Here is a 138,415-nt window from a genome sequence, read left to right on the forward strand (position 1 = left end):
GGGTAGCTTGGTGAGGAGCCAAAAATCAGCCCGTCAGCTGTGGACCTGCCCCAGGTGGCCTAGCCACAGCTGGGGAAAGCACAGTGATGGCTAATTTATACAATTGCCCCGCAGCACGCACATCACGGAAAATAACTCACCAGATAGGTTCTCATATGGCTGACAAAACTGCAGAAGAGACAAGGTAACACTTTAGGAGCTGCCTATAAATTAGGTAAAAATAATTAATAATACATATAATATAATGTATTAATGGCATTTCTATGACATGATATGGATAATATACATTAATATATAAATACCTTACGAATAATTCAGTGTGTTTCCATTTCATCAACAGTCACTGGCCAATGTATTTACTTTATGGTAAGGATTATACATTTCATTATAAATGGCTTGCTGGGCATGTCAGCAACTTTTACATCTCCATTCACTTTATTATTAATGGTTTCCTGAACAGTAACGGCATAATAATGCACACAATGCAGCATGAATATTTGATGTGGCATCTATAGTCTCCCATTTATCATTTATAACAGGCTACAAAAACATTATAAAACATTTATTACAAATTTATAGATCACTTTATACTAAAACAAAGTTGTGTTATAAATACATTATTAATCCTTTATGCCATTTATAGGAATCCCTTGTAATAAGGCCTTAGCATATGTTGCTGCACGACCGTAACAATAACAGAACAGTGTGGCAAGTAGGAAATATGGCACAAAGAGCTTGCTCTCAAGTACTGGCTGTATTCTGTGAAGGAACGGATAAACATCTGCACTCAGAATTAATCAGATTACCAAGGGATCAATCAAAAGAAACGCTGGATTCACTCAAACTTGTTCTGTGTGTGCGTGTCCCCAGTTCAAAAAAGATGCCTGCTTTCTTGCAATTCGGAAATATCCATCATAGCAGCGCTGGAACCCTGAAAACTGAGCTGTCCTGGTTTGTTTCCAGGCCACCTTTTCACGAGATTGAGGAAACTTGCAGAATTTATGAAAAGCAAACTGGCTAACGATGGGCAGATGGGCAGTCCTTCCCTCCTCTGCCATCAGGTCACCCAGGGAAGGGGCCTTGTGAGAAATAAAAAGGATGTAACGGGCTTCAGAAACGCATTTGTGGGGTTTCTTTTCTTAAGTCCCAAAGACTGTTTTGTTTAGCAGTGTGTCCCCCTGCCGTGCTTGCAATCTAAATAGTGTAGCACTGGGAAATGAGGAGACAAAAATGATGTTTGAAAATGGAGTTGTTGCCAATCGGTAGTGGAAAGCTAGCGAGCCTCGCTTTGACACAGCTGTAGTTGCCCCTTTCAGATTTAATGGCCCAGATGGGGCACAGCACAGGGAATGATATTTAGTTTTTTAAAAATATATTTGTTTAACATGACAATCTGTCTTCTAACAAACCCAGCTTAATGAGTCGGTGTGGTTAGTCCGTTCTCATTACCTTGCACTTCGGGAAGGGGCAGCTGGGGCTGGGCAGCAGGGGACACAGAGCCACGGAGCAGAAAGCCAGGCTGGACTATGAGAGCAGCTGCTGCTTTCTGTATATCACAGATCGCTACATTTCACCTCGTTCCTCCCCGCACTGAGCCCGGTCAGCTGTGTTTGACCGAGGCAATCCTATCAGAAAGGCATCCAGGCTTGCAGACACCAGAAGAAGAATCTGTTAGTCGTTGGCTCCAAGCTGTGCATCCCAAGAGAGGGTAAGGTTGGAGACACAGCCATTGGTATACCATTAGAAACAGGTCCACATTATATGCTAAGGTGATTAAAATGACATTGCTGAACAAGTTAGCTAATGCAGTAACAGTATTACTACTGGCCCAATAATGGCTTTTCAAAATACAGACATCAGCGACTTGTGCAGCGTTCTTAGTTGGTGATTAAAGAGAGCTCTGCAGGAGTTTACAGCCATGATGAGTCTTTAATACACCAACAGGTAAGCTAACAAGCACTAGAGAGAGGAACTGGGGAGGAAAAGAGCAGAGCTGTCTGTGCAGCTGCTTACCCATTACCAACAACTGCTGTTCTCACAGGACGTTCCTCATGGGATAAAGCTTACAAACCCTCGCTCTGGATTGTGTTTTTCCCTTTTACATCTTTTCCTTGGAGGAGCTTTATATGTCTTTATTCCCATTTTGTGCTGTTTGCCCTCCTGCCTCCCGCGGCGTGTTCAGAAGCTTGTTGGAGAACAGTAGGCCACAGACCTGGAGTGATTTATTCTTCTGCACTTAGACGCTTCCCCTTTTCTTCCTTCCCAGTCCTTTTCAGTTCTCTTCGTAGACAGCGGACTGTAATGGGGAAATGCCGAGTGCTTTCTGATGGTTGCTATGACTAGCGGGGACCATTCTCTGCCATCACCTCTTAAATTTATCCTGGTTCTCATATGCAGTATTCCTGGGTTTTACCATTAGTAGAGAAAAACTTAAATATATGTCTAGGACTACCCTAAGGCCCAAAGAAAAACAAGCCAACGTCTGTTATTTTGAAGACCTGAGGAAGAGGGAAAGGGTTGATTCCTCATATCAGCCAGCGTGGGGCCTCACGAAGCTGAGAATCAACTAGCGTTTTTTTTCATAAGAGTGCGCAACAATGTAGACTGGAAAATCACATCTTTTAACTATTGTGGGAAATCAGTAGATCAAATCGAGCTACTTCATAATTTTGCTGCAGGCTGTATGCAGGGCTGTTCACTCCCAACAATAGGAAGTGTGTGTTGTAGCCAAGAGCTCTCATATATTCCCCTGCCAATGGCTTGTATTAAATTGAGGGATTCAAAACAAGAAGGAGAAAGTACGCGTCTCATCAGTAACATGCCTCATCAGCTCTCTCTTCCCAGAAGGCAGCCAGGCTGACTCCACCGAGACAGCAAGGCCCAAGCCAGAGAATAGAATGCCCCAACTATTTCACAGCTACTCACACAGAAATGCTTCTGCGTGATGCCCGCCTCTCCTTGGAGTCTGGCTAGTTTGACCTGTAAAGCAGCAGAAAAAAAGTTATTACAAAATTCAAGCCTGAACACGAATTTCCACTGAAAGAAGATGAAAGCAAAATGTGAAGTTACAGAGAGAGGCACTTCGGTAAATCTCTCCACAACACGTGCCTCCGAGAAGCTCATAAATGGTAAATCCGTTACCCTAAAACCTCAAAGGACCCAGAACAGTGAGCATCGGGGTAAAGTGTGACCTGTCACCCAGGTATAACAGAATGTGTGACTGGAAAAAAAAGTCTCTGTCCCCTGTTGCCCCGCGGGCAAGGTGGCCTGTTGGTTCTCCTGTCCCCAAAACAGAGAGGTGGGGGATCAATGTCAGGAAGTCATTTCCAAGCAGCAAGGACGGGAGACAGCTCACGTGCTGCAGCCTACGCACCAGGTGAGAAGGAAAAACGAAGAGGCCACGAACGGCTGCTTGGTGGGGCACCAGAGAACCTCAGGGAGCTCAAAGTAGCACGCTGAGGGAAACGGGGATGGTGCTTGTCAGAAGGTGACCTCCCCTCCTCTTCCAAGAAAACTGATACGGACCAGCGGTGATCTCTGGTCTTTGCACAGCCCTGGCAAAATGCAGCTCTCCAAGAGCCACAAACTTCACTGCTGTTATCGGAAAGAGAAAGTGAAAGGTGTGTTTAGCTGATCAAAACCTCTACTGGATCATGAGATTGGGTGAGGCGACCCATATCTATCACGGCATCGCCATGGGAGCAGGACCCGCCCCGGAGCAGGAGCTGGCTGGGCTGCTTTGAAATGCTCTCTTATCAGCGGGGCACAATTTAAAGCCTGGAAACACAATAACATTTGTTAGTGATTAACATTGTTAGCGCTCTTAGCAAAGAAGCCCATTTCCTCTTCCAAGCTTCTTGGGGACACAAATAAATGAAGTCTCCTTTCCGTGGTGGCGTGGCTAAACGAGGCTTTATTCTCCTTACACTGGAAGGCAAGGCTGTTTTTTTTGGCATTCCCTTAGAGCTGAACTCTGAAGTCCATCTGGTTCCTTACCAGGAAGAGAGGCCAGCTCTTACCTCGGGTTACTAACAAGATAAGTGAAGATAAAATCCTTGAAATAAAATAACTTTAAAGGCCAGGACTTTCCCCTTTCCCTCTGAATTGATGTAAAAACCACCAACTCGATTCCACCCAGACCAAAGCTATAGCCCCACGTATTGTATCTGGGGGAGTGCAGGTGACACAAAGCCTGACATGCTGCAGGAAGCCCCTGATAATGCAGGATTCAAGCTCTCACCAGTCCTGGTCTAGCACCGTGACCACCACATAGCCCCTCAAAGCCCTCGGCACCTGCATGTCCCCACGTTGCTGCCTGTGGTGGGTGCAGAACAGGGGACAGCCTGGGGTGGTGGCACTACAAGCCCCCCAAGAAGACTCCCACAGTAGATGTGGCTGAAGATGTCCTGCTCCCCCTGCACCGAGTGCCATTGGGGGTCTGGCTCCAAAGACATTGGGAGGCAAAAAACGTCTCCCAGTAAACCCCGGAGAGCAAAACCATAAGCATCACTTTAGATTTTAAATCTCATTATTGGTTTAAAAAGAAAAAGAGAGGTAATTTTATTACTTTTATGGTATGTTTTCCATTATTTGCATAATTGTTTAATGCTAATAAGACAATTAGCAATTCTTACAGCTTAATAATTACCCAGCAATGACTGGCCTATTGTAGCTTAATGAATTTTTTAATTGTTGCTGGGGGTCTTGACGTTCTTTCGCCCAATATCTTCTTCAGTTAGAGATGCTGTTCACGCAGACAGGGCAAGGCCAAAGGCAAGACAACACCAGCTACACAGGGCAGGCAGATTATTATTATTAAGATCTCTTGAATTTAAAAGGGAGAGAAAATGCAAGCTCTATTTTCTGCTGCTTGAGGGCCAAATTATCTAAATACAGGGAGAGGCGATGCAGAGGTTTAAAAATCAGCCCACCTTAGGCACATGCTACCTCTATAGAAGCCAGGCTAAGTAGCTGGTGTGGGGCTGGCTTCGACATACCCAAAGCTAACAAAAGTCTTAACATTTTTAGCTTTTAGTGAATAACTCCCTGACTTAAGCGTGAATCATACTGTCCTGAACTGTGGTATGGCCAGAGGGAAGTTAATTGAGGTCAGGCAGGGCCAGAATTGTATTTGTCACTGACCGAGGTCACAGATGGAATTGGCTGAAGAGGATGGCAGGGCCCTGGGGAGCAGTCTCTGCGTAGACTCCACGGCCCCCAATTTACACATACACGGTAAGTAATGGAGATGGAGCTCTCCTCTCCCTTTTTTGCGTGGTGCTTCTCGCATGGTGCTGCCTGCGGAGCGAGGCTTTTCTTTCTCTTTCCTTCCTCATTTCTACTAGCAAAACGTCGGTGCCTCTACCCACGAAAACCAGTTCGTTAGCAGTTACCTGGAGAGCCCCAACCTCGCGCTGCCTTTCTGCTGCCGAGAGCAGCTTGGGCAGATTTGCCTCTGAGGTCAGTGCTGGGCCTCTTCCAGCTCCCCAATGTCACGCACGGCCCGCAGGCAGCTGCCACTGAGTCAGGAGCAGGCAGGCACCTCCTCCCTTGGTCATGCCCTGCTCACAGCCATGCCAGCACCACTGCCCCTGCCCTGGGGCACTGGCACGCACCAGTGCTGCCGCCACGGCAGTCTCCGTCCAGCTCAGCTGCTGAGAAAGTCCTGACGGCCACCGAGTGCCCCGATGGCTGGGAGCTTGGAGCTGGCCACTCTCACTTCTGCAAGCATAGCACGTGCTGTGCAGCATGGCGTGCGTGTGGTGAGGCCTCACCTTGAGCGAGCGCGTGGACTGGAGATGAGAGGCACCACCTCCCTCCCTCCCCTTCCCAGAGATGGCTCTACCCCACACCTCCTGCTGTATTTGCAGCGGCATGTGCTGTCTGAGCAGAAAACAGAGAGCTGGAAGGGCACTGCGATTCCCACGTCCCTTCCCCATCCTGGAGGGGCCCTGCAGCTGCTCAGCTCCTCCTGGAATCCCTTTGCTCCTCAGCCCTCTTCCACCTCTGAGCCTGCTGCAGCCGCAGGATGCACAACAACGCTGCAGCCAGTGTCCCCTTCCCCTCCTGCCTCCTCTAGAGCTGGACGGGATTCCCGGGCTGGCCTAGGAGACTGAAAGCATTGAGCACGTTCCCCAGCCCGTTAGACACCGGCTCTGGCAGCCCACAACTCTCCTAGGAAGCTCTGCCAGTGGCAGGGGACCATCCAAGCAGCGATTCTGCACCACTTTGGAGGGAAGCCTCTGGCACACGCACAGACACTCACGGGGCCCCCACGGGCTCAGCCAGGAACAACCCTGCAAGCCTCCTCCCCGCTCCTCCTCTGAGCGAGTCAGCAGCTCTCCTCCAAGACAGAGGACGTGGCCCCGGCCCCCAGGAGGAGCCCAGCAGCCCTGTGAAGGATAACGCTGTCAGCTCAGCGGGGATGGGAGGAGAGAAGGTGCTCAGCCAGGCGGAGATGAAAGTTACAGCATGCTGATTAAAAGGCGGGCGAGTGTCAGGGCATCAGTAATGTCGTCGCTAACCGTTTCCGAGCTGTCACAGCTGCCTCTGCAGACAGGAGGGATGGGCTCCCGTGGCACTCCTGCCCCGAGCTGTCTCTGCACATCCAGACACCCCTCGGCAGCCCTCTTCTCAGCCATGATCTGGTTTCAGTGGTGTGCTCCAAGCCAGGGCAGCGCGCTCAGCTCCACTGCATTCAAGCGGAGGATGGTAGCATGACAAATACATAGGGGAAACCTTCTATTTAGCAGGAAACAGAGAAAAAATAGATAATTCTCATATTTAGAGATCTATGGAAATGCCCTGCTAATGAACAACTTCCACCCACTCCGTAGCCTCGAATGAGTTTCCCGTCTCCCAAAAGACGGTTTCTGTTGATGACAGAGATGCTGTTTCCACCTTCTCCAACCCACCTCTTTTCCCCCTGCTCTGCAAAGCCCAGCCATGCTGCAGTGAGGGGTGGTTAAATAGTTCTGCCACCACACGAGCAGCCCCTGCTCCCCCAAACCAGGCTTCCTGGAGCTGGTCTGCTCGGACAAGATCAGCCAGATATCACAGAATTTCCCATTTACCCATAAATTACCATTCCCCTTTACCCATAAATGTTTCTTGTTGCAGCCCTGGAGTGGGATTTTGGAAAGCCCTGTCCCCTGTCCACAGGGAGGCTTTTCACCAAAGAACCACTACGTTGTTTGACTCTGTCTTTGCTGTGATAACAACAATCTTTGGACATTTTCCTTTTTCCTCGGTTCAAAGTCCTGTGAAAAGCCCTTTCCCAGCCAATCCCACGTTTCCAGTGGCTCTGGGCCCAGAGCAGCACTGAGAGAAACACCTACCTGCTCTGACAAACTGAGCAGTGTTTTAATGATGTCTGATAAGGGACTAAGACAAGAGGAGTCAGTAATCTCACCGGGAACCCTTTAGACAGGCGTTAATCCTGCTGTCACTGAGCCCCTCAGGAAAACCATTTCACTGACTTGATCTTCTTCAGCTGTTCCTCCACATAATTTATATCTAGCTAATTGCCACAGTAGTGGCTTCGGATGTGAAGCAGATGCTGCTGAGAAAAAAAGCATGTTGCGTCCTTAAGCAATAGCTCTAATCTCTTTAGTTAGAGGCAAGGCAAGGCTACTTGCAGTTGTTGGGAGGTTATCTCCCCCTTTTCTTCTCCAGCTCCGTGAAGCCAGCTACAGTCATTCATATTTTGACACATCAGCCAAAGTGTTCATTTGTAGCATTTCTTGTTTCTAAGAACAGACAATATTTCTCCAGCTGGCCTTCCATGAGCTCACAACTGTCCCTGCCACCAGTAAGGAGACTTATTTACAACTGTCCATAAAATTCCTCCAGGATCTTTATCTTTAGGGTATTAGAAAGATTCTCTACTAGCAAGGGGAGTGTGAGACAAAGAGAAACAAATGATGTGAAAACAAAACTGTGAGTAGAATAAGACTGTAGAATGAGCATCTACAGCAGTAATTTCTCTGGAGCAGAGGGAGGGAAGACACCTCCTCTTCTGTCCTCATATGACAGCTGACAGGCAAACCATCACACCTCCCAGCAGATAAGGGCCAGAAAAAGCAGGGTCTAGGAGAAGAATCACAGGAGAAACGGGCAGATACCAAAGAGGAAATCCAGCTACTCACTCAAAGACCCCACTGTGACAAGGGCCAGCTGCTGGGCTGTTTGCAGATGTAGCAAGAAGCCTGATGTGTTTTTAAAGAAAAGATTTCTAAGAAACCTCTTAAAAGTTTTCTAGTCAGGAGTTGGTGCTACCAAGACCCTGTCACCAAATTCACGTCCTGTATGCCACTGACCTTTCTGAAGCTCCTCCCGCATAAAGGCCAAAATGGCTCTGCACACATCTGGCCACAGACAGGTCATCCACAGGAGCTTTGTTTAGAATAACAAGAGGATGAAGAACAGGGAGAGAGGGATGTCAAGCTACACTCAAGGCAGCGTGGAGCAGAGAAAGGCACGGTGGAAACAAAGATAATTTTAATTGGAAAAAAAAAATACCTACTCTCCCCCCAAAACACAAAATGGTCTCTTCCCCTGCACGTGTCCACATTTCCTCCAACACAGACTTCAAGTGCAAGGGCCAATGCTCCCTTCTGCTCTCCCAAGCAGCTCTGCCCTCTTAGAGAAAAAAATAAAAGGAGTGACAGCCACTGCTCTAAGACCCCGTGACAGGACTGGTCCCTGTTTGGCACAATATTCAGGAGATTTTTCTCCCACAGTAATGGCATCTCAGCCAGACAGTTCTGTCCTTGCCCGTTCTGATCTTCGGTCAGCACGCCCTCCTCTTCCAGCAGAGTCTGGCCTGCTACATCATCTGTGATCCTCCAGCACGTGGGATGAAATAAAGTGCCTTCTTACAGGGCCTCAATGCAGCTGATGAGTCCAGTTAAATTAATTCCTCTGGAAGCAGAGCTCCCAGAACCACGTGTTCATATCGTTGCCTCCATGTGCAGAACCTTCAAGGCCTCTGAAATTTGAGAGCTGGTGTCGATCTGGCCGTACATCCCCACCAGGAAAGCCCTGTGCAGTAACACTGCAGCGTGCTCTGTGAAAGGGAGAGACACCATGAGGACTGAGAGCTCCAACATACGGAAAGAGCAATCCAGCAGTGAACACCTGGATGAACGTTTGTAGCTGTGCAAGAAGTTCTCTCCTTCTGTAAGAACGGGGCATAATCCACCACCATCTAGCAGCCCTGTGGATAAGTGATTAGGTGAGGGATCACAACTCAGAGAGGAAAATCCCAAGGGAACAAATCGTCTTCAAGGAAGCCTTCCTTGTCTCTTTGGCAAATCTCTGTGATGCTCAGACCAAAGCTATTACTGATATAGAGCACCCGCACGTTTGATGGACTGGTCTAAGCAATGCTGACTCCTAGCAGCTTCCCAGAGAGGCTGCTTTCAGAACAGGAGCTCAGCCTTGACCCCTGCAAGGCCACTACGCAAATACCAGAGAGGGCAGATGCCAACATACCTTGGCAAAGGAGGGTATACTCAGGCAGGTTCCTCAACGCTGTCTGCACCACCTCAAAGTCTCGGCTGCCAAGGCAGTACATGAAGGTAGGAAGGAAGTCTGCAGCAATGCTGGGAATAAAACACCACAACGTCAGCACAGTCCAGATCGCCATCAACAGGCACGGAGCGGGCAGCCAGTGCCCATCAGTGACTCAGGGTAGCCAAGTCCCCGCGGTCCTCACCTGGGGTTGTTCTGAATGGAGCGCAAAGCTAGGCTGAAGGCCAGATTTCGGCAGGACTCCTCCGATGAGCTCATCAGCTTCTGTAGGTTTGTCTGAGAGCAGATGCACAAGTAAGGATTACAAAGCCATCCAGGGATCAAAACTGTGCAGACTTGTGTTACTGCCCCTTCAGCATCCACCCAACCCTACGCACATCCAGCAGGCACTAGCTGAGACAGGAAATCCCTCTGTGTAATAGGGATCATCTTGTTTTGAATGCTTTAGAACACCCTCCTGTAAACTTATGGCACATGGGACAGCTGAAATTTACCTATATTTCAGTATTTGTTTTTTTTTTTTTTTGAACAGAGCTGTTCTGCTCTCTTCTTGCCCCATTACTGGGAAGGGGACAGAAGATTACTTCTTCCTCTGATATACAGAAAAGCTAAAGTGGATGATGATGGACCCAGCATGCAACAGAGAGAAGACAGTAGGGAGGTAAATGTTGTCTGCTGTCAGAAAGCCCAGCTGAAGTTGCAGCATTTTCGGAGAAATGTAACAACCTCCCAAAAAGCAGAGAAAGGACAGCACTTAGGCTGGCCATGCAACACAGACCGTGGTGAAAAGAATCTTCTATTTCTAGTGGCAGTTTGTGACACCATACTCACAGAAAAAAAGGAGAGAATTTCTGGCCTCCGCCTGGACATCTCATCAATGTCTGTCAGCACCTCCAAGATGTCTGGTGAAAGACACAGATTGAGAGGGGTGACTGAAATTTACTGATCCAGCAAAAGAGCTATAAACCCACGTCTCCAATCAGTCAATTTTTACTACCTGCACACACAGCTAGAGTAATAAAGGCAGCTCTTCAAAAAGGATGAGAACAACCTGCCCAAGGTGGGGCCACCAAGCACTGTCATGGCATGGGCAGGGGAAGGAGTGGTGTGGGGTGTGACGTTTCAATTCCAGAGCACCTTCTTCTGTAACTGAAAGGTCTTTACAGAAAGCCTCTTTCAAGAACAGTGCCCAGACAGGATTTCTTCCCCCTGTTTCTAGGAAAACTGTCACCCCAATACCACAACTTAAGTCTGATATGAACACCGGACACCTGTGATTTCAGAAGACCTTTGGAGATGAAGCGTGTTGTTCCCACATGCCAGGTTAACATGATTTTCTTTCACGAAGGTCATTTGAGAAGTTTGTTAGAAATCCCATTTCTAATCAGTTTGGTATTTTTATGGCATAAAAAAATGGTGCTCCTAACAGCACTCCAGAGCTGGGTCACCATCCGTGCTGGCTGAACACGAACCGTAGCGTGTCCTGAATTACTCATATCACCTCCCAGAGTAAGATCCCTGAAAAGCTCCAAAGCAGAGGCAGTCGCAGTACTGCCACGCTAAGTGACAACAGCATCATGGGAAGCCTCTGTCACAGAATCCCAGAAGGTTATGGACAAGTCCATCCAAAACAAAACCCCAGCTTAACTGCTGGAGACTTCCAAACAAGACAAACTGGAAACTGGCCTGCAGCTGTCATTTAAGTAACAGGGCTGGCAGCTGTCTGCACGTGCCTTACGTTCTTGTGCAGCTCTGCAGGTCCTCACTTACCCTCAACTGTTTGGCCTCGAGACAGCCTCTTCATATACGGGGCCATTTCAGTCGGTGTGAGAGGAGTGAAGAGAGACACGTTGACAAGGGGGAGAGAGCCAGCTGCTGCTTCCTCTGGGGCAGAGAGAGAACAGTCACTTCTACGTAGTTTTAACAGGGAGACAGGTCCAGTGTTCCCTACCAGCCATCAGCTGATCAGCAATACCTTAATAGATTTCCTGTCTCTCGGCCTCTAGCCCCACTGCACCTTCTGGTACCCCTCTGCTGATGCAAAGAAAGCAAACCTTCCTGACCTGTCTTAATACTGGATAGTTCTCCCATGCAAGTTGTAAAGAGAAGAGTGGAGAAGTCAAGGTAACTTTAGGGTCTCCTGACAGGCTGACCCTGACGTGAGGCTGAGGAAGGTAAAATCCACAGGGAAGAAACTCACTCTAAGAGCTATTCCACACCAGCAGCAATACCAGTGATGGGGAAAACAATCTATCACCCGTCCCAGATACTGGCTTCAAACCGTTGAGTATACAAGTGCTATTCTCCATTCTAAATACCTTTTCACTGGAAGTAAGGACTCGATGAATCCCTGTGGGTCCCTTCCAATTTGGAATATTCTATGATTTTTATGAAAAGCATCTGCACTTCAAAACGTACTGCATTTTCACTAGCTGGAATAGCTTTCCAACACTCAGACTCACCATCCTTCTCTTCTTCAGAGCCCCTGTCCAAGATACCGCACCTACTAGGTAGACTCAGCCCAGCCAGGAGGGACTTCAACATTGCGAGGTCACTGTTGTCTGATGACAGGTCACTAGAGGAACAGGTGGCATGTTTAACTTTAAATAACAATAAGGGTGTGAAGACAACTAACAGCACACATATGTACACTGAAATAGGATAGAAACAAATTTCTTAGAAGCAGGAACAAGATTTCTCCTTTCAGCATAATAAATTCAAACTCATTTGTACCTACATCTGCAGGTGGGATCCTGCACCCACTGCTCAGGGTATAGACCCTCCTACTGGCTCTCTGGAAGTGACTGCAGGGCACCGCAGCGCCTTCCAGGGTCATTAAGGCATTATGTGAGTTGGAATTGTCACCTGACTTCCTTGGGCTTAGCTTTCACCTATAAAAAGGGAGACTGCTCATCTTAACAGACATTTAAGTGACCTGAGGATGAAAAAGTGCCACATTAACAGCTATTGTTACATCCTCTTGCTGTCTCCTGTCCAATTATCTCATGGCAGCCTGCCTGACCAAGCCCTCCACTGGGCTAACCGGAGTAAGGAAGCTTACTGGAGTGGATCGGAGTGCTTCTGCAAGAAGGAAACCGCTGCTTGAGCATTGCATGTGATGTACTTCTGGATAAACTGGACAAACTTGCTGATGAAAGCAGCCAGGTGCCGTGAGGATTTCCTGTAGTTCTGAGAAAGGGCAGGGAAGATGAGAGTTAACAACAAAACAGCAGTGATGCGCTGCCCCATGCTGCACCTCTGGGCTCCGAGGATTAGATTCCCGATCTCAGGCCTCCCCTTTAAGCTCCCCCCAGTACTTGATACACATTTTAGCTCTAAATCATGCAAAGGCTCTCCCTCTAGCGGCTGGCAGCCCACACACGGATGCAGAGCGGGGACTTTTCCTACCAACAGCAGCCGGATAAAGGACAGCAGACAGTCCCATAGTGCCGCCTGGTGCTCGTTCTGGAAGACCTGTGGCTGAAGCAGCTCCAGGATCCCCAGGATGTGGATGAAGAAGGTCAAGTGGTTCTGTTGCCTGAACTCCTGGAAATTGAGGTGAACACGGCCATGCAGCAGAGCTGCAATCATTGGCAAGTGCCTGAAACACCAAACAGAACAACACTCAGCTCTAGCCTCTTCCTAGATACAGTTACAGGTTGTTACACCTCAGTTCTTGTTAGCATCCCTCATCCTCTCCCAGAGTTCCGGGTTTAATCCCTGTATCCATGGAATCAGCAAGCACCATTTCCCATTTTTGCTGCTCTTAACTTTCACACATGAATGCAGATTCTGTCACAACCATCACGATTACTCCAAACTCGCTCCCCTTCTAGGGCAACGGTGGACGCTTTTCAGTGAACCCAGCCACACAGAGGGTGAAAGGGGAGAGTGGTACCTAAGAAGTAGGATAGGATGAGCCACAGCTAGCTTCCTGCAGGCCATGTTGGCATCCCACACGCGGCTTTCAGACGACTTGGAGTCACTGGTGTCTGCAAGGAGGTTAATGAATCTGTGAACCAGGGCATCAAGCTAGAAAGAAAAGTAGTGAGTGAACAGTTAAGTTGAAAGCAAAAGCAAGCCCCTGGCTCTTCAGCAGTGTTTCCCAAATACATTCCAACTACAGATGAGGTTAACAGAAATTATTTTCAGCTAGAACCTGTGAGCAGATGCAGCGTTCCAGCTGGCACAGGATCTGAAGTCCACAGTCCCTACAGACATCAAAGCAGGATCAGACGCCTGCACACTTGTGCTTTACAGAAGCCTTTGGCACACAAAAATTTATATAAGCAGAGCTTCACATATTTTATAGTCAGACATTGCAAAATAAACTACACCTCAACTCCCTGCTCCTGAGAGTGCGGGCAGGGAAGGGGCAACTGAAGAGCAAGGTAAAGAAACCAAAATGACCAAGCCAGCATTTGACAGTCCTCTCCTTTTAGTCCGGGCATCACAGTAGCATTCAATCTGGGTGCACAACTGGAGAGGGGCTTTCCTGTGTCTCTAAATTTACCTTGCAAGTGCTGCTGTCTCTGGCTCCTTCACTGCTCAGAAGCACCTCAGGCATAGACACAAGTTGCTCAGGTAGTTGCAGGTACATCTGAAGCAGAAGGTCCTGGCAGCATTTTCCCACAGAGCTAAAGAAAAAATGGGAAATGTCACTCTCTGGTTACTCCTTTAGTTCAACCAAAAAACATCCCAGACCTATCAGATTCAGAACAACTTTCTTGCATTTGGCAAAAAGCTCGTGTAAGAGTGCAGCCACCACTAATCTGAATCAGCGTTTTTTTCAGTCTGAATCAGTGTTTTTTCAGTCTGTGCTTCTTTTAACTACTTTCAAATCATGCACAGTCCAACAGTCCACAGGGATCCACACACAATCTACACGGATCTACACCACTATGGTACTTCCAATGCTGGAAAAAAAAAGTTATATCAAGCATTTTATCCTGTATTCCTGAAAGCAAAAGTGCCCTGCAATTTCATTTAAGGTCACCTTCCTGGTTCCAGTAGCACTTAAAATGGCATCTTATTTCCCCCAAATCTCTGGGAGAATATTGTGTGTAAGCAGTTGTCATATGGGCTGTGGAACACTATTATTAACGAAGATATACTGGCAAGTTCCCTCATTACCTGGCTGCCTGTGCCCAAATAACTACAATTAGAGTAGACAGTGCTCTCCATTTGCAACCCCACCTGCTTCCCCACTGCTGGATGCAGCTGGTCAAATACTCTGTTACTTTTTTGATGCTCTCAAGGTCCCCATGAGAACAGCTGAGCAACAGAGGCAGTCGAGACTGGATGAGTGTGCAGGAGGCCTCTTCTGTGTTCTGGTATCTGGTTTCTGCTTCAGCCAGGATCAACTCCACCATGCTGATCAACTCTGATGCCTTTAGGTGGAGCACAAATTCCTCACGGCGCTTCTGTAATGCAAGACAACATTCACAATGAATCCCTAGGTCCTTAGTCCCTTCTAGTTATGCCTTCCCCGCATAGAAAGGAGCATCTCTTATGAGCAGACTTAGGAACAGCCCTGTATCCAAAGTCTGAAAGCACGTATCCCAACCCCCCAAAGAAACCTCTTTAACCCTCTACTATTTCTGAACTCATTTACTTCCAACCCAGCGTGCATGATGGGACAGAAGCCATAACTGAATCATCAAACCAAAAAAAATTCCTCTGTGGAAAAGAGATGCAGTCCCCTACTCTCGGTGCGGTGGGAATTATCCCACACCGTGTTTTAGCTTGCTCACAGCTGTAGCCTTGTGACTAGATCTTTAATGGATATTCTGGCAACTCTGCAGAAGCTGCAGAGGAGATGTCAAGCGGGCAAACTTATGTGTGTTCATATGAGCTTTTTGGACCCCAAATTGCCACTGCAATATTTAGCAGAGCAGAGCAGCTCAGCAACCAGCTGAGGTACAGGCAGCAAACTTGGCATGCTGCACCCCTATCACTTCAGCCACCTCTCGGCCATGGAAAGCCAGGCAATGTGAAAACATCACCTCTCACCCCCCTCTGGAGAGGAATCTTGGAAGAACTGAGCCACTACCTGAGGAGTTCTTTGGTCCCTTCCCTGCCAGATCCGAGGGATATGAATACAGGCCCACAAGAAATCCAAGGATGCAGTTGGGTCAAACCTGCCAGAAGACAAAAGAAGACAGATTTGCCATTAGAGTCAAAGCAGCCCTCAGGCAGCACACAAACACATGGTATCGTCTCTAAACATCACAAATACTGTGAAGAAAAACATCTGCAAATGTAAAAATAGGATCCATTAAGTCCCAAGAAGGGGTTTGGTTCTGTTCCCAGATTGTGACTAAATATTTCTTGAAGTAAGCACAGCACAGGGTATGCAGCTGAACTAATGGCATTCACTAAGAGTACGGTGGCTACAGAATCTTGGACCACAAAGCCAGAAGTCTGTCATAAACGTAAACAACTGGTACAAGCAGACCGGTGACCATACTGCCCCAGAGTCCAGAACATCCTACCTGTTATCCTGGATTGCAGAAATTACTGAAATTGTTAGTGAGCAGGAAATCAGTAATAAAATAGTGACAAACAAATACTGCCAGCTTTAGACACACTGCTAGTTAAATCATGGCCTGACTTGCTACCAGTGTTAATGTTTCCTGGTCTGTAAGTTCAACAAATTTAAACATGGTACTACACAACTGCTGTAGAGCTTCATTGTTTGAGAGCAACATACAGGAGCTGAGAGCTGGGGCTGCTCCAGAGATCAGAACTGGGGGCCTGATGCCAGGAAGGGGGATAAAGAAAGACTGGTAACAGAGTTTAGTACAAGCAAAAGATCCAGCAGAGCCTGCCCAGGTACAGAGACTCCCATCAGTTCGCTATCCAAGCCATCTTTCAAACCCCATGTTCATAAAGATTATCAACAAGGGCAATGCTAGATAGATTACCCAGCGATTAGCACTTCCTGTTCAAAACACAGCCAAATCTTTATGTGCTCCTTCCATCAAACAGCAGGTAATATTTATATCAAGGTACACAAATCAGCATGACTGAAATCAGCATCCCTCTCACAAAGCCTTTTTTTGGCTAGGTGACATCTCTTGGCAGACGCACCGTGGAACGCAGCAGCTCTTGCTCTCAGCTTCTGTTTGCTCTCTCAGACATAACGTTTTAAGTTGGGCGATTTGCTTGGCCCGAAAAACAACTCACCTCTGCTCCCGGTTTCTGCACAGCAGAAGTCTGATGCACTGGTGCAGAGTGGTCCAGCTGGACTGGTGAGTGAGGAGAGCCAGGAGATATGGACGGAAGGAGGGCACCTGGGACCCTGCCTGAAAGTACAAAACGAGGAAGATTTGTATAAAGAGATCATTACTGTGAGGTGGATGTAGGAGATACCTTGTATTTTACAGAAGGATGACAATACAAGCAAGCAGATAGCAGAGAAGACAACAGATGGATTTAGGATATGAACTGCAGTACTGTCTAAAAGACCATCGCAGAATCCATGAAATTCAGTTTTAGTCTTAGCTTTGGCATAGCACTTCTGGACAGGCTATTTGTCTGCCCGCAAAAATACCAACGAAAACACAGCTGGTTGATCTATTATGGGACTACGTTGTGTCTGTAAAGCTCTGAAGTCCTGAAGAAATATAAAGATCAGATGAAACATGCCTTGATCTGATGTACCAGAATCCCCCTCTTAGTAAGCGTGTATGGCTTTGGAACTGACATAGCAATGTGGAAAACCACAGAATTCTCCCTTGCCCTGTCTCCAGGTGCAGGTCAACACCCCAGAAACGCGGTTTCAGCACAGCAGTCCCTCTGCCCAACAACTCTTACTTTGTTCCAGGAGAACAGTAGCTTCTGCTGGAGATCCGGGCAGCTGCTTATCACCTCTGGGTCCAACATCTCCAGCCAGTCATTGAGAAGGCCAGAGGAGGGCCCCAGCCAAGCGGCTTCAGTGCTGAGGAGAAAAAGCCAGTATCAGTGGTGATGCCATGAAACCAGGCCTATCGGTGACTTCCCAACATTGCCTGGGCTCACCTGCAACTGTCCAGCTCCTTTTTCACTGGTGTCTCTTCTTTGTCCTGGAGCAACAAGGAGCTCACCACAGCAATTGGTTTCATGGCAGGAAATCTGGCAGTGGTCTCAACAGTAGCTGAGAAGAGGACCGTCAGGAGCTCCTCCAAGTATGGAGAGTGAGTTTCAATCAGACCTTGAAGGGCTAGCAGAGGCAGAAACGTGTCAGTAAGTACAAGATGTGGTGAAAGCTATGGAACATCATAAGGGTATCACAAAGGCAATGAGTCCCGAATTTCCCAGAGCATGGCTCAGTAAGGAGGACAGAAGTATCTTGGACAGTAGGCTTCTATTTCTCATAGGGTTACTGGAAACCAGCAGTTTGCTGAAAGACTTAATCCCAGACACAGGTCGCAGTTTATAAACCCACATACCAGTGCAGGGGAAGGAGGTAATACAAGACAGGACCAAGTTCAGACCAGTTTGCATTTTCTGATCCAGGAAGAAGGCAGCTTCCCACTGCCTACACACGAAGCGCTCCCTTGAAGGGCTGGAAGTCCAGCCTGCTGCAGCTGTGGGGAAGTAGAGAGGACAGACACACCTTTGCTGATGAGCTCCGGCTCCACGTTACACTTCTCTCCTGATTTCAGTGTTGCAATGATGGCACGTACTGTGGAGCTGATCAAGTCAGGGTCGCGACGGAAAGTCAGAGCTTCTGTGAGGTGCAAGAAGCCACCTCGAACTGCAAAGAAATTACAGCATTGGCATCACAGGGACAAAGCCACATCAGGCTTCTCTTCTAGAGATGCACCAGGTGGTTGCAGAGCACAACTAATCAAACACACACACCTACTATGCTCTACTATCATTTCACTCCTAGTGTAGCTCTGGACAGCTCTTCTGCATGTTACAGGGACACATGGCTTAAGAGAATACTCTATAACCACAAAGCCATTTCCATGCATAAGCTCTTGGTCTCCTCTCTACAGATGGCAGATGACAGTAACTCTACAAGTCATGATGTGACCTTGTTTCACGAGCATTCTTGTGTGCTTATCTTCCAGGACAACAGCAACCACAGAATTCCTGGCCTGAGCAATTGGAATTTCTCCCTGAGATCCACTCTGCTTGGTGAGATGCTAGTAGGTGTCTACTCCAAACCCCTGAAGCCATATTACTTGTTTGCATCCTCATGGAGTTTTATAGCACAGTACAAAACTGATTTTTCCCTCTCTTCACTGCTCAGCATACCTCTATAAAAAGCAGCCCACCCGACTTTCTGCTCTGGGTGCAGTTTCATTTCTTTCCCTTTCTTGTCCCACTTGGTCCACTCTGAATCCCACAATCTACCCAATGCCAGTACCGTCACTGATCCTGTGCCTTGAGGAGTACTGCACAGCAAAGGCCTTCAGCTGAGCACGGAGAGGACCATCTTCCACTGCGGGGTTCTCCAACCACTGCAGCATCTGCATGAGGACTTTGAAGAAGAGTGAGGAGAAGGCAGTGTCTTGGGGCATGCAGCGCTGGGAAGAGCAGCAAAAGAGACCTGCTTATACACACTTCAAGCATACAGCAAAGATAGCAGGACAGTGGCATGTACTGCCAAGAATACATAGAGCACACCTCCTCTGTTGAACCATAGCTCACAACAGCCTCTAATGTACAAAGCAGAAAACTCTGTCGCAGCCAGAATACCTCTCCAAGCATAACTAAGGGTAACTTTGTGCCTTCCTTCATCATGATGAAAAGAATGAGATATTTCATGTGATAGCTCCGAAGCTCTCTAAGGAATTACAGACTTCTACTCTCAAATTGTCTCCAAATGCCTTGGCTTGCAAGACATGTCCATGCTGCAAAACAGCACAAATCAGAGCTTCCAAAACCAGAGACCCACAGCTGCCAACCCACAGTGCCACGGAGTTACCAGATCAGTTAATGTACACCTAACCCTGCACATAAGCTCTCAGCACTGCTAGACTAACGAGGCCAGCCTGTATCCATGTGTCCATGAGACAGCTTGAGTCCCTCTACACCATGCTCCCCAGGCTGTATGTCCGGCACTACACGGGTACAGGGTCTGTGCACAGCAGAGTGGATGCACTGCAGATTTTCCTTTCCTCCTCACCCCTCTTTGTTCAATGATACAAAGATTCTCGTCCTGTGCTGCTCACCTGATACTGGTACAGCTGGCGCATCAGCGGGCAGGAGATGAAGTGGTTACGATGCATCGCCATCACCAGCGCTCCGCTGTGCGGTGAGTTTATCAGCGCAGCTACTGCCTGGAGAAGTCGCGCGGTGATCCCGGTCACTTGTGTGTTCCCCTGGCGGATACGAGCCAGTTCCTGCCCCAGGGCCTGCTGCAACGCCAGGGCAAGCGGGCGCAGGTTTGAGTTCTGCCACCGTGGGTCTGGATTTAGTGGGAAAAGCTGGAAGGATACAGAGAAGAGCGCATTTATGAGAAAACAAATGAAAGGACTTGCTATACCATAAACATCCCTGAGGCAGAGGATTGATTTACCTTGTACAATCATACTGACTGTGGACTAACTAGAACCTTCAAAGAGCTTCTTCAATTTTTTAGTGCCTGGTACAGGAAAAGGCACAGCATCTATGCAACGCCAATATAACTGTCAACACTAACACTGCGGGGGGATCACCACACTGCCCAAACACAAGCAACCAACTTGGCCAATTAGCTCCCCGTAGGTTTGTCCTGAAATCAACAGAGAGAGTGAGGCTCTGCTAGCAGACATGCCAGGGTACAAAAGCTGTTTACATATAGCTTTGCTGCCAAGGCCCTGTGAGCATTTCACAAATCCTCCATGCACTGCAGAGAAAAAAGGCACTATACACAGAACAAACAATGTGCAGAGATGGCAACAAGCTAGTAAGCACTGACAGCATTAGGCATGATCAAAAGCCACATCATGTTCAAATTACAAGAAAAAAAATCCATCCAGTATCAACTCCACCAGGCTGTAATGGTGCAGCCTTATTTTATGCAGGGTTTTCTTACTTGCTGCCTGCAAACGCTGAAGGAGGAACAGGGCAAAAAGATGCAAGTATAAGGGATATGGTTTGTGCAAAGGTGCCACAGGGAAGCAGCTGAGGGACAATCAGCTTGAGGTTACACCAGTACCTGCAGAAAGATGCCTGCTAGGTCATCTTCTGGGCCCAGAACCCGAACCTGGCTTAAAGTTCGGATCCGACTCTGGCCTTGATTGTTCTCAGGGCTAGATTTTGACCTCGCAGTCTCAGCACTGTCTGTAATAACAATAAAAGAAAAGAAAGAAAAATGCTGTTATGCTGCCTAACATCTGGAACCCTAGCACTGGATCACCTTCAGCTTTACTGTCTCTACTGAGGAATTCAGTAGCTTTCTTTCAAGGCCAAGCAAGACCTTCTTTTCTGTAACTGCTCAGAACAAATCATTATAGTAAACTCCAAGAATACCGGAATTTCTCCCCTTAACAGGAGTGAAAAACTCTAGGAAGGACTAGTGTGTAGTTGTAGTTTGCTAATGCATTTCATCACAGCCACTTCTGAAACAGTTTTTCCTGGTCCAAACATCTTTCCTCTGCAACCACTGAGAGCAAGAAGACTGACATTCAGAAGTTTAGGCTATGCTGGGCAGTACCTCGGCGGGCTGGTAAGGAGGCTGTGAGCAGGGAGTGGAAAGTCTGGCCTCCTGTCGCTCCTCTTTCATGCTGAACCTCCACCAGGTGAGCCATGTAGTCTGAAAAAGGACAAAATACAAACGTGTTGTCTCACCCTCTTTAGTAAAGCAGTACAGAATTGGTTGCTGTTGGTGTAGCTACCAGACGAAGAGATTTTGCTGTTACTATGAACGTTGTAAACATGTCGCAAGTCAGCCCTATTTCTTTTACAAGTTAGCCTCCAGATTATCTCTCTACTCTTTATAATCCCATCCAGAAAAATCCTTCTCTACTTCAAGAAATACGGCCAAGAGCCATCTAGACAAGCACCAGGGAGAAACAACAGGCTGCAAAAGCAGAGTTTGCAGAACTAGTTTGGATTTTTTCAAGGAAGTCACAGGATGTGACTGTAAGAAAAATTAAAATGAGTAATCCCATATGGAGCTCTTACTCTTGTCCATGATGTTCTGCTCCAATGTCTGTGGGTCATGAGATACCGCCTGATCCAGGTACTGCAGAAGTTTGCTCATGCTGGAAACTGGGATTCCGAAGGACTGAACGAAGAGAAGTAGCTGCTGCGGCTCCAGGTCCTGCAGAGCTGAAATGCACAAACACCAAAGTCCTCAGACCTCCAAATTGCTTATACAGGGTCATCTTTATTACCTGGTATTTGTACTTTTGGCTGGACCAAGTGGCACATTAATGACAGGGACGCAGAGAGCCTAAAGCCAGAAGTCTGACAGCTGCCTACTATGTTTTCACTGCTCTGCAAATCATTACCTTCTTATTGCATCTTTCAGTTAATTCACTCACTGACTAATTTGATCTTCCATTTAATTTGATCAAAACCTCAGGAACCCAATCATCCATATTAAAAAATAACTTCCACCCTATCTGTTAATGGCTCCAGGCAGGAATTATTGAATAATTCAATCACTGGCTATAGAGAGCTGTCATTTAATTAGTAAGAAAGGGACAAAGCTCTGAACACCAAGAAGACAGACAGCACTGACAAGCTGTGCAAGGATACAAGTAACTACAGATATAGCTCACAGCCTTCAGCCGCTGCTCTCCACATGGCAAGCATGCTACGTCCTGTGGAAGCAGTGCTTTGTCTTTGACTGTGTAGCTTAATTCAATCTGAACTGTTGTAACAGAGATGGCATCCAATTCACAGTCCTTTATTTCCTTTAAATACACAGAAAGCACAGTAGTCATACAGACTCTCCCATGCTTTAAAAGTAAGAGACACTGCTTATAAAAGCCACCGAGATTCAGCACTTGGATCAGAGTGGGAGGACCTGCCTTCAACACTGCAGTAAGGAGCTCTGTTACAGGCACGAACCTCCTCCTTCAGCCTCAGCTTTCACCAAGTTCTGCTCTTAACGCAGTGGGGATTAACCTGAGGGGCGTGGTAGTTCAGCAAGGTTGTAGTCATTCTCAAACCCATGGTACATGGGCTACAAATCATGGCTGAGGATGGAATAAACATCAGGACAACCCCTAACAGAACCAGAACCAACTCATATTCTGTGTATCTGTTTGACAGCCCTAAAGGACACAGCGAAGAATCTATTGCACGCTCAGGTTGCAACTGTCACAAAATCCAGAGACAATGCCTTTTAAATCCCAGCTCTCTGTTCAGCTGCAGGATCTGCAGTGGCTGATGGCCATGCCAAAGGCATCCAAGTTGGGCACACAGAGGGCTTGAGCAGGGAAGACTCTCCCTTTCCTACGGGAGGGTCTGAAAGGCCAAACATCCCACAGGCTCACCTGCATCCACAAGACGTGGGACCTCGGAGCGGATCATGCGCAGCTTTAGCCAGTCAGGAAGCAGCAAAGCCTCCTCTGAGGTGTCAACCAGAAAAGCAGTAGGAAGAGGCTTTTTCTCCGGGAACCATATATCCAATAACGTGTAAAAATCACCATCCCCTGTTTAAGGGCAGACACAAAAATCTCTTATGTTCAGAAGCACTTAAAACATTCTACGCTTCTCTGTACAAGTCAATGCACCAGAATACCTTCTTGCTCAAAGGCTAGAAACAACTTGGGAATGAATACTACCAAATGGAAACATGATCTATATATCTGAGTGCCCAGTTCTCACCCTACAACAACCCTCTGCATCCTTCTTGTTCGGCAGGGAGGGACACACCATCATTTTAATATTTCCTGCTGTCTGCGCAAGGCAGCAAATAAGCCTGCAAATGCTTCACTCCGTGTAGCACTATTCTGACATTCCTACTGCTACAAGCAAACGTTGCGAAGGAGAAGCCTGTGAGCAGAAGAATTAACACCAGCCTAATTTGTTATACAGACAGAGGAAAGGCTCTCTGTCCAGTCCACAACCCCTTGAACACATCTGAGCATACTTCACTCACCTTGAGGTGGCCCTAGTGTCAGGAGAATAACCATGGCATGAACCACGAGGATGTGCATAGTGGCTGTTTCACCACTAGTCCAACGAAGGAACACCTGATCCTGGGACTCCGACTGGAAAAAAAAAAAGCAGAAGAAAACCACATGAACAATGGTGGGGAAAGAACAGAAAGTGAGATCTGTGAGAAGCAGGTGAAAGGACAACACGAGAATGGACAGGTTTGGTTTGGTCAGACTTTGACCTAGCCCCAGCACCTCCAACAGTGGAAAAAGAAGATACAAAAGGAAAAGGAAATGCTTTCTATGTGTACACACACACTTGGCTCTGACACTATGCCAACTCCCAATTATTTTCAGATCAGGGATCCTTGAACTAGACATGGTTTCTACATACTCAGTAACCCACAATGGGCATCTCTTGTATTAAACTCATCCTTCCTTCTTCTACCCGCTTAAGAAAGGCAGAGAGGCACTCACCCAGCTGTACACCTCCTCGCCTTCCTTACTCTGGCGCATGCGTTTGATGTAGCGAGAGAAGATGGAGAGGAGAGCTACAAGCACCGCATCCGACTCAGCGCAGTATGAGAGCTTGGAGAAGAGGTGAGACATGATGGTAGAGCGCTCCACTATGAGCCGGGCCACATCCTGCAAAGGAAAAATTTCCATGTGAGCTTTACTAAGCAACATACACGGGTCCTCCTGCCTTATTCCGCCACATCTTCCGCATCCTCAGCCCAGTTAACACTGGAGATCAACATGTAAGAGTCAAGAGCGAAACTGTCAAATCGGGAAGAACTCAAGTGCTTTGCATGCATCTTGTGATACCTCACAGCGTCCCCAGTTGTAGTACAGCTGCATTCTGATGCATCCCGTTGCAAAGGGAACATTTGCCAGTATTTATGAAGTAAAAAGAGGCATTCCTCTGAAGAAACAGTATTATTTAGCAATCTCCACACACTTAAACAGATCTATGCAGACAGAAAGAACCTGTGAGCCTCTAGATCCATACAACTGAATCTCAAAGACTGTTACAAAGGATGTTGGTCAGTGAACTTAAAAGCAATGAAAAGAGCACCCAAGAGTGAGAACGATGAATAATCATCGCATATGAGCCAAACATCCAAAATCACCAAAGCCTTAAAAAAAAGAATCAGAAATCCAGTTTTGGTTACAGAAGAATGCATATCCCACCACTAAGGTTCCTGGCCTCCCACCCTCACCCGATGTACGTGACTGCAGGTTTAGCACCTGCTTACTTGAGAAACACTACCAGATGGTGGCATTGCCTTCAAACCACTACGCAGTCCTGCATTCCCCATGCCATCTGAGATGGGCTGCTGGACTGGAATTTGTTACTGATTTTCTGTTTGAATGATATGAAACCAAAGACACAGGTTGCCTTCCAACACATACCCAGAAACACGACCACGCAGTTATCAAATTCACATGCTCCTAAAAACCTCATCCTGCTGGTACAGCAAGTCACATGCCTACCACTGCCATGGGCAAGGAGTTCAACATGTCAGGTATCCCTCCTAACCTCTCTGCCCCTGCACCCCGCCTTCTCACCAGAGCAAGGTCGTTGTGCTGTCCCTGCTCCTCCACTGGGGCGTGCTGGGAGAGGTACACCAGGTAAGCACTGATGGTCTGCGGATCTGTCTCCATGTGGATGGCCTAGAAGGACAATTCCGTTCATTAGGGATCAAGAGGTAATGAAAGCAAGCACCAGCAAAACATTCGTCTGTATGCACATAAACATGTCGATACCACCGCCACATGCAGTTTGCTCAGATTTGTTTTAGCACGAATAAAACAAAGAATAATTTGCCCCACAGCTGGCTACTTATCCCTTACAGCAAAGGCCTACCTGTTGCAAGGCAAGAGCTGTTGTTGCTCTAACACTATCAAACAGTGGCAGCCTCGGGAGGTCTCTCAGCAGCCACTGATACCCCTGCAGCAGTTCAGAATCCCCAGAGTCTTCTTCCATGGGGTGATCTTTCTCCTCTCCATCACGCAGTCCCCCTTCTGACAGCACCAAGGACAGGCCCTGCAGAAATCAAAGCCCATGCATATGAAGCCACAGTTGGACCACTCGTTTCATACTAGTGAATAGAACAGCATCAAGCTTCAAGTGTCACGGAGTGATGCAAATGCAGCGCACACAGCCCACAACAGGTCTCACAACATATAACTTGTTTGCTTGACAGCTACTGTGCTTAAAAGTTTCAGTCCTCTGTAAGCACAATCTTTTGAACTCTGCAATTCTGCCTGCCTTGACTATGCTCTAGAGCTCCAGGCATTTACTGATTTACATTCCCCACTGGCCACAGCTGCTGCCAATTACTCCTCATACTACATGATGTGCTGAGTCTACACCTGAACTTCACAGGAAACATAGCAGAATCCAGATCTATCTTAAGAAAAGTACTACTTGGCTGTTGAACAGAGAAGGCTTCTGAGCAGCAGGAAGCAGAAGTGCATTTGATGGGCCTTGGAGACTGAGATGAGTTACTAGAGAAAATTGACATGAAAATTTCACTGCACAGCAGTCACAAGAATATAGGAATCTGCCCTTAGCTTCTGATAAACCCTAGTCAAGATATTTATTTTACTCACCTTCATGGCCAGGACCCGTGAGGCCACCTGGGAGGAACTCAGGCGTCGTAGGAAATAGTCAAGCACCTCACAGGTTGTCTGTTCATCTGCTTTGGGACCCAACAGCAAGTCTTGCAACCGTCCAAGCAACTGCCTTTGTTTCTGTTGTCTCTGTGGAACAAGAAGTTGGCCTTTCCAGTGAAACCAAATCCAGGATGCACAGAAATTAGGTAACAGAACTGATCTCCAAGAGACCGCTGACCTGGCGTTTCTTGGCACGCTGCTCTTTACTCTCACCCTCCTCCTCTTCTTCACCTGAGGTTGACTCATCAGCAGCATCATGAAGCAGGAATTCACAAAGGCACTGCACGGGCAGGACGTCCAAGGAGCCCTCACTGGACTGAACCAGATCTGCCAGCCACGGCATTGACTGTGACGAGGCCTAAGAAACAGAAGAATGACAATGCAGTATCAGCAGAACACAGACGCAGCACACTGATCATTTAACCCTTGACCAGTAAACCACCTTTCCCTGTCTCACTCAGCTCCCTTCTGTCCCTCGCTCTGCTCAAGTTTTAGAGATGAGGGATCAGATCCTAACTTAGCCAACCCATCAGGAGAGCCCACCTGTCTTTGAATGATGTTGAGAAGAAAGTCAGGATGACGGCTGCGACAAAGGAGGTGGCCCAAGCGAAGTGACTGGTTCAGGCTTTTCACCTGCTCCAGAACATGCGGCGGAGGTCTGCGTGGGGGCCCCCTGTCAACAAGAAGTGAAACTTCTTGTGAAACAAGAAGTTATTCACAGACAAGGCACACTTTCACTCTGGTATTGATGAGGACTAATCAGGTCAGCAGTGTGTGACAGCCACGTGCAGGTTACAACAGAAGGACAAGGACTAAATGCAACACATATCCCACATGCAACCAACTTTTGGGGCTCTTCTTGCCCACACTAACCACCCTATCAGCAGTAGAATTTCTTGACTAGCATTAACTGGGTTCTCCTGAGAGCACCAGACTGCAGAAGGCTACTTACTGAGGATCCAGACTTGTCAGCTGGGATAGCAAGAGGCTGCTACTCTCTGTAATAGTTTGTTTTGTGGACGCAGCAGCCAGATGACCCTCAAATGCAAGAATCTCCTGTTTTTCTCTCTGGGAGATTTGAAGCTCGCGGTTAATCATCTCTGTGCGCGTCTCCTCATCCGTCAAGGTACATTGAGGATAGGAATAATTGCTGAGAAAACAAGTCCAAAACAGTTATCTTGTCCTATTCAGAATTTATGAAAGTCATAATGCCTCTATGGCCTCATTTCCATTAGGGAACACAGAAAATGCAAGGCAGCTTCCCAACAGAGCCAGGAAGACTGAGACCTTCTCAGTAAATCTCATAACAATCATGCTCTGAGTTTTATTCCCATGTTAATAATATTTCTGTTGGGGGAAGGATTCTTTCCCACTCAAACCATAGTGTTGCTGCCAGCCTGCTTATTTTACATGTCCCACTAGAAAGGAAGGAGCCAACTGGCACAAACCTCATTCAGAAATATACGCTCGGTGCCCTTATTTGATTTATGGGGGGATTTAGACAATACTAACTTGGTCATGACCATTTCCATGAGCATCTTTAGAGAGGGGTACTCCTCCCACGCAGCCAGACCTGCAGCACAGAAGAGAAGGGTAGTAAGGAATACTGGAAACAAGTCAGGGTGTTATTGAGATCCTATCGCAATCCACGACAGGAAGACACACACTCAGTTTGGAACATCTTGCCACACTCAGGGCATGGAAAATGTAATCCCAGCCACATGCTGGTCCAAACCACCCCACTGTGCATTTTTGCACACACAAGGAATATGCATTACAGCACAGTGAGCTAACAGCAGTTATCTTGCCATCCCAGCATATGACTTCAACACAGGCAACTACACTTCAGCCAGCACCTTCGCCAATTTTTGCAGCAGAACCAGAATCCTGAGAAACGTCCACACTCACCGATGTTCTCAGGATTGAACGCAGCCACTACAAGCAGGAGAGGCCAGGCTTTCCAGTACAGGGTAGAAATAGCTAGATTTGGAGGCTGGTACCTGCAAGAGACATCAACAGATACACGTGGTTGGATTTGGTTACTGGAGGGCATCCCAAGCCGCCTCTTCTTAATCATGCACTGAATCAGCCACACCAGCTCAGTGGTTTTCAGGAAGGAAAAAAAGAAAAAGTCTCTCACGGGTGGGACAACAGAGTTCAGTTGAAAATTTCTAAAGCAGAAAGGTCAGAGTTCTTGCAGAGGAAATTCCATTCCATGACTCAGAACTTTCTTGCCCTGGAGAAATTTCCACCAGAACATGACTTTGAAAAGGTTTCCTGGTGATTTTGTTATTAAAAATTCTAATGGGAAAAAGCATCCTGAAGTCTGTGAGCTAGTGCTGTTAGTCACAAGGTGAAAGTGAGTTAGGTCACAACAAGGTGAAAGTGAGCTACGTCACACAACGATTATCTACTTGACAAGCCTTACCCTGGGGGCAGCTGGATATTCTCTGGATGGTGATAAGTGCACAAATTTAAGACAGCATCGATCAGCTGGATTCTCTCTACCCTCAGGACTTCAACATCTGGAAGAGGAGAATAGACTAAACAAGTTATTGACTGGCCCACCTGGCAGAAAGTCCTTCAAGAAAAGTAACACTAACAGAAATTCAACTTGAAGCGACTATGCTGTTGTGGTCTTGCTCTCACGATATTCCAGAATTAGAAACAACAACAACAAACCACCACTACACAACTCTTAAAAAGCAGCAATATTAAAAAAAAAAAAGACTCAATATCCTTATGACTCGTGTTTTCAGCTGAAATTTGATTTAAATTCTTCATAAGGACATTTTTTTTTCCCCCACAATGAATCCAACCTGCTATCCACATCTTTTTCAAAACTCAAGTGCATTCCGTCAGGTAAGCAGTGAGTCTGCTCAGAACTTCTGGGGCTCAGAAGATAAAAATCCATTTCAACTTTGTTGCAAGTTTTCTAACTCACTGTATCTTAACTCGGAGTCTGCAAAGGCTCTCTGGAACAGGGTAGGAGCTGTCTCAGCCCTGGGTGGCGACAAGTGGACACACTGGAGTTACCATTGGAGCTTTATGCAGTCTTACCATCGGCTTGCACAGCTGCAGCCCGCTTCACCAAGTGGTCAGCAAGCTCCATGGCATCCGCAGGGCCAAGAGGGAGGTCCCGTGACAAACCGATCACGAGGATCCGCATCAGCGTGTCTTCAAGGATGGGCACCTCAGAGCAGAGGCGAAGGAAGAAGCTGCATGAGAAAACAGACATCAATCATGCTTCCCTTGACAGCAGCATGAACACTGCCGAAACCCTCCACAGACCCTACAGCTCATCTGAGCAGAAAATAACCCACAGCTTAGTTTACAAACTTTTCCCTGGTCTGCAGCTCCGAGTGCAGCTGCTGGAAACAAATTGTTTGCATTGCTTTGTACCTCTGCACTTCAGCCTGCTTGAGTCAGAGTTCCCTAGCGTTACAGCAGTACAAACCATACAGCGCAGGCCTGCCCTTCTTGCAGTTACAGCATTAAAATATAGAGCAGCTTGCCACACGGAATGAGAATCAAGAATAGGAACTGAGAGAGACTGAAAGAACATTCACCAATTTTAAGGCACTGTAGCAGAGGATGAAAAAATCAGGCACAGTTCCAAGCTTTTCCAACAAAGAGCTACATAAAGAGCACCAGAAAACACTAATTCCTTTGCCTCCAGCTACAGCTCTGGTCCATGTTCCCAGCCATGGGTGGAGCACGCACTCACTTGCGGTCACTCTCGGGGGGCCAGTTGTCCCATTTGTAGTACGTCTCTGGCTGTTCTGTGAAGAGCACCTTGTGGAGGCTGTCAAGATGAAGAGAACAGTAAACATTACCTGTGTAAAGCTCAGGAACACATTCAGCAGTCCACTCTGCCCAAACTCCTAACGCTACCCATTCTACACATGCAAGAGCCTCCTTAGATAAACTAACCTAATAAAACTGACAGTGCTACTCATAGCCAAGAGGACTATGTGGTACAGACATTGGACTTTTATACTTTCCAGTGAACACACCTCATATGCTGTTAGTTCTGGCTTGACCTGCCTCAGTAATGCCTGAACCACACCCTAAGATACAACCTCATCTCCAGAGGCAGTCAGAGAAGACAATATTATCTATGGGGCCCTCAACTATACAGCCTGAAAAAGGATGTCAGGCAGGACAACAAGGAGTCCACAGGAATCATTCCTGACCAGGTAACTGGAAACTCCCTATTGAGCCAAAAGGGTGAACCCAAATAATACAAATCAGAAGTTTTCCATTATCGTGTATTTCCAGTGAGAGGATGCATTTGCAGGCATTCTTGAGGGGGAGACAGTCCCAACCTGAACCCTTCTAAAACATTATTTCTGCTCCCTGTCTGTTAAGGGGAAGAGAGATCTAACCAAACCCTGGCACATGCATGGGTCTTCCTAACGTGTTGTAAACCATTGGAAAACAGACTGGATAAATCAGCAGATGCCCAAGCATCTTACCAGTGCACGTAGTCCTTCGGAGCCAGCTTGCTGATAGACGGAACGACCGTATGAAGCCACCAGACAGCATCGCGCTGGATAGCGGCGATTTGGTTCTGGAAAGAGCGCAGAACTTCCAGGTCTGAAAGACAGTCAGGTTACAAACCACTCACATATCAGAGCCTCATACAGACCAAAGCAGGAGAAAGCAGTCATTTCAAGACCAGACGGTAACCAGGACTCTGAGCATAAAGAGTCAGTAAACTGGGGAGAGAAATCTGACAGCCTTTAGCAAGCCAGCACTGACAGAACATGCAGATGTGTCAGAGTGAAGCACAACAAAACGCTGAGATGTAGCACAAATGAATTAGGGTTGTGAGAAGACATCTGGGCAGTCACTTCAATGCCCCCCAAAGCTCTGCCCTCTCAGCAATAAGTCCTTCGTAATCCTTACAGCTGCTCCTTCAAACATGACCCCATCTTGAGTCCCCTCTCCCCAGTCTCTCATCCATGTTTTCCACAGATAAAAAAAGTGCCTGTATCCTCACCCAGCCACACAGATGCCACATCTCCCAACTCTGTTAGAATCAGGATAATAGCAAGCGACCCCATACCTTTACTTCAAATGGAGACTTACAGCCCCCTTTCTAATCCTAGCTGCAATGTTCCCCCAGTTCCAACACTGCCAGAAGATATTTAACAAGCTATCCATCTTCAAGTGGAATCTAGGCTGTCTGCTTACTTTTTTTCTCTCCTTTGTCCCAGGCAATTCCAGCCTCCTTCACCTGGGCTGTGATACCAAGCATCATGGAGACAGCTAGCAGATCAGTTATGTGGATGACAAACCGCTCCTAAAAAACAGGAGTGAGTCAAATCAAAGCTTCCTTCTGGAAAAGTGTTTTGTCATCAAAACGGGATGTAGAAGAGCTGCTGTGAATTGTAAGACACAAATACCGAGTTACTCAGATAACAAGAGGTGTGGGGAGGGATAAGATCTGCCAGAAAAAGAGATATAGAAGAGTCTGGTACACCACTGGTACCATCCAGCAGGCACATGGGTCAAACAAAGTGGTACCTTGAATTCCATTTCTGCGTACTGGGCCTCCTTTCGTTCCTGCATAAGGCCCAGGCAGAAGGCCTGGAAGTTGATTTCATGTTTTGTCTGTTTAATGATCTCTCGCAGCAGTGCCCGTGAAGCCCGCAGGTAATCATCCTTAGTAGTCAACAGGTCCTGGAACACCATTGCTAGGTACTGAGACCATACAGAAAAAGAAAGCTTTCAGTGCATTGTAAAATATCTGCGACCACAGAATGAAACGACACACGGAAACAATGCTGGTAATATGCTCGTCCTTCAGACCCCAGGGAGCTATAACACGTTTCTCATGAAGTTTTGTTACCACAGGGCTGGTCACACTGAATGTGGGAGTTAGAAAATGCCCGTCACGTTTATTCCTAACAAGTGCAACAATGTAATTCCAAACCAGTATGATGCAGATCCCACAGTTGTCTGAGGGAAGATTTTGTTTGAGCCTCGGTTCAGCTAAAGCTCTCAAGCAGGGGTCTGGCCCCACCAGCAGTCACACCAGACACTACACCTACCTTTGGAGCTTGCTCTGAGCTGTGCTGAAGAACAGTGTACAGGATCTGCATGTTGTTGGGATTTCTTGCATTTGAAAGCTCATTGAAAATCACAAACTTAATTGTCGTGCCCAGGTTATCCCTGTGTGCATTCAGCAGCTCTCTGCAAGGGAAGACCAGAGGTATCAGAGCCAAGATTTCATTTCAGCTAGGTCCATTGTTCTGATTTTTCTCTAAAGTATTTAACACAAAAAGTGAAGATGGTGGGGCAGCACCTACATTCAGCAATGCCAAAGGATTACTGAAAGACTTCCAGACCAATGAAATTCATTTGAACGTGACACAGAACACCCCACAGCCACACCTGGTATTTAAAAACACTTCTTAGAGACAGGACCCCGAGTACATCTTCCAGAGTGCTCTCTTCCCATGACAGACCCAGTCGCTCACTCACCTGACACACAGCATGTAGTGGTTCAGAAGGACTTTTGGCTTAAGACGAATTTTGATCAGGTTAGAGATCACTTCCATGTCCTCTGAGCTGTGGGTGTTGCAGTTCATGCAGACTGACATCAGCAAGTCCTGAGCTGGCTTGGTCAGCTGCAGAGGAAGAACAGAACTACTGCAGCCACCTGCCATCACAGACCAGAGATGGAACTGGACCTCCAGACCAGGCCCAGAAAAGGCACGGTTCATTCTCTATCCTTACCTTGGGATTCTGCAACCACATCTCCAGCCGCTGCACAGCCATCTGTCGCACCTCTTTGTAGCCACAGGTTGCTGTCAGCAGACGGAGGAGGTTCCTGGAGACGTTATCCATGGGCTGGCGCCGGTTGAGCTGGTCCCGGAGCATGTCCAGGACGTACTCCTCCACACTCTCTGCAAGGTCATCGTACCTGGGCCACACAAACTGCATTTTATTCACTTCTGCACAAACTAGCCGGGTCATGCTGTGTCCAGAGATCAGCCTTCTTTCTTGTTTGTGACAAAGGTTACAAAAAAAACCCCAAATAATCGCTCTCTATTCATTTCTCCTGATGTTCAACATTCTCTAGCAGGTCCCACAGGACAGCTATTGCAAAGCTATTGCTGCAGCACTGCGAGGGGGGTGAGCACAGACAGACCTGCCATATGCCTACACCAGGAGAAGAACGCACTTTACCTGGGCATGAGCTGGCCCTCCTGCTCCGGGCTCATTTTCTCCTCTGCAATCAGCAGCTCGCTCTGACTGTCTTCCTCCTCCGTCATGGAAGGGTGAGGGCTACTCCCTACAAGAGACCAGCGTGCTTTGTGAGACAACTTCTCTTTCCAGAGATCAATCACTCACACCCTTACACATTCAGCTTCTTTCAAGGACCCACATCAGCAACACTGAAGGAGGCCACAACTGGTCACCTTCTCACATCAAAACGCACTCAGGCACTTTATTCAAGTCTTTTTAACTGCTTGCCCTCAAACATCTACTAGAAATGAAGTGACACTAAAGAAGGGAAAAGCAATGCTGGAAACTCAAAGCCTAGTCTCCAAGACTTGGCTCCTGTTTCCTAAACACATTCTTACCGGCACTAAGATCCCCACTGCTACGGCCAACTTCTCCATGCAAGAGCATGCTCTTAGGAGGCATCTTGGTGTTAAAAGCTGTCTGGATGTTATCCACAAAGGTCTTGCAGTGAGGGCTGTCCACCCAGATGCGCTCCCCAAGGGAGTCCTCAATGTAAACCTAAAGGAAAAAAAAGCCACAGAGAACACAAACCGTGCTCAAGCTTTTCTGTACTAGTTTATCGCAGGAATATTTGAGTTTCCCAAGTTATCATTTATTTTCAACATGCAGCTGTGAAGTAGGAAACTACCATAACCATGCATAGATGAAAAAACTATCACCAGATGACTGCAGGCAAGTCACATGAGAGCAGAGCAACAAACCACCGCATCCTGAGCTCTACGGGCACTATCCCTTTCCGTCAGGGAATCCAATTAAGCTCTAACAAAGATCTAACCGTAACTCCTACCTCCAAGATATAGAATCTTGCCTTTCAAAAACCTTTATCCTTGCAGATAAACTAGAGAGCACAAAGTCTCTGAGACACTTATGTTATCAAACGCCATCAACAGCATCCCAGAAGAGAGCAGAGAAAGGCAAACAAGACCACAGCACTTCAACAGCCTGTGGAGGTTTTCCTTGGTAAAAACAAGGACTGGGTTTTTCTTCCCTTGTCCATACAGCATCAGCCCAGTCCCCATTTACTGCTTCCTCCATGCTGAGGGATAGATCATGGGACACCCCCTTACTGTGCAGCGATAATAAATCCTCTTGCCCCCAACACAAGCCACTTCCCAACCCTGGCTGGTTTTACCCATGCGCCCACCACTGCCTCAGCCCTGCAGGAGCACCCTGGGTTCAACAACCTTGACGAAGATCTCTGGCCAGTTCTCGTCCTCTTCGTAAGCTGCCATGAGAAGGTTGCAGGCCAGGACAGACACAAGGCTATTCCCTTTGGCTTTGAAATTGATGGAGGCATCTCTTCGGAGCAGGCTGCACAGTGCCTGGAAGATTATTAAAAAAAAAAACAATAAAATTAAGCCATCTACCAAGAAAGAAATACAAATCTCAGTAATTCCCACAGAGCTGTGGTATTTACAAATACATGCTGATTATGTTCTGGCTGGAGGGCAGCTGCAACTATGCTCACAACTGGCAGGAATTTCAGAAACGTACTTCAGAAACACACAGAAAGGTTCCTCAGAGAGCCCAGGAGTCCCCACACGGCACAGCCCTCACCTCAATAACCCCTTCGGTGGCGAAGATGTTCGGTTTGATTTTTGCCAGGTACATGAGGCTGAGGTACAGCGTGGTGTCGGGCTTGGCTCTGTTCATTTTCAGCTGCTTCACCGCTCCGCACAGCACCCCCTCGATGCGGTCATCGTTACCTTCTGCCTCTGCTGCCTCGATTTCCTCCAGCAGCACTGTGGGGCCAACTGCAGCAACCAACACAGGCGTGAGTTTGTTACCACTGGGCAAAATATCCTGCCCCAGGATGCCGCCAGCACCAGCCACGTAGAAAGCAAAGAATGGATCTGCTTACCTTGGTCCCCTGCAATGGCTTTTTCCCTATCCACACCCTATTAAAAATCCCTTTTTGCGCCTGACAACACCCCCTTGATTACTTTTCGGTTGGTCCATGCTAAAATGCTCCTCTGCAAACATATCTAACGCCAGACAACAGGATGACACTTCAAGAAACAACCAGTGGGATCCACAGTCTGCAGGAGACAGATGTGAGTAAAACACCACAACGCGGCCAATGATTTTCTCAGCGAGTTTTCCACGTAGTGCCATCAAACAGGGTGAGCACAACCCCACTTAGCGAGGGAGGAAGAGGAGACAAAACCATGACATTCGCCACACAACCGGAGGAGGAAACCCTCGAGGACAGTGCACGAACGGCACTGCGGGGGCTTGCAGAAAGGCTGTCGGGCAGCCGGGCTTACAGCCCTGCCCCGACCGCCGCGGGAGGGGAACGCGGGCCTTACCTTCGATGGGGATGACGGAGGGCTCCTTGATGGAGGGCGAGATGGCCCGCTTCTCCGCCACCGCCGCCTCCGCCAGGCGGCCCAGGGCGCTGAGGGGCGGCGTGGAGGCGAGCTTGGGGCGCTTGGCCAGCCCGCCCAGCCCGGGGGGCCCCGCCAGCGCCGCGGCCGCGTCCCGCTTGCGCTCGGAGGGCAGCCCGGCGGGGGCCGGCTTCAGCAGCGAGCCGGCGGCCTTGCCCTCGCCGCCCTGCCCCTTGGAGCCCAGCGCGATGAAGTCCCCGGGCGGCGGGTGCGCTGCAACGGGAGGCACGGCCGTCAGGTGAGGGCAGCGCCCGCAGCACCGCCGCAACGCCCCCCCCCCCCCCCCACCTCCCCACCGCCGCCATCCCGCGGCCCCCAGCGCTCACCGGAGGGCTTGGGCACGGCCCCCGGCCGCCGCACGGCCGCCGCCTTCGGCCGGTTCATGGCGCCGCCGCCGCCGCCTCCCCCTCAGCACGGCCGCCGCTGCCCGACGCGGCCCCCGGGAGGAAGCGGGGGGAGCGCGGCGGAACCAGCGAGAGGGGGCGGCGCCTCCCGAGGGCACAGCGCCACACAGCGCCCCCTGGCGGCGGGAGGGTGCGGGGAGGGGGGGTGCGGGGGGACACGGGGGGGGTTCGGGGGGCAGGAGAGGGGTGTTGGGGGTGGGGTGGAATGGGGGTGCTTGGGGGGATAGGGGGATGAGGGGCTGGGATTGGGGGGCGGGAAGGGGGCGTTATGGGGGCGTCATGGGGGGACATCATGGGGGGACTTTATGGGGGGTGTTACGGGGGGACATCATGGGGAGACATGGGGGGACATTATGGGGGGACGCTGTGGGGGGTGTTATGGGGGGACATCATGGGGGGACATCATGAGGAGCGTTATGGGGGGCATTACGGGGACATCATGGGGACATCATGAGGGACATCATGGGGGGACATTATGGGGGAACATCATGGGGGGACATTATGGGGGGACATTATATGGCGGCATCATGGGGGCACACCATGGTGGGACGTTATTAGTGCTGGCAGCAGGGTCAGGGTGGCTGAGCTCTGTCCATGGTCACCCCACACACACCCCCTGGCCCCACATCACAGCCCCACACCGATCTTTCCTCACTCCTTTATTGCAGACGGGGCCGCCAGCACCCAGCCCTCGCCCCACGCCGACATCATGGCGTGGGGGCACCCGACAGCCATCCCCCCCCATGTCCCCATCCCAGTGCCCCCCATCCCCATCTGCGGCAGCAGGTGACAGTCCCCAGCGCCTCCACACGGCGACATCCACATCCCATCCCGGCCTTGGGACCACGGCCATGGACGGGTGGTCTCGGCGGGGTGGGGGCAGCCCCGGCCCCCCGTCACAGCCACTGCAGGGAGAAGGCCTGGTCCAGCCCCAGGCCCAGCCCGCTCACGGTGAGGACCTGCGGGACAAGAGGGAACGTCCTGGGATGGCAGCGGGCAGAGATCCTTCCCTCACCGCCCCAAAAGCCCTCCCTGAGCAGCACCCTCAGCCCCCTTCCAGGGCTGGGGACCCCCCCTCCTGGATGGGGCACCCCAAACGGGGCCACACCTGGTTGTCCAGGTAGGAGAAGGGCTTCTCCTGGCCGTTCAGGAGGACCTTGTGGGGAGGCTCCCGCACCCCGTAGATGCTCAGGGTGCCGATGGTGGCGGAGGCGGCCTCGGTGCTGGTGTGGAGGACGCTGGAGGTGAGGACGTTCTGTGGGAGGGGACAATGTGAGCACGAGGTGGCCAAGGCTCCCCCCATGCCCCCTCCCCACCATGTCCCACCTCCGTGGCGTTGAACACCAGGTAGGAGTAGCTGCCCCGCTCGAAGGTGTCCAGGCTCTCGCCGTCATCCCAGAAGAGGTCCCCCCAGGCGGTGGCACCCGGGGACAGGGCCACGATGAGGCGCAGGGGGTTCCCTCGGCTGGCCTCGCTGGTGGGCCCGGGTTTCTGGGGTTCAAACACATGTGAACTGTAGGGTTGGGACAGCCCAGAACAGGGCGGGGAGGGCTGCGACCTGCACGGGGGACCAGGACTTGAGGCACTGGGGGGCACACGCCGTGCAGCAGGTGTCTCCCCGGGGACAGTCCCCGGCCCAGGGAGGCGGCGGGTGGGAGCTCACCTGGGTGGGCAGGATGGAGCCCTCGCGGAGATGCAGGTTGAGGTGCTCCAGGGGGGCCGGCAGCTTCAGCATCTCCCCGCTGCTGTTCACAGAGGAGCCCTGGGCAGGTGGTGAAAGCCGAGTGGGGTCAGAGATACCATGGGGGGCTCAGGAAAAGGGCCAGGAAGCAGCCACTTTGATGCCAAGCCCCATGGCCAGCACCGACACCGCAGTGCTCTAACCCTTCTGCAGCCCCCCGGAGCCTCCCCTGCTGAGCGGGGACCACCCAAAACCCGATCGAGCACCGTGGCGGCACTCCTCACCGTGTAGAAGTCGTACCACACGCCTCGGGGGAAATAGCCCGTCACCGAGTCCACCCCGGGCTCCAGCACCGGCGTCACCAGCAGGCTGCGGCCCCACAGGAACTGCCTGTCCAGCCCGTACGTGGCCGTGTCCCGGGGAAACCTGCGGTGGGACGGAGACAACGCGCGCATCGGCTGCTATCCGCCATCCAGGTGAATCCAGCATCTCACCAGCTCCGTCGGGGATGCTCTTACTCAAAGAACAAGGGCCGGGCGACGGTTTCCCCGTGCAGGTGGGCACGGTGGAAAAGCGTGTAGAGGAAGGGCAGGAGGGAGTAGCGGGTCAGCAGCACATCCTTCATAGCTGTCCTTGCCGCGGGGCTGAACGCCGTCGGGTCCTGGGCCTGGGGGAGATGTGGGGAGTCAACGACTGCCCCAGCCCCAGCCCTGCCAGGCATCCCCCTGCATCCCCCATCCCGTACTCCACATCCCAAATCCCGCATCCCGCCCGTGACCTTCTCATTCTGGGAGTTGTGGTTGCGGGAGAAGGGGTAGAAGGCCCCGAGCTGCATCCAGCGGGTGCACAGCTCCTCCGAGGTGCTGCCGGAGAAGCCGCAGATGTCGGCCCCCACCAGCGGGATCCCGAAGAGGCTGAAGCTCAGCATCCCTGCGGACACGTGGGCAAGGATGCTCAGCAACATGCAGGGAGTTTTGGGGTCTCTGCCACCTCCCAGATGCAGGATGGGGTGGTGCTGGGGGTCTGCATGTGCTGTGGGGAAGGACAGGGCTGTAAGTCGGTGCTACCCACCGGGGATGGAGTAATACATGTCCTTCCACTGGCTGCGGTTGTCACCCAGCCAGTGCCCCGAGTACCGGCCCTGGCTGGGGAAGGTGGAGCGGGAGATGACGAAGGGGCGCTTCCCCCGGATCTGGATCAAGGCACTGGAAGGCAATGTGGAAACCCAGGGCAGCAGGTGAGAGCAGCCCCCTTAACCCTCAGAGGTCGAGGGACAGCTCTGGGGGTACAAGCAGCATGGTCCCCCTCTCCCTGGGCTCAACACCAGGACCAGCCTCACCCACCCAGCCCTCCCCGCAGCCACGCACACTCCCCTGCCCTGCTGGGTTACTCCTGAGCCCGAGGCTGTGAGGAGCCAGAGCATCTCCTTTTGGGCCAGGCACTCAAACCCCAGTCCTTTTCCTACACCGTGCCAGCCCCGAGCAGCAGGATTTCACCCCGTCCCGTCCCCAGGGTGCTCGGGTACCTCGCCGTCGCTTCGGCCTCCATCAGCCCGTAGAGGTTGTGCAGGTTGTAGTGCACCGAGGCGCTCTGCTTCGCCGAGGCGCACACCGTCTTGGCAGACAGGGAATCGCCCAGCACGGCTGCCGGGAGGGACAGTCACTGTTGGCACGTGGCGGGGGGCGTGGGGACACGCAGCCCCCCATGCTGAACGAAGTGCCCTGCTGCTGGTGCAAAATGAGCGCCGAAAGCTCCCATGGCCAGTCCCATCCCCGGTACGGCCACAAGCATGCAGTGCTCGGGTACCAGCACACGAAAGCAGGGATGGACACGTTCGGGGGTTGAAACGGAGATGTGATGTCTCTTAAAAATGGTTTTCACTCGGTTTTCAGCAGCTTGAGAGCACGCAGTACCTACCAGCACAGCCTGCATTTCAGCGCCCTCCTTACCCGGCGTGTACGGGGGGCTGTCGAGCTCTCCCGGCGGGCAGCCCTCCTCAGACCCATCCATGAAGTTGGACGGCTCGTTCATGTCCTAAGCGAAGAAAATCACGGAGCAGTTTGCAGGGGGAGTTTTTAGGGATCAGCAGCACCCAGCACTGACACCCAGGGGGTCGGGGCTCCCTCCCACACCAGAAGCACTGGCGGCAGCACTGAGCCCCTTTGCCCAGCGCGTACAAGGGTAGGCACGGCTGTGGGGCAGGCGTCCTCCCAGCACCCAGTGCTTGCAAAACACAATAAAGCCGCAAAACCTTTAAAAGACGGACAGACAAAGCTCCAGGACCGGGCACCATCCAACAGGGAGCCACCCGGGGCGAGGGGGCACTTACGATCCAGACGCCATCAAAGGGCACGTGGGCATGGAAGCGCTGCAGGTTCTCCAGCCACCACCGGCGCGTGTCCCCGTTGGAGAAGTCGGCGAAGGCCGTGTAGCCGGGCCAGACCTGCGGCGAAGGCGCAGAGCAGAGGGTTCAGCACGGGGGGAACACTGCGGGGAAGTGGTGCCAGGGGGCTGTGAGCACGCTGAAGGAGCAGGGACAATAAAAACAATGATAAAATCCAAGCTGAGTGCTTTGAGCACTGGATGCTGTGTGTGCAGCATCCCCCCTGGGCACCTCGGGGTGCTGGGACCCCCCCGTGGCTGGGCGAGGGATGGCTGCTGGAGCCCAGCATCTGCGGGCTGGGCTCGCTCTGCCTCCTCTTGCATGAGCCCTCGCACCAGCCAGCGGTGGGGAGGATCTGTGATTTCCCTGTGCTTTGCCTCACTCCAGGGATTACAGCGTGAACAGCTGGGCCATTTTTCCCCCTGTTTTTAGACTTCTAAAAGTTACAGGTGGTGAGGAAGGGCCAGGAGGAGCGAGTGGCTGGGAAGGAGGGGATAAACCGGGAAGGAACCGCTGCGGGTCCAGAGCAGATCTGGAGGCACAACCTTGCCTCACCCCAAAAACAGGAAGGGAGAGAAATCAGATGACCGGCCTCAGGCAGAACCACCGACTCCGTTGCACTCATATGACTTCCCCGGGTGCCTCTGCCAGGGCAGGAGCTGGCTCCGGAGGTTGGTGGAGATGCCACGAGGTGAAACGCAGAGAGCTGGGAGGGCTGAGAGCAGAGCCAGGCTCTGGCCATCAGCCACCTGGCTTTTCCTGCAGCAGGAGGGAAGAAATCCTGGCCCTGCTCCTGCAAACCCCCCGGGGCTGGGATTTGCCCCGGTTCCTTACCTGCCCGATCAGCGGCTGCCCTTGGGTGGTGTTTATGAACAAACCCCGTCTCAAACCTTCATCGAAAGGCCAGTAGGAGCCCCGCGGGCTGGTGCTGCTGATGCCGGGGTCCTGGGGATGCAGCAGAGGGTTAGTGTGTTTCCCAGCATAGCACGGCCCCTTCCCCCTGCGATGCCAGCGTGATTCAGAGGAGAAGACAACCAAGACAGGGTCAGCCGGAGCCCACACACGGTGGCTGTTTTGTCCAAGAGGAACAGAAACTTGCTTCAACACTTCCAGGCATGTTTTCTAACAAGTCACTTCTGCAAGTCCCAAGGACCCGTTACAGGGTTTTGGGGAGTTGGGGGATAAATATAAGTAATCATGTGCTTATGCAAGAAACTTCAGGTCACGGCAAGGCTGCAAAAAGGACTTCAACCAGCCGGGGGAACCCAACCTTCCCCTCCCAGGGACAGTTTCCAGCCGAGGACCTCCAGAACCCACATCTCGTGTCCTGGCCGCGGGATGAGGGGACATCACAGCTGGGTCACGAGAGCCCAGCAGCACCAGAAGGGAAGCGGGGCTTCCCACATCAGGCAGCCACCAGCTGAGCAGCCTGACCCCAGCTCTGGTCACTGGTCCCTTTGCCCGCGGGGGACAAGGACCCCAGCACCCCGCAGCAGGCAGGAGCACAGCGTGACAACCTGGCCCATGTCTCAGCAGTCCCTGCCCTTACAGGGGATTTCCAATGGCAGTTTGCAGACACTGGTAAAAATCCCCAGCCCCGGCGCTGGCTAGCACCCTGCAGAGACCACCCGGGGCCACCAACTGTCCCTGTGTCCCTGCCCTGCAGCCTGGCCACAAGCCCACGAGCGAGACAAGCCGAGTACCAAGATCATAACGTAGTGCTGCCCGTGCTTGTGGAGATCCTCCACCAGCGAGGGGAGGGAGGCGAATTTCTGGGGATCGAAGGTGAAGTCCCGGTACCCATCCATGTAATCGATGTCGTTCCACTGCGCGTCCTGCGGGGAAACGGCTCAGAAGCACGCGGCAGCCCCCGGCCCCCATCCCTCCTCCCTCCGCGGGGCTGGGGGGTACCTGTGGGATCTGGAAGTTCCTCATGGCCCTCACGGTCTGCCAGGTCTCGTTGCTGGAGCCATAGCCCCAGCGGCAGAGGTGGAAGCCGAGCGCCCAGAGGGGCGGCATGGCCGGGAAACCTGCAGGAGGAGACGTGGCGCATCCGAAAGCAACGGCAGCATCGCAGAGGGATGGGGAGGAAGGGGAGAGGGGGAACAGAGGTGGCCACTTGGTGTCCTGGGGGCTGGGGATGGGCTGGGGTGATGGTGGGGAAGCAGGGGTGATGTAGGGATGGGGACGAGTGGGAGACCACGTCGCAGTGCGGACACTCACCTATCACCTCCTGGTACTGCTGGATGACCGTGTTGGGGTCAGGCCCCAGGAAGATGTAAAAATCCAGCACCCCCCCGATGGTCCTCCAGGTCAGGGCCGGAGCGGGCTGCAGGGCCACCTCTGTGCAGAGTGGGGACAAAACCACAGCAGGACGTGGGGAGCAGCCCCGGGACCCCAATCCCCACCGCAGGGCGAGGCAGCGCTGCTGCGACACTCAGCCTCTGGCAGAGGAGAGGAGAAATCCCTGCCTTGCCCTGATCGAACACTGAGCGGGTGTCAGGAGGCTTAAACCATCACGGACTGGGGACGTCACTGGTTTATACTGGGAGGAAGCTCTCTTTTCAAAACGTGCTCTGTAAGCTGAAGCAGCTCCATGCTGCTCCCCCAGCTCCCACCTAAAGAGTGAGCGCACGCATCCCTCGCATCCTCCCCCAAACCTCCTCGTAGGCGAATAATGAATCGAGAGCTACTCGTACGGGCGAGCACACAAGACCTAGGGCTTTTCACAGGGCTGAGCCCTCCAACCTCAGCCGCAGCATTTCCCTGTGCTCACTCTGGGAGGGAGCATCGCTGCAACGAAGCGCAGCTGGAGCCCTGGTGCGAGCAGCGCCGTCCCAGCTGGCTGCTGGAGGGGACGGGTGGCCACTGGTGCCAGCCCCGGCACGGCAGGACCCCCGGGGAGTTACCAGCAGGAGGATGCCGCAGGGCACAGCTGGCACGGCGGGCACAGCTGGGGACAGCGCGGGCAGCAGGCGGCATCCCCGTCCATGCCGGGGTCAGCCCCGCTGCCGGCCTCGGGGCGAGGCTGTTTCGGGCAGACGAGGAACAGGCACAGAGCTGCACGCAAGGGACTTGCTTTTCTGACGGCAATTCAGCAGCTGGGCGTGTGGTTAAACTGCTCGGCAGTTGCTAAAGAGCCTCGCTTTAGCCAGGAAACAGATGGCTAAGCTCAATAACGGAGCCAGCAAACCACATCTTGTCCCTTTTATGGCTTCCTCCTGCCCCGAGTTCCTGAAGCTGCCCCGGGCACCTACCCATGGCGTTGCTGTTGAGGAGGAAAACCCCGTGAGCATCACCGCCCTCCTCCAGCAGCAGGTAGAAGGGGTGAGCGCCGTACAGGTTGAACGACTCCTGCAAGCAGAGGTTGCCCGGTGAGCAGGGGAGCCCGGAGCCGCGACACACGGGCTAACCAACGTCCCCAAGCCACTTCTGCTGCCCGGTGCCAGCCACCACCAGCCTGGCATCTGCCACCCCACGGACGAGGACAGTTTTGGAGCTGGCAGCCACAGGAGAGCGCTCGGGGCCATCGGCACGTGCGTGCTTTGCAATCGCACCGAAATCCTCCCCGGCATCTCCCCGTGACCACTCCCTGTCCCCGCCGGCTCCAAGGCTCCCACCAGCAGCCCCCTGCCCCGGGGGTACCGTGGGGGAGACGTCGCGGGCCCAGAGGGTGAGGGTGCTCCAGTCCAGGCTGTGCAGCAGGGTGCTGCGGTGCTCCCCCAGCCCGTACAGGAACCTGGAGGGCAGCGCCGTGGAGATCTGCAGGAACTGGTCAGCGAAGATCAAGGGGGCCACAGTGGTGTTGAGCCTGCCGGGGTGACACAGAGGGGACATTAATCCTCTTACCCACCAGGGACGCTCCCTTCCCTCTAGAAGCATCCCTGGGGAACCGAAGTGGCGTGCCCCATCCTACATCCACGCCCCAAATGTCTTTGGCAGGTGGCAAACTGGGGTGTGGGTGAAGGCGAGGCACAGCCTGCCCCCCCTCTGCCCCCCAGCACGGCACAGCCGTTCATTTGACACCAGCAGCTTCCACCGAGGCTATTATTAACCATCGAGGCAATGCGGCTGGGGGGTTCTCCGCCTGCTGCCTCTGATAAGCGGCTCCCAAGGAAAGGACAGACCACAGGGCCTGGCGGACGGGAGCGAGGAGGAAAGGACACGGTCCCCAGGGGCTGCTGGAGCTCACCAATGGGGCTCAGCGTGGGCAAAGCCACGGAGGGGACTGGAGCAGCACGGCAAAGCCACCAGCGGTCCTTTTCCCCTAAATCCCTGAGCCCAGAGCTTGCTGGGGGTTCCCACAGCTTGGCCAACTCTCTACAGACACCCAAAACCAAGGCCAAGCAGGCAAAGCTGCAGCCCTTTGGTGGCCCTTTCCCCGAGCCACCAAGTTCCTTACTAGTGGTGCTTCGAGGACCCACGTCCCATGGCTGTGCCTTACTAGAGACAGGATTTTGGGCTTCTGCATCGCCCTGGTGAGGATTTGGGGCACCGTGCAGCTTTGGGGAGAGGTGCTGATGCCACCCAGCCCTGCGTGGCCACGTTTCCATCCCAAGTGGCCAGGCTGTGTCCCCATGTGAGCACCACTGTCCGTGGCACGGCTGGAGGCGATGAGTAACCACCAGCTGGAGATGCCACGACACGTTTTTCCCTAAGGAAAACCCCCAGGGGGGCAGGCAGGAGCCCGCTGGGAGAGAGCAGGGCTTTCCTCGTGCCCAGCGTGCAGGAGGTGGCTCTTACAGCACCGTCCCCGTGTCTCGGCGCCGCAGCAGCAGCCCAAAGGGGTCCTTGGAGAAGTCCAGGCTGTAGATGGGGTTTTCTGCTCTCTTCTCTGCCCGGGGAACGTCCAGAGGAACCTCGTAGCGAGGGTTGGCTGCATCGGTTATCTGCGGGGGGGAGAGAAGATGCTCTGAAGACCAGCTTAGCAAGAGGACAAAGGGGTGGAGATGCTCTCTGAGGCCACGCATGGCCATGCCAGGAGCAAAGCAGCTGCTGGTCCCACTCTGAGCAGGGGGTGGCCACCTGCAGACATGGCACAGAGGGTGCAAGGGGACAGCAGCGTGGTCACAGGCCCTGGCAGGGAACCAGAGCCACGCTCACCTTGACGTGCAGCCGCGTGTCTGTCTCCAACTCCACATCCAGGCGCAGCACCTCGATGTCCCGGGGGTAATAAGCCTTCTCCCTGCGCACCAGCAGCCCCACCATGCCCAGCGCCGTCTGGTTGAGGCTCTGCAGCGCGTAGCTGGGGAAGTTGGGGGGGTAGAAGCACCAGGGCACCCCCCTCTCGCCCCCCGCTGCCGGGGGGGTCTCGACGAAGCAGCACCCCCGGCCCTCGCAGAGCTCCTGGGTCACCACCACGCGCCGCTCCGGGTAGCAGTCGAAGCGGTGGCTCTCGGGGACCTGGTGGCACTGGGAGGGCGGCGCGGGGCCGTGCCAACCCCCGGACACTTGTCGCAGCACCCAGACGGTGACGGTGCTCAGCAGCACGGCGGTCAGCAGCAGCCCGCTGCCCACCCACCACGGGGCCAGCCTGCTGTGGCCGGTGGGTGTCGGGGCGTCCACATCCTCCTCCTCCTCCTCCTCATCCTCCTCCTGGCTCACCACCAGCCGCGGCACTGCTGTCCTCAGCTTCTGGTACAACTTCATCGTCCTGGGGCTGCAGGGGAGAAGGACGGGGGCACGGGTGAAGGAACCAGCCAGGGGAAGCTCGCCAGGATGGGGTCTCTGCGCCCGATGCCCCCATTTCAGGCAGAGCATCCTGCAGCGGCTTAAATGGGCACTGCAAACTCACAGCACCAAGAACGGCTTTGCCCGGAGCTGCCCATGCCAGGCTGGTTCTGGCCCCACCAGAGCACAAGGAGACCCTGCCACAAGGCTCCCCTGGAGACCAAGCCCCACCAGACCGAACCCCACCTTGGCTGGTGTCACAGCATCCCCTCAAGGAGTTTTACCCAGGCCTGAATTTACGGGCTGCAGCGTTTCCAGAAGCTGCAAGCAAAACCAAGCCCCCTTCACCCATCGGAGCAGAGCCGTGGTGCTGGGGGCAGTAAGGTGCAGAGCATCCTCTGCTCCGAGCCTCCTCTGTCCTGAGCCTCCTCTGCTCCAAGCATCCTCTCCTCTGAGCATCCCCTGCTCACGCCCAAAGCCCTGAGTCAGACGTTTTAGCCTGGGGAGGGCTGGACAAGGGCTGGCAGGGAATATGCTGTCAATCTTTGCCTCCCACTGATAAAAAATGATTTCACAAACCTCTCAGGCAAGCATTTTCCAGCCTGGAAGCGAAGGAGAAACCCACCCCCCCCGCATGCTGCCTGAAGGGAGCAGTCCCAGCCCTATAAATACGGACACAACTTTTTTTTTCCCCCTCCGCTTTCTGCCAAAGCGCTGGGACCCCCCTCACCTCCACCATGCAATCTCAAAAGCTCAGCAGAAGGGATTTCGCTGGCAAGCAGCTCTCGTTCCCCATTAACCCTGCCCTGTCTCCAACACCAAAATAACTCAACCTGCCGGGCCCTGGCTGCGAGCCCCGCAGCGGCAGCGCCCACCCCGCAGCGCCCCAGACTCGCGCGACGGGCGCTTTGTCCCCACCCCGGGGGCGACAGCGGGGCCAGGACCCTGCGATCACCCTCACGCCCCACATGCACCCCCAGGCCCCCCAGCACGCCACCGGCCCCCGCACCGCCCTCGCGCCAGGCCACCCGCAATGCCACCGTGCGGCGGTGGCGTTTTGGGGACGAGGGGGGGACACGGCCGGCCCTGCCAAAAGGCATGGAGGGTGGGGGGCCCCCAGCCCTGCCCGGGGAGGCAGCGCTCCGGCCGTGCCAGGAGCTTACGTACACGTGTCTCCTCTTGACATTGGGGCTGCGTGCGGGCAGGGCGGGCGGGCAGGGCTCCCAGCGCTGCGGTTCTGCCCGCTGCGCCGTAAAGCCCCGACAAGGCGCCCGGCGCCTACCGCTCACCTCTAGTAGCAGCGCCAGCACGCGCCTCGCGGCTGCCTCCTCGGCTGCTTTGTGCTCTTTTTATACATATTTATGTCCACACACCCGCACCCGACGCTGTTCTGAAGCCCCGTGGTGGAGGATATGGGAGACGAGCAGTTCTATCGGTGTCCCTGTATGGCCGTGGGGTCTCCAGACCCAGCACACGCCTCCAACCCCCCCCCGCCTCAACCTCAGGGTTTAGCCAAAGCGGAGGGTGGAAGGGACGCCTGCGCTGACTCTTGCATCGGGGAATCTCGGTGCCTGAGCTGTTCTGAGCACACGGCGGGTGGGTTAGACCCACGGCTCCCCACAACCCCAAAGCAAGCCCTGCTTTCTGCCCTGGATTTCACCAAATTTCTGCCCGTTCTCCCACACTCATCTGGCTGCCGAGCACGTGGAGGTGCACGCTCCTGCCCAGGACTCCCCGCTCTCAGGGGACTGGGGAGCTGCTCGCTGTTTACTGCCGAAGGCCACCGCGGTCTAAAGGTCAGCAGCGAAGGCCGACAGACCTTTGGAGCAGAGCTGCTTTCTCCAGGGAACGAAAACCAAAAGGAGGAGCGGGCGCGGGCAGGCCAGTTGCCCCAGAAGCAGAACCTCGAGCAATCCCCCGTGGCGTAGGGGGCCGGCAAACCCCGTCCTGGCCAAGGGAGGGGGAACAACCCCGGTCTGCTGGGAGGCGTCCCTGCCACGGCAGCGGGGTTGGGACTGGGTGGGCTTTGAGGTTCCGTCCTACCCAACCCATCCTGTGATCCCGTGACGCGCTCGAGCGAGGATGTTTGGGGCTGGGAGCACAAAGCGCCCCGTGACGGCACTGGCTTTGCAATGAACTTGTGACAGCCTCGCACAAGAAAAATAAAAAGGGAGGTCAGGTTCGATGGAGGCCGCGGTTTTGGTCAGCCACCTGCCTTGATTCATCCCCTGGGCATTTGCACCTCCCCTGGATGCCACCGAAGGACGAGGCGTTGCTTGTGCCACCGGGATGATGCCGTGGCAGCAAGCTGGACTCACAAAAAGTGTGGGTTTGGTGCAGCTGAGGCCTGGCAACACCCTGCTGGCCTCCGGGGCAGCGAGTTGCGACAGCGGGGACCATCTCGGTGCCCCATGGAGGATGGGAGGCCCTGCCAGGAGGTGCCCAGCCGGGCACCAAAATAGCCTCTAATCATCCTCGCCAGCCTCATGACTCCCAGCACGCGTCCCGGGGGCTCAGCAAAGCAGCACCGTGACCGCCCTGTGACCGGGCCCACGCGCTGCAAACCCCACGGCCTTCACCGCGCCGTGCCCCTCCACGGGGTGGGAGCCTCCGGGGGGGGGAACCTCCACCGGGGGGGGGGGGGCTTCACGAGGGGGGTGGGAAGCTCCACTGGATGGGGGAACTTCCATGGGGGGGGGGGGGGGGGGAGTTCTATGGGGGGAGACCTCCACTGGGGGAGACCTCCACAGGGGAGGAGCCTCCACTTGGGGGGAGACCTCTGCTTGGGGGGGAGAACCTCCACTGGGGGAAGTTTCTACCTGGGGGGAGACCTCCACTTGGGGGGAGAACCTCCACCGGGGGAGACCTCCACAGGGGAGGAGCCTCCACTTGGGGGGAGACCTCTGCTTGGGGGGGAGAACCTCCACTGGGGGAAGTTTCTACCTGGGGGGAGACCTCCACTTGGGGGGAGAACCTCCACCGGGGGAGACCTCCACAGGGGAGGAGCCTCCACTTGGGGGGCAGCCTCCACAAGGGGGGAGAGGCCTCCACTTGGGGGGAGAACCTCCACTGGAGAGGAGCCTCCACTTGGGGGGAGACCTCTGCTGGGGGGGGGAGCCTCCATTTGAGGAGAGCCTCCACTTGGGGTTAGACCTCCACTTGGAGGGGAGCCTCCACCGGGGAGGAGAACCTCCACTGTGGGGAGCCTCCACTGGGGGGGGGGAGACCTCCACCGGGGAGACCCTCCACGGGGGCAGAGACCCCCACTTGGAGGCAGCCTCCACCGGCGGGGACACCTCCACTGGGGGAGGAAATTCCACCGGGGGCCGGCCTCCCCCGAGTCCAGCCTCCCCCGGGGCGCGGCGCGCCGTGACCCCGCCCCCTCGCCGTGACCCCGCCCCCTCCCCGTGACCCCGCCCCTCCCCGTAGCCCCGCCCCCTCCCCGTAGCCCCGCCCCCTCCGCCCTCCCCCCTCCCGCCGCCCTTCGCCATGAATGAACCCGCGTGGGCGTGGCCGGCGGGGCGCTGACGTCACGGGGCGGGCGGTGATTGACGCGCGGCGGTGACGCGGCCGGGCCGGAAGCGGCGGCGCCTTCTGATTGGTCCGGGCGGGGCGCGGCGGGGCGCGGGGCGGGGGGGGGGGGGGGGAGGGGGCGGCCCCGCGCTTGTTGTTGTCCGCGGGACTGGCTCGGAGCGAGCCCCAGCAGCGCCCCCGCCGCCGCCCCCCCCCCCCCCGCTCCGGCCGCCCCGGGAGCGCGCGCGCGCTCCCGCCGGCACTGCAGGTGAGCACCCGCGGCGGGCACGGCGGGGTCGGCACCGGGCCGGGGGGGGGGGGGTTATAAGGGCGGGGGGACGCCGCTAGGGGGGGTTACGGGGGGGTTACGGGGTGTGTGTGTGGGGGTCGGACCGGCCCGGTTCGGCTCGGCTCGGCGCTGCCCCCCGGTGCCCGTAGCGCGGTGTCCGGGTGGGGTCGCGCCCGCCGCGGCGGCTGGGCTCGAAGTGCTGAGTCACCACCGCGCCGGGCACGTGGGGCCGCCGCCCCGCGCCCAGCAGGGCCGGCAGCACGTGGAGGGGGGGCGCCGGGGGGGGCTCCGGCAACCGGGGGGGAACGGGGCGGGGGGGGGGGGCTCCGGGAAGCTGGGGGGTGCCGCGACCCCGCCGCCGTTCGCGGCTGCCGCCGTTCCCACCCGCCCCGCCCAGCCCCGCCGCCCCCCCCCCCCTTTCTTACCCCCCCCCCCCATTTTTTTTGGACCCCCCCCCCCGGGCCGGTTCCGCTGCGTGGCCCGATGGAAAAGTTGCCTGAAGTTGTGGGGGGGGCACGGTGATGCGCGGCTCCACTTTGGGGTTTTCAGCACCCCCCCGTCATGTCCAGGTCTATCCTGTGGCCCCCCCCCGGGGCAGCCGGTGCCTGGATTTTTAACGGTGTTTAAAATACACCCTATTAAAGCTGGTGCGGTGCTGGGGGTCCAAAGCCAGGAGGCTTTGTGGGGCCGGGGATTTTCCTATCGGTGGGGTCGGGGGGGGCTCCGAGTGCCCCACGCGTGGCTCCTTAACAGGTGGGCGCAGCTGTGGGCAGGGGCTGCCGGGACCCCCCGGCTGCGGGCACGGCCGCCACGTGGGCGCGGGTCGGTGGGGAGTTTTGGTGCTGGTATTTTGGGGTTTGCTCCGAAACGGGGGTGGGGAAAGCCCGTCCGTGGCGGTGGCGGGGACGGGGAAGAAAAGTGGCGTGAGACGGAGAAACGGCCGGGAGGGGAACTGAGACCTCTGGACTCGCCAAGTGCCCGACGAGGGCCTCCTTCCTCCTCCTCCTGCTGCTGTTGCTGCTGCTCCTGGCGGGGCTGCTCGCCTCCCTCGTGGGCTGTTTCACCGGCCGTGCCGAAAGCAGGCCACGAGGTCTGAAATTAGGAACGAGCCCCCGTTGGGCAGCGCGCCGCCGTGGGAAGCGGCGAGGCCTCCATTTTCGCTTTCACCTGCCTGCCCCCGGCGTCGGGGGGGCTGCGAAGAGGAGGTGAGCCCGGAGGCGTCAGGACAGGAGCCGAGAGCCGTCGGGATGGCTGCGGGACGGGAGCCATGCGTGCCATCGCTGCCTTCCAAGCCCTGGCCGTCGAGACGCTTGACCCTGCGCCCCAGCCCGGTGCTGCCGTGCTTTAGCGGCGAGTTAATTTACCTTGGGCTTTGCTCGCTGCTGCGAGTGCTGCGTGCTCGGCGCCTCTTGCCCTCTCCTTCCGTGTACACACTGGCGCAGAGCAGCCTTCCCCGCGCAGTCACTTCCGAGGCGTGATGGATGCCGCCGCTGTCCAATGGCGCCGCGCAGGGCCGGGCGGCAGGAGAGTTAACTCTGCTGGTACCTGACGGAGGTGCTGGACGCCGTTAATTAATCGTAATTAATGCTGGCCGTGAGGTTGGGGCGTGGCGGCTGTCCTTAGCAGGACACGCTGCCGGCCTCTTGGCTCACCAGGGCTCTGTGCCGGAGCCGCGGTGCGTCGCGTGTCCCTGGCTATATTAGGGCACGCTCGTGCCCTGCTTCAGAAGTGTTCCTAAACCAGCCAGCGGTTTGCTGCCTTTTATTTTGCGCTTTCCCCTCGAGGACAGCGTGCTTTGTCACGTTTCACCTCGTTCCTGCGCCCACCTGGGCAATCTGGGGATGTATGGGCGCGACGCGCTCCCGATTCCATCAGCCTCGAGCGGTGACTGACGGCCGGAGCGCGCTGCGGGGCCGGGCGCTGAAAACCTCGAGCTGGGGAGCCAGGAGAGGACAGCTGGGAGTGTTGGCCCCGCGGCACTTGGGGTTTGTGGGATAAGCTCGCTCGCTGACGGTTTCTGTAAACATCCAGCTGTGAAACACTTGAGCAGCGCTAGCACTTTCAATTATCAGGAAGTTTCAGGCTCAGCACCCTGTTGAGATGAGCAGGCAGTTTCCACTTCTGTCTGAGCTATTGTTTCAGGCTATCTTCAAACTCGGGCAGAGCCTTCCAAGCATGAAGCAAGCGCAAAGCCATGCGGCGCCGCGACCATAAACACAAGGACCGGGGGGAAGAGAGGCAGCACTGCGAAGCTCCGGGGTGGGGGGACGAATCCCGTAGCAAATCCCCTCGCTTTGCATGGCAGCAGGACCCCAAATAGCCACGCCACTGCGTTGCTGTGTCACAGCCGGTGAAGATGTCCAAACTGACGTCTGGCCACGTGCGTGGGATCTGATCAGATCCTGTGTGAGTGAGCCGAGCCGTTTGCTGCTCGGTGCCTCGGCTCCTCTGCGTGGGAGAGGGGTGTCTTTGGGCTCACGATGCTGGGACGTGGTTCGGGTGCAGCTCTGTCACCATCTTTGTGAGCGCACGGTGGGAGGAGCGCCCTGCGCTGTGGCTTGTGAGGACCGGCAGTGTCTGCTGCGTACCTGTCCCCTTCGGCCACCTCGTGTCCCCCGAGGTCCTGGGTTCCAGCGGTGACAGCCGTACCCTCCTGGTACCCTCCTGGTACCCTCGTGGTGCTCCGCTCCCTCACCACAGGCTCTCTGCAGCATCCGACGAGGTTGTTTACCAACGCAGCGCAGCCTGTCTGATCTCTGTCCAGGCTTCCCCAGAGAGCGCCCCAGAGAGCCGTGTCCTGGCAGCTCTCGCGTTTGCTCCAAAGGTTCCCGAATCTCCCCTTTGCTGCTGGATGCTGGTTCCGATCCATAAGGGAAATGGAAAGCTGGCCAGCTGGGCGAGGGCTGCGCGGAGAACAGTAAACAGTGACTCACCCCTCCTGGTGTCTTCTCCCTGCTCGTGTCAAATATATTGCCTCGCTTGCGCTCCCGGATTCACGCCGGCAGCCCGGCCCTCCCCTCTCCTGTTCCGAATGAATGACAGCCATCAGTCTGCCTCGCGGGCTGCGTGAAGGTTGTCAGAGCAGGGGAAGGGCTTTCTGAAATGACAGGCAAGGGATGGTGCTCGGCGTGCCGTGCTGCAGCCCGTCAGAGACCCGTGGCGGGGGCGCGGAGATGAAGATCGAAGCATCTGTGGTTCCCTTCGCCTGTTGGATCCGGCGGTGTCCTTGGGAAGCGCGTCCCTCTGGCTAGCCTCCTGAAGCTGGGAGTGATTTGGGGATAAACGGGGGAGATTTGGGTAACTTGCTACAGCAGATGCCCGGGAATTAAATCCCTGAGTTTGGGAATGAGCAGAGAATTCCCCTCGGTGCTCAACTGAGGCTCGCCGGCGGAGATCCCCGCCGCTGCTTGAACGTTTCGCCGTTTTTCTGCCCTCTGGAAGTCGGTGCTGGCCTGGCTGGAGGTGAGGGTCGCGTGTTTTCAGTTTGCTGTACTTGTGTGAGGATGGAAGCTGAGCACCAGCGGGGCTGTCTGCCAGGCGCTCGTGTTCTGGCCGGGGCTGTCTTTCGGCGCAGAAAGAGTTTGAAAACTCGAGTTCATCCGCAGTTGTCGGGTGTCGGCGGAGCCTTTGTAGTAAATCCTTAACGCGGAACGCGCTCTGAAAGCCCCGTAGCGTGGAAAGTCTGAAATCGCGTTCTGGCGTCTCTTCTTTCTCTTAATTACCAACCTCTCGTGGAAGGCTCTGCCTTGCCTCGGCACGGCCGGGCTGTCTCCGACACCCAGAGCCGGGGGTCACCGGGAGCTCCAGGCTGCGACCCTCAGCCTCGAGGTGCCAGGGGTGGGTTTTGGGGAAGGTTTTGGGGAGGGCGCTGCCAGCGGCACAGGAGCCCTCTGTGAGGGGGAGAGAGGGCGTTGGCGAGGCTGCCGGTGGGTAACTTCATTGCGGAATTACCAGGGCTTTTTGTGCAACACCCAGTCAAAACACTCGCTTTAGATACGAGCGTGGAGCCGAGCTGTAAAAGCCTTTGCCCGTACGGCTGCTGTCTTACTACTCGCTGTTTTATTTATGTAGCGTCCTAAGTGTGTCACGCTGCTTACAGAATAAAGATGTAATGCGCTCCTCGTTCCAAAAAGCCGAGCTCCTAATTTTAGACGTGATGCAGCAAATGCAATTAAGGAAAGAAGGGCAGCAGCAGGGTGCAGACTGGAAGGGCTGGAGTAATCAAATCGCGGGTGGGGTCCCCGCAGACCCCAGAGCAGTGCGTTTGGGGGATGCCATGGGTTCGGCATGTTTGCGGGACGATTTACTATTCCGTCCTGGGGTTTTTGCCTCTCACTTTGGGAATGCCCTGTCACTGGGAGCCGAGTAACCCAAAGTGGTGCCGAGGGGCAGGATTTGGCCGGTGGGGGGTCTGTGGTTCAGGTGACGTGCCCGTGCCACTGGTGGGGATCGCAAGTGGTGCTGTGTGGGCATCGAGAGCGTGGGCGGGGTGATGGGGAGCTCGTGTGCTCCTCCTGGAGCTCTTTGGGCACGTCCCCATCCTTGTCCCCATCCCGTGTGCCACCAGCGGCCGCGACATGGCCCAGCCACGTAACAGGACTGACCGCAGCCCGACCAGAGCACTTGGGTGTGCGGCGCGGCCGGAGGAAGGCGTGGGGTCGGGAGATGCTGCACAGGGTGACAGGTGACCAGGGGGGGCCGTCACCACGCCGAGCCGCCTCGCACCCGTGCGCTGACCCCCGCCGGAGGCGATCTCAACCCTCGCCGCATGTTTTCCGCGCTCTTTTACGTTTCTTTCCGTCCCCGCGCGGCCAAGTGGCCTGTTCAGTTTTTCCATCGGCTGGCGCAGAAGGCGCTTTGAAGACACGTTGGGTGAGGATCAAAAGGCTTTTTGTGCAACCGGTGGGTGTCACCGCCCTGCCGTGTCGCGTTCCCCCCCCCCCACCTCCTTCTCGCCTTTCCTTTTCCGGCCGCCCCGCGCCGTGCGTTGCGTTGCGTAGCGTTGGGTGCCGCCAACGGGGCCGGCATCGCGCCCCTTTCCTTGTAGGGCTGGGGGGGGGGTGGCGAGGGAAGAAGAAGGGGGGGGGGATGCCGAGGGGAGGAAGAGTTCCTGATGCTGTGGGAATGCGAGCTCTCCAAGTCTGTAAACAGCTGGTGACTCACTGCATAGCTATGGCACCAACTGCCTGCGCGGCCGCGGCTCCCCGCGTGCGCAGGGAGGGGGCTGCCGGCCGCTTCCTTTACGCACTGGCAGCGCTCCGCTCCCCCCAGCTCGCCGGGACCGTTGGGCCGAGGCGAGGAGCTTTTCCTTCCTCCTTCGTGCTAGCGCGCGCGCCTCCGGCCTGGAGGTAGGGGTGGGCGGCCGAGGGGAAGCGATGAGGAGGAGGAGGAGGAGGACGGCGAAGGCAAGAGCCGGCCCTCGCGCCCAACGCAGCTCGGGGAAGTTGGCTTGGGGGGGGGAACCCCGGGCTCGTGGCGAGTAAGGGGCAGCGGGAGCCATGCCCGGGGTGGGGTGGGTGCTGGAGGAGAGCAGGGCAGGGCTGCGGGATGCTCTGGCAGAAGCAGCACCAGTTGCTCGGAGCGGTCCATTCATCACCCAGCGTCTCGGCCTCGTCCCTCCTCCGGCGGGCGTGCGGAGCCGCGCTGCCTCGGGCTGGAAAATAGAGGAGGCGCCTGAACGCGCACCCTGATGTCTGGGATAGTATCTCGGCGCTTACGGGAGTATTATTATTATTATTATTATTATTTATTTTTTTTCAACCCTCCACCCCCAGCTCTTCGTCTCGCTTTGTACGTCAGCCGTGTGACAGTGAGGTGTCTCGCCTGACAAAGCGCAGGTGACAGCAGCACGGGCAGCACCCACGCGGCTCCCTCGTGTCCCCGCAGCCCACCTTTGCACCCCCGGGTCCCTCCACCCGCTGTTTGCAGATATGAATGAGTTTGTTTACTCGCCGACGACCTCGTGATGTCTTTGCACAGACATGACCTGAAGTCGTTATCGCTTTTGGGCTTCTCGGTTTCCATGGCGACTGTCTCGGGGTTGGCTACTTTCCCAAGGTCACCATGGCAACTATCGGAAGGGAATCATGCTTGGGATGCTTCGGCTGGATTTTTCATGAATGATTAGGATGTGTGACACGACGCAGACGTGGAAACAGGGAGGGTTTGGGCTGGGCCGGGTCCGGGGAGTTGGGGGGGGGCGGGAGGAGAAGGGGAGCGGGGCTGCCGCCAGACGGGCGCGGTGCCGCCGGCTGCGCAGCCCCTCGGAGCCGGGTGGCGTGGCGGGGGGGACCGGCGCGCCGCGGGAGCCCTCCCCGCCGGGGGAGCGACAGGCGGAGGCTGTGATGGTGGCACGGCTGCGCTCGCCTCGCCAAGGGTAAGGTCCCCGCGGCTGCTGCCGAAACCCGAGGTTTCGGGTGGCTCGTCGCCGAAAGGCTGGGGGGGGGGTGTATTTAAGCCCCCCCGGGGAGGTGGGAGCGAAGGGTGCCGCCGGGGGACCTGCCAGCGCCTCGCCAGACATCGCCGGGGGGTCAGCGCGCGGCGGCGAGCATCGTCAGGTCTCGGTGTGCTGGGAGAGGCAAAGTCCTGCCTTGCTTTGTCATTACTGGGGGGGGGGGGGGGGGGGGGCTTTTGTTCCTGGCGTTTGGGTTTTTCAGTAGCGTCGCCTTTGGGTGGGGACGGCGCTGGAAGCAGGTGACGAACCAGGCAGCCTATTTCTGGGCTGCTGATTCAATGTCAAGCCGTGTTAATAATCGTCAAAAGGAGGGTGAAGGGGGTTGTTGTCTTGTGGCTTTGCAGAGCCTTTTATGAGCGGAGGTGACTCTCCGGCCGGTCCCTAAGGGGGTGTCCGGAGCATTTGGGTTGCCTCTGGAGGGAGATGAGCAGGGGAAGGGGCCCGGGTGGCCGTGCTTGGTGATCCCCCAGCAAAGAGGTGGCAGTGCATGGCCGCTCGCATCGCATCGCTGTTGTTTACAGGCGGGTGGGTGTCCTTCCCTCGCTCCCTGCCTCGTCACGGTTTGCTTAAAAGCAAAAGATGAGGTCTTCAGCATCAGGAAGCAATGAGCTTGTCCATACAAATGTCTCTTCCTCACGTCTGTACAGGGCAGGTGGATTTCTGAACCCTTCCCAGGGTTTTAAGCGATGGTGCGGTATTTTTCAGGGGTGGCTTGGACTGGGGTTTCGGGCCGTGTATTGGGTGTCTTTTCCCTTAACCTGCCTTCATGTCTGAGATTGGCGTAACCTGAAAACCTTGTTTTGTGTTTTGTTTTTTTTCCAGTTGCAATTTCTGAGCAGTTTTGTCCAGAAGACTGTGCTCAGGTTATGACGACTAATCCCAAACCGAACAAGGCGTTAAAGGTAGGGGAGGCCGAGCGGGTGCCGCTGGGTGGCAGGGGAGGCCGTGGCAGAGCCGTGCTCCGTGCTGCACCCATCGCACGTGGCTCATCTTTTCTTCTGAGAGACTCTTACAAATGGGTGCTGATATAATTTCCCATTATCTATGGGAAAGATCTCCAAGAGAGATAGGGTAGAAGAATGCTAGTTGTATCTAGAAATATGGCTGAAGTCTCTGGGGTTGCGGGCTCGAGCATCCCAGTTGCCATCCAGGAGACCTTGGGGTAGGGCAGGTGCTGGCAGCACCCTGACAGCAGCGCTCCCAGGCCTGGCAATGCAGTACTTCTGCTCTCAGGGGTGAGGTGCAGTGGGGAAAGGCAGCTTCCACCTGTTCTCGTGCAGATCCACAAGGCAGTAAATGCCTCGGGTATACCTGCTGCGCGGTGGACCAGGCGTGCGTGGTTCATGCTCTGGTGCAGCTTTTCTGGTGTCCTGGCTCTTTGTTCCAGGTGTCTGTAGCGTCAGAAGAGCCAGAAGAATGATGTCTTGGAGGTTCTGGGCGTAGTTGTGGCAGCAGACCTGCTCGAGAGAGAGGCACACGCCCTCGGTGTCTCTCTGGTGCAGGAAAACCCGATCAGGCCGTGCTCCTTGAAGCCACGCAGGGCTGGTTTTGGTCAGTGCTCCGACGAGCAGCCTTTGATGAAAAGCCACAGCGTGCCAAATTAAACCCTGTGCACAAGTGGCTGTTCTGCTCAGAGCCTGCCGCACGGGTGTCCCAGCGTGATGTGGTGGAGGGTGTCATCGTCAGGGCTCGGCCTGGCCGAGGACAAATTCAGTCTCCTTTTATTTCCTTGAGCTCCCCGCGGTGCCTCGGGGCGTGCTGCTGGCAGGGGGCAGCCCCTCCGCCGCCCGCGGGGCCGCTGCTACCCCTGTGCTGTTGGTGTTTGCAGGTAAAGGAGGAGTCGGGAGAGAATGCCCCCGTGCTGAGCGACGATGAGCTCGTGTCAATGTCCGTACGGGAGCTGAACCAGCACCTGAGGGGTCTCACCAAGGAGGAGGTCATCCGGCTGAAGCAGCGGAGGCGCACGCTGAAGAACCGGGGCTACGCTGCCAGCTGCCGCATCAAGCGCGTGACTCAGAAAGAGGAGCTCGAGAGGCAGCGGGTTGAGTTGCAGCAAGAGGTGGAGAAGCTGGCCAGAGAAAACAGCAGCATGAAGCTCGAGCTGGACGCCTTGCGCTCCAAGTACGAAGCACTCCAGACCTTTGCTCGTACTGTGGCGCGAGGGCCTATTACCCCGGCCAAAGTTGCCACCACCAGTGTCATCACCATTGTGAAATCCGCCGAAATCTCATCCAGTTCTGTGCCGTTCTCAGCAGCGTCCTAGTGCCCTCGGGGGGGGGAACTAGCAGCCTTGCGGAGGGAGGGGAGAAGGCTCTTATGCATTGTTCCGGAGTCCTTGGTCACGTCAAGAATTGGCATCTTAACGATTCTCTTCCAAAAGCGTAAAAAAAAAAAAAGAAGAAAAGGAAAACAAAACAAAACAACAAACAAACCCCAAACCTATAAAGGGAACTTAACTGGCTGCTTCTCTCTGGACTCGGTGGCTCCACCAACCCCTCGTGTCCAGGACTGAGCTCTGTATGCAGTACAAGTTGCTTCCTCCTTCCCCCTGCCTCCCCCGGCCCCCTCCCCGCCGTGGGCAGCTTTCCAGCTGGGAGAAGATACCCGAGGAGCCTCCGGAGTCTTCGTGAACGATGCTCAAGAGCCAGGAAACAGATGGACCGTAGAAATCGTCACGTGAGATGAATGTATGGAAAAGAGTTTCCTTTAGTGGCATCCTGCTCCCTGTCAGAAGGGTCTCCCCTACCCTCCCCTCTTCCATCTGCTGTCGCGAGGGCAGGGAAATAGGCATTTCGGTTTGGGCTTCATCCTGCCAAGAGTGGATGGGAGTGGGAGGATGATGGAGACTAATGCTTGGGTGTGACCTCACACATTAGGAACAACCTTTTGTTTTCAATCCATGCTGTTAAAATATGGAAAAATATATATTTTACATATTTTAATACGCCCCACTACCTGTGTGGCCTATAAAAAATATTACATTGCAGCCTCCTTTATTCCAAGCCCAAGTTTCCTAATAGCTCCTTCCCTAAGGTGTGCCTGTGAATTGGGTATATTTATGCAGTGTATTTCTTCCAAATGATCCGCGGTTTTGAAATAGCGGCTTTTTTTTCGTTTTATTTTCATGGATTCCCCGAAGCTTAGGGGAAGGAGGCACAGTAAATGCTGTGAAGAGCTGTGTGATGGGGAGGAGAGGGGGAGACGAGGAGGAACGATGCTGGAAGTATTACCAGGTGGAGGCTGCGAGACGGCGGGGCGGTTCTGCTGGGCTCAGCGCTCTGAGAAGGGGTTTGCGTGGAGTATTTGGGACGTTTTTAAAGCACTGAAGTGTAACCAGAGGGACACGGGCAGAAGGAGAGACGTTAGAGCCTCCTCTTTGGTGGAAGTGGTGGGTAGGCAGCGATGGTCCCAGCTGCAGAGCTGGGCTCTTTGATGGCCATAGGAGGGCTGTGGGGAGGTCAGACGGGAGCCGTGCGAGGCTTTTCCTCTCTGTCTCGTGTCAGTCAGGATCCAAAGAGTACAGCCGACAACCCTCAGTGTTCAGACAACCTGTGTGAATGTGACCCTGAAACTTGACGCTTCCTCTCGGGAATCTGTGAATTGCCCCGGGAGACGCACGGAGGGCAGGACGAAGATGGTCGCGCGTAGGGGAAGGAAGAGTTGGGACCGAGAAGTCGTGCGTGTGGCTCTGAGCAGTGGTTGGGGAGAGGGATTTCTGGCTCGGCAGTGGGCAGGAAGCCGAGAGGAGGGATTCTGCTGTCGCGCAGCAGCGCCGAAAGGACGAGTGTTTCCAGGTCACTGTAAAAAAATAGCTATGTTGGTGTTTGTGCGTTTCGTTGTCTTTTTTATTTTCTTTTTGAAGTAGGAAAGAAAAGGGACTGTGAGTTTGGCAGGGCAGAGACTTGTGGAACGGACGATGCCTGTTGTCACGCAGGTGAGAAGTGAGGTTTCTGAAGGTGAAGCTGAGGGGAAGAGCTATGGGGATTTGGGCTCCGGAGTAGAAGCCAGAGATCACGGAGAGTTGACCGGTGTTTTGGACTGAAGGAGAAGTGCTGGAGTGCCATGTAAAGGGGGCAGGAGGCTGGCATCCGCCATCCAGTACGACTTGTTGTTCGGGGCTCTGTCTTGTCTTGAATGGCAGTAAGTTTGCAGAGTTTCAGCCCTCTTTGTCTTTGGAAGAAGTCATTAGCTTGCTTTTCCTTTTTTATTTTTTCACCTTGTCATTGGAGTCTCTGCATTTCCCAAGGGGGCCCTCTGTGAAATAGGTTAATGAAAAGAGAAGCCTCAGCCTCGGTTCTCGTTCAGTCCTCAACACCTACCTTCGTGACCTTACTGAGCCAGGAAGGGTGCGAGCGAAATGCTTCCTGCAGGCTTGTCGCCCCCGCCGGATCCGCGTGTCACGGAGGGGAGCAGGGAGTTTCCTACAAGTGGCTTTCCAACCCGTGGAGTTTGGATGACACTTGGCGTTACCTCATTTCTCCTCCACTCCCTCCCTATCTCCTAACAGGCAGATCGATGTCCTGTGTATCAGTACCAGTTATTGACTCCCACAGCAGAAGCTGAGGAAGAGAAAGATGTTACTGTCATTTCCTGGTCCTCTCATGTTCTCCAGCTCGCAAACGTTGGAAACTTTCCCAGACCTTTACAGGTGCCTCCGAAAACAGGCAAAATGGAGACTCCTGGCACTGTTGGGGCTTTAAATGAAAACTTTAACGAAAAAGGCCAGTTGACTTGAAAATGCCCAAATGCTTCCAGTCTTTAAAACAGCTCCAGAGCTCCATAACATTCCTGGCTAGATAGGAACACCCTCTGGCTGCCCTTGACCCCCTGTCGGTGAAAGCAGACCAGTCGCACGGAGGGGGACGGAGGTTGAACTTTGTTCCTTGGGGAGGGTCTTCTTGCTGTTGGAATGAGTTGAGAAACATATCTTTTATGTGGCACTTCCCTTGCGGCCAAGTATTTCTTTTTTCCAGTTCTTGGAAGGGTGCCAAAGGCTTGTCCAAGCGATTGCTAGTTTAGTGCTGGTAGGCACTTAAATCTCTGGTCACTCGATAAAGAACAAGAGGCCTGGGTGTTGTTAAAGCTGTTGATACCATAGCCATGGTAGGTAATCCATATTGGATATCCATAAGGACCACGTGGAAATATTTAAAGAGAGAGAAATATATATATAAATATATAATTATATACATTTTATCGTACAGATTTTTCGTAAAAAAAAAAATAATTTTTTTTCCAAGTTTGATACTGTAAATCTTTATTAAAAGAAATTGCCAGTCCAGGGCTCCCTGGGTGGTGACCTGGAGGGGAATGAAATGTCCTGGCTAAACTTCCACAGGGGGATCAGAATTGCAAGGTAACGTGGAGGGAGGAATGACCCGAAAGCTGTTGACCACGTTGGAGACCCAGCTCCTCCACCCTCCGTCCCGGAGGGCCCTCCAGCTTGGGGTTGTCACATTGCATTCCTCTGGGGTTTGGTTTGTTTCTGTTTGATTTTTTTTCTTTTTTTTTTTTTTTCCTCTCCGTCCTGCACTTGCAAGCCTGACACCCAGGGCAAGCGTGGCGCGGGGAGCTGGCTGCCGCTGCAGAGTCCCCAGGGCGCTCCCCCGCCGCAGTACCTCTCGCTCATCTCTCGCTGCAGTAGTTGGGGTGCCGGGGCTCCCTTCTCTGCCCCTCTTCGCTTGCCAAGGAGCGGTGGGCTCTGAGTTTGAGTGCTGGGAGTGCTCTCCCGGGCCTGGCCTTCCTTGCCCCTCCGCAACGTGGGCACAGCGGGATGCTGGAACGGCCTGCAGCATCCACACAGGTACCGGGAGGGAGTCCCTGGTCTCATAGGCACCTTTGCTGGTCTCTCCATTGGCAGTGGGGAAATCTTTTCCCTCCAGGGCACCTCCAGACCCTCGAAGCAAGTCAGCATCTCAGCTCTTGCCCACCCCTACCGCCTGCAGGAGCCCTGGGTGCCACCACAGCTGTGGGGAGGGACAGGTGCTGGTGGGTGAGGGCGCGATGCCATGGACGCGTGGCACGGTCGGGCTTCTACACAGCTCAGACCCCGGGGAGGAGGAGAAGGTGGCATTTTGGTTCTTCTTTTTTTTTTTTTTTTTCTCTCTCGAATCATTTAAACTTCATTGTCATGATTGTTTTTATTTAAAAAAAAAGAAAAAAAGAAAACAAAGAAAAACAAAACGAAAACGAAAAACTTTTGTAACGTGGATTTGTTTTCCTTCGTCTGTATTTCAGTCTGCTGGGGTGTTTCTGTAGATGGTGGATACTTGCTTTCATTTTTTTAATGATAGAAGTCTTCTGTTTTAAGTTGTTTTTTATCACCAGCTCATTCTATCCTCTGTGGTTACTCAGTAATTTCATTTCAATATTTATTTTTGTGCTGCTTTTTTATTATAAAATAAATTATTGATATACCAAGCAATGTGGATTCCTGTTTGTAAGGCGAGTAGCCCTGTGTATGTGTCCATTACTTTCTCTTGACAGCCACAACGTAATTTATTGCTGTAAATTTAGCTGCAGTGACTGGTTTTTTTGTACCTTTCCAATAAAGCATTTTCTGGTTTCAGACTTGCCCTGGTGTATGGTCAGCGTTTTGGAGCTTGCATTGATTTTCAGGGACGTGTTTCCCTCGGCTGTCGCCCGAGCAGCGTGCAGCTGGATGCAGTGCTGCGGGTGAGCTCTGTATTTTCGGGAGGAAGCCTCTTGTGAGTGTCAGAGCCAGTCGGGTACGTGTGGAGCCGCCAGCTCGCCCAGGTCCCAGCCACGACGTGTGAGACGTGGTTCCTGTCCGTGAGCATCGGGGGCGTTTTGTGGTGGTGGCTTCGCAGAGCATTTGGGGACTGGCGGCCTGCTCACGGTGCTGGGGGCACGCTGCGGGGCTTGGCGGGGAGAGCTCGGAAGGTGAGACAGGTCCTGGGGTGGGGAGAGCTGCTCCCCGCCCTCTGGGGTTGTGAAAGAGCCCTGCGGTGCTTCCTATGCAACTGCTTGTGGAGAAACAGCTTTAACCCCTTAAATCAATACTTTGTTTTTCCCTGTGTGTTCCTCTGGGATTTAAAGCAGTGAGTGGTGCCTCTGACAGAGAGCTCCTGGGAGCCACGTTAGCTTTGGTCCCCTGCTACAAGTCCCAGTTTTTAGGGATGGCTGAAGGGGGGAAACATGGGGTCTGTGCTGGGCCAAGGCAGCGTGTTGGAGGCGGGTGGGTGCCTCGGCCAAGGACAGAGCGAGCGGTAGGGTTATTTGTTGGCAAACAGCAGCAGGACTGAGGAGGCTGTGCATGCCAGCAGCTAAGGGACAGCCATCAGGTGCCAGAGGTGGGCCAGGCTCGGCCGAGCAGGGACATGGGGGAGGCCTGGGGGTGGTTGTGGTCACTGGTGAGCGGTTGGAGGAGGCCTCCATCGTCTGCTTCAGCTCCTGTCGGCAGGGAAGGCAGTGGGGAGCTGGGGGTGGCAGTGAGGAAGGTGGGACGTTGTGTCTGTCAGGGATGGAGGATCAGGAGCTGAGGTGGAAGAGGGTGTCGGGACTCAGCCAGGTGGAAGTTCAGGGGTGAAAGGAGACCCGGCCCTCACCGTGCTTAGGGCAGGAGGAAGGCAGGCCTAGGGCCGGGGGAAGTCTCGGTACGTGGGGCTGGCACCGCATGCGTCCCGCTGGCAGGTCTTGTGACCTGCTGCCTGCGGAGGTCTGGGGCCTCGCTGGTGGGTGCCACCGCCCCAAAAAAGAAATGCTTCTGCCTTGCAGTGCACGGTCTGAGGGCAGCATGGTCAGCCCCTGCTCTTGTGGGTGCTGAGGGCAGGATGGGCCCCGAGAGGACCGGGTACCCCAGCCCAGCCGTGTCCGTGGAAAACAGCCGTGCTGACCACCAGAGCCTGCTGCTGGCAGGGCCCAGCTTTGCCTCCAGCTTTCTCCACGCTCCTGTTGTAGAGGAAGAGGAGGCATCCTGCCAGAGGAGCACAGCAGCATGGCTGCTAGACGACTCACGCCACCTAAGGCGCCTTGGGTATTTCGGCTCTATGCGGATGCATTTCGTCATTGCAGGGGTTTGAGGGCAGGGGCAGAGCCCAGGGGGAGCCGTGAGCCTCTCTCCCCTCTCGGAGAGGCTCTGGAGGAGCAGGAGGCCGAGCCTGCTGGAGGAAGCCGCGTTGCCTGCTGCTGCACAGCATGGCCACCAGCTGGGGTCCAGCCCAGCACGGCTCCTTCGGGTTGGCATCGCGCTGCTGACTCGGATGAGTCACAGCTGGTTTTTTATTATTTTTTTTTTCTCTCCGTGTTTTGCTTGCAAGAAAGACCTGTTTTACATATAATACAGTAATCAGGGCTTGACATAAATAGGCAATTGTTACCGTCTGCAGTGGGAATTGCACCTGCTGGCAAAAGCAATGAATGCAGCCCATTACGTGCTGGAGTCGATCATTTGTGCAATGAAGTACAACTACGCTCCTCGCTGTGTTCTTGTGCGAGTCTGTATCTCAGCGGCTGCGAGCCCGCTGGCAGATGCCCCACCGTCACCTCTGCAGTCTGTCCTCGCCCCGGGAGGTGAAGCAGCCTCTGTTCCTGCAGCTGCAGCAGGCTCCATCCCGGAGGGGCAGCGCAGACCAAGATGTTTGCTGAGAGACGGTCCTGCTTTGGTGACGGCTACGCGGCAGAGCCAGGCAGCCTTGTCGACGCTGCTTTTCATAGGCAGTGGGGTCCTGCTCCGGCACCTGGACGTGCCAAGCACGTGGCCCTTGTTTACAGACCTGGTGACACCAAACGTGGCAGCGGTCTCACCGGCTGGGCAGGTACGAGCAGCGGAGCTCCAGAGCAGAGGACTTGCAAGACTGGCTCAGCCATAGGCTGCTCGTGTTGACTCCAGGCTTCCAGCACGATAAGATTTTCTCTGATAATAATATATAGATTTTGTGCTGTTGCTGCCGAAGTCTGGGCTTGGCTCAGCGGATGAGGACTCGGCAGCTCTGAACTGCTGCATCTGCAGCTTAGGAGAGGTGCAGTGCAAGCAGGGGGGCACACACCGCTTGTGGAGTGAAAAAAATGAGCACAATCCCTGCGGGAATGCCAGAGTGTGGAGGATGCTGCGTGTGCAGGTATTTCTGCTGGGCCAGCACCGAGGGGCAGGGAGGATGCGGAGCTTGAGAGCATCAGCATTAGAGCAGGAATGAGCAGAGTGTGGGCTTTGCTCGCTGACCTAAGTGAAAACACTTGTTCAATCCATGGTAGAAATTGCTGTTTATTAGAAAAAAAATCATAAATAAAATAATTTCATCTTGCAATTTACATTTTGCAGCTCAGGAGCAGGTGGAAAAAAAAAAAAAAAAAAAAAAACAACAAAACACTAGGAGCTCTAAAACGGCTATAAGCCTTACCCAGAGGTTTGTTTGCCATGCAAATCGAAAGCTCCAGATTTGTCCCTGTCCTTCCACTACTCAGCTCCCACCCCAAACAACAGCCCAACTAAGTTCCCAGGGACCATCTGATGAACAGCAAGGGAATAGAAATTGGAAAAAATAAAATCAGAGAGGAAGTTTAACAGAAGGAGGCACGCTCTCCATCATGGATACAGAGAAAATCCTCCCTGTGAGCACTCCTGCCCCGAGCGCATCCCTGCCACCGCCACCCTGGCTGGGCTCAGCCCTGCGTGCCTCTCTGCATCTTGACAAGGGTGCAATGAGTTTGTCAGATCTGGGAAATGGCTCACGGAGCCCTCGCCCTGCTGAGCTCCCCGGGTCCCCCGGCATCCAGTGTCTGGTCCAGCCTGGCCGCAGCACTTGTTTCCTGCAAGCAGGGGTAGGGATATGGAATAGAGGGGTTAGGAGGAACAGACAGTTCCCGGTCAGTGCATTCCTACCACCACCAGTCACAGTCTGGTTCCCTAATAATGCCTCTGATAAGGAAGCTGGAATCCCTTTTAACTTCTGATCCCCTTAGAGATAAGTCGGTTTAGACATAAACAAGTGCCTCTGTCACCAGCAGCTCTCAGAAACGCAGCTGCGAGACCTCGTGGTGAAGTCCGAGTGAGGTCCCACTGCTGCTCCCGGGGGACTTGCTCAGGCAGCTGCATCCCCATCTGGAGGGAGAGGAGGATGAGTTACTTTTCCTCCCCTGTAAAGGTCTCCTGCGTGACTCCATAGGCTTTTTTGGGGGGGAGGAGAGAGGAAAACATGTAAAAATAAGGCATGATGTCTTTCAAACATTACCGGGTTTTGAGGTGAAGTGAAGTCACCTTCCTGCTCTGCTTTTCTCCACGGGGCCCTTGAGATCATTTTTTACCCAAATCAGGCAAAACTAGAGCAGAACCGTGCTGAGAAAAGCATTTCTCTCAGGCCTGGGCGCTGCTTGCAGGTGGGAGGAGGGTGAGGGCAGCCAGTCCGTCCAACGGCACAGGCGGGGTGCCCGGCTCGCTGGGGACCCCAGCCAGGGTACGGGCACGGGGCTGGCACCCAAACCCTGGCAGCAAAGCACTGAGCTCAGCACATGGCTGCTCAGCCACAGAGCAAAGAGCCCGGTCCCTAACACCAGCAGAGACGGGACGGCAGGAGCTGGCACTGTTTGATTTAACCTTTCCCTGGGTTATCACATCTTCCCTTCAAGGGACTGCCCTTTGAGTAGAGTTCCTGGCTTCTCTCTCCTCCTCTCAGCACCCCGATCAGACCAGGTTGTCTCAGCCTCCAGACGGTCCCCCTTCCATGGGTTTAAGCCTCTCCGGTGTCACTGTCCCCTCTGACTTCTCCTACAGCTCGTCGTCCGACAGGATCAGAACTCTCTTCTCGATGTTTTTGCTCTTTCTGCCGCTCGCTCCCTCCGCCTTGGAGGCCACGTGCCCGTTCTCGCCCGGCGCTTTGTGCTCTGCCTCCTGCATGGACTGCTGGGTGTACTGCTGGTACGTGGGCGAGAAGTTGTGGATGGCATCCTGCACGATGTCCTGGGGGCTCATGGTCTCCTTCAGCCCGCTCGAGATGCTCTGCATCGGGGCGAGGTTTGCTGAAAAACAGGGAGAGCAGGAGGGTGATGGGACAGCAGATGAGCAACAGCCCGAGTGCTCTGAGGCTGCAGTGACGCTTTTCCTTAGATGAAAGAAGGAAGAGGAGAGGAAGAGCTACCTGTTGTGTTTTCTTTCTTCTCCCTGTACACCTGGCAGGTAAACGCGTAGCGCAGGGCAATGGAAGCAAAGAGCATCTCAATGCAGATGATGAAGTTCTGGTAGCCAGCAGCCACTGTCCCAGCTCCCACCTCCTTCCCGTCTATGATCTGAACTTCGGGGATCACCCCACATTTCTCCAGGATTGCCAGCAGCGTCCCTGCGCAGGGGAAGGGAGAGGGATCAGCTCTGGTCCTGCACCCCTGGGCTGCGTGGTGCTGCGAGAGGAGGAGGGTGGGGGACCCACCTTGCCAGAAGGAGAGGAAGATGACGGCCTTGATGGTGATGAACTTGAGGACCGGCTCAAAGGGGCGCAGCAGGTCCATGGTGGCGAAGTAGAAGAGGAAGAGGGCGTAAAGCGCCAGGCTGACGGAGAAGTTGTAGATGATGGTGATGTAGAGGTAGCCGCTTCGGACACTGCGGGGAGAGAGCAGGCTGCTGCAGCGAGCGCAGCCAGAGGCACAGGGGGAAGAAGGGGAGCAGGGGGTGGGAGGTGCTTTGCCATGGACGGCAGCCCAGCTGGGGAAAGAGAATGGGAAGTGGGGGAGCAGGGGCTGCTGACACTTTCTCTTGTGTGACTGTATGATGGCCCCTGAGCGTTTCATCCCCATCTCATCTGTGGTCAGTGAGTCTCCGTTCCTGGGCGCTTTGGGCTCCTTGTGGCCTTGCTGCCTGGGGAGGGCTGGCAGGTCACCCCGTCCCCTCTGCCCCCTGCGATGGGGCAGGGACCCAGCCTGTTCCCTTCCCCCAGCAGAGGCCGGTGCCTCCTCCCCAGCCCCACCAAGCATCCTCACTTGAAGTCCCCGTCGTGGTACTTCCCGAACGCCTGCAGGATGATGGTGACGATGGCCATGAGAGGTTTCACGATGCAGAACTGCAGCGTGGCCTGCACAGGGGAGAGACACCGTGCACTCAGGGCCATCCTGCCCCCCCCAGCCCCACCACAGCCAAGCCCCCTGCTCCCAGGACACAGGGGTGAGCAATTCTCCATCTCTGGAGCGACCAGCGCTGCGGGCTGAGATCAGCACCAGCAGACAGGAGGGAGCAGGGCTGTGCCCCCGAGCGCTCACAAACAGCAGCGTAGCCACGCCGAGGCAGATGACTGGCTGGCTCAGGGACAGACCAGTGCCAGGATTTATCCCTGCAGCGCAGCCCTGGGCAGTGAGGGAGCCGTCCAGCTAACCTGGGACTGGACAGAGATAAAAATCTCAGCTCTGCAGTGGGAGGAGACCCTGACTCAGCAGTGAGTCAGAGGCAAGGACAGTGAGCGCTGCGCTCTGCTGCTGGCCAGGTGCCGGCAGAGCTGCTCCCTCGGAGGAAAAAAAATGAGCATCTCGGGTAAGATTTCTCCTTGGGTAAGGAACCCACTGAGACGCAGCCAGGAGAGCCCTCGTCCCTTGCTGCAGAGGGGAGCGGAGGCGATGCTCCCCGCCGGGTACCCACCTGCTTGCAGAAGCGCAGGAACCCGATGGAGTAGGACATGCCCTGAAGACAGCAGGTCCCGTAGAAGCAGCTGGACCTGGAAGTAGAAGCCGAGGAGATGCTGTTGGGGTAGCTGGATGGGGGAAGTGGGTGAGGAAAGGCTGAGGAGCTCGTGGTGCGCCACCACTTACGCAATGGGCTTCCCTCGGATCTCCGTCATGATGGTGCTCTCCCCACCGAGGTACTCAAAGCACAGGCTTAGGAAGCTGTAAATCACGAAAGCTGGCAAGGCAAGGGCAGGCACGATCAGCAGGGCTGGTGGAGGTGCAGGGGGTTCTTACATTTCCCATCCCTCCCTGCTCAGACGTCCTCTCATCCACCTCGGCACAGCACCAGGGTTTGGGACTCCGGTCCAGGTGGGTGGGAGGCCACCAGCAGGCCAAATCCATCTGGGCCAGACGCGCCGTGCCACGTGTACAGGGTAAGTGTGTTTTGCTGCAGACGCAGCAGCTCTGCTGTGTACACAAAGCCCCTGCACGCAGAGCACGTGGTGGCACTTGTGTGTCCCAGCAGTGCCCAAAGAGCCGGCCCTTGTGCGCACCCAGACAAGCCCAGGAGCCTTGCAATGGCCGGAGCCCTTCATGGAAGGACCTCAGCAATGCCAAGGGGTAGCACAAGAAGCTGGTGGGCAGCAAGGAGCAGACCCTGCACAGTTTTCTTGGACAGCCCCACCACTTTTTGGTTCACGCTCTCTTGCTCCAAACCTGAAGTATTACACGTGCCCTGGGGGGAAGCAACCCGGTGCAACGGCAACCTCAGCTCTCAACAGTTCCCCTTGCACCTCAAAACATCCCGACTCCCCAGTTTCTTAGGTAAGTGTACCTTTAGAAAAACTGCATTGCTACCTCAAAGGCAGCCAGAAAACCCTTCCTGGGAACATGACCAGATGCTGGGCTCCCTCTGAGCCTGCAGGTGTCTGCCCGTGGGCCGCCTCTCTCCCTGCTGCTGATGGGGAAGGAAGGGGGAAACCTCTACGTGGAGGAAAGAGAGTCGGAAGTGAAAATGGTGGAGATCTGGCACTGCATGCAACCCAGGCTGCTCCAGAGACATGGGTCAGGGGGAGGAGAGTCCTGCTTTGCCGTCAGCATCCCTGCCAAGGTGGCTGCCCGGCGCTCACCTTCGTAGCAGTCGCGCACCGAGTCGAAGTAGACGTAGTACTGGTGGCTGCCGAGGAGGAGGAGGCTGAGCCAGGAGTCGAAGGCGTAGATGGGCACGATGAAGAGGATGCGGATGATGTAGCGCTGCTCCTTGGGGACGGTGTAGTTCCTCAGGTGCGTGTAGATCTGCAAAGGAGAGCGTGCCCGTTGCACGCAGCGATGGCAGAGCCTGAGCTGAGGCTGGCTCTCAGAAGCAGTGGCTCACCCCAGGGCAGCCCCCAGCAGCACGGATCTAAAATCAGCAGCAGCACCCCAAAACGTGCCCGCTGGCGGGGTGCTGCAAGGCTGCGTGCCCCAAAGGCGCAGGCCTGGGGCGCTGGAGGGGACACGTGCTGGAGCTCCCTGCTGGGAGCTGCCTGCGGGCGCTGCTGATGCCCTGCGCCTCTCCCAGCTCCGGCAGCACGCGGGCAAAGTCCACGCTCCCGAGGCAGAGATATCCCCTGCAGCCCCAGGAGGAAATACCCACCCGGGGCGATGGTTTGCAGCGAGCTTGGTGCCAGTTGATAGCTTTGCCCCAGCGTTACCGCAGAGCCGCGGCTCCGTCCCGCCCGTACCTGGTGGAAGGTGATGATGAGTGCCGACCAGACGAAGATGCCGGAGATGACCTGTGCTGCCGTGGTGGTCAGGAAGAGCTGCTGGCCGTCCTGGGAGTCGTTGTGGGCGGTCATCAGCATGGCGAGGGCTGGGGAAGGGGTGGCCGAGGCCAGCCTGGTCACCGTGCTGGGCCCTGGGGAGCCGGGTGGCGTGGGAGAGGGCACGGCCCGGGTGGCATTACTCATCTGCAGGAGGGAGAGGCACAGGGAGTGGTGCAGGATGGAGGTAAGCTGGGGAGGGGGAAGGTCCCAGCAGGTTTCCCGGCCCACGCAGCGTGGACAAACTGCCTGTGACTTTTTCTCCTCCCCAGGCCTTTTCCAGCAGGTCCCTCACCCAAGCCAGCCGATTCACCGTGGCCAGGGCTGCTTCCAGCAGGACAACGCAAACGTCCTTCAAGAGCGGACCCTTGTGTCTCCAAGGGGGTGTCTCCGCTCCCTGTGTCCCCTGAAATGTCTGCTTTTCCCCACCTGCCTTGCTCCTTCTGGTTTCCTCAGGGAAAGATCTGCCCATGTTTGTGCTCCTGGGAGCACACTTGTGGCTCAGGACCTTTTTTCACCAGGCGCCAGAGACTTAAGGCTTAAAATTACCCCCATTCAGCCCCTTAACAAGAAGCCATCAGGCCCCTGACATCCCTGCAGACAGTGCATGCACATCGTCACCTCCCTGGGAGTCCGGAGAACACCAAGACCCTTGTGGTGTCATTCCCCCCCCCCTGAAATTTGTCTCCTTTCCTCATGAGTGACATGCTAGGGGCAAACCCCAGGGTTTACCAAGGGGCTGGACATTTGGCATCGCCATCACTTGACGTTCAGCCAGGGAGCAAGCCTCATTCTTTTTGGGATCTTGGGGGTCCTGGTGGAGTTTCGGGGATGCGGGAGCACTCCTGCATCCTCACAGCATCCTCGTGGGCAGCTCTGCCCTCCCCGAAGCCGCTCGCCCCAAGCACTCCCAGCACAGAGGGTGGCCGGGACACGCAGGGCGCTGTGTACCCTGCAGCTCCAAACAGCAAGGACCAACCTAATAATACGCTTTTATTTATAGGGCAGCATCATATCTCAAGGCCAACAGATGCACAAACTGTCGTGTTTGGCCTCTCTTTGTGCTAATCTATGGAAAGCTGCTTTTTCCCCAAGTATAACAATAGCGGTTTAAAAAACAGCAGCGAGCGGAGCTCTACCAACACAGGCACTCCTCGGCGTGCTGGTAATAAACAAAGATTTTAGCTGCTCGGTAACTATCACCCAGAGGAAAACCTGTAAGCACGGACTGGCGAGAAGCAGGAAAATATCTGCTCTCGATAAGCCTGCTAGGGAATGACCTCGATCCACTTAAAACACAAAAACCAACCCAAAGCCGGAGCTCGCCTGGCTCGCCCTCTCCCCGAACCCCAAGCTGGTAGGAGAGGAAACCCAGCTGGTGTCAGATCAACAGCCCTAAAAATACCTCCCGCCGCCTGTAAGCGGAGATGCTCGGGGCGGGCTGGGTGGCCGTGGGCTGGCGAGGTCCCAAGGGCTCGTCCCGGCGTACCTGCGGCGGGGCGGCCGGCCGAGGGCTCACGGAGGCGGCGGGAGCCGGGGTTTTTTGCTCCGTGCAGCCGTGGTGACCCTGCCCCGGCCAGCAGGAAGCAGGATCCCAGGGAGGGATCTGTTCTTTGGACAGAGCGGACCTGCCTTGTAAACATTAACTGGAGGCCGGGGAGAGCTGGAGGCGTAGGGAGGAGGGAGAGAGATGAGCTGGGTCCCCTTCCCTGCAGTCCCCCGTGCTTTTTGGGGATGCCCTGCGACAGGTTTGGCAGTGCTCACCCTCTGCCCAAGCTTTGTGCTTGGGCAGGGCACGATCCGGCTCCCTTCCTGATCGCTAGCCCCATTTATTCTGTTCTCAGCCCGGCGCCGTGCCGCGGATGCTTGGCCCAGGCCGTGCTGCCTCCTATTAGCTTTCACAGCCCGGCTGCGGAGCAAGCACCACGGCACCAGCAGCCGGCCTTGGCAGCCTCTCCCGCGTTGTAAAACTCTTAGCACGTCGGAGCAAGTCATTAAAAACAAAAGCCTCCGTGCCACTCGGAGCCAGGGCTCCCAGCTCCTGGTAATCAGATCCCAGCCGTGCAAGGTAGCCGGGCAATTCAATGCAGCCGAGGGCCCGTTTGCTTCCAAAACAAAGGCAGCCAGGAGGTGCGAGGGTAATTCCAGCTCCAAAACTCAGCTCAACGGGACGGCGCTAGTGCCGCATCCAGCCGGGCTGTGCTCAGACGCAGACACCTGCCCTGCACAGCCCCCCTGCGATTTGGGGATGCTGAGGGAGTGCTGAGCCAAAAAAAAACCACAACAGGCAGTGACACCTTTCTTGGGGCAGACCACCTGCAGGATCTTGTTGTCCGGGATCCCCCTCGCACGACAGGCTGCTGGATCCTTCCCCAGCTGCCTGCAGCCGGGACGCCTTGCAGAATGCAAACACCACCCTGGCGGCAGCCCTGTGGGGCAGGGACAGCCAGGAAGGGAGCAGAAGCCCCCGCGGCCCCCGCCAGGAGCAATACCTCCAGCACGTGCCCATAAATAAGGCAGAGCAGCACCGAGCCTTCCTCAAAGCCCACCCGGAGCAGTGGGTGATGCACGCACAGGGCTCCTGCTGCAGGCTCTGCCCTGCCACCTGCACCCACAGGTGCTGGGGGACGATGGCTGGGGCAGCCTCTGCTCCGCTGGGGGAGCCCCAGCAGCCCACCGGGACCCCCAGCAGCCCACCGGGACCCCCCTCCCGATCCCAGGGCCCCACTCACCCTGCGGGGCTCCTCCGGGAGCCGGCCTCGGCTGCCTCCTGCCGTGCACCTGCCTCCGCATCCCCTGCGCCCTCCTCCACCACAAGACTCCTCCTCCGGGCACCTTCCCAGCCGGGCACCCTCACCTCGCCAGCCCCGCGCACCCTCGCCAGCCCCGGGGGGCTCAGTCCCAGCCCTCTGCCCCTTCCCTGGGCCCCAGGGTGGCTGGAGCAGCAGGTAGGGCTTTGCCTCCTGCGGAAAAGCTGCCAAACGTACCTTTCCAGTCCGCCCCACTTGGCACCCACGCCCGGAAAGCAAACACGGAAGGCTCCGGTGCTGCTGCCCCACGAGCGGCCCGTGGCTGTGGGTGAGCGCCGTGCCGCCTGCCCGGGCAGCAAAGACAGTTCTCCTTGCAGTTGGGAGTTAATCTTTCCTGGAGGATAACGATGACTAAAAGGCAGACATCTGGTTGTACAAGCAGCCAGGCTCGCGTGGCTGTTTTTTGGGGCAGGCCTTCCCCCAGCTTTACTGCAGATAAGAGAGCAAAGTCGAAGGGCCAACTGCTCGTGGTCTGATTTATCACCCGTAGGAAGGCAGCCAGATAAGTCTGTTGTGGCTCCGAGTATCAAATGGGAGAGATTGCCACGTCCTTTCTTTGCCTGCCACTGTGTGCAGACCTGGTGGCAAAGAGAACCAGGAAATTACGGTGGTTAACCTGTGGTTGGCTTTCAGGTAGCGACACTCAAAGTCTTCAGGGCACAGCAGCTGTGTGCTGACGTTATCACCACAGTGGAAGATGTGATTTACATTCAATTTGCTGATTAACATACACTTTCCACGAGTTGCTGGACCCACAGACACCGTAGGAGTACCACGAACCAGGAAATACACTGAATTTTGTAATGGAAAAGAATCTCTATTAGCAAACCAGGATCAGCATTAACAAATTCCACATGCCTCTCTCAGCCCTCCTGGAGCAACAACATAAAAAGTGTAAAAGAGAGAAAATTTGGAGTTCTGACAGATGCAAATCTTTGATTCTTGGAAGCACAGTTTGGAAAACTATTTTTAGATGAAATTTCTTGTCAAGGGCAGCTGCAAGCCTGCAGCTTTTGAATGTACTTTTAAAAAACCTTTCATTTCTCATTATCCTTTAAATATTGTAAATAACCCTTACTACAGAGGGAGTCCTTTTGAAGTTCGTTTTCTGCTTTTCTACCTTTAGGGGATCTTTTAGCAACAGAAATGATCCTGCAACTGGATCTACACAGGGAACGGCTGTGCTAATATCAGTGGTTCCTAACACAACACAGGTCTTTCCTGCCCAGAATTTAAATACAAGACCTGGCCTCTGTCTACTCAGTCAAGTTCATAAGTGACAAAAGTGTGTAATAGCTTACTTAAAAATTTACTACTTAGTGTTAATTGTTCAAAGAAAAGGTAAAAACAAACGTGCTTTCCAGGCAAATAGCAAAAGTGTTATTAAGTGGTATATAAGTGGTATTAAGTGTTGCATTTACTCACATGACTTCATGTAACACCACTTTTTTTCAACGGACTTGGCAGACACACCGCTGTGTAACCCCCACAAGTCCTTCTGACCTCACGTCTCCTCTGACAGGTGCTTTAGAAAAGGGGCAGCTTGCTGCGGGTGGTCCAGAGCTACGCACATGCTGCCTCTCTAAAACGCTGATAACACATGATAGGTAAACAGCCAATATTTTGTCTTTTTTTTCACCACTAATTCGGGTTCCTTTCTGCCATCCTGACATCAGCTTTCGCAAACTTTGAACAGTGTGATTATCCACCTCTTTAAAATTTGACTGAAAGTAAAGAATGGGTTCAGAAAACATCAGGAAGGGCCTGACATACGGACAAAAGCAGTCATATAGGAGTCATTTCCTTAAAAAAAACAGTCAAGAAAGTCTTTCCTATTATGCAACTGCTGCTGATTTGTTACCGAGGCTCGTATTTCAATTGAAGTGATTTTCACAGAGTAAGAAAGAAAACACATAAAATTAGATTCATCAATGTTTCTTTTATTCACTCTGCACTGGGTGTTCCCCTTTGCGGTACACTGTAGCTACAGAGCTTGGCATCTATCACTCCTCAGGACACAAATGCAGAGCCACGTTTCCCAAATATACAACCCACCCAAAGTGATAAAAATAAAATTTCTCTTGTATGTTGAGACAATTGCGCTTGTCTCATCACTGACTATATGGACTGCAAACCTGTCACAGTAATAAAACCCACAAACGTTCTACACAGTAGAGAAAAATTCATCAAATTCCTCAGTATGTCCAAAACCAGCACAAAGACATTCCATCATTTTCATTTTTTGTCCTTTTAAAAAAGTGGTGATGAGTCATGGACTCAAGATCATTTCCTTGAATCCAGATGGTACAACTTCACCACACTTGGCAACTTCGGATCACTTCCCGTAGAGCTTGTATTCCTTCCATGGTCTTGTCTTTTAAAGCCATGGCGAGAAGAACAGGTTTGTTCCCAGCTTCCTGAGACACGAACGCCACCAGGTTTTTGGCACACACATGGACGAGGGGCTGAAAAGCAAAGGTATACAGATGTGTACTCTTACAGCTGGGAGAGCCCTCATACGTGCGTTACGAGAGGAAGAGTCTTGCAATGACTCGTTTGTGGAGCACACAGAGAACCTGTCTATACTGGACTCAGACTGAACATCAGTTTGCTGAACAGTTCCAGCATGATTAGAAACAGACACGCAGCTTGGCTGGTCAGCAAAGCCAAGCCATGGTACAGGACATTTTAGAAAGCACTTTCTCAACTATCTTAAAATGGAAGAGTTTGGACCTGAGAGTGACAGATGCTCAACCCACCCTAAAACAACTTAACAGGAGTTGCACTTGAATTAAGTTTTGCACCAGTTTGGAAAATCTGGAAAGCTGGTGCGGAGAGTCTTTTCTTCTGCTATTGTCTTGTAGAAAGACAGAGAAGAAAGCTGTCTTGTTTTCTGCAATTCTTAGAGATCTCAAAGTGGTGTTACATACACAGTCTTTGCATGCCATGTTTTACACATGTATTTCTGATTTTAATAGAATAATGAAAAACAGAAATAAATGGTGAGGCCGAAGCAAAGAAAAGGGATATAATCATTTTAATGATTTTTTTTTGAACAAGAATGTCCAGCTTGTCTAGGTTTTATTGACACCATCGTTATGTATTTATTAAAAGGCTGAGCTTGCTTGATTTTAGCTATCATTGTGTGTTGGAAGCATGTACCATCCCAAATGGGGATGTGAATAACAAGCAGGAAACCAGCAAACTAAAAAGCCTTTTCTTAAAGTTTAGATTGATTAAGTTGGTAAAATTATTTAAAAATACTATGTAACCAAGTATACAAAGGCACTTCCCATCTCCAAAGTAAAAGACAAAAAACAGATTGAAGGTGGTGCTGTTCAGAATTAGCAGATGTCACACCTAGCAAAACAAAGGTTCTCCCATCTAGGAGAGGCAGCTATTATTGAAGAATGAGAACTCCATAATGAGAAGCTGCAGACAGAATTGGGAACCCGAGTTGCTAGAGTTTTTCTAGTTTAGGCTAGTAAGTAATATTTGACAGCTCCAGTCCTGATGGAAAGCCTCATAATTTTGTAGCTCTATAACTTTTTGTTTTAATGCTTGACTAGTTGACGCTTTGCGAAATACGTTTCCTTCTGCTTTCTCTCCAGCTTTGTGAAATAGTCGATAAAAATTCATTTTGTTGAAGCAAAACAAATTAAACTTTATCAAGGGCAGGTGCTGGCAAGCACACTTGGGAGAGGGCAACTAAAGTCCATTATGGGGCTGGCATGGGTGGGGGTTGGGGGGAAGAGAAGAGACTTGAAAAGTTAAATTTATTGGAACTGAAACCCAGAAAAGGTTATCGAAGGCCATATGTTTGATCTTGCAACCTTTAAATCAACACCAGCTGTATCAAACCTGCCATAAACACTGCAAAGCAACCCATATCCTGTAGGATACAAAATACCAGACCCCCAAACCACTCAGTTAGTTAAACTTATGCTGAAGAACAGATAAATGTGCATATTTTTCTGATGAACCCCTCTTCCTTCGGAACAGATTTTTACATTAATTTTACCACTATGCAAACACCGCTTAACTACAGTGATTCATCAACTCCCTGGCAACTGGTGCAGCCCCACCTACTACATTTCCCCCTCTGCCTTGGTGCCAGCGTGCTGTGCATCTGTTCTTACCTCATCCTTGCCCAGTAGCACTTTTGTGGTGAGCGAAGGCCTGCCAATGTTGTCGCCTATTGTGTTGGGGTCCACATAGACGAGCGTCCCCAGCTTGCCATACTGCGTTACCACCACAAGAATGGAGTTGGAGAACGCCGTGCACACCACCTCCGTGGGGACCCCGCGTACCACTTCCTCTCGCTGCTTTGACGTCACGATGGGATTTGCTGCCATTGCTGCAGAAAACAATAACATAACATTAGATTAAAAACACGGACCACAGGCTATAAAAAGCCGAAATCCTTTCATTCACTTGGTAGACCGAGGTTAAGTTGATTTCAGAGCATAAAAGCACCCAGAGGTGTAGGCGAAGCGGTGAGCCTGGACAGGAACAGTTGTCAACACCCAGCGTCCACACGCGCCTCACAGGAAGCTGAAATCCAAGTGCGCCCACACGGACAAGTTGCTGTTTATAGGTTTTCACACTACTCGCAGCTTAACGATGACTGGACCTGTTCCCACCGAGCGCAGCACGAAGCAGAACCGGCCGTACCTCACCCTTACTGCCACCAAGGGGAGACCCCCAAACCCCCGCACCTTGCAGGCCTCAGCACTGGGGGGGCAGGCAAGCAGGCGACAAAAACACCGACAATAACTACCCAAAACTATGTATTTTTTTAGGATGCCCCCTCGCTCCCCCCCCCACATCGCATCTCTCAGAGAAGAGGGGAGCGGAGCTGCGCCCCCACAGGCCCCTCGCTGCGGGAGGTGCCCGCCATCCCCTCACCCCTCCCCGGGCTCAGCCTGAGCACAGACCCCGCTCCGCCGCCCCTACCCTCCTCAGGCCTCGCTGCCGCCGCCGTTCTCCGCCCGGGCCCGCCCAGCCACGACAGAAGCGGCGCCTTTCCCCTCCCTCCAGCCGCCCGCGGCGCGGGGAGATGGCGCAGGGCCGCCGCCATCGCCGCCGCCGTCTCCTCAGCGCGGGGCCGCCATTAGCGGGCCGCCCGCCCAGGGCGGCGCCATCTGCAGCGCCCCCCTCGCTCCCCTCACGGGCAGCTCCCCCCCCCCCAAGCCCTCTTCGGGTGTTTTCTGCTCGTTTTTCGCTGAAAATCGCGGCTGAAAATGTAGGAGGGAGTGGGGTGTACCCGTCCGTGACTGCCCTGCGTGTGTGGCTGGACGGGGTTGACCTGGTGGCAGGAGGGAGGCCGCTAAATTTTTTTAATTTTATTATTATTATTTTTTTTCTTTCAGTTTTTACCCACGGTGTGTCTGTGCCCAGCAGCTGGGTGTTGCTGTGTAGTGCTGGGTGGTTGAGGCATGCAGGGCAGCTCAGCAAAGGGGAGGCATTCTGTCACAGAGCCTTTGGGGCCATCCATCCTCTCACGGCCACCTTCACTTGGGTCCTGTCCTCCTCCGGCACCAGTGGGACGCCTGGGTTCACTGCTGATGGGACAAACAGGATAGTTTTCACCACTAAAATACCCTTCAACCCGTGCCCCCTTTGCTCTTGGTTCCTGAGCAAAATGCATATGGCTCGAGCAAGTAGCTCCTGCCCACCTGTGCTATAATGGGAGATAACGGCATGTATGTGAAGCATGCAAAAAGATATTTATATACTATGAGCAATTCATACAAACATTTAATTTCTGTTACATCCATACAGTTATTTTAGTGCTAATTAGGATTTTTCTCCTTTCCTCCTTTGAATTGCTAGTACTTATGAGTAACAATTTTGGCCAATTTATACAAATCTCTGGAAACTGGGTTTTCTCGGAGATTTGCAACTTTCTGGACTTCTGCATTTGCTGTGCACAATGCATCTAAAATACATCTAAACTTTCATTTCTACTTGTTAGCTGTTCTTTACCATTCCTCATACCAGACTCAAAATATCCCAGCTATGGCTGCAGGAAAAACAGCCTGAATGCTGGGTTACCTCTTCAGACGATCACTCTTCAGGACCTCATATTTTTGTTTTGTATTAAAAGTTTAAGCAAAACTTTTAACTAAATTCTAGGACGAGCGCATAAACTTTATGCTGAGAATGCTTTAAGGCACCATTAGAGAGCAGCAGAGGTCCACGGAAAAAACTTCTGATAGAGCAGGTTATTGTGGTTAACGCAAAAAGAGAGGCTTGATACCTTTTTGGCACTCCGCACAGTCTGGCAAATAGTCTGTTTTCCAGCACTGCGAAAAACCAGCATTCCTATTTCTTGCCTACCACAATCACTTGAGGCTTCGCCTGTTTGACAGAGATAATAGCAGCTCTTGTCAGTAAAGCCTCCTGACTCATAAAGAAGTTTATTCCTGCTCTACCTTCTCTGGAGAATAATTTTACTTCAGGAAACACAAAGGACCAGATTCTTCCTGCCATCCTTGCCAGACTCCGTTTTATTTTTTACATGGCAGGAGGACAAAGACAGTCCACTGTAGTTCAAACTTACATGGAAACAGCTCTGTCCCTCATACTTCACTGTTTTTCATTAGTTTTGGAGCAAAGAGTTATTTTTAACAGTTTCATTTAATTGGAAATCATGTTTTGGCATGGATATGAGGTAGGATATAGCAAACGCGTGAAGCAGACAGCAAGAGGTAACTGAGCCCTGAATTGTCATCACAAAAAATAAATACATTAAAAAATATATGGATTACTTTTAAGGAGATTTTATTTGTCTGTTATTTGTCTGACTCAGGCAGGGCATGGGGATTTGAGAATGCACACCTTGGTAGATAATGGGACCCTTCCCGTGGGGTCTGCCCGCCTGACCGCCGCCTGCTTCCCATCACGTTCTGGCTGAGAAAGATGTGTGTCTGTACTTACACTCTGGTTATCTATAGCACTTTTCATCCGAAGATCCTTAATCACATTGCAAACATTATTGCATTTAGCTTCATAAACTCTCTTTTGACATACGAGGTTATTAATATACCCCATTTTACGGTCCGAGGGAAATAAAGAATTGGGAGAGACAGCAGCTGAGAAGCCATCACGTCCTTGGCCAGAGATTGTGCAGGATTCCAGGATCTCTTCTTCCATTCCCAGGCACTGACTGCTGAAGAAACATAAGTCATGCATGTCGCTATCTCAATTACCAGTGAAAATCAATGACTGTGCAGCCAAATACTTCGACAAGAAAAACTACTCATAATACTGCAGTTTTATATCTTTATTATTATTTATTTGAGCAACCTCTTACTACTCTTCTTTTTAAAATGCTTAAGTGCCTGTGTGTAGACTGGAAGCAGTCTGCTTTTTATAATAATCTTTGCATTTATCTGAAGTGATTTTATAGAACAAATGCGTAGGATCCACAGAGCATTAGAAATGTTTCCCACTTCTCTTGAAAACTAGACACACAGTGTTTCAGGACATCCATTAATAATCCCTGCTCTTGGGAGTGCCTAGCTATCAAAGCGCTGGATTGGTTTATTAGTTTACAGGTTATTACTTCTCTAGTTTAGATTTCTCTCTTGTATCTTTTATGATGCAGAATATAGACTGTGAGCTGGAACCTCAGGTTCAGCTGGGCTCTGCTCTGCGCATCCAAGGAGAGAGGAAAGGAATTAGTTTGCTCCCTGATGCAGGAGCTGCTTGGGAATTATTCTGACCCTTGTTATCAATCAGGTACGTGAAGCAGAGTTGCTGTTAAGGGCTCTTGTCTGGCCAGGCAATATCAGAGTGCTCCTCTTCACCGTATCAGCATCACAGCAAGGTCGGGAGGGTGTGAGTGGTGGAGGGTTATGTGCCTGCATGTCACTGCTCCCTCTTTGGGGCAGTTGTGTCAAAGGGGTAAGAGGGATGACAGAAATCCACCTCCTGGCTTTTTCAAGCAGTTCCCACTGCATTTAAATGGAGTCTGACAGAGGCTGTGTCCATGTCCAGAAAATACCACTGAAACGAGAGCCTAGGGAAAGTGGAGGAGCACATTTGGTGCTGTTCTTGAAGACCAGCTTTAGTATCAGAAGCCTTTTTATCTTGTCTGGATATCTCTGCAGCCAGTTGGGAGAGGCTGTCATGCTTTGATGTGAAGCAGAAGCACACCTTAGAACCTGGCTACCTACAGCTAGGCGTCAAGCCTGCCAGGGCTGAAGCTGGCTGTTGTATTTCCTGGTTTCTAAACCCCAGTCAAGCTTACACGTGACACAGGTATGTGCCTCCTAAACATGACCCAAAGTAAACAGCTTGTGCACGTGGACTGAAACAGGACATCAGGTTTGCAGGGAAACCTGAGGTTAAAATCTGAGTTTGGACATGTCCGGGTTTAGGTAACAGCTGAACAGCACTTTCAGAGTTTCAGTATCATTTCTTATTCTGAGAGACCAGACCAGGTTATTTGCTTTGTCCTTAAATTTTCTACACAGCTCCCATTGTGTGGGACATCTCCTATTTCATTCATTTGTTGCATAAGTAAGAGGAAGGCTAAGCCAATCAATCAGGCATTGCAGAAGCCCTCTAAGCTATTTACCTGTTGATTGATTAAGCTTTTTTTCTTTTTTTTTTCTTAGTGAAGAATTCAGCCTGAAAAAAAAAAAAACAAACAAAAACCAACCACACCACCACAATCTTCTAACAAAACAACTACAACAACAAAAACATAAAGCTCAAAAAACTAATTATTTCTTTTCTGTGTAGTCCTTAGACTGCAGTCAGCTACACATCTGAATTGCTGTATGTGGTTGCATGCCTTAGACTGTCAGGTCATCCTTTTGTCTTTTTTTCTAGCATTTTCAACTTAGTAAGAAAACAATATGGGACTGTTCATTGATGTCTGTGTAAATAGTAACTTCCCATATGCGAACATCAGCGTATTCTCCTGCAAAAGCTCAGTGTGCAGGGTAGGATTTGGAAACATGGCAATAAGCCAGCACACTCTGGCTGGGCCTGGAAACATCTAGGTAGCAATTTGACTAGAGCTCTTTACATATTTTTTTTTTCCAGATTTAGCAAGCTATAAATAGTACTCCAGGCCTTATAGGTCTTTGTTATGCTGTGTCATTTGTGTTTCCTGGGCTGCTGTGCAGAGTGGGGAAGGAGGGCTTGAGATCAATGAGACTGGGATGAGAAATGGGCTTCCTTGGTGCTGGGGGAGAATTTAAGAAAGGGGATACTCCTGAGATTGTAGAACCTGGCACAAGTGAGGCAAGTCACACCTACAGAAGGACTTTGCTGAAAACAGTTTCCTGGGTGCTTAATCTGGAGCAGCAGTTGTTTTCTTATAGTCAGTACCTTGAAAACCAGTGGATCCTACATTTATTTGCAAAAATTATCTGGAAATGACCTCAGCAGCTGCTGAAATGAAAACGACATTCTTGAAATGTGTGAAATACATCCAGAACAGCCCCAGACTACCTAAAGAGCTCCGGCTACCTAAAAGGCTCAAGATTACATCTTGCAGTCTTGGTGGTGCTAACAATAATTTCATCCACAGTATTTATCATGAGATAACAGCTGCCTGTACTGGGCACTGCACCCAGGGGGTACAGAGCGGATCGAGTCATCATGCTGCAAGACTGAGTGTGAGTACTGTTTACATAATTTTCATTTGTCAAATAACAGCCCTACATTGATCATGACCATGACAGTGCCTGTGGATGGTATCATCCATCAACAGATCCACTCTGTGAGCAGCAGAAACTTTGAATTACTGGAATGGCTGAAGAAATTATTTCCACGGATCAGTAAAGACAGCAGTAATTGTCATAAAGCTCACTCTAGTTTGTGCAGGAGTTTTTTAGTTGCTCACGGTGGTCTGTCAAATGAAAGACAGCATGCAAATGGAGTGGATCGTAAAAATAATAATAACATAGCTTCTAAGAACAAAATTCGTCCCACTCTTTGTTGCTGAGAAGTGTGGAGACAAAATAACAACATGACTCTTGCAGAAGCAACAAGAGAATATCAGACTATGGGTATAATACTAATAGCATAGTCGGTTGTATAAATCACTTAATTGTGACAGCAAATTAAATAGTGCCGTTGTCTAGAATTCACCCATAGTTAAAATGATGTGTCTTGATGAGACAAATGCTTTGTGCACCGCCAGTAATATATTAGCTCCTCTTTCAAGTGAGAAAACAATTAAAAACTTGGTTGAAAAGGGCATATTTTCTCTGTGGCCACTGATCCCTTAAACTCTGGAAATAATAAATTGTTTCTAATAGTTGTTCATTATTACGCAGTTGAAAGAGGAAAAATCCATTGTCTCATTATGTTCAAGACAGTTATGAAATTGCATTGGGAATATTTGAAAATATAAGAGGCATATAACCAAATGTTTTCAACTTTGACAATGCATCATCATTTGCAGCTCATAATGCTATTGTTAACTTTGGGAGATATCAGTCAGTGCACGCAGTGGAAAATTAGAATAAATATTTACTTTTAGTTCATATACTGCACAAATAACAGCAAAGTATGCAGTAGTCATGATTGGATTTTGAGGGTCATGTAACAAAAGTTTCAGAATTAGAGGAGGTATTCATTTTGCAGAACTTAAATATGTGGAAATACTGAGGCATCTCCCGGTGCACTGAGTAGCTTTATGCCTTGGTAATGCAAAAAATTCAAAATTATTCTGGGTGTTAGGAAATACTCTCGGATACTAGGTGACCATCTGATTTTTAAGTTCTTTACAGATTTTGAAGACAGGGATGGTGGAAATGCCTGGTGTCTGAGTGAACTCTTTTGTAGTTCATTAAATTTTTTTGTCATCTAGTCAAAATACTTAGCACAAAACAAACAAACAAAGAAATATTATTTATTCTGTAGATCACCATAAAGAATGAATAACACATTTTTTGGTCATAAATGTCAGACCTGCATAAAGACATACCGTGACAAGGCAAAAGAATGGAGGCAGGCACCCTTTGGTGGGATGTATAAGCTCTCAGATCCCAGTCTCCGCCAACTGACAGTGACCTGATTCAGTCTCTGAAAAAAATGTGAGATTTTAAGAAACTGGAAGCCATATTGAAGGACGTAGCTATGACAAAATATTGGAATTGGATCAGTGAAGAATATTGCGATTCAAAAGATTTTGTGAGGCATGTGATTATGCTGCACAAATTTGTATTTAGAAGTGCTTCAGATCCTTGTTATCTCCTTTTCATAACACTTGTAGAATTTTCTGCGTCCGTTCCTGTCCCTAGAGAGTGACAGAATAAATGTTTTCTCTTGTAAGCAGATTTGACATTTCAGAAACCTGTAAAAGTTTAAGTCTGTTAAAGCTAAAGTTTAAATAGTTAATTTTAACTGACCACATAAAGAATCAACATTAAAATTAAATGAACCAACATTAAAAAAAAAATCAGTATTGAAATTGTTTGCTGTTACCATCCTAAGTAATAAACGGAAGTTTGTAATAATGGAATTGTGCCTTTGATATACAGTATACACATACTCTGAGGAGTAAAAATACAATTATACACTGAGGAAAATATTGTCCCTTATTTCACAAATGCTTTTCTATTTCTGTCCAAGAAACGTAATCATCAAGAAAAGGGGATGTGCTGTGAACTTTTAAAATTTCATCTTGGAAATGAGGTCTGAATATTCCAAAAGGAAATCAATGTCATTTCCTACTTTCTCTTATGTGTCTGCAAGAAATGCTCTGCTTCAGTCTTTCTCTGCTCCTCACTTCTGTTTCTCCAGGGGACTCCAGCCTGTTGCTGGTGTTGTTGCTCGTGACTTCATGCAAGTTTCCTTTCCCGTCGCTTCCAAGAGCATTTTGGAACCAGTTTGCCCTGAAACCCTGAGATCAGAGAACGCTGAGAGATTAGGTTTAAACTTGTTAAACTGAATTCGCACTCCTACCACATGATTCTGGCTTGTGCCAGTCCTTCTAATCTCGTTCGGGGTTTAGGATAATTTGTTCAGTAGTGCTGATCAGTTGGAGGTTAATTCAATTGGACTTTGGTTATTTATTCATGCCCGGATTTGCTAAGTGTCACAGCAGATACATGAGGTCTCTGTTACAGTTATGAGACGGCTTCATTAGTGTGACAGAGAGTCCATCTGGATGACTTCTCTTCCTCACTGCAATAACTGGCTGCCAGGGCTTTCTACGGTGGAAAAAAATCCTTACGTAACACCTCCCTTTCATTTGTGTCGTAAGCCTATTGATTACAACTTAAAATACATTCTCTTTTCTGATTGCTGGGATCGCCAATAACCTTTCTCGGGGATCTCAGCGGTATTCCAGCTCTATATTTGAAATTGATACCAGAATATAAAAGAAAAGTACAAGTGTGTTTTAAAAGCCATTTGTTACTAATAAACTGTTTCATGCAGTATTTTGCTCCTAGAGAATTCCTACTCACTTCAAGGTCCGCTTTCTCCATCGGTGTAATCCTGCCAGCTGCAGGGTGGAACATGGTCAGTCTTCCACACTGTCCAGAATTAACTGCCCCGAAATGGAAGACAGCAAGGAAGATGAAAATTGCATCCTGATGAAACCTCTGGAGGAGTCTAGGTTGGCAGAATGTTGTTACTCGAACTGGATCGTGGCCAGGACACCGGGATTAATGTTAGCACAAAATGCCACTTGATTGCAAGTGTTCGGATAACCTTGGATGAAAGTCTTATCTGAAAAGAGGCTCTTCTGACAGAATAGGGCTCCCTGATATTGGCTGGGGCTTTGGTTCAGGCTTGACTCAGAGAATTTTTGCTATTTGCTTCAGCAGTTTTTGAATGGGGCAGCTCTTGAATGGTAACAGATCTCCCCTTCACAGCCTGCAGCGCAGCAGATAATTTCCCAGAGAGGACTCCATGCCGCGGACTGATGTCTCATTTTAGACATACTGTGATTAGATGTTTCCTGATATATCATGCAAACATTACAAATGGGAGCCTGAAGGAACGCTTGCTGGGGAAAGGTCCTAAAGATTAGAAGCCAGGAAAATGTTCAATACCAAGAAGGCACTGGGCCAAGCCGAGCTTCTGCGGTCACAGAAAGATGGAAAGGCTACTTACGTCACAGCATTTCTCCCAAGCAAGTGAGACCCAAATTTGCCTCATTCTTATGATATTCTCCTCTCTGAATATTTCTACTGTCAGTCCTGTAGTGCATGTTATGGGTTGGGCGGGCAGAAGCAGGTGGTCCCCAGTGGAAGCCTTGATGATTAAGAGCAGCATTAATCAGCATTTCTTCTCTTGCCCTTTTCTTTTTTTTTTTAAAATTAAATTTTAAATCTGCGCTGAGGAACAAACATTAACTTTCAAGGAGTGAGAAATGTTCCCACGTTTGGCCTGCTTCAGGAAACCCTGTCACGGTTACACACCGTGAAATATGGTCTCCAACAGAACAACGTTCCCAAAGCCAGCTGGGACCTGCATTACAACGTGGCGTTCGCCAAAGTTTATTCGTTGTTGACTTGGAAGCCCAGCTAGAGCTTCTGAGTGGAGATTTCTACTTATCTACACAGCAATGCAACATGGCTCCCACAGCACCAGCTCCCACCGAGAAGCTGGAGAGAGCAGGGCTAAGAGAAAAATGTGCCAGGACCCGTCTTAGCCACCGGATGAGCGACTTGCTGGGGGGCTTTGGTGTTTCTTGCACCGGTCCTGGTCTCACAGTCCTGCATGGGCAAGAGAAAGCATCCAGGGACAGTGTCATGGGAGCCTGCCGTGAATTACAAAGGGGGCTGTGCCTGCCAAAAGGCAGCGTGTGGTCCCCAGAGACAGGATCCCTGCCTGGAGGAGAGGGAGCGGTGTGAATGCCGTCTTCCTTACAGCTATCTCTGTGCAAACGGAACCACCCTGACACCTCACCTGCATGGGTGGTGAAGCTCTACCACTGAACTTGCTTTGCCATTTGGTTCTGAGGGAAAAACCGATCGCTGCTGTTACGTGGGGTGAATCCAGCCTGGACTGGTTTGTCGGTGGAGCTATTTTTCACCTTACCCAGGCTCCACTGAAGTTTTCTCTCTTCTTCTGTCTCCTCTCCCCCAGCCCAGCCTTCCCATTCCTCTCCTGCAGCAGCTCAGACTTGTATATGAGCCAAGATATGAATCCCTGAGGAATTCACTTCATTTAATATCCCTCTTCCCTGTCTTCATTATTTTTCATTTATAGGGTAACCAGCACCTGAGATGCTCAGTGCTCTCCCTAACTTTGCTTCGAGTAGATAAACTTTTAAATGAAACATTTTCATTCCCCCCTCCTTCTGTTGGAGGGCTGCTGTATAATTCTATATTTAAAAAACAAAACAGCAAACGGAGAAGTAATCACAGATGCATTTTGCTGAGGAGAGATAGATGGCCTGACATAAGAGATTGAACATACTATTCCACAGATACCCCTGCATCTGACAAAATAGGCCAAGCTTGTTCTTTATGTAGCTCCACCAGGGATGAACAAGACCCAGGGGCTGTAAAGAAGACCACGTGCTGACATTTTGTTTCATCGAGTCCCCGGAACATTGAATATGCTCTTGATATGCGAGAGTAGTCTGAAATCTGCAATCAGCTCCACGAGTGTAATTGAATCTGAGTCAGGAGAAGTGACACCTGCATGATGAAGAAGGGCATTCATTATGCTCGTTCAGGTCTGTACCATCCTGCTCGTGTGGACGGAGTTCAGCATGTACTATCTCGAACAGAGATCACACAATCATGCTCCAACTATCATTTCCTATATATATTTCTACTACGTGCCGGCCATCTCAATGCCATGCTGACGACTGCAGAAGCACACACCGTCCTATCCGAATATCTGCTCTATACGTGTGCCTCAGCTAGCAGATGCACGTTGGACTTATGAATATGAATGGGCCAAAACGCGTAACGCACCCTTCATGTCAGGCTCACTCTCCCTCACGTGCCCGCGCTTCTGATAAATCACTGCTGTCTTGGGGACATCTGTGTCAGCTAAGACCAATCCCTTGCCACTGCAGGCAAACATGATATACTTGTGAAGTCTGCAGGGGTCTAGGAAGTCTGTGGCCAACAATAATCACAAGACCTTTGTACAAAAGACTAAATGTCCCATAGCGCAGCAAGAGAGAAGGAGAGGCCATGCACATCGCCACTGCCTAAAGGGGAAATACAAGAAAATGCCTTGATGATATCGTGGTGTCACCAAGAGCGGTTCTTTTGGGGAAGGTGCAATTAAGAGCTTTTCGGAAAAAGTGCCATCAAAGCAATTTTTGCTGGAAATGCTATTTTGAGACATCAGGCCATATTGTTTTGATCATTCCCTTTTCAAAAGTAACTTCTAGCTTACAGTGCTCTGCTTTGATGATTTTTCAAACAAAGCTGCAGTCATTTTCGCTTCGTGTCAATTTTTCATCCACATTTTATCTTACATGGGAAAACAGAGAGCAAAAGAAAACATTTGATTGACCCAGACTCCCCACGGGACATGCTGGCTTTGCAAAAACTTTCCAGATATTGCTTCCTTTTCCCCGTTTGGAAGGAAATCCTCAGACCTCTCACCTGTTGGAGAGGGGAGAACCCACTCTCCAGGGAACCTGGCACTTCTCGTGGAGGGCATCGGGTGCCCTTGAGAGGTGGCTGAAATGGGGGAAGCAGCACATCTTGGCAGGCAACCAGAAGAGCGAGCAGCCTTGGCAGGTAGCCTTTGTGCAAGGCAAGCACTTCACTGGTCTCCTTTGGAGGAGGGAAGCACGGTGAGGTGACAGGCAGAAGGGACAGACCCGCTCCGGACCTTGCACCCAAGGTTGGAGCTCCGTGTTCCCTTCCTATGTCAAATGGGGATCACCTGCCAGTTGCCCGTACTTTGAGGGAGCCTTCCCCAAAATCCCTTCCATGTAATGCATAGATATACAAGCACAGAGATAAAATCAACTACTGAAAGCAAGAGAAAAAGATATTGCGAAAGTCAGCTGGACCCTCCAGGGAGAGGATTGCAAAATATGTATCCAATAAAGCTTCTCTGATGATACCCATAAATAGAGAGCCGAAGTGCTGGCCCTGCTGTCCTCTCCAGTGCCATTCCACCAGAACTGTGTTGCTCACATCCTGAGTCATCCCCAAGGAGAGCAATAGACATTAAACACTTGAAACGGTTTAATTTCCAACTGGCCCAAGCACGGTTCATCCCTCCTTCATCAAGCAAGAGGAAGATGGAGAATTTTAATATCTTCTGGTGAGATCATGGGACCTCTGAGTCCCCAGCCTTATTCAATGCAGCCAGTGCATTTTGCCAGTGCCATGCAACAAGCTGCAAGTACGAGAGAGGCAGGGCTCTGGGATTGCACTGCCTGGAGAGGAGACTGACAGTGCTGGCACAGAAAGCTGGTCCTTCCTGGCTGCTCTGACCGAGCTGCAGGGCCTCGAGGTCTCTGTTTTCAGCTGGGGGAGAGCCTGGTTAGCTCTTAATTTTATAGCAAGGTACTCAAATGGCTTTATTTCCCCAGGCAGAGATGAAGAATTCCCACTTGAAGAAACAGCTCTGTAGGCAGATGTGTTCGGTGAGGGTCTAACGCTTCCTTTGTCCTGGAAGACCTGAGGTTGCGACACCCATTCCCTGCATAGGGCCAGCCTGAGTTTTGTAGGTAAACTGAGGTGGGGAGCTCCAGGCTCTGCTATCTGCTCCGAACCAGTTGTCCCAGCACACGGGGAGGGGTTGGCTACCAGGAACCTGCCTTCACCCCACACCTGGGGCACAGATTGCCCTGGGGATGAGGAAAGTGTCCTGCAGGAGGAGATACGGCCACCTTTACGGTGGAGTCCAAAGACAAGAAAAATCTGTAGGGCGGCCTACTGCTGTGAGGTGACTTGGCTTGGAACATCAACAAGAAATACATTTGCAGGGAGTGTGGAACCCACAAGCACAAAGGAAATAAAACGAGGAAATCAGATGGCTGAATTAGTAACTCATTAGAGGCCAGTGGGGACCGCGGTAATACAAACCGCATTATATTGTCAATTTGTATTGTACGTTTGGAACAACAAGGATCGTGTTGGTTTGAAATTAAGAACAACCTGGAGGGGGCAAATAAGCTACCAGTGCACCACATAGTTAAGAGAGAGAGAATGTGTACTTGACATTAATCAATACTCGTACGCGTCTTCTAATTGAGTCAACCCGGCTTTCCTCCGGGACGCGGCAGCGCCAACTGAACTCCTCTTCCTGCCTGATGGATTTGATTGCACTGCAGCTGTAAGTACAGAGCACACCAGGAATGGCTGGTGCTTCTCCTCAATGCCTCAGCACCAGCCTGGCATGGTCCAGAGCATCGAAAACCAGGCAGGACGTGGGCACTGATCCTGTCTTGGCTGGGACGGTCTGAGGGCACAGCCGAGAGCCTGCTGTCCCAGCATCCAGCTCCCTTGCAAGCATGCAGATCTCCTGAAGAATCAAATGACTAATTCTGGTGGTTTTCTCAACAACTTGCCCCTTGTCCTGTCTCCTAAAATAGCCATTTAAAAATACCTTGGTGCCAGAGGCACCAGGAGGGGTGGTTGATGAGCGTGACCCAGTGCCGGGGGGTCCGCAGCTGTAGTGTGTGCTGTGCATTGTCAGTCTGATGCCTGTGCTTGTCTGCATGAGTTTGCAACAGTTGTTGGATTCATGACTGGGAAAAAACGTTGTGAGGACTGGGGGCTTTCATCCAGCACATGTCCAAGGCAGACCACGGGTACCCTCAGGTCACTTCTCCGGATCTTGGCATTTCTCAATTCGTACTTCTTCCTCTGTCCTGCTATGGCTGGAGGCGCATCCCGATCGGGATGAAAGGCTTTCCTTTTCTCCCTTCAGATTGCTACTTGTGTTGTAGACTCAAGCCCCTCACTTGGTTGGTACAGGGGGATGAGCCAAAACCCTGGCCTATTCATATTTCACATCATGTGCACATTAATTGGCACTTTACATTGTAGAGACTTCCTAAGGAAGCACTGATTTAGTCTCTTAACAACCTTATTACAAACCCATTTTTCCCCTTTCCTTTTCCCTTTTTGTCGTAGATAAGAGATTCTTCTTTTTTTTCTTTTTCTTTTTTCTTTTTTTTTCCTTCTTTTTTTTTTTCTTTTTTTTTTTTTTTTTTCTTTTTTCCAGGACATGAACCCATTGCCTGAATTTTCTCAAATCTCTGCTCTGGGACACTGTGAAATCTTATCTCTGAGGCAGAGCAGGAAAAGAAAAGTAGTACATGGGGGGAACTGTGACTCATGCCGAAATTGAAATGATGAAGCAGAAGCTGCTATTATGAAGACCCAGAGGTGTTCAGAGACCTACTGGTGGAAAGGCAAAAGCTTGGGCTTTTCAGCCTTGAAAGGCTTCTGCATATTGGAGCCGGATGAGGGTTGTGCTCTGCTGAGCTCTCTGCTTGCCTGCTAAGTCCCTTCCATGCCAGCAGCAGTGCAGCGGGGCTGAGAGCTCGACTGAAGGCAGCGTGCAGCGAATTTAAGCCTGATCAATAGAAGATCTGTTAAAACTTGAAACGGCGCTGCCTTCTTCCCCGTAACAAAAAAAAAATATATAAATTAATGATTTTTTATTTTATTTTATTTTTTTTCCTGGAGGGGATGAATCTGAGTGAAGGAAAATGAGGAGAAAACCTGCCTGATTTTTGTATTTCAATGGCCAAGCTGAAGGAGGCACCTATGTGTCTGTCATCATGAAAAGCTCCTTGTTTTGATGGAGCCTTAATGGATTTTTCAAAAGACTCTTTGAATGCCTCTCCTGGCTGCATTGGAAACTGTTATGTTTTGAAGCTGGCACCTGGCCATGTCTATTTACGTTCAATATTGCCTTCGAAAATAGCATCACTTAAATCTTTTCCCAATTATTCAGCGCTGCATTAATTCACAGGGCAATGAGCTGGCCTTGCCTCTCCTGCGCTGGGGAAGAGGCTTTGGGGGGAACCCAGACCCGCTCCTCTCCCCGAGCACGGCTGAAATTCCTGCATTCCCCGTGGACACCGCAGAAGGAGGGAAGACCACGCACTGATAGGAGATAAAAGTTTGCAGCTCTGCTGCTATTAAGCCCCTCAAGTGGAGAGTCCCCAGCACCCGCAGGGCACCTGCTCCAGCGGCCCTGTAGGACAGCTCCCTGGGTCTAACCCGGTTTGCCCTTCCTGCAGTTCCAGCCCGTGGCATCTTGTCCTGTCTGCCGCAGCCGTGGGGAACAGGCTGTTCCCTTCCTCCCGAAGGTTATCTGTTAAAGGCCTTAAGGACTTAGCAGTTAAGCCGAGGGAGAGACAAGGCTAACAGCCCTCCTCTGGTATTTCTTAGGCTAAGTACGGCAAGGGACCATTCCTCATGTGGCACAGGGCTGCCTGACTCCGTCCCATTTCGTAACGGCACCACTGCCCTGCACCTGCTGCTCTCCCAGCTCCCTTCCGGATGAAAGGCCGTTCCTCCGTTCATCCCCGCCTGGATCTGAGCACTCCGTGCCTCCTGCTGAAATGCAGCACCTTGCTGCTGTCCCCAGTTTGCATTTCACCTCTGGATTTGGGGCCCTTTCCTCCAACTAGTCTAAATTATTTTGAATTCCGGCCTTGTCCCCAAAACGTCCTTGCCATCCCTCCCTGATCGCTCTTGTCTGCATGCATAATAAACCTGCTCCTTCATCCATCACCTGCGTCTTCAGAGCAAACACGAGACGGAGTGGGAGCCAGGAGGATGCGCAACCCGGCCGTCCCCACGGCGTGCCACCCCCTGGGAGCAGCAGCTCCCCAGGGACCTGCCACCCCCTTGGGTGCATGCTAGGGGCCACAGCCCTTTCCCCACATTCTGTTTAACCGAGGAGCCCCGAAACGAAGGGACAGAGCTTGTAACCCCAGGATTAGAGTTGCAATGCACCTCCCATTACAGCTGGTGGCTGAGGAGGTGGCAGGAGGAGGGGATGGTCCCTTCCTGGGCAGACCCCCCTCCCCTGTGCCCAGTGGGCTGCAGGGTGAAGGGTGCCCAGTGATGTCCTGGCTGCTGAGATCTCCATTATCGGGGGCCGTTATTTCCTCCGAAACATCCCGAACTTGGTGAGAGCTGCAGTGTTCTCTCTCCCGGTGCCAAATTCTCCTTAATGAGGTTTATCCAGCTTTTCCAGCACGGCTTAACATCGTCCACCCGGTCCAGCCAGAAAGGATCCTTTATTTCGCTAACATAATTAATAGCAATAAGCTGTCCATGGCGTGCGGTGATAATAGCATTGATGCCGTAATGCCCCACAGACAGAGATGGGATTTAGAGAAAGTTTCGTTCTGCGTGCAACGTTAGCAATTTCCCCAGCTCCCTTCCTGAACAATTTCTCTATTTCACTTCCTATGCTGGAATTATGCCTCCCGCTGTTTACATTAAAAATGTATTATACATGTGTTGAAAACATTGAGTTCTATGTTGCTGGCAAGGAAGGAAGCTGTTACGTTTAAGAAGCGCTCTCTTATATTATTATCACTTTTGTTTAATTCAGTAGGATTATTTTCTCTAATTCCAAAGCTGGGAAAAGACTCCTGTAAATATTCTTCCCACTAGCCAATTTCTTTATCGTCCAAACCCATGTATAAGCTGACTTGCTTATGAACTGCCACATCAGCCAGTTAAACTGCTGATTTCCCTCTGTTAGCTTTCTCCTGTGGTTTGGATCAAAAACGTACGAGGAAAAGGTAATGTCATTGAAGAGAGCTCTGAATGGCTTGCTGCAGCACAGGGGAGCTAGGATTTACGCCAGCAGCAGAGCAGTGCCAGGCTGGGGAGGTGTCGAGGCTCCTTCACTTTCCCCAAAGAGCCACACGACCTTGGAAAATGTGAGATTGAGCATCTCTGCACTGTGGGGACTGGGTGCTCAAATGGACCCTGCCGTTCTCAGCTCCATACGTAGGCCTAGGGGGGATTCTCTATGGGAAAGAAAAGGAAAGGAAAAGAGAAGAAAGGAAGGGAAAAGAGAAGGGGAAGGAAAGGAAGGGAAAAGAGAAAGGGGAAAGGGAAAGGGAGGTAGGGAAAGGGAAAGGGAAAGGGAAAGGGAAAGGGAAAGGGAAAGGGAAAGGGAAAGGGAAAGGGAAAGGGAAAGGGAAAGGGAAAGGGAAGGGGAAAGGACAAAAGGAAGAGTAAGAGATAAAGAAAGGGTGGGAAAGAGAGAAGTGTCCCTTAGTAGTCCTGCCTGCAGGCCCTGCAGCTGTTTTGCCCTGCAGAGCACAGGGGAGATCCCAGGGGAATCACATCCAGCCTGGGGCATGGCAATGAGGCAGCAGTGGGACACTGCAGTGAGGGGACACGGGACGAAGGATTAAGGAAGTTAAGTAGGTGGAGGAGGCTAGGGGAGGAGTAGGCTAAGATGTAAGGCTGCAAGGAGCACTGCCTGAAGGAAGAAAAGAAAGGATTTTCTTTAATTAGTGACTGACAACGCCGTACCTGGTGGGGATGAGCTGCAAGAGGAAAAAATCAATTTCCATAACCAAAAACGACTTTTTGCCATTAAGACCGGCTGGGGTCTGGGGGTCTGCAATGGGAACGGGCAGCGGATCGCTCAGTGTGCTCTGCTCCGTGGTGCGGGCAGGAGAGGCTGCTGGGGGGTCAGTGGGGTCCGTGGGTGCGATTTGTGCCCATTCCTGCAGCATTTTGTGAAGTGATGGAGGGCTGAGCACCACAGCTAGGAAGCAGAGGTCTCCGGGGGGAGAAGAGTCAGCTGCTCAATGGTGGCCAGCAGCAGAGTGTTGGGAAGGTGAGCTGGGAGAGGAATGCTGAATATCCCAAATATCCCGAATATCAGAGCGTGGCCAGGGACATGGTCCCTTCCTCCCAGGGCAGAGGCAGGGTGCGGGGTGACTCCTTACAGCCCGGACCTCTGGTTTCTCTCGTCCCAAACCCAGCAGCACAGAGGCAATTAGAGACCAGCGCGGGTCGCTGGTGGTCCCTCCGCCTTCAGGAATGCAATAACATGTTTGTTAGATCTCCTTAAGCATTCACCAAGCCACTGCTCTATCCTAGAGGGAAATAACCTTGTGCTGAACAGTTCGATTGTCTAGTGCTAATATAACAGGAGAAAGCCTATTAAATGTTATGCTGGAAGGCTCCTGTGGGTCTGCAATAACTTTTCTCTTTTTTTCTGTCCTTTTTCCCTCCCTTTTTCCTTTTTTTTTTTTTTTTTCCCCCTTTTCTCCCTTTCCATTCCTTTCCCCACAGGCCAGAAGTGAGCAACAGCAATGAACTGAAGGCAGGGAAAACAATGTCTGTATGAAATGAGATTGCAAAACAGCTGGCAGCATTGCCTGCGGCCATGCACCCGCGTGCTACCGGGGTCAGACCTGGGCTTTCCCTCCCTGCTCTTGCACCGCACTGCACGCTCACTACAGCTGGCTCTGCCTTGCCTGTCCCTCAGCAAAATCCCCTGGCAAATATCGGAGAAGTTTTCCTGCTCTGTACAACAATTCATTTCACTGGAGATACCTCCGCAGCAGGGCTGGTCTAAGATCACCCTCTGCTTCCCATGCACCAGCAGCTGGCCAAGAGGAGCCAAATGAGACCACCAGCTCCTGAGCCTGGGAAGCATCTGGCCAAGGGCCCGTGAAACCGAAGACATCCCACCCAGCTGATATTTTGGCTATGGTAATGTCTGGTCTGGCTGTGGCTATTCTGATCCTGCAGATGGATCCATGGCAAGGGCGGCTCTCCCTGAGATGGGAAGCAGGTGAGAAGCAGACATGGGGCAAACCTCACGTTTCAAATAAGCCATCCTCCTGCATTTGCTGCCATCAGGGTGTGTGATAAAGCCACTGTGGTGGCTTATTTTCTGAGCCCCCAGAACCAAGAGATGCCCCCCGTGGTGTCCCAGTGGTCCCACTGGGCACAGAACAAGCTCAGCCTGACCTTGAGTGGCTTTCATCGCTCAATGCCACAAGCTCTGTGTCAGCAGACAGTGCCCACACAGCCTGACTTGCTTCTCTAGGTGTGCTTTTGCCATCCATGCTCCTCCAGCAAGCCCGGGGTGTGCCTGGGGCGGCCAGAAGAAGCAGAGCTCCTGGCTCTCATCCTGCTCCCTCCCTGAAGCCAAGAGGCTTTTAGCTTCAAAGAAAGCAGGCTCGGGGCTTCCCGGGGAGGATTCGGCAGGAGCACGTCCTCGGAGCAGGTTCTCTGGCTGCTGGAGGAGGTGCAGGTCTAATCCCAATGCTGTCCCTTCCACGTGCAAGAGCAGTCCCACGTGTCCTGCATGTGATTCCTTCTGCTCCAGCCTGCCCCACTTTACCACCCTTGAAGAGTGCCAGGACGGGCACCACTCCTGGGGGATGCTCATGCACGATTCCCCTCGAGGACTAAGCTAACCAGCCACTGGATGTCATTATTGCTCCAAACAAATACATCGAAGAATCTATTCCAGACCTCCAAAAACACGACTTTTTCAGCATTCCATGGGGAAAGCTTGAAACATGCTTCATAAGGGGTTTGGGCTGGTTTCTGACCCAGTAAACCAAGGGGGAAGAATTTGGGTCTGGTCACTCCCTTTCCTTACCCTCATCGTTCAGCTGGGGACCACAGCTGTCAGAAACATTTCCTGCCTTCTCTCTGCCTCATTTCTAAGGTGAGGTCTGGTCTTCAAATAAAACCAAAACCGCAGTGGAAAGCCTAAATGCAAGAGGGCAACGCTTCCCCCCTGCCTCCCTCCCCTAGGGATTTTCCTTGCAGGTCTGCCAAATTCAGCCTGATTTCACCCGAGATTTTGCTTCTTGGATTGTCCAGTTACCGGATGGTTTGATATTTACTGGTCCCACTGTGCCCAGTGCGATGGCAGAGCTGCTAGAGGCAGGGGACCCGGGCACAGCCCGACCCTCCTGTCCCCAAGTTGCTCGCAGGCTCTGTCCCAGTGCTCCCCGAGGTGGCAATGCCACCACAGCCCCGTGAGCTCCTCCTGTCGCTTGGGGACGGGCTCTTCCCAACGTGCTGGCGAGTCTCAGGCATCCTCTTCTGCTGCTCAGGACTTTTCAGGGAGTGGAGAGCAAGGTGGAGGAGGCAGCGGGGAGGAGAGCGGGCAGCCCCTTGGGAAGCGCTGGGCAGAGCTCCCATGCAGCCTCGCTCATTGCTCCTCTTTCATCTTTGTGCTCCTTCTTCTAACTTAGCCCATTCCGCTTAAATCCCTTTCATCGGCTTTCCGTGTTCCACCCCAGCCATAAAAGCAGGCGGGGAAGCACCAGCTGCTGAGAGCCTGCTGGAGAGGGCTCATCCAGGACGGGCAGAGCCACGGCTCCAGCACCGCCTCGGCTCCCACGGCCGGCTCCGGCCGGCACCAGCAGCTGCCAACACGTCCATTTCACAGAGCTGTGAGCAGCCACAGCCCGAGGCAAAATTAAAAAAAAAATCATTTTGCTCAGCCTGGCCTCTCAGCTCGTGCAAGGAGAGTTGGGGACAGGCCTCGGGTGCGCGGCGGCGGAAGCGAAGCACTCGGCATGTGCCTGCGCTCCCTGCTTGTTCTGAAGTGTGCGTGAATCTTTGCAATCACAACGATGCAGCAATCCCAATCAATGCCCGTCGCTCTAGGCAGGTGTAATTCAAGCTCTGGCTGCAGACGGCTCTCATTTAATTAACGAGGATGGAGCCAAAACTCTGCGTAAGGCTGAGGAAGGCAAAGGGAAGAGCCTAAGGGGGGCTTGCGATGATCGCGAGTGGAGGATGCCAGCAGACTTGCTCAGAGTTCAGCTCTTCCTATGAATGGGTAATGCTGACATTTATTCCCTGCGTCACAGGCAGAGATGTGTTGCTCGCCGAGCTGCGGTAAGCAATGCAGTTATCCCCTTATTTCAGTCCAAGCCGTGGGGAATGACTCGAGGACAGCACCGAGGGAAGCCCCGCGAAAATCTCCTGGTGTTGGTACCAGCTCTAGGAATTTGCAGGCTCTGAACCCCCTTATCGCCGCTCTCGCAGCTTTTCAGCACTGCCCCAGCAGCTCCCAGCCCTCCCTGGCTCTGCTCAGCCCCGGAGTGAGCAGTCACAGCTCTCCTTGGTCCATGAGGCAGAACGGCCCTTGGATGGGGCAGAATTTGGCCCCGTCACGCTCTCTGTGCGGCTGCTGCCTTGCCAACGGTAATATTTCTTTGCAGTTGGCTGTGTCCTGTGCATGCCTCCGCTTTCCCCATTTCCAGCCCGGATTTTCAATTTTCTAAATCTAAAATGAAATTAACAGGTCCTGTTACTGCAGCAGGGGAAGTGGTGCGCAGCGAAGGAAGCTCTCCGGTCCTGCCTGTCGTGAGCAAACGGACTGCGTTTGGGAACTGGTTTGGATATCTCGTTCCCTGGCGTTGAGATGCTTCACCTCCTGAGGCTGGTGCCGTGCGAGGCTCTCCCTCTTCTTGCTCCTGCAGCAGAGAGGCCTCAGCACGTTGCTGTGGTACCTGCACCCAGAGCTCCCCTCTGCAGAAGGGGAACTGAGGCACACACCTGGAAATACCATGTGTGAGGTCACTGCATCAGGTCGGAGTTCTGAGCCCCTCCAGCCTTTATGAAATAACTAAGCCAAAGGGGAAAACAAAGCTGCAAGCAGCTAGGTAAGCCCAGAGAGAGACTCAAAGAGTTGTGTCCCTGCTCCTGCACATGTGGCACCACCTCTCTGCTCACAACCACCGTGCCCGAGCAGAACACACGTTGCAGAGCCAAGGCCAGCTCCATCAAGACACCCTCGGTGTCCCACCTGCTGTGTCCCCTCCTGGCTTCAAGCTCCAGAACCACGGGGCCTCGTAGTCTTTTAATTTCCTCCTGTCTCAGCAAATGGCTGGGAAGCTAAGAACCAAATTTTGGAGAGAAGAGAGATGAAAATCCAGAGGAAATTGCTGGTTTCCCGCAGTGCTGACTCTGAGCTGTTTGATATTCTCTCTTTTTTAAGGTTTGCTTGTTTTAAAGCAACATTAATTGGAAAGATGCTGGAGTGTCAAATAGAAACCACTCCCTGAATAACCTTGCTAATGAGCATGTTATTAAAGCAGGGTTAGGAGCTCCCTAGAGGGCTCTCTCTGGATAGGATTAAATTAAAAAAAAAATCTAAAAAAAAATCATCTAAACTAGAGAGAAAATCTCTGTTAGTCTGCAGTGATGAATTTAGAGAAGTCCAATGAAAAATGGCTTTGAAAGGTTTAAGCATACATCTTCCTATCTGGGACTAGTCTCCATCCCTCAGGGCGCGCTCAGGCAGGGAAGAAGGTTTTAATGAAGCCGAGGGCAGAGGAGCTGCAGCTCAGAGCCCAGCGAGCACATTCTCCAGGCGGTCGGGTCTGTGTGTCCCTAGTGCTCAGCCCTGTAGGCTGGGAAGGAAAATCCCTGGGGCCACCTGGATGGGGAGCAGCTCTGTCCGTGTGGGACCACTTGTGGGGGGCACGGGTCAGCAGAGAGGGGGCTGTGGAGCCCAGGAGGCATGGGCGTGCTGCTCTTTGACCACTTTGATCCTTTGTGGTGCTGAGCAGTGGCTCCCTATTCCTCCAGCTCCCCCGCAGGTCTGGAGGCACCTCTGGGAGCAAGGAGACAGCGGCAGGTCTGGGGCAGATGGGGCTGTGGGATGGGGTCACTGATGGCAGCGTGGGCTTGGGGCAGGGATGCTGGTGTCATCCCTGTGGGATGCTGCTCCCCATCTCGCCTCTGCCTCCGGGCAGCCACAAGCACCGGTTGCTGTAGCAGCTTCGTGGAGAGATTCAGAAGGAGCAGCTTCATGGTCCCTGGTCCCCTCCCTCCTCCTGGAGAGGATGTGGGAGGATTTAGGGCAGGGAAGCAGTTCCCATACCATCTGAAGACAGGCATGAAATCCTTTAGCAAAGCTTCCCTGCGGGCGACGATGACTTCCAGAGAAAACCCAGCCTTGCCGTGCCTTGCCCCTGCCTCCCATGCGGAGAGGACGGGCAGCAGGGAGGGACGGCCAGGGCTGGCTGCGGGGCTGATTTACTGCTCCTGCAGCCAAGGAGCTCAGCAGCCCGAGGCCATCCTTTGCCTGCATTCGGGTGGATCACATTCCCAGGGCAAGCTTGGCTGCCTGGCCTGCTCCTGCCCAGATATTTGGACTTTGCAGGCACACGCATCTCCTCGGAGAGGATTTTGTCCGTGTGCAGAAGGAGGTGTGTTGCCTGCCTTTGCAAAGCACTGTCTGACAGCCTGATGCAAAACATGCCAGCACCAAGCTGTGACTCTAAACAAAGAGAGGGAAAACACTGTATTTTTATTTTCCCTTGCTGCAGTGAGTTGGATTTTTTTTTGACTTTTTTTTTTTTCTTTCTGCTTTCTCTTTGCCTGAGACAGGTATTTGAATGCTCTGTCCTCCCCAAACTCTTCCCCAGGCTGTCGCCAGCAATCAGACAGAGTGACAGCTCTGAAACTCTCCAAGTTAACAAGTTCAAGTGCTGATGATTAACTAGATTCACAAAGTTGATTGGAAAAAAATAGGGATATAAATAAATATTCCTGGAGATATTCCACCCCCTGTAGTCATGAACTTTGAATAATTGGAGGGAATTATGCTGAGTACTAATCAAAAGGTGTTTTTTTTTTTTTTAATTTGCTAATTACTGCTGGGTTTCATCAGTGTCAGACTCTAATCATCTCAAGACATGTTAATTGACCCTTGGGAGTTGTTTATCTGATGCCGAAAGTTTTAGAGGGGGTCATACAAAGAAACGCAATCACCGAGGTTACTTCTTGCCTGCCTCGCCTGCCACTCAGCCGGAGGGAAGAGTTAAGGAGACTTGGGGCCACGTGGAGCTGTGCGCTCCTTGCACCTCTCCTGCTGCTGGGGCGATTCTCTTTCATGTCCTAGGCGTTTGTGTGTCCTCTCTTTTTGTTACGTACAAAGATATCAACCTCAGAGACCCCCCTCCAGTGAGCACTGAGAATGACATCCCCCCGGGATGTGGCAGTGCTGTGATGCTTCTCCTTTCCATGGTCAAATGGGCTTGGGAAATGTTTGTGGCTCCCCAGGAGTGGCTGAGGGTCCTGCTGTGGAGCACAGGTGTCCTCCTGGGGGTGTCTGCAGACGGGAATTAGTGGGGTAAAAGGCGGTGCAATGTGCAGCAGGGAAGCACCGAGCAAAGGGCTGATGGTGCACCAAGATCCTCAAAGGCAGGTTTCGGGAATGGCAAGGCTTTCATCATATAATGTTTTAATTAATGACCTCGGTACAAAAATTAGTCTTATGCTAATGAAATGCTCTGGAGATGCAATCCTGGGAAGTATCCTCAGCGCAGCGGCACGTAATATCATAGCTGAAGACCTGGGTGATCTCGACACGAGTAGAAGTGATTAAACCTCAGAGAGCCAGTGGAGCAAGGTCGTACACGTAAGGACGGATAACACGGACTTCTGCTACCGGCTGGGAACTGAGCAGCAGCTGAGAAAAATGTCCGAATGATCCAGTTAATGACAGGTGACTACCACTGCAGAGCTGCAGCCTGGCCCATGGGTCAGCTCTGTCGTGTCCATCACAGCACCGTGGCCAGGAGAGGATGCGATTTGATGCAGGAGGCAGAGGAGCGCATTACCTCCATGGCACCGAGGGGTGAAGCCCCCGCGCTGGTGCTGTGCTGGGGACACTCAGCGAGATGCTCGGTTGGTACGCTGCTGGTACACCCACCATGGGTGAGATGGTTTTACCTCCAGGGGCTTTATGCTGACCCCGTTCTTTGGTGTGCCCCCGTGGGAAGAGCAGAGTGGGCACAAAGCACCTCTGGTGGCACCTCATATCCGTGGAAGGAGAAGCTCTCAGGCAGGATCGTGTTCCTGGGAGAAAAGAAATGGTGTTTCCAATTTACTTCTTTCTGGGGATGGTAGGAGGCCAAGGAGCAGGGCCGAGCAGCCTGATGAAAGCTCCCAGGTGGGCCTTAAACACACACACTTGTGGAGGACAAAGGTCTGCCTTGGGGAACGGATGGGGCTTTCAGAAAGATGTCACGAGGAGAGGCTTTGGAGACACTTGGAGGCTGGAGGGAAGCCCACGGCACCTCGCAGGGCTCCTGGTGGCAGCCCCAGCCCTGGTGCTGGAGCAGCACGCCCTGGGGCTGAGCTCCTCACGTCCGCTGGAGCCGCCACTTCCCGGTGACAGTGATGGAAGGAGCCGCGCTCCCCTTCCTGACTGATAATATTTCACCACCTCTCTCTTGTCCCCATTTTCATTTTGATTCCGGGATAATTTGTATCAGCTTATGAAATGTGGCCACCCTCTCATCGCAGAAAAACACAAACCCAACCGCGACATCTAGGTGTTATTGACTTAAGGCATATATAACCGCGTGTTTTTATTTGATCAGCTTCGTTATTCTAATTTTCTCCTCCCTGTTTTCTTTTCTCTCTTTATTACATTGTAGGGTGATGGAGGCCCTTGAAATAGGAAAACATTCTAGGTAATATTTCTTAATAAAAAACATCATCTATTACTCTTTCTCCCTACCAGCAAATGCCAAGCTCCCTCTCCCATTTGCTATAAGCCTGGTTTACCATCTCTGCTGCGAGGCTGGGGCAGACGAGAAGATAATATAAGATAATACAAAATAAGAAGGTGTGTAGGCCCTTCCCCTCCCCTTCACTTAAACAGCTCATCTGCAAGTAGAGGTGGAGATGTCTCCAGAAGACACCTGAGCTGTTGTTTACTGTATCACTGTTCCGAGGAAAAGCCTTTTCAGATAAATACACAAAAATAACTAATGACATTAATATAAACACATACTTTAACTGCTGTTTAAAGCTGTCACCGGGTTAAGACAAAAAAAGAAAAAGAAAAAAAAAAGAATGGTGCTGCATCCCGAACGCACGGTAATTACGTGGCGGATCTCTTTATTACAGGGTGTCAATCAGGGGATGATGTAGCTGCAAGTGAAATCGCTTTGTGGCTCCACTGGTATTCCCAGCATGGAGCAGCAAGCTCTCTCCTCCCCGCGATGCTCCAGGGGGTCGGCACGAGTGTGCCCGGTGCTTCTGTCTATGAAGTGGCCGCAGGAGGAGAACTGGGCACAGCACCCACAGCTGGCTCTTAAGGAAGGAAACGGCAAAGTGTGTCTGTCTTCCTGTGCCGAAGGAAAACGAAAATACTTCTCCTAAATGTGTGTATTGCCAGGTGATGCTCACTGTATCCTCGAACTTCAGTGTACAGGTGGTTCATGCAGGTGCTGGTTCTGCTTTTGCTGGTTGTCCAGCCGTATGCAGGAGCTGTCCTCATCCACGTTCCTGGGATTCGGCCCCGCACATCCCAGCAAAGCTAGGGATGAACAAGGGAGGATGCTGCCAGGGAGGACTGGGGGAGGTCAAGGTGGCCCAGGTTAATTCTGCAGAGCTAGGGTCTCTGGAGGTGTGGATTAATTGGAATTTGGGCTTAGAGGCTGCAGGATTTGGGCTTCTCCGTCAGTCGCTGCTCAGTCTTGTGTCTGAGCACAAGGAAGTCTGTGCTTCCCGTCAGAGGTCTGTACCCATCAATCCTCCTCTTTCTGGGCTGGGAGCTGGGGAACAGATGCCAACACCTGGGATTGAACGAAAGGGTGAAGAACACAGGTATTTCCCCACCTGGCAAAAGGCTTCCACTTCGTTTTCTCCTGCTCGTGCTGCGGTCTGCTAGGATGTGCCTGCAGGTAGAGGTCCTCAGGGAGAGACATCACACATGTCCCCCAGGGCCACACGTGGTGCCCTGGCGCTGGGGCAGCGTGGCTGCAGCCAGCCTTGTCCTCTCCCACCCTTCCTGGCCGCTACTGACCGAGGTAGGTCTGCCCTTCGCTTTTCCTCTCCTCGTCTCACTCCTCTCCTCTGCCTGCCAGCAGCTCGTCCTGGGAGACAGAGCAGGACTTGCAGATATCTTGGATAAGACCAGAAAATCCCCCACCCTTCCTGGTTTGTGAGGGCCCGAGGAGACAAGGACATGATTTTCTCGGTCTGAATTCCCCCTTTCTCCCACCCAGAAGCGGGGTGGGGGCTGCCTCACCGCCGCTTCCCATCAGGGCCCGCGTTTCAGTGGCTCTCAGAGGGCATGATAGCAAATCACTCTGGGAGCCGTTTGTGATAAAGCTGCAATACAAACAGATAATATCATCATACTCCACTATTAACAGGCTTAAAGCCCAAGGATGGGGAGAAGCTCCTGTGGAGAGCAGAGCTATCTCTCAGACACTTCTGCTGCAATTTAAAAGCACTCCCTAGCCTGGCAAGGCTAATTTCACATCTCTTTTTTTCTCCGGGGAATATATCTGGGTTTCTCCCTGCATGAAGCCGGAGCCCTCTGCGGCTGATTGCATTGATCTGGGGGTTTGGGATCTCGCTGTGCGTGGGTCCCGATGGAGCAGGACAGGGGTGCCCAGCTGGGCTGCGTCCCACACCCCGACCTGCCCGTGTCCCCTTGGTGGGGACAGAGCAGGGACATGGTGGCATTTTGCCTCCTGCCCTCATGTCCCGCTCCGGTGGGGTGATTTAAGCTGCCTCTTTGTGACGGGGTGGATGAGGCTAGCTGTAACGCCCGGAGCAGCATGGGGAGGAATAGCTCACGGGCTGTGCCTCTTGGAGCAGGCACCGGGACGGCTGGGCGATCACTGCCCGTGGTCATGTGTTACTGCTGCCGTGGTCTTGGCCTGGTCTGCATGGGAGAGTGTCGCGGGCAAGGCAGGAGAGTCAGAAAATTAAAGGAGAAAAGAATGAAAGGCAAAAATCTTTTTCCTAACTAAGCCAAATGTCTCACCCTTTCCGTTTGCTTTGAGTGCTGGTGATTGCTTTCCCAAATTATTTCTCTTGGCCGCAAAGGTGGCATTCATACCCAGGTGTTGCAGGCAGGGATGGTGTTGTGCGTTTTGGTGGTGCTTCTGGAAAAGCCACATTTCCCACATGAGTTTTTGGTTTCTGCCTTGAACCCCCGAGCCTCAGGGTCCCCCACTGCAGTGCCGGGGAGGCAGCGGGGATGCTGGGGATGGAGCATGGGTGCGGGCAGGTCTTAGGGGAGGAGTAGGGGTGGAGGGCGCTGAGCTGCAGCTACTGCTACAGCCCTGGAGGGCCTTCAGGACAGCAGGACCATCCTCTGTCCTCACCACTTGCTCTCCCACAGCCACCAATATATCAGCTGGGCCCAGTTCAGACCCTGCCTGGTTCTGGTTTTAAGTCACTGCCTTTCCTGTCACCATTTCTTCCACGGTGGGGGCTTTTCCCCCACTCAGCGTCATTTCCCTGCTCATCTCCGGTGCAGACAAGCCAGGAAACATATTTTCAATGTATTAATTAAAATGTCTTTGCAGCAGAACATCTGCATGGAGAGCGATAGATCACCGAAGTGTGTGTGCGCGCGCGTGTGCGCGCGGTGCAGGCTCCCAGATAACGCATTGCTTTGCATAATTTATTCCAGCCAGCACAGCAATAATTTTCATAGCCTGTGATCTTCAAGTATGTGATTATAAATCTGAGACCCGGCTTTGCGTGACCCAAACATGAGATTATCAGCAGAGAAACCTCTCGGAGGTGCTGGACGCTCGGGTCTCCAGCAGTCCCTGCCGAATTGGCTGTGTGGGCTGAGATCAAACACGTTTTGTTCCATCCCCCCGTGCTGGAGCCATCGGTCTTCTCGGTTATTCGTCTCTGTCAGCTATTTGGGGAGAGGATGGTCTTTGCCAATGATGCTATTCAATTTCCTGATTGTACAGTTCATATAGGTTTAGCTTGAAAGATAATAAGATAAAAAACAGAGACTTTCCAGTCAATAAAAGGAAACCTCAGAGGCTTTTTCCATCTTGCGTCTGTCATAGTTTGTTGATATTTTAGCTGCAGAGCACTTGACAGCTGGTTGTAAAACTCATGTTGCCTCCTTTGAGAGAATTACATGACAAACATTTCATTTATCCTATGGAGGTTTCCCCAGGTGACCACGAAAGAGGCCCCTTCCTGGCAGCTGGACCGAAACTGGAGGAATTTGGAGCTCTCTCCAGTTGGGGGGGATAAAAGGTTTCATTCCCTCTCCCCTTTCTCTTTCCATCTCCATACCAACTCTGTGCTCTCATTGAGATTGCCTCTGGCACCCATGGGACCAACGCTGGTGCTGCTGGGGGCAGCAAAATTTCCTTAAGTGGAAGCCTCAGTGCAGGATTGCACCGGGGACCACCCATCCCTGGGCACTGGTGCGACTGGGAATGGCAACTGGGAGCACTTCCCTTGTGACGGGCACATGGTGTCTCCCATGGGGCCACTCTGGGCTGCTACCTGCTGCATCCCAGCCCTTTCAGCAGGTCAGGACGTTAAGGGGCTAATGGTTAATGTTATTAACCAATATCAGGAAAAAGCTCCCGTAGCTGTGCCAAGGGCAGGCTGCTGCTCAGAGCAGCACAATAATTATGTATAGCCCGAGTAATTATTTTTGTCACATCTTCCTGGCAGGAGAAGACCATTTGTGGGATGGGTTTAGCTACCTTCAGCAACACGCCTATGTCTTATTTATCCAGAACAATACACTCAGCATGATTTTTCTGTCTCCTTTCTTCCTTTTAACATCGTTCCCAGCCCACACTGCTTTTAATTCAGCGAGGCAAATCAAGATTTGGGAGGGAGGCTGCAGAAAGCCTCCGAGCTCCCATTTGCTGAGAAAAAAAAAAAAAAAAAGAAAAAAAAAAAACCACATTCCCCTGGGGTCTGACAGCATCACTAGCGGTGCAAATAGCAGGTCCTGCCCTTTCCCAAGGGGGGGCTCAGGGTCTCAGTGGGGGGAGAAAGATATTTGGGATGGCAGGCTTCACAGCACGGCCGGGGCTCGCCGTGGGTTGTGTTTGCAGCCTCGCATCCTCTCTCCTGCCTCACCTGGGCACCTCTGAGTCAGCAGCCCCGCGTGCCCAGCTATTTCAAACGCCGTGCCAACAAAAAGGGAAAATTGCCCCGGCGCCGCCGTCGGAGCCCTGTGGCTGCGGGTTCGTGGGGGCGCAGAGAGGAGCTCCCCGCGCTCTCCTTCCGAGGCTGCGCTCAGCCTGCCTGGGGCCACGTGAAGAACGGGGACGGTGCGGAGGTCTCCGCCGCCTGCATCCCGGGGGGGAAATTGGGGAACGGAGGCGCAGCGTGTGAGTCATTGCCAGCGCCTTCCTCGGTCTCCTCTGGAGTACGCTCGTGTTTGGCTCCTTCTCTTCTCAGCCTTACAATAAGGGAGGAAGCTGAGGTGATGTCACTAATCCCTGATTTAGTACAGGGGATAGCTGGATTCCCGATGAATTTTCCAGTTTGTCCATAGCTTTGCCCAGCCTACAGTTTTTTTCTGCTTTTTGGAGCCGAAAAGTTTGAGTACCGACAGCTCTGACCTAGCCTATCCTGCCTTGGAGCTTCACCTTCACGTCTCAGTCATTCTCCCCTTTTTCCCCCTTCTCCCTTTGGTCTGAAACACAAATAACCCTACAGTAGCCAGGTGGCCGTGTATAGGAACCTGCGGCCAGTCTACACAGAGGCACTCAGGCTGTCCCACTGCCATGCTCCCTGGCCTGTGCTCTTTGTAAACGTCTTGGAAACACACCACGGAGGTCCCAGCGAGGTTTCCTGTTCTGGATTTAGCACCCTTTATGTGTTGTATTCACTGTGGAGTTGCACAGCCTTGAAAGACACATGCTATTTTGCACAGGGACAACCTCCGAGGCTATTTAATACATGAGTGCTCACTCAAAGGTGTCCTTTCATTTACTGCTTCCACCATCAGCAATCTATAAAAGCTGAAGGTGCCTTAGGGAATCGCACGGGAACGTGTTTGCCTCGGCAGCAGAGCGCCGAGGAGCAAGCCCAGAGCTCCTGGAGCAAGCCCGTGCCTTTGGCCATGCCAGAGCATCGCCTGTCCTCTCCGGCTTGGCTTCCTCCCTCCTCCTCCTCCTCCTCCTCGTCCTCTGGGTCTACTCGCAAAGTGTTTGCTGTAACCACTGAAATGGAGATAGTGGCAGTTTGGGGAGCAGATGCTGTTTAAAGCTCTTTAATTTAAGGTATGCTAATTCGCGCTGCTCCAGCCTCGGGTGAGCTATTCAGATACGTGGAACCTCCTCTTCCCCACGTGTCAAAGGGTGACCTACCTCAGTATTTAGAGACCTCACCGAGCCTGTTTGGGGTTGTGATGCCGGCTGCAGAAGGGGACAGTGCAATGGGAGAGGTGACAGGTGTGGAATCTGGAAATTGGGTGCTGGAAGAAATGAAGGACTGCTCGGGACTGGGATGGGGATGGAGAGGGCGAAGCCAGCACGGTCCTCCAGCCTCATCCCTCGTCAAGGACAGGCAGCCACGACGTCCCTCCTGCCTGGGACCTCAGCACGGCAGGAACCCGGAGCAGGGCTGTGTGTCAGCTGGGGTGTGCAGGCAGCTCCTGGGAGCAACAAGAAACTTGCTTACAGATCCCCACAGCGCAGCTGCTGCCGGCTCAACAGGTCAGGTACCGAAGGGCTGTGGCCAACCCACGTGAAAAATCGGCTGGAGACCTCGCTGCAAACCAGCTGCTGACTCCAAGGCAAGCTGGATAAATAACTCTCGGGGGCAGCTGCGGTGAGAAGCCAAAGGGTAATTACCAGTGTTTAAAAGACCCCCCTGCCATCACCCCCAATTATTCCTGTGCACAGCAAAGCTCTGCAGGACAGCCGCTACCCCCTGCGTGCCCCACGTGCCCCCACACAACCCCTCTGCAACCCCTCCCCCCCGTGCGATATTGTGGGATATTCCACCGCATTAGCAAGTCGAATTTGTTTTTACTGCCCAGTGTCTCTCTGTGCAATATTTCACTGTCTCACTGGCTATTATCCTGGCGGCACAAAGTCCCATTGAAATTCATGGTGCAAGTCGCCCATTTGTTTCCTTTGAGCTTTGCAGGGCTGTTCTGTGCAGCTTTATGCATATCATTTTTGCTATGCAAAGTGAGGGTAATGACTTTACCTGCTCTCTTTCAAAGCACTGAACAAAGCCTGTCCCCACGCTGTAGACTGATTTTGGAGTTATTTGTTCTAGGGTTGGGGAAGGATGAATCAGAGCTCTTAGGGAGTGTGCAATCTGATGCTCTGTAAATAAAAAGAAAGTCATGCTTCATCTGCATGTCTCCGAGGCAGGCATGTGCTCCCTGTCAACCTTTCTTGCCGGGGTTTGGCTTCAGGGGCAGCTCTGGCAAAGCTGAGGAGCTCCAACTCAGTGACAGCCCTGGAGCAGCATCGCTTGGTCTGGCCAAAGCCACCACCAAGGAGCCTTGAAGCAGCTCTGCCTTGCAAGGGGCAGATGAGGTCCCTCATGACGAGGTGAGGCTCCTCGAGCAAAGGGTCACTGGAGAGGTGCTCAGATGGACACCAAGAGTGGAAAGGTTTTGCTGTGAAGACCTTCAGACCCAGGCTGACTTACCTTCATCATCATTCCCAAAAAGGCTAAACCTTGGGTACTGGCAGCATACTATGAACATCTCAAATGAGGCCCCCAAATCAGCGGCCACTTGTGAAGATGGATGTCCTGACATCTGTGCTCGGGTCTCTGCAGTTCCAGAAAGGCAGAGAAGTGTTTTCTCTGCGCCCACTGGTGCCTGGAGGTGGCGAGGTGGGCTGGGTGCTCTTGGTGCTTCGCCCCGGGATGCATGGTTTGAAACGTGTGGCTGTTTTGGGCTGTGACTCAGATCACAACTTGGAGGTTTGATGGCAGATTCCCCTTGTGGGTTTGAAAGCAACCACAAGCCAAGAGTTATTCACCAAAGAGGTTTGTGAATAACACCGCACATGTGGACTGGGGAATTTCTCATTCTCCTCATGGACAATGTGTGTATGAGAGGGAAAAAAAAAAAAAAAAAAAAGACAGAAAAGAAGACAAATAAAAAAGACCAAACCAGTCCTGGATGTCTCTGCAGCTGCAGGTAGGAGGCTCTAAGCAGAGCAATTCATGAGCACAACCACACTGCCCCTGGGCTGTGGGCTGGCATGAAGCCCCCGTCCCCACTGCCGACAACTTTCGCTGACACAAAATTGACTTTTTCAAAGTTTCAAAGGCAAAAACGAAAAAAAAAGAAAATCAGAACAAATGGGAATCTATAAAAATGCATCCAAGCTGCCAAGTCTATAGCACGTACGATTTGCAGTGGATGAGGTATTAACACCCTGAAAAATTGGGGTAATGATGTGCAGTAATATTTGTCATCACCAAGGCTGAGTAGGTTAAACAAAAATGTTCTAAAATACTGCTCCTGCCTGAGCCCTGTAACTCGTTCCCAGATGTAAATGTTGCAGTTGTTTCCCCCGCATTCTTTAAATACCACGAGGCCTTTGTCCACTTACGGCACTAACAGCCTGTAAAATGTCATTTTTTGTTTTCTAATTAGCCTGATGATTTTTAGATAGGATCTGACAACAACAGCTAAAAAGCATCTCGGCCTGCAAAAAAAAAATGATCCTTCGGACAACATCACCCAGAGCCGTCCCGGTGCTTTGCTGGGAACCAGAGCAGCTCTGCTCCCCTCGTTTTGCAGGGTGGAAAATCTCACTGCCCCCTGGTGCTGCTGCTGCTGTGGGGCCAGGCTGCAGGGACATGGTGGGAAGGGGGTCCTGCCCTTCCCACAGGGAGCACTTCTACCTTTTTTTTTGGTGAGAGCTCCTGGTCACGGCTTGTTTTCGATGCACCAGTGGCGGGAGCAGGGAGCTGCAGGCAGAGCCCTCGCAGGAACCCAGTTTGGCTTTCACCCACTGTCCACAGGGGGTCGTGGCTGCAATGGGATGAACTGGGATGGCTCAGGCACTTCTGATTTTTAAGACATTTGAAACCATTTCCTTCGGGGGGAAAATATGGTGTAACTGAGCAAAGGACCCCAGACCTCCATCCCCTGCCCTGCATGGGGTCGCATGAGGGTGTGATGGGGAGGCCTGCCCAGCCCCTCCAGGAGGCAGAGGTAAGGATGTCACGCTGCCACCTCTCCCTCCTGGACTAGCCTGTTCTGGGGAATGCCTTCCTCTCTCGGAGGACGCCAGCTTGCTGTGACCTCGCAGGATGCTGTCACACCACTCTCACACAAACAGAAACCCTGGTCGAGCTGTGCTGCTGTGGGCACCTCACTGCCCACAGCCCAGCCCCTGCCCCACGCAAGGCCAGGAGGGATCTGGCTTGCCCAAGGTCGCACCATTCAGAGCCATTTACATCCTTAACTTAATACCTCCTGTTTTACATGGACAAGTGGAGTGCTGCCCGCTCTGTGCATCGGCCAGCATTTCCCTTCCAGGTGATGTTACAAAAGGCAGCAAAGGAGCCCTCGGTCCCATGCCTCCTCCTTGTCACCGGGAGAAGCAGCCAGAGCTGTATTAACCATCCTCTCCCTCCTGTTACCGCTGGCTAAACTGGGTTAGGACTTCTCGGACCTGCTGTGCGGGTCATCTTCTGCTGCTGGTAGAGGGGAACAGCCACCCGAGGCTGCCCTGACCCGAGACACCTTTCTCACAGCATTCCTCCCGCGCCTGGCGTAAATAGAGCAGTCATCCGAGCACGGCTACATCTTCTTTTACTCCTTCCTGTCTTTAATAATATTATCAATGTCTGGTTTAGATTTTTACTAAATATAGGGCTAGAGGCTGGGGTGGCGTCACTTCCTCCCAGACGAATTGGAGCAGCTTGCCTAGAAGTACCTCTTTTATTTGTTTATCTGGGTTGGTAAAGTTTGATTGCACGAAGTCATTCCACCCCGGGATGGCCTGGCAGCTCATGCGGATGCTGCTGCTTTAAAGCCTGTTTTCATTGACCCATGAGTGAGTCTGGAGGTTTGAGGGGCTGCCTCCCCCCAGTCAGCCCCAGGGTGCTGAGCTAGGAGTTGCAAAGAGCCTTCTGCAAACCTTCCCTCCCCTCCCTGCTGGTCTCCATGGGTGACACCTGAAACACAGCACAGCCTTGGTGGCATCCTTGTCCCCTGCAGGTGATTCTTCCTCCAGTTGCCAGAGCCCCCGGTACAAAGCCCCCCAGGATCAGCGTCGCTCCCTGCTCCCCAAGCACCCCCCTCCTGCAGCCGGGGGGCTGGCAGGTGCCGTGTCCCTGCCCAGGAAGGGAGGTGGCAGCTCGGTGATGCTCGAGAGCCTTCTCCAGCACAGGCAGGGGAGGGACGGGACCCGTTATCTCCAGCCGCTCTCCCTGCAGCCTGCCCGTGCGTTTATTAATTCAGAGCAATTTCAAGAGGACCCCCTTGACTTCAGGGCAGCCCATGGGACATGGGAGAGGTGGGATGGAGGGCCCCCTGTGCTTCGGGGACATGAGCCCAGCTGGTGGCAAGGAAGGGGAAGAGGAACCCTGGAGCACCCAGCTCGCACAGAGACCCTGCAGCCCCCCGGTGGGTCAGAGGCCAGGCTGGGGCTGCAGAGCAGGAGATGTGGAGTGCTTCCCCCTGCCCCATCCCTCCCCATCCCGCAGGGTTTTCTCTTGCCTTTCGGCGAGTGCTTCCCCGGGGCTGTGTGCCCAAACACAGGCGAGCGCCGCGCCAGGTTGCCAGCTGCCGTTTGGAGAGGGGCCACGGCCTGCCTGTTCCCCAGCTGTCTCCCGGCTCCATTGCTCCACGCTTCAGGTTTTTTGGCTGCTTTGCTGTTGTTGTTGTTGCTATTAAACTGAAAATTTTTCTGCTGCACCCCACCTTCTGTGCCTCCCCTGCCACATCCCCGCAGGGCTGCGAAAGGGATTTGCAGGCTTGGGTTTGGACACTCTGGGACATCATGATAAACGTCATGGCCAGCCCTTACCCCACTGACAGCGATAGGAGGGAAAAGCACTTTTATTCCAGAAGCCAGCCACACTTTAATCACTCTAAGTTTTGTGTTGCGTTGCTAAACAGCATTAAAAGAGGCCCCAGGGGGGCGGGAGGGCAGCCTCTGGGGCCGGCAGGGGATGGTCTTGGGGCAGGATGGTGCCTGGGCAGGGCTGAACACGGGGTGCACTGGCCATAGCCAGGACTGGGGGCACCCAGGGGGCTCCAGGAGATGCGGGCAGGGGTCCTGGAGCAGCCCCATTGCTGCCCAGCTCCCCACCTGCTTGCCCTCACCTCCACGCTCCCCCCAGTGCCTGGCTGCGCTGGGCCCAGTTTGACCCACAGAGCTTGGGGCCAGGGGCTGGGTGACACACGGAGACGTTCACACGTGCGTGCATACACATGGGTGCTGCAATCGCAGCCACGTACACACACACGGTCTCACTGTCACACACATGTGGATACCCCGGCACACACATTTGTGGTCACACACCCTGAGACACGCACCCCCATCACACACGAGCACACGCACATCCACACAGGTGCGCACATGCCATATACACGAGCGCATACCCCATATACATGCATGCACACCCCATACACATGCACACCCCCCCCATATCCATGCACACACACCCCATATACACGCACACACACCCCATATACACGCACACACACCCCATATACACGCACACCCCCCCCATATACACGCACACACACCCCATACACATGCACACACACCCCATACACATGCACACACACCCCATATACACGCACACACACCCCATACACATGCACACACACCCCATACACATGCACACCCCCCCCATATCCTTGCACACACACCCCATATACACGCACACACACCCCATATACACGCACACCCCCCCCATATACACACACACACACCCCATACACATGCACACACACCCCATACACATGCACACACACCCCATATACACGCACACACACCCCATACACATGCACACACACCCCATACACATGCACACACACCCCATACACATGCACACCCCCCCCATATCCATGCACACACACCCCATACACATGCACACACACCCCATATACACGCACACACACCCCATATACACGCACACACACCCCATACACATGCACACACCCCCCCATACACATGCACACACACACACACACGCCATACACACGCACCCCTCCTCTCTCCCCGCTGCCAGCTCGGCTCTCCCGGCCAAGCCGCTTATTGCTCCGTGCCGTGACAACCCGGCCACACCGAGCCGAGCCGGGCCGTGCCGAGCCGAGCCGGGTCGCACCCAGCCCAGGCGAGCTGCGCTGAACCGAACCCGATCGGACCGAGCCGAGCCGCGCCGCGCCGTGCCAAACCGAGCCGAGCCGAACCGGACCGTGCTAGGCCGAGCCGTGCCGCGCCCCCCGCCCTGCCCGCATCTCCGTGCTTCTCTCCGAGCCGATCCGAGCCGTGCCAGGCGGGGCCGAGCCGTGCCGATGGGAGCCCCCCGGGCCTGGCAGCGCTGCCCGGCGCCGCCTGCACGGGCAGGGCTCTCCGCCTGACGCAGTGAGGAGCTGCAGCCCTGCTCTTCTCGGAGGCCGGCTCCAGCGCTGGGATTTGCTCGGCTCCGGCTGCGTTTCCCTGCCCGCCTCCTGCCCCCGGCCCGCCCGCCTGGAGGGGCTCGGGGAGCCGCAGCCAGGGCTGCGCCCATCACCGCGCCTCGGGGCTGCCGCTGCCGGGCGCCAGCAGCCGCCGCCGGAGCAGGTAGGTGAGCCCGCAGCATCCCCCCCGATTCCGGCTCCCACCCTTCCCCAGCCCCAGCTCGGGCTGAGCCCCCCCCCACCATGCCGGTGCCCCCCCGGCCGGTGCCGGGTGCCGGGACCCCCCCCGGTGGCCGCTCCGTGTCGCCAAACTTTTCGCCGCCGCAGCCCGGCGTGGGACTCGGGTGGGGATGCCGCGGGGCAGGCGGAGGGGGGGGAGCCCGGAGTCCTCCCCGCCGCCACCCGGGGGTCCCCCCGTTGGGCTGGAGCCGCTCCCGGTCCCCCGTGCCCCCCGAGGAAATCGGGGCCGGAGCGAGTTGGGGGCGCGGGGGGGTCCCAGCAGCCGCCCCCGCCGCACGGCCCCTGCCCGTCGGGGTGCCCCACGTCGGGGCCGCCCCAGCGCTATGGGGTGCCGAGAGGTCCGGGGGGGTCCCTGCTGCAACCGGTGGGTCCGGGAAGCCCCCGTGCCCCGGGGGGGCAGCAGGTGCCAGCAGCATCCCTCGGGGTACGGGGGGGTCCGCCCGCATCCCGTCCCCGCAGCGCGCAGGGGGGGCTGTCCCCGAGCACCCCAAGTGACCCCATCCCCCGGGGGCTGTGGGATGAGTGGGGTGGGGGCTGCGGTAGAGCCGCTCCCGGCTCTGCATCCCCCCCCCCGCATACCCACGCCGGTAATTTGGACCTGCCTCCCCCTCCCCACATGCTCTCCTTCAGCGGCTATTTCCATCCTGGCGAAACGTGCCGCACTTAGTGCTTTAATTAAAGAAAATTAATGGGGGAGGGCGGTGGTGGCTGGGGGGGGGAGCACACACCGCACCCAGCCGGGGGCTGCTCCCCGGGACGGCCCCGGCCCCAAGTCCCCCCCCCCCCCCCCCCCCCGGTGCCGCTGCCGGAGGTCTCGGGGCGGGCGGGGGGGGGGACAGGCGCCCACCTACGAGTTTGAGACCCCCCAAAAAATTAAAAATAAGGTGCCGACGGAGGAACGGGAGCGTGATCCCGCTCGGTGGACGCGGTGCGGCTTTGATGCCGGTGCCAGATGTTGCTGTAAAGTTCCGGCTCAGTTTCCAAATTCCGGCTGAGCCCGAAGGACGGGGGCGCTTGCCGGGCGGGGAGCACGCGTGGAGCCGCGGGCCGGAGCTGCCAAAGAAATTTCTTGATTGCATTTTAATGAAGAGCAGATAACGACCTGGGGGGGAGGGGGGCGTGAGGAGGGGATCCCCGGGGGGGTCCCTGCTGAGCCACGCGCCTGCCATTGCGGGTTAGGAGCTGCCCTTGGGCCGGGGCTGTCAGGGCAGAAGGGGGGGGGATCCGGACCCCCGGGGGTCCTCGGCACCGTCGGGTGCCCCCCACCCTTCCCGGACCCCCCCCTCACCCCCGCTCCGCCCTGCCATTCCCGGTCCGGGGAGCCCGGGGTGGGTAGGTCCTGGCTGCGATTTGCAGCCCTAGGGATGCTCAGCGGATTGAGGGGGGGGCCCGGTATCAACAGCCCCCCCCCGGGGCCGAGGCTCCGAGCCCGGAGGCAGCCCCGCACGCCTTCCCAGCCCCCTTGCAGCAGCTCCGGGCGTGCCGGGGCCGGTTTGCGTTGGATGAAATATTTACAAGTTTGCGGTGAATAAAAGCGGGCGGTGAGAGGGATCGATGGCAACGCTTCCAAGGGGGTGGCACCGCCCGTGCAAACGGCCCGGCTCCCCGCTGAGCGGGCGGGGCCCTTCGGGCAGCGTTTTAGGTGGTTTTTGCCCCAAATTCAGGGGTTCGGCGCTCTGGCGGCGCCCAAACCCAGCGCTGCTTTTCCCGTTCCCCACGGCGTCTAAAAGGGAAAAGGCAACTCTGCCTGGCTGGGGACGAAAACCACCTAAAGTTTAGCACCTAAAAAAGCACCCCCCCCCCCCCACCCCCGTCCCCACCCACCCGCACGGCCCTCTCCCCAAACTGCCCGGCATTGCGGGGGGCAGCGGGATGCCGTCGAGGGGGGCTGTGGGGGGCAGCCGGCCCCTTCCCCTCCGAATTGCAGCGGTGGGGTGGCAGAGCTGAGCCCCCCCCCCCCCCCCCCCTCCTCGTCCTGGGGAAGGCTGGGGCAAGGGGAAGCTTTGCCGGGCACCCAGAGGTGCGAGGAGCCACCGGCAGCGGGTGGCACAGGGGGGTGACACTTGGGGGGGGGGGGGCTCCGCGTGGGTCCGGCAGCTCCGTGCGGTGGGGGGGGGGGGGACACCGAAAGGGCGTCACCGCCCGAGCGACCCGACACCCCGGTGACGGGCACCGGAGAAAGCCTTTTTGTGTGTTCCCCCCCCCCCCCCCAACCCCGAGGCCCACGCCCCTTAAACCTGCCCCTCCCGGCTCTGGGGGGAGGCTCCCACGGGCTGGGCTGCCCACGCGTGTCCGTGTCCCCCCCCCCCCCGCCCCGGGGCTGGGGCGCTTTGTGCCAGCAGAAAGTGGCTGGAAAGGGGCGAGGCGTCACACGCTCTGCCTCCGGGAGGCAGGGAAACGCTGGGGGCCCGATGGGAAGGCATGAATGAATGAATCCCCATAAAGAGCCCCGAGCAGCAGGGAGAGGGAGAGAGGAGGAGGAGGAAGGAGGAGAGGAAGAGCCGGAGCAGGGCAGGCAGCAGACGGGAGAGCGGCAGGTAAGGGGGTGCCGGCAGCCGCACGGCTCCGCGGTGCCAGGGATGCTCCGGAGGGGCTCAGCTCGGGGAGGGGCGCACAGGAGCCGCCGGGACCCCACGGGGGCTTGGGGGCTTTCTTTTTTTTTTTTTTTTTAACGCCCCCCTCCCCCCGTGTTTTATTCCTGCTTCCCTCCAAAATCTGGGATTCCCCAAACTTCCCCCGCACCGCAAGGTACTGAGGTTTTGGGGTGGGAGCTGGGGGGGCTCAGAGCCCCTTCCCTAGGGCAGGTCCCTGCGGGAGCCGGGCTGGAGGCAGCTCCCCCCGCGGGGACCGGCACCGGTGGCCGGATCCTGCCCCGCAGCGCACCGGGGGGGAGCCCGGAGCTGCCCCGAGCAGGGCCCAGCACACTCAGTAGCCGTATAGATCCCCCCCGTCTCCACCAAAGGAGGGCACCCAGCATCTGCTCCAGGCCTCTCTTGGTTTTGGGGGGGCCCTCTCCCCCCGGTCTCGGTGCCCCTTCCCCACCACGGCCCTGCTGCGGTTACATAAGGAGCGCGGAGCCAGCGCCGACACGGGCCAAAAGCGCCGGGAGCTCGCCCAGAATCGAGCCCAGCCCCGGCCCGGTGCCCCCTTTCCTCTGCTGCCTTCCCCTGCCCAGAGGGGGACTGCTTGGGGGTCCTGCAGCTGGGTGCTCGGGGCACAGCATCACCCACGGACACACCCACACCCCGACCCCCTGCCCTGCTCACGCACGGAGCTCACACGGCGTAGATGTGTGTATCGCTGCCGTGCACACACTCCTTGTTGTAGCAGCTCCGAGGCGATGCACGCTGCAAGGGGCCGCACGCGAAGGCGCACGGCGGCAGGTGAGAAGCGAGGGTGGCTCTCGCCCACCCCTGGGTGCCCGCCGGTGCCGGCACAGGGCGATGGGTGCCCGCCCGCCTGAGGCACACGCACCCACCGGGGGACTCGTGCCAGACCCAGCCCCGCTCTGCGGCTGCCCCTGGGTTTCCCCTCCACGGCCAAGGTGCCCCGAGCTGGGATCGATAACGCCTCTCTGACGGGCTTTAGGTCCCCGTTCAAAGTAGTCGCTGCGTTAGGACTTGATTTTTTTCCCCCTTTGACTCCCAGCCAGATGAGATTGTGAATTTGGCTGATTTCAAGCAACTGGGGGAGGGAAGAGTCATACAGCGAGCGGGAGAGAACTGAAATATCCTACAGGATCCCCTGGAGAGGAGAGAAATCAGGTCTAGATAAGAGCTTGTTCTCCCTGTCTGGCTGATGCTTTCCCGTTTGATGATCAGAAAACACGAGATCTAACCTCTCACCAGGACAGCCTCGCTAGGAAAGGTCAGGCTTTTGGCTTATTCAAGGCGTAATGTTAATTATTACGAGCTATGGATTATTTATGTCGGTTCTCCCATCACACGCTAAATATAGGACCGCACAAGGCGTGCAAACAGAAGGACGCGGCCGGCGCTTCGGAGGTTTCCGAGCTGGGCTCCCGACCTAACGCTGGGCTCGGAGGGGCTGTGACAGGGACAGGACTCTGCTCGTAAAGACTCAGCCCTATCCTCGGGCAGTATCTCCCAGGGCTAATTTTCCTCGTGCGTGCGTTGGGGACAAGCGAGCGGCCGTGGGTTACGTTGGTGAAGCCCCGTGTCCCTGCGGGATGCAGAGAGCAGCAGCCGGGCACAGCCCAGGGCTGGGATTTCACTGAAAAAAAAAGGGGAAAAACCCCAGGAGCACAGCAGCACCCGCAGCGTCCCAGCTGCCGGCACTCGGCCGTGAGTTGGCGTTAGCCCCAGGTGTAGCGGCAGCCTGGGATTAGTCAGCAAAGGGCACCGTGGAGCAGAGGGGCTTGAAAAGAGCTGCTGCAGGGTGGTGAGGAGCTCCTGGAGGAGAGGATGCCGGTGGTTTGGTGCAGGTAGGCTGAGCTGGGGTGTGCGGGGGATTTGCAGCTGATGGGGAAACTCTGGAGGGGATGTGAAGGGGTGTGAGCAAGGTGTGCAGCCCTCTGTGGTGGCTGGTGTGAGCTGATGCAGCTGCTGGGGGGGTAAAATAGGTTTTGTGTGTGTTTTTTTTTTTTTTTTTAGTGTTATGAACCTAGGGTCGGAGACTGCGGATGGTGCTGGGGCTTTGTGTGGTGGTTTCTGGTGTGGCACAATGGAGGTGTGGGGTCAGCAGCAACGTGGGGCTGGTGGAGGGGAGAGGCACGGGCTGGGGCTTGGCAAGGTGCCCCCAGAGCCCTGGGTGGCCCCAAAGTGCGGGTAGGGAAGGAGGCAGGGCTGTGAGGACCTCATGGTGAAGGGGATGGAGGGGAGACCTCAAGTGGCCCTGTGTCCTCCCCACCCTGAGGAGCACGGTGGCAGCCCCGGTGGCATGGAGGAAGAGGAGGAAGAACATGAAATGGTACGTTAGGTGCAGCTTGGCCACCAAAGTCGTGGCTATATGTATGGCCCCTAGCACAGGAGCCCTCTAGGTCTCTGAGACATCCCTGTAATAGAGATAAACAAGAAACATCTAAAAAATAAGCTGTGAGGGGACTTGGAGCCTCCTCGCACCAAGAGGAGCTGGGGCAGGAGGGTCTGGAGGAGGTGACACAGGGGACATAGGGGTGTCAGCCCTTGTAAGGGAGCTGGAGGGACACCGGAGGAGGTGGATGTGGAGCTGGTGAAGTTATAACAACAGAGAAAAAGCTGTGGGCATTTAAACTCGAACAAAGTGAAGAGGAAAACTCCAATTTTTTTTTCTTCTCCCCCATTACAGCATTTCTTTAGGAGCTGGACAAGAGCAATCTGTGCAGCTTGCTCGTATTTTTAAATCAGGAGGAAGAAACGTATAGAAGTGTGTGTTTTACTGTATCAGCTGCTATCAGCTTTTAGCTTTATTACAGTAAGCGCCGAGTTTTTTTGTGGGCCAAACTCATTCATTGGATTTAATGGAGTTATACTGCAGGCAGGTTTGTTGATGTGTTTCTCTGTAGATCTTTGTGAAATGGACAGGCAGAGGTAATAAAATTTTACACTCTATACAGTGTCTTTTGGGGAAAAGTCTTCCAACATGCTTTATAAACAGCATGCATGTTTTGCTACAATATATGCTTATACCTAAGTGTCCGATACTTTAATGCTGCTGCTTTTCCCCTTTCTTAGAGCTACGTGTGCGTGAGCTCAGCTATGCCTGTGTTATTTTCACATGATGCCTTCCTTGCTTAAAAAGGCTAAAGACACTTGCAATTTCTTTCCTTTTGGTGTACTTGTCTGTATCTCTTCTTGGAAACCTGGGTGTAGTAGAAAACTGTAAGCCTTGCTGTGAAGGGCTCAGAAGGGGGGAAAATAACGTATGTAAAACCTATCGCTAAATACCCAAAGCACTAGTAAACTGTCCCATTTGCAAATGCAATTATCTTGGGACCTTCCATAGGTATGGATATCTGCTGTACAACTTTTGAGGGGCTGATATTTCCCCCCTTTTCCGTGGGGTGATGCTTCCTCCCCATTTCCAGGCTGTGATGACACCGTTTCTCCGACCTGTTCTGGGTCAGGCTCAGATCCTGCTCGTGCAGGGCCCTTTGCGGTGAAGTGACACTTGAGGCTGCTGGAGGAAAACATTTCCAGAAGCTGGGTTTGTTTGTTAATGAAGCATTTGACATTTTTCCAGGCTCTAGACAAATTAGACCCAGACCTCTGGCTACTGGGCAGGGAAAGTAGCTGAAGAGCTGAACTAATTCTTTACAGGGCTTTGACTTATCACACGGGCATCACGGCCCCATATGGGTGGGTAAAATTGAGGGGAGAGAATATAGATATAGAGGATAAATACCAAACAATGGTGAGTGACAAGGACATAAATAAATCTGTGGGTTCTGGTGACATTAAAATAAATTGCGAGTAGTGAGGCGTGAGATATGGGATGTTAAGAGCCCTACAATGTATTTTTACCCCTGCTTGGGATTTTCTAGGGTTTCTAAATAATGCATTAATTCAATTACATGTTCTTAATTAGTGTTTGCTCAAATTGGAGCAACATCATTAATTTACTTTTACTGCCTCTTATTTTTATTTTTTGCTTGTTTTGTGGATTTCATTTTTCTGCTTCATTCCCCTCTCTGAGAGTGGTAGCACGCAGCTGTGGTGCTCACACCACGAACTGCAGCCTCTTCGGTACAGCTTTATGTACTGTGAATAGTTTTCCGCTCGCAAGCTGCACAGCGCTGACCCGGCCCCGTAACTGGACGAAAAAGGAGAAATAGGGTCCCAGACGCGCACTGGCTCCTTCCCAGTGCTCAGCACCATCCCCTCCCAGGGCAGCAGGGCGCTTGGTGGCAGAGCAGGATGAGACCTTGGGGATGTAACTTTAGGATGCCCCAAGCAGGGGGATTGCTGTGTGCATGGAATTGTTTTTTTCCCTCCCCTGCAGGGGGGAGAAGCAGCTAGTGGGGCTGATCTCCCTGGAGCAGCACCCCTTTAGGGGATGCGTCCCGTGTGTATGGCAGGAGGTGGCTGTGACTCGGGGGGACAAGCAGGGGAGCAGCACCCGTGGCAGCTGCAGGGATGGATGCTGGTGCTCCCCTTCCCAGTCCCACCAGGGTTGGGATGAGTGAGGGGTAATGCCTGCAGTGCTGTGCCCTTCCTTGCTTTTCCTTGAAGGAACACATGCCTGTGGTATGAGGTGGTTGCTCTTCTTCCCCTCCTTGAAAGGGAAGCAGTGCCTCCCCTTGCTGGGTAAGGGCATGTGTGCGGGGCAGAGGCCGGCAGCCCTGTCTCTGCAAGGTAGATGTGGGGCTATTGGTTACTAAATAAACTGGCCAATACATTTAATACAAATGCAAGATGACAAACATCAGATCAGGGAGAATAACGCAAGCCAAGACTGCTCCCGCAAAGCCATGCCTCCCAGCAGTGGAGGAATGCTTGTCCGAAGCTTGCAGTGAGCAGGTTGGGCTTTTTCCCTCCCCTCCCTGCTTCTTCCTTTTAAATTCTTCGCTTTTCCCTTCTCCACCCTCTGCCCACGCTCTGCTCTCGCTCGGAGCTGAGCGATGCCATCTCGAAAGCCCCATTCATCACCGCCCGCTCGCGAGGCGCTAGCAGCCGCCGCTCAATTGATGGACTGCGGTGGTGAGTGAATTTAAAATCATTACGCTCCCAAGACAGCTTTTAAATATGATGAGATGAAAATCAAATCTGTAAGAAGCCCTGGGATGGGGTGTCTCCGGCCAGAGAATCCTGCGTCGCCCCGGGTGCTGTTCGGGTCCTGGGGAGACCCCTGTGCCTGTGGGGTGGGAGCGGGCAGGCAGCTGCTGGCGGGGGATTAGGCAGAAATATTTCACCTTGCAGAAAAGACTATTGTATAAAGCTGTCTATCTGCTGTCTACCTAATGCTCTGCATGAATTAATGAGCTGATTGATTAGGAAAAGCTTGCAACAGCTGGGGGAGGTAGGTGGTTCTTGTCCTTGTGTTACAGGTGGGGGAGTTGGAGGCACAGAGGATGGGATTAAGGCTTCCAAGTTTCTCACATTAGTGAATGCTACGATTAAGACATTTGTCTGTGTCTTGTTTTGCTGATTGATCAGTTTGATTTTTTTGGATGCTTTTTGGCTCTGAGAGCAGCTGTAAGAGCTCAGTGTGGCTGAAAGTCAGCCCTGCAGAGCCTCAGCTGGGGATCCGATCTCTGCTACTTGCTCCATCTTCCAGCCTGTTTGTGGCAAACCCGAGCAGTCTGCCGTGGCTCTTGGCTGTGATGTTTATAACTGACAACCTCTGGATGAGACAAACTCTCACCATTTCTTACAACATTAGCTGTTCAACGCACCTTCCTCTCTATGCAGCCTTTACCAGGCAGGGCTTCCTGTAAGCATCCCCACGTTCCTCACAGCAACTCTCCAGATCACCTGTGGCTTGCAAAAAGTCTGGCTGCTGTGCTGGATGCCTCTCTCCTCTCTAAGACGAGCACAGCTTTTCAGGAATGGTGCATTGAGCAAACGTCACTCCGCAGCCCCAAAATCTATCAAACAAAATGACAGCAGCCGTAAGCATTAATCATCTGGTACCATCAAAATAAAGTCATTGCAACAGAGCATTGTCAAAGGATAAGTGTCTCAACTTCAGAGCTGGTCGTGTTGATGCTGCTAGCTCACCAAGGTATTCCTGCAGGAGAGGGTAATTGTGTGGCCTGAAAGGTCATTTATTGATGATGTTATTAATTAACTCTTCCCCCTCCAGACTGGGCAGTCTGAGCACAAGGCAGAAGCCTGGGATGGTTGAGGAGCTTGAGCAGTTTCTCCTTAGCTCCACGCTCAGAGTCGTGCTGAGGAGTTTGCGCTTGAGCAGCTACTGTAGGGTATAAAAACACCTGCTTCTGCTTTACCTGAGCCACCCCTGCCCCACGACATGGCTTGGAAACCAAAGCCATAACCCTTGTGCTTGTCCTGCCCCTGGTTAGGGTGCAGGAGGTACAAGAGCAGATGTAGGAAGGGTGACATACGGGGCCTGTGGGATGAGGGATGTGATTGCTGGTGTTGCTGTGCCAATTAGCTCCTGCTAATTGCAGGGGGGACTGCAATTGTCACTTCCAGATGCCTTCTCCTGGGAAAGCTGTGCTGAGCAGTGAATTGCAGGGCCTGGCGCGTGGCCTGAGGGACGGAGAGCTGCTGCCAGGCTCTGCAAGTGGCTTGCTGCTGAAAATCCAGGAGGTCAATGGTGCCATAAAACACAAGGGATCAGTCTGAACTTTTACCCTGTCTGGGTTTCAGTCTGTTCCTGGAGGCTGTGGCACCTGGTCTGTGCTAGGAGAAGGCCAGGTTTTGTGAAGAGCTGGGGATATGGGGATGGCGGTTGAGGAGCCTGTCCTGCCCTGGTCCCGGTGTGCTGGAGGCTTCACCCTGTCCTGCCAGCTGGTCCCAGCCCTCTGGGGAGCTCCCTTGGGGCCTCAGAGCACACATACTGACTTGATCGCCTCCTGCACCCCTTTGTGCACGTGGTTTCTGGATGGGGCTGTGCTGCTCGCTTGGCCTGGCTCCCAGTCACCCTGCCTAGGGAGATGCTGGAGTGTGGGCGCAGGAATAACGCGACCGCTTCTGGAGAACATCCTCCACAGGAGGAGTAAAAGGAAAGCTTCAATAAGCCAACATGTTTCAACAGCTGTCCCAATTCACAAAGGAGCAGCAAGCCGGCTGTGGTGTTTGTACAACAGTTTCACATTTAAGGGAAGGAGAAATAAATCTGCGGGATGCGGCTCTTAGGGCTTCCCGACAAACACACGCACAGCAAATGTCACCATCAGGTCCACGTGGAGTTTGTTCATTTGCTGTGTGGGTCAATCTGCTAATCTTAACCTTCACTTGTGGTTTAGCAGAAGAGTTGTCTTCTATGTTAAAATCCTTTTCCACTGTGAACTCACTTTTAGGTTCTCTTAATCATACTTTGGCTATAAGAAACACTAGACTTTCTGCATGGCTTCCCGAATCTCAGTGAAGAATTACTAGTTCCTGTTCTGATTTTATTTTTATTTTTCCCTATCTTTATAACAGAACAGTCCCTAAGCAGTACTGTGTTGTATAGCTGTTAGGCCAACACCCCCTGTTTTGCACTGGATATCTGACTTGTGATGGTGGGCAGAGTAATACCCTTTTCATTTTAATTAGCTCTGGCTGGGCTGGGAAATGAGCATGTTTCACTTATTGATCTTGTTTTGCTCCCCGTTTATTGTGAAGTGCTGTTGTCTTTATTTCCAGCAGACAAAATCCTGGCTGGAAATCCTGACTTGCTTCTGTGGGTGAGGCTCTGGGCAGCTCCTTGGGACCCCCATGAGCCCCTTGGAGCTGTGAGTTGCGGTGATCCCCTCGTCTGTAATTGTACATAAATGGCTGGCCGTGGGGAATGGATGGAAATCAGCCTCCAACCCTGGTCATGTCTTCGGTGGGCATCTGGGAGCCCCTTATGGCAGTCAGGGGATCCTGCCTGGGGAGCTGGGGGCTCCAGGAAACCTGGAGGTGAAGTGACATGCCCAGGGTTATCTGGTGCTGGAGCCTGTGGTGGGACTGGGTCCTCCGACACCTGCTTCCGCTCCGACCACGAGACTTATTTCCCTTCTTTGTCCCCACTTTTTGCAGTGTGAGGAGATTTGAGCTTAATTTTAAATGTTCTCCTAAATCTTGGTGACGGCAGATTGACGTAAGCATGTGCTGGATCAGGGCCTGTTCTCTAATGCATATGGATGTGCACACAGCTGTAAGCGTTTTCCATCTTTAGGCTCCTGCAGCCCCAGTGAGATCTTTCTTCTTTCTTCCCTTCCTGTGGAAGTGTTCTCTCCCCTTTTGTGCCATGGGCAGCAGCGTTGGACCTCCTGACCTCCAGAGTGAGGACATGGGGGAGAACTGAGTGCAGATCTGCTCTTCCTTGGCACGTGGAGGACACCCATGACCCAGTCAGGTATTAGTGATGTGCCTTCCTCTTCTCTGAGGAGCAGGATTGAGAGCTCCGGGCTTGCTCATCGCTGCTATATTCATCCCAGATCCTGGAAACAAGAGGCATTACCCTCTGGGGGTGGCTTTGCCATGCAGGAGACTGGGTGTGAGGAGGTGGTGGTGGAGGGCTGAGAGGTTTCCTCTTTGGCCAGGAGGGTGAGATGAAGAGAAGAGCTGAGAGCAGAGCCTACAGCGAAGAGTTTCTGACCTTCTCCACATCAAAAGGATGTGATAGCCTCTGTGCCCTAAGCATGTTGAGGCCAGAGCAATAGATTCAATCCCCAACAAGTGAAGTCTGGGCAGTCGCTGGTTGCTTTTTTTTGTCCATCAAATAGGACAGAGCTTGTTTGCTGCAAAGCCTTTGCCCATGGGCAGCCTCCAGGGATGCTGGGGAGCTGGGTGTGGTGGTGGGGTGCATGCCTTCTGACAGGCGATATCCCTTCAGCTGCACCTGAACCCAGATCTCTGCTCAAGAGAATAAAAGGTGCTTCTGTAATGCTGTCCAGGGTCTGAGCATTGCTGGAGCTCTCCCTTCCATTTTCCAGCCCGGACTGTGCTTCTGAACCTCTGACATCCACCTGGGTGGTGGCCTATGGTGATGAAACTGCAGGTGGAGGATTAAAAAAAAAAAGCTGTGGGAAGATCAAGTCAGTCAGTAGCAATTCCAATGTGTTTAAATTAAAAGGGATGGTGATGTATAAATCACTTAATATTTAATCTGTGGAAGAGCCCTGAATGAGCAGGTACTGTGCATGAACGTGTGAATGAATGAGTGGTGGTGGCAGCTGAATGGGGCTGGATTATATCTGGGGGAAGTGGCTGTGCCCTCTCCCACCACAGGCTTGCTGAGCCATGGTGTTTGGAATATTATAGTTAAATGGGAGATTGATGCTACCTTCTAGCCAGTGGTAATTACTGGTGTCTGAGCAGATTGGGTTTGAGTATCCCAAGGTGAGGGTGACTCCAAAAGATGCTCAGAACAGCCCCAAATGAGAGCTGTGCCTGTGCAATCCATGTGGAAATTCACAAAGTCACTGGTGTAACTGGGAGGAGAGCTTGTCCTTCCACCTTTTATTTAAGTAATAATAAAATAAAAAGCTGTGTTTTCTCCAGAAGAATCTTGCTTAGGGTGGGAGCATGTGGTCAAACCAGGGTGCTACCCGGTGCGAGAGTGTGCTGGGACACCCTCACACCCGTTAATCCCATTTCTAAACCACAATTTTCTCTAGAAATGAGCTAAAATGGGCAGATCTGTGTGGGTTTCTTCTTCCTCCTGAAATATTTAATTTCCTGACTTCTTATAGTCAGGTCTAAGTAGATGTTCCCTCTGCAGAAAATGCTCTGATATCGCTAAATAGGATTCTGCAATCTCCAGCAGCTAAAGTGCTTAGTTAGGGTCCCAGGGTGGTTTTTTTTATCCTGATTTGGTCCATCCTTACCGAAGTGCAGGGTTTGTAGCAGTGAGCAATTCAGGGCTTATCGCCGTGCCGTGGTGGGAAGTGGCATGAATGCCAGACCCGTGCTTACACGGGCAGGGAAATGCATGAATTTTTCCACATCAGTGGGAGCCGAAGATCTTGCTAAAGGTGTCTGCAGCTGCCAGGAGCGAGATACGGCTGTGCCAAACAGCTTTGTGGGGCAGAAACCAGGGCAGAAAACTTAAATGTGGATTTCATGCCCTGGAAAGCTGTCTATAAAAGGCATCCCGGGCGCTGGTCTGCTGTTGGCTGTGCAACAGGTGATGATGGGCTCCCTGGCTGGTGTTCCGGCTGAAGCACAGGAGCTGTGGCTCTCCTGAATTCTCCAATTTGATACCAGAGATATGAATTGGAGAGCCCTGGGTGAGTTGTTTGCTGTGCTTGGAGGGCTGCAGCAAACCAGCAGCCGCTGGTGGGATGGTGTCAGCCCCCATGGGTCAGCATGGGGTCTGGATGGGGTGGCTGTCTCCATCTCCTGTGCAAAATCCCCATTAAAAAAATCCCCCATTAAAGACTGGGATGCTATGGTAACGCCACCTGTGGAGGGACTGGAGTCACATTGACCGCGGTTGGGACAAAGTTACCTTCCCAATTACAGCCTCTGGCGGCACGTCCTAAAGGAGAAGGAAAGGCAATAAGGGAAACAAGCTTCTGTTTATTGTCCTGAAGGTCTGTCTGTTAGCTAACGAGGCAGATGGCTCAGCCTCTTATTAAATGATGCTACTTAGCACTTATGTGGAGTTATAGGTAGTAACTCATTTAAACCGGGGCTCTGGGTCGACGAGGGGCTCGAAATAGCACCTCCTGCCTGGGATTTGATTTCAGTGGAGGTTGGGCAGGTCAGTGCTGAGGGCAGGAGCAAACCCAGCCCGCAGGAGCCGGGCTCAGCCCTCGGGTGGTGTGGCTCTGTAAGGCAACACCTCGGCATTGCCTAGCCAAAAACCAGGCTGCAACAGTGATGGAAGTGATATTTAATCCAGGAAAATACATGATACATAGTCTAGTATTCCTTGCTTATCCATCATATAATGCAGTTTGCAGGGATTAAATATCCCTCCTGTAAAGTTGTTTGAGATCAGTGTTATTTGTTTTGCAAATGATCCTGACAGGATGCTGAGTGCTATTGATTACCAATGGCTCTTTAAAAATTACTATTATGCTGCAAATTATGAAGCTTGGGGGTATCCAGTTATATGATAATGGAAAGGCATTGGTGTGTAATGACATATGCATCATAATAAATTTGCTCTTCCTATGTAATGGTGATTGAAAGGGACAAGACTTAACTGATAGCGTTAGCTGTCTGCCATGGTATGTCCGAGGGAACATGATGGAATTGCCTGGTTGTTCACTGTGGCAAAAAGTAATAATGATTGGGAAAGCAATTTAGGAAAAAAAATGAAGAAAGCCCTTGTTCTGAGCAAAATCTCCTTCATCTTCCTGTTTAAAATATGTAAGCCACTCCTCTAATTCATAAATAGCTAAAATCCCTCATTGCTCTTCCATGCTCTGCTCCAGGAGCACTGGCCAGGTGACAGCCGTGCTGATGGTCCCAGGGAGCTGCTGGGCTTGCTTGGAAAGCTTTCGTTGGTGCCACAGCTGTGATAACAGGGTGAACAGGAGCCCTAAATCACTGGGAATTTCAGTGGGTCGGTGCCCTTGAAGCCAACAGAGGACACTTGTGTTGGGTTGTGCTCTCTTGTTCCTGACGATGGATGTGAGATAACACAACTGCTCATCTCCAGCCTCTCCTGGCATTCCCCAGCTTCACAGCAAGGTCTTCAGCCCCCTGTGTCTGGGAGGAGCTGAAGGGCTGCTCTGCACTGTGGTGACTGGAGCAGTGTCGGGGGGACCTTCCCATCTTGGGGACAGTGACAGGGACCTTGCCCTGGCTGCTCTCTGAGCAGCAACAAGCTGCTCCCGGTGGCCTTTCCATCATGGGATGGCACAGAGGGCTGGAAGGGAGGACTTGGTGCCGGTCTGTGATGGGCAGTGCATGGGGAAGGGGTGTGGTGTGAAGGTTAAAATCAGACACCTCTTACCATGGCTGTTCTGTGCTCCTGGCATCCTGCTGCAAACACCAGGTGACAGCAATGCAAATAAGCCTCTTCCTCATCGTGCTGCTGATCTACAGGAGAGCCCCCAGACAAACAATTGGGTCTGTGCTTCTATATTATCACACTCAGCAGCAGCTGAGCATGGAGAAATACATGTCCAGGAGCCAGTGCCAGCAGAAAAGTTTAAATCAAAAGGAAGGAGGAAAAAAAAAAATAATCCCCTTCTTCCTCCGGCACCTTCTCATCATCCATTATGATAAAGTCAGGTGTTCACCGGGCTGCTGGCATGGAGCCCCTGTGCTGTCCTTCTGGCCACCCAGCGAGGAGGTGTCCGGGGCAGGAGAGCTCCTCCATTGATCCCGATTCATTTTCCCTCCTGTCGTTTTGTTTTGCTGGGCTGCAGTGGGGTTGCTCGCACAGCAGCTCCGATTTCTTTAGAGAGACTCAGCACCTGTTAATGTGGCACTTAGATGAGGGAAGGAGGAGGCGTGGGCTTATTTAGGTATTGTTTTGTGAGCTGTAAGATACTTCCTAAAGATCCAGCACCAGCCTCCCACGAATCCTACTTGGAAATAGGGTGGAGGAAGGTTGAAATCTCAAAAGGCTGGTGGGAGATCAGAGCTCAAATACACTGGAGGCTGGCTGCATGCTGACCATGAGCAGGACTGCTCCTCGGAAGGGGCTGGGGTGGCTGAATGGCCACAGGGACAGGGAGCAGGAGCTCCTCGAGGCAGCACCATGGGAGCAATGCTGAGTATGAACGCCAGTGCAGAGTAAATAAACCCCCCTTCTCTCTCCCCTTGCAAGGATGCTATCAGTGGAAACGCTCTGCCCCTTGACTTGCAATAACGTAATTATTTATCGTGCTGCTCTCGGGCCAAGTCCTCTGCAGGTTGCCGCGTGCTCTATTCCGTCTTGTGACCTGTTTGTAGCCACGCTGCGATCCAGGAGCAGGCGACAGCTGCAGAGATGCTGGTTGTTATTGGAGAAGGGCTGAGCACCAAGGAGGGGGGCAGTGGCAGCGTTGGTTTTGCTATAAAAATGAAATCACAGGGTTTTGTCAGTGCTTCAGGTGTGGGATTCTCCGCTTACAGCAACAAGGGCTTGAGAACTTTTTTGGAGGAATTACAGTCTGAAGATTGTAGAAGAAGGTGATCGCGGGAGGGAGGAGTGCAGGTATGGGTACAGAGCCCAGGAGATGGGGGACAGGGTGGTGGGGTGAATGGCGTCTGCATCCCAGGAATGACAGCTCAGTTCAAGGCTAAAAGGGGGGTTTCTGGAGTTTATTGCAAGCAGATCTCTTTATTCCTCTTCATTCCCAGCTGAAGCTGGGTCAATGTGCAGAGCTGCAGAGGAGGTGCCTATATCAGGACACACGCTTGACTTCTGCAGAGATGCGCCCAGGTGTGAACACGCTGGAAAACAAGGTTTTCCCCAGCATTACCTCTGTGGGTGCCCTAACCTGATGTCTGAGATCCAAACCATCCCAGGGGAGAGAGCTCTCTTCCAAGAGCTCTTTGAACAGCAAACACTTCACAGTGACCCAGAGGAGGCTGCGTGGGGGAGAAAAGAGTGCTTGTCTGTCCCTGCTGCTCGTGTGGACCTAAGGGCAGCAGACGAGTGCCACTGATGCTTTCATTGCCCTGCTGCTTTATGGAACAGCCATAGATGATGTCATGTGTATGGGATCTTGGATGTCTCTTGATCCAACATCGCATTACGTCCTATGATTTAAAAAAAAAATAATCAGCTGTTGTGATTGGAGGAGTGTCCTTTGGCTGAGTAAATAAGCCAGCCATTTTTTCACAGGAGCAAAGGCAGTGTGGAGTTGAGGGGGATCTAAGTGGCACAAGGACCACAACTGTCACACAATTGTGCAAAGAATGTGAGGCTGAAGAATACAATGGCTGGTGTGAGGGTGGAGAGTGCTCTTGATACCCCAGGCTGAACTCAACCACTCTTGGAGGGCCTGGGGTTGTTGCATGAAGGACAGCCATGGGCTGATGCAGGGTTTGCTCCTTTTTGGAAAGGTTTATCTGGAAAATGTGGATGCGAGAGTGTCACCACCTGAGCCGTTGCCAGTCCTGACCCAAGCCCTGATGTGCCAACCAGCACCTGCCAGCCCCACAGCATCCCCTTGGTGGGGGTGAGCAAGATGAGCAAATGGCCGTGGCTTAAAGATTTATCAGAGGTTTGATCCTGGCTTAGAAAAACTTTCTGTGCTAGTGTTGATTTTCAATTTGTTGTTTTTCCCTGCTGTTGTTAATGGAAATCCAAGTGCAACGGTGCTGCAGAGATCCTGACATTGGAAAGCAGCAGCCTGTATGTCCTGTTCCTCTGGAAAAAGGGATCTATCAAAACATTTTTTTTCCATGCTCTAATTTTTGCCACAGTTGGTTTATTTTTGTTTTTGGCTTCTTCTTCCCCACTGTATTCTTAAAACTTCCCTTTCAGGGCCTAACAGCTTAACCATTTCAAAGTCATGCCAAACGGAAATGTAGCATACGATTTTCTCACTAAACATTGTGCTGATCTCTCAAATGTATTCTGGATTTGTAGAGAAGCTGCAAAAAAAAAAGCTGGGCTGAAAGAGGGTGAGAATTAGCACTCGGCTGAGGAGCCAGGCCTTTGGATGCTTAAGAGAGATCGGGGTAAGCAAATGCAGCTCCTTGCTGCCTGGTCTGCAGTGCTGGCATGGCACGGGGCTGGTGGGCAGGAGGCTGGGTAGATGCCTTGAAGCACGTCTCCATCCTGAGGACGGTGGTGTTTAATCTGTCTTTACATGTAGGTCTTGATCCTGGTTGTTGGTTCCTGAGATCTGAGTTATGCTCCAGAATTTGCAGCCACATCCATCTGGATTTCAGCAGCTCCTTCATCCTCTTGTGCCTCCCTCCCTTTTCCAAAAAGAAAGGGATGACTGTACCCAAAAGAGTCTATTTTCAAAGGAGGTTCTCTTTGAGCCTCTCCATAAAATGCCTTCCTCCCCCCCCCCAATTTTCCAAGTAAAATACAACAGAAATGATTCACCATCGATGCCATTTGTGCCAGACCTTGCAAGGAAATATTACTTGTGATGCACAAAGGATGCTCTGCCTTTCTGCCACCCTGAGCTTTTGCTGGGGTTTTTGGCTGCCTGCTCTGCCCGTCCTGCAGAGATGCTGCTGGTTTTGGAGCAGAGATGGCTCCTCTCCCAATTCATCCTCCCCGTGCTGATGGAGCACCACTGATGGTAGCACGTGCTGCCTGTGGGAGCTGAGCTGAGCTATCTGGCTGCAGGAACAGCCCTGCCCCATGGGAGCTCGCTGCTGAAGGGACTCTAGTGACTTTTGCTTGGCTTGTGCTCCCACGAGACTGAAAATAACTGGATTTTCCCTGGAAGGAAGAGATCAATGAGCATTTTCAGGAAATGCAGACCTTCCCTTACTGCTAAAATGGGTTATCACTGTCTAATGACTGCTGTGACAGAGGTCTCTGTGCAAACCTGGGCTCTCGGGGTGACAATACGGGTACAGCACAGGATGCAAGGAGACAATTTGGTATAGCAGAGCTGGGAGGCTGGTGCGAGTCCTTCTTCCCAAAGGCATAGATCAGAGATATTTTTCTGCTATCCTTGGCTTCTTATGGTTGTTCACAGCAGAAGACCTTTGAGGTTCCTTACCAGCTGCAGAAAACGCCTGTGGCCATGAGCTGGGCTCCGGATCGCAGCAGCCTCTGTTAGAGATGCTCAGAGCTGGAATTTGCTCTTTCATTCAAGCTTTGAGGCTTGCAGGGTGAAGTGAGGGACAGCTCATGATTATTAGTAGCTTTAAAATTAATAATGCTCTTTCTAATCTTCATCTTTCATTATTAATAAACATACAGCATGCTGTGTTATAGCTAGACCAAGGAGTGCCCAGCATCCCCTGGTGCCAGTGCAGGTCAGAGAGCTCCACATGGATGTGAGCAAAGGGTTCCCCAAACCAGGTCCCTTGTGGGTTTGGTCTGAGATTGTGTGGGCAAAGGCTGTTTGATTTCTGTGAGTTTCACCTGTGTAAATCCTAGCAGGGGGACAGGCTGGATCCTGTGCCCTGCCAGGGCAGTGTGCCTTTGAAGCTGTTCCGAGTTCCTGCTTGTATCACTGAGACCAAGGGCAGAGTGCGGCCCTGGGATTTATTTATAACACTCCTAGGGTGAAGAGGAGGGTGTGTGAAGGTGTCCGGGCTGCAGGCAGAGGTAAAGAGCGCAGCACAGAGTGAGACCATGCAATGCCAGTGCAGGCTGCATGCACCAGAGGAGTGGAGGGAGCGTGTGCTTGCTGCTTGCTAAACCTCTGGCTGCTTGGGTGCAGGAAAAGGGAGCTGGGAGGAGAAGGATTCCCAGATTTGCCCTTTCCTAGGCAAATCCTGCTGGTGGATGGGGTCTGTGCGTGTGGAACAGCGTGCCTTGGTGCTTTAGTGGGTGGTCTGTGCAGGTGGGAGACTGCCCAGAGCTGGGAGCACTGAGGAAGCTGGGGGGCAAAATCCCTTGCTGCAAGATCTAGGGAAAAGATTTGGGGAACAGCGGTGAGAAGCACTGTGATATTGCCTTTGCAGGAAATCTCCCTTCCCTCCTTTTCAGTTAATAACCATCAGGAGGGAGATGCTTCCCTAGCTTCCAGGGGAACCAAACTAAAGAAGCCAGTTGCAGTCATGTTGCTGGAGAGTGCCTGGCTCCACTTGAGTTGTTTTCCCACTATTTGGGTAAATAAAGTTAGGACAACGAGGAGGGCTGCTGAGATGGTTGGCAGTGCGCTGGATCCCCCGGGAGATCAGGGCAGCGTTGTTTATTGGGGGGGAGCTGCCTGAGCATGAGGGGGGTCAGCCTTGCAGCTATGTAGAGAGAAGGGAAACAAACGCGCTCTGTTTTAGCACCGGATTCATTGCAAGGAGATGTGCCAAGGATCATTAGTGCCACAGCCATCATTATCTTTTTGCTTGGATTAGTTTTTTCCATTTTTCTCTTTTTTTTAAGGCAAAAAAAAAATAATGGCTTGTTCCTGTTAGATCAGATACAGACAAAATAATAGCAGTATCACAAAGATTGAGGTCTGTAAGATTAAATTTGAAAAGGGAAGAGAAATGAGAGCTTTGGCCCTGCTTGCTGTTACACCAGCCGTACAGATAAATGACTCCGTATGCAGATAAGCAGGGCCAAAAGAAAAGGGATGCTGAGGAAGAGATGGCAAGAAAAATAGGAACTAATCAGCAGATTCAACCACTGTAATGCAGTAAACATGGAAAATTGCATTATATTAGCTCCTCGGCTTCTCATTGTACATATTAGCCACAAAGTCATCGATAGGCAATTTACCATGGAGGTGCAGTGCTGCAGACCAATATCGGAGCTCTGTCCTCACAGGAGAAGGTGTTTGCAGTGCAAAAAGGGAAAAGTTGTCTTCTAAACTGCATAAGGAAGAAGTGGCTGATGTTGAGCATGAGAAATGCCCACAGTTCTCGGTTAGAAATGTGCTCTCAGGACAAGTACAGCAGCTCTATTTTTCCCCGGTGCCCGGGCAGCAGCTGCTTGCTGAGGCGAGGTTTCATTGCAGTGCTGGGACATTCCCCTCGAGCAGGAGGAAATTGGTCAGCTGCGGATTTCTCTTGATTTTTTTATCTATATATTATTTTTACCATTGAACTCAATTTCTCTGTTCTTGAATTTCTTATGAAGAATGACAAGTATCCACTGCTTCTCCCCTTGAGTTTGGGTGAAATCAGCACAGCACATTATTTGCAAATCAGCTTCATCCTCCTGACTCCCTGTTAAACTTGGGATGGCTTGAACCCGGGTCCCTCTTAAAATATCCATTTAGGCCATGTAATGATTCTAGCTATGTCATGCATAGTAGATAAAAGAAGATCCGCAATTTATTTTTAAAGCTTTGAACCGAAAACTTGGGCAATCATACAAAAAGGATTTAAAAACAACCTCCCGATGATACAAAGCTGGGAGAGATGTAGCCCTAAACCTCGCAGTAAAATCCTGTTTCTCTGCACTTTTATCAACAGCTCCACCCATGATCAGTGCATAAATCCACCTTCAGCACAGGATGTTGGAAAATTACCGAGGGACAGCAATGTCCTCCCGGCTGCTTGGTGAGAAGGGAAAGATGCACCTCCAGGTAGGGCTGGGACGTGGTGTTCATCCTCTGTTCCCTGCTTGTATTGCACTCAACCTGCTTGTTGCATGGACTGGAGGGGGGGAGAGAAGATTTTTGCAAGAGGGGGATCTCAGAAGTGTTTCTTTCAACTTGTCCCAAGCCATGAATAAGTTGTTTGGGACCTGCTGTGCACCCAGTGGCTCTGGGATCTGCAGGATCTGCCTGACCAGGTGGATGGTGGCATTTTTTTCCTACGTTTGCTGTTGGTTTTCATCTACCCCATGGAAATCTGTCAAACTCACGTAACAGAGCTAGGGCAGTTCTGCCTCCCCTCCCTGCAGCATTGCTGGAAAGCAGAGCAAAAGCTCTGCAATTACCCCTCCCAGGACCAAGCCTAACATCATCTACGGAACTGCCCCTTCCTCGGTGCTGTGGCAGCTTCTCAGGGCTTGCAGGAACGGCTGAGCAGGATGAAGCCGTGTTGGCTGCTGCTGCTGAGCAGCCTTTTTGGCATGGGAGCAGAGCTAGGCACTCCTACCAGGCTCTGCTAATCCAGCCTTGATCCACGCACTTCAAATGGGAGCCTTGATTTAGGGATGTGCTGAGCACTTGTCTCTCTCAACAGGCTGCCGCAATGCCTGTGAGGACAGCAGTGTGCCCCAAACCCCGCTGGCTTTACGTTGTGCTAAAGGGGCTGGGATTGCTCCCTGGGCAGCTGCTGGGCAGGGGGAGGCTGGAGGGGAGCAGCAATGCTGGTGCGAGGCTGGTGGCTTTCTACATTTTGGGTTTGTGGCTGTCTGACACCAGTGAGCTGAGCCCTGACAAAGCCGCTGTACCCAGAAGGCCAGCCCGGTGTGGTAACTGGATTACAGTCCTTACAGCCATCTTCTTAAGGAGGAAAAAGGGGTTTTCAGTCACACAGGGTAGCTTTAAACTCTGTGCTGCTGGACTTTCCTAAATAAGTGGTGTGGTCCCAGAGCAAACAAGGGTCTAGAGGTCCCAGAGCAAACAAGGGTCTAGAAGCTGGGTAATTTTTGGCAACTGGTCAGCGCTGTGGTGTAGGTGGGGGTTTCTCTCTGACACCCTTCTGTGTTGATGGCTTTCTTGTTTTGTCTCCAGAGCAAGTGGTTAGAGGCAATAACATCAGTTAGCCTTGTTATCCCCTTGTGTTCCTGGTGTTAACACCAGTGAGCAGTGAGACTCATTGCCTCCACTGCAGCCCTTTCTTTTCATGGTGTTGGTCACTCCAATCTGCACTTCTCCCTCAGCGTGCTTGTTTGTCTCCTGCAGGGACTTGTGGTGGACAGATTGCTCTTGCTGGGGCTGTCTTCCACCTGGGGCCTCTTGGGAGATGGTTGTGTGGGAAGGTTGGGGTCTCTGGTGTGCAGTGTGGGGAGGAAACCCATGGTGGGACCTGGTGTCCTGACAGCTGTGCTGGAGCGTGGCCATGCCAGTGGCTAAACTGGGCAGGAGCTGTGGATTTCACTGTCTGAGTGGGTCTTTCATGAATGTGTGTTGGCACTAGGGCTTCCTCATCTGCAGGAGGAGCTGGGGTACCTTGGCGAGGCAGCTTAGGTTGAGTTGAGACCACTGAGGTCTCTTGGAGCCTGGAGCAGTGGCACAGGTACTTGTGTTTTCCAATGAGAAAGATCAGGAGGTAAAAGGAGGAGTTAGTTATAAGGGGTAGGTGGCAGAGCAGCTCCCCTGGCCCCAGGCAACTTGTGCTGAGGTTTCAGCTGGCTTCCCAGCTCCTTGCCACTTGTCTGCAGAGCCCTGTTCATGGGCTGGTGGCACCCACTGCCCTGCTGGCGCTCCATCACCCGTGTTTCTCCATGGCAAGAAGGTCCCCCATGGCCAGGGCTAACTTCAGCTTTCCCCTGTACTTAAACACTCTTGCAGACCTGTTGGAGCCTGGCACCATGAGCCCAGTGATACGCAGAGGTGGGCTTTGCTCCCTGCAGCCTGTATGTCCTGGGAGAGCTCCAGCACCCTGCCGAGCCCTGGGGAGATGCTCTTCCACCCCCTTCCTTCCCATTTTATACATGACTGCTTGTTCTGCAGCACATCCCACATGCTGTGAGCCCCCTCGTGTTGGGGAGTCCCGCATCAGTGTTAGGAAGCATCGGGCACTGCTGCATGTTCAATAGCTCAGTCCTTCAGAGCAAGGCAAGGGCTGAGCGTAACGCCTTCTAATGTTCCCACTCCCAATTATCCTCTTAATTACTCAATGAAATGCACAATAAAACAAATCACTATAATTTCTATTTTATTCTCTGCCTTTCTCCATTTACTTAAGAGCTCAGGATCCATTAAGGAGGCCCCCTCTCATCAGGGAATACTTTCCGATAGATCATACTTACCAAATGGTTTTATGTTCCTATCCTGCGTCTCGTCCTCGCTTCCCGTGCCAGTTTGCTAATTGCCAGAGACACCAGTGGCTGGGAAGCTCTGCCTCCCTTGCTGCCCATCCTGCTGAAGTCACAGTGCTGAGTTTGTGACATCCCCATGACAACAGCCTATGATGTCACTGCCCGAGATTACAACTTTTTGGAGCATCCAGGCAACAGGGCTGAAATTCCTGGGCTCTCGCATCTCTTTAAATAGAGAGGGAGGGATAAAAATGCAGGGAAGCCTTTAAAATTGCTTTAGATTTCCCTTTATTTTTTTCCCCAAGGGAGTGTGGATGGGGATTGCAGGGCTGCCACGAGCAGTCCCTTCCACTGTCCTGCAGCAAGCCCAGCTCCATCCTGCGAATCTGGGGGTTTGC

General features: G+C 53.0%; 6 protein-coding genes across 37 annotated transcripts in view; 2 read left to right on the plus strand and 4 right to left on the minus strand.

The window, feature by feature from the left end:
• Positions 1–8,482: 8,482 nt before the first annotated feature.
• On the minus strand, positions 8,483–36,376 carry INTS1 (integrator complex subunit 1). Of its 2 annotated transcripts, XM_080557482.1 has the most exons (47): positions 36,220–36,376; positions 35,816–36,106; positions 35,064–35,260; positions 34,691–34,828; positions 33,845–34,004; positions 33,447–33,552; positions 32,994–33,180; positions 32,739–32,884; positions 32,306–32,447; positions 31,779–31,955; positions 31,446–31,554; positions 30,725–30,845; positions 29,974–30,051; positions 29,307–29,464; positions 28,675–28,771; positions 28,155–28,246; positions 27,759–27,819; positions 27,199–27,396; positions 26,790–26,919; positions 26,425–26,604; positions 26,184–26,333; positions 25,435–25,614; positions 25,137–25,241; positions 24,045–24,212; positions 23,570–23,681; positions 22,962–23,120; positions 21,640–21,786; positions 21,170–21,268; positions 20,672–20,796; positions 19,704–19,958; positions 18,896–19,055; positions 18,134–18,274; positions 17,557–17,737; positions 17,353–17,476; positions 16,723–16,841; positions 15,587–15,674; positions 14,731–14,957; positions 14,048–14,171; positions 13,433–13,566; positions 12,943–13,135; positions 12,596–12,723; positions 11,997–12,109; positions 11,305–11,418; positions 10,366–10,436; positions 9,719–9,810; positions 9,496–9,605; positions 8,483–9,067 (listed from the first exon to the last, which is right to left on the minus strand). In XM_080557482.1, the coding sequence occupies exons 1-47, from the start codon at positions 36,275–36,277 to the stop codon at positions 8,952–8,954; spliced, it is 6,561 nt and encodes a 2,186-aa protein (XP_080413608.1). In that variant the 5' UTR covers positions 36,278–36,376; the 3' UTR covers positions 8,483–8,951. The 2 variants fall into 2 exon arrangements, with proteins under 2 accessions (XP_080413608.1, XP_080413609.1); XM_080557483.1 differs by lacking the exons at positions 8,483–9,067; positions 9,496–9,605; positions 9,719–9,810; ... (2 more) ...; positions 11,997–12,109; positions 12,596–12,723 and having other exon boundaries at positions 12,997–13,135; positions 13,433–13,526.
• Positions 36,377–36,943: 567 nt separating this feature from the next.
• LOC308178081 (lysosomal alpha-glucosidase-like) lies at positions 36,944–51,332 on the minus strand. Of its 6 annotated transcripts, none has more exons than XM_080556099.1 (20): positions 51,198–51,332; positions 45,465–46,020; positions 45,105–45,250; positions 44,007–44,172; positions 43,619–43,715; positions 42,585–42,704; positions 42,273–42,391; positions 42,065–42,196; positions 41,196–41,306; positions 40,308–40,421; positions 39,928–40,012; positions 39,504–39,621; positions 39,050–39,183; positions 38,757–38,908; positions 38,497–38,645; positions 38,263–38,404; positions 37,961–38,059; positions 37,624–37,788; positions 37,406–37,552; positions 36,944–37,256 (listed from the first exon to the last, which is right to left on the minus strand). In XM_080556099.1, exons 2-20 carry the CDS (start codon positions 46,008–46,010, stop codon positions 37,194–37,196), a joined length of 2,805 nt encoding a protein of 934 aa, XP_080412225.1. In that variant the 5' UTR covers positions 46,011–46,020; positions 51,198–51,332; the 3' UTR covers positions 36,944–37,193. The 6 variants fall into 6 exon arrangements, with proteins under 6 accessions (XP_080412225.1, XP_080412223.1, XP_080412227.1 ...); XM_080556097.1 differs by lacking the exon at positions 51,198–51,332 and adding an exon at positions 47,851–48,611; XM_080556101.1 differs by lacking the exon at positions 51,198–51,332 and adding an exon at positions 47,321–47,748.
• On the plus strand, positions 49,641–62,860 carry MAFK (MAF bZIP transcription factor K). Of its 6 annotated transcripts, none has more exons than XM_080556107.1 (3): positions 49,641–49,812; positions 57,110–57,189; positions 58,116–62,860. In XM_080556107.1, the coding sequence occupies exons 2-3, from the start codon at positions 57,154–57,156 to the stop codon at positions 58,548–58,550; spliced, it is 471 nt and encodes a 156-aa protein (XP_080412233.1). In that variant the 5' UTR covers positions 49,641–49,812; positions 57,110–57,153; the 3' UTR covers positions 58,551–62,860. The 6 variants fall into 6 exon arrangements, with proteins under 6 accessions (XP_080412233.1, XP_080412237.1, XP_080412234.1 ...); XM_080556111.1 differs by lacking the exon at positions 49,641–49,812 and adding an exon at positions 53,145–53,295; XM_080556108.1 differs by lacking the exon at positions 49,641–49,812 and adding an exon at positions 54,934–55,181.
• A 2,632-nt stretch (positions 62,861–65,492) lies between these two features.
• Positions 65,493–73,662, minus strand: TMEM184A (transmembrane protein 184A). Its single transcript, XM_080556103.1, is given in 10 exon segments — positions 65,493–67,261; positions 67,381–67,578; positions 67,666–67,835; positions 68,213–68,304; positions 68,862–68,937; positions 69,032–69,122; positions 70,018–70,183; positions 70,612–70,836; positions 73,422–73,442; positions 73,444–73,662. Coding segments are annotated over 10 exon segments (1,329 nt in total). The 5' UTR covers positions 73,483–73,662; the 3' UTR covers positions 65,493–67,010.
• A 1,758-nt stretch (positions 73,663–75,420) lies between these two features.
• On the minus strand, positions 75,421–78,625 carry PSMG3 (proteasome assembly chaperone 3). 3 transcript variants are annotated; one of them, XM_080556104.1, is made up of 3 exons: positions 78,456–78,625; positions 77,639–77,856; positions 75,421–75,964 (listed from the first exon to the last, which is right to left on the minus strand). In XM_080556104.1, exons 1-3 carry the CDS (start codon positions 78,577–78,579, stop codon positions 75,812–75,814), a joined length of 495 nt encoding a protein of 164 aa, XP_080412230.1. In that variant the 5' UTR covers positions 78,580–78,625; the 3' UTR covers positions 75,421–75,811. The 3 variants fall into 3 exon arrangements, with proteins under 3 accessions (XP_080412230.1, XP_080412231.1, XP_080412232.1); XM_080556105.1 differs by lacking the exon at positions 78,456–78,625 and adding an exon at positions 78,043–78,169; XM_080556106.1 differs by lacking the exon at positions 78,456–78,625 and adding an exon at positions 77,976–78,099.
• Positions 78,626–114,322: 35,697 nt separating this feature from the next.
• ELFN1 (extracellular leucine rich repeat and fibronectin type III domain containing 1) overlaps positions 114,323–138,415 on the plus strand; it is a 114,882-nt gene continuing 90,789 nt past the window's right edge. For 8 of the 19 annotated variants that reach the window (XR_013939583.1, XR_013939584.1, XR_013939585.1 and 5 more), the window contains exons 1-2: positions 117,169–117,547; positions 135,557–135,669. The gene's annotated coding sequence lies outside the window, so the exon portion shown is untranslated. The other 11 variants (XM_080556166.1, XM_080556165.1, XM_080556160.1 and 8 more) reach the window with 8 other exon arrangements.

The sequence above is a fragment of the Anser brachyrhynchus genome, assembly GCF_964034855.1.
Source record: "Anser brachyrhynchus genome assembly, chromosome: 15".
NCBI lineage: Eukaryota > Metazoa > Chordata > Aves > Anseriformes > Anatidae > Anser > Anser brachyrhynchus.

Excerpts from the sequence above, each read along its gene's own strand:
- PSMG3 (XM_080556104.1), bottom strand. The coding sequence starts at position 78,579 with ATGGCGGCGGCCCTGCGCCATCTCCCCGCGCCGCGGGCGGCTGGAGGG. Across the intron at positions 77,857-78,455 it reads GGCAGCGAGGCCTGAGGAGG|CAATGGCAGCAAATCCCATC; the intron begins GTAGGGGCGGCG and ends TGTTTTCTGCAG. Across the intron at positions 75,965-77,638 it reads TGCTACTGGGCAAGGATGAG|CCCCTCGTCCATGTGTGTGC; the intron begins GTAAGAACAGAT and ends TTTGCTTTTCAG.
- LOC308178081 (XM_080556097.1), bottom strand. The coding sequence starts at position 48,083 with ATGGGTTGGGTAGGACGGAACCTCAAAGCCCACCCAGTCCCAACCCCG. Across the intron at positions 46,021-47,850 it reads AAAGCAGCTCTGCTCCAAAG|CCCCAGGACGATGAAGTTGT; the intron begins GTCTGTCGGCCT and ends TCTCCCCTGCAG. Across the intron at positions 38,646-38,756 it reads ACAACTCCCAGAATGAGAAG|GCCCAGGACCCGACGGCGTT; the intron begins GTCACGGGCGGG and ends CATCTCCCCCAG.
- INTS1 (XM_080557482.1), bottom strand. The coding sequence starts at position 36,277 with ATGAACCGGCCGAAGGCGGCGGCCGTGCGGCGGCCGGGGGCCGTGCCC. Across the intron at positions 26,920-27,198 it reads CTGACAAGTCTGGATCCTCA|GGGGCCCCCACGCAGACCTC; the intron begins GTAAGTAGCCTT and ends TCTTGTTGACAG. Across the intron at positions 9,606-9,718 it reads TCCATTCAGAACAACCCCAG|CATTGCTGCAGACTTCCTTC; the intron begins GTGAGGACCGCG and ends TTTTATTCCCAG.
- MAFK (XM_080556107.1), top strand. The coding sequence starts at position 57,154 with ATGACGACTAATCCCAAACCGAACAAGGCGTTAAAG. Across the intron at positions 57,190-58,115 it reads AACCGAACAAGGCGTTAAAG|GTAAAGGAGGAGTCGGGAGA; the intron begins GTAGGGGAGGCC and ends TGGTGTTTGCAG.